The 123,643-nt window shown below is 41.1% G+C and overlaps 2 protein-coding genes, 1 non-coding gene and 1 pseudogene across 4 annotated transcripts; 3 read left to right on the forward strand and 1 right to left on the reverse strand.

The window, feature by feature from the left end:
- Positions 1–37,009: 37,009 nt before the first annotated feature.
- On the forward strand, positions 37,010–52,727 carry BLOC1S6 (biogenesis of lysosomal organelles complex 1 subunit 6). Its single transcript, XM_049782513.1, has 5 exons — positions 37,010–37,164; positions 40,892–41,033; positions 44,178–44,265; positions 50,432–50,518; positions 52,181–52,727. The coding sequence occupies exons 1-5, from the start codon at positions 37,080–37,082 to the stop codon at positions 52,298–52,300; spliced, it is 522 nt and encodes a 173-aa protein (XP_049638470.1). The 5' UTR covers positions 37,010–37,079; the 3' UTR covers positions 52,301–52,727.
- On the reverse strand, positions 43,528–43,634 carry LOC126021500 (U6 spliceosomal RNA). The gene has a single exon (XR_007500012.1). It is a non-coding gene; the product is annotated as a U6 spliceosomal RNA (small nuclear RNA).
- Positions 52,728–64,220: 11,493 nt separating the features above from the next.
- Positions 64,221–117,082, forward strand: SQOR (sulfide quinone oxidoreductase). Of its 2 annotated transcripts, XM_049782493.1 has the most exons (10): positions 64,221–64,463; positions 88,814–89,064; positions 90,221–90,391; positions 95,883–95,936; positions 99,356–99,550; positions 102,320–102,529; positions 108,129–108,312; positions 114,817–114,884; positions 115,181–115,359; positions 116,781–117,082. In XM_049782493.1, the coding sequence occupies exons 2-10, from the start codon at positions 88,831–88,833 to the stop codon at positions 116,836–116,838; spliced, it is 1,353 nt and encodes a 450-aa protein (XP_049638450.1). In that variant the 5' UTR covers positions 64,221–64,463; positions 88,814–88,830; the 3' UTR covers positions 116,839–117,082. The 2 variants fall into 2 exon arrangements, with proteins under 2 accessions (XP_049638450.1, XP_049638451.1); XM_049782494.1 differs by lacking the exon at positions 95,883–95,936.
- Positions 90,526–92,767, forward strand: LOC126020821 (Y-box-binding protein 1-like; annotated as a pseudogene).
- Positions 117,083–123,643: the final 6,561 nt, after the last annotated feature.

Here is a 123,643-nt window from a genome sequence, read left to right on the forward strand (position 1 = left end):
CCAGAGCGATAGCACAGCAGTAGGGCATTTGCTTTGCACACGGCTGACCCAGGACAGACCCGGGGTCGATCCCCAGGCATCCCATATGGTCCCCCAAGCCAGGAGCAATTTCTGAGTACATAGCCGGGAGTAACCCCTGAGCATCACTGGGTGTGCCCCCTCAAATAAATTACTCCTGGCAGAGTCTGGGGATGCAGGTGGATTGAATTTAGATTGGTGTGCAAGGGAAATGCTCTATCCACACTCTGGCTTCTAAAGGGGGCTGGCTGATTTTGAGCCTCTAGAGCAGAATAAAAGTTGCCAACTGGCATTTAAAACTCCTAAAGATCATTTAGTTTCAGGTCTAATTTTGGTAATACCTAATATAGATAAGCCTATATGTAGTTGAAAAGCAGGAAGTAAACACTAGGCCTGGTAACCCCAAAGCTAGGGGAAACTCCTAGACCTGTAGCACTTGTCTAAACAGCTTGACAATGTGCTCCTGGGTGGGCTAGATGCTTCTGAGCAGTGGCAAAAATTGCCCTAATGGTAGAGGAATCCACAAAATTTACTCTAGGTCAGTCAAAAGTCCAGATGCCCAGAAAGTTCAGATTCTGCTGAAAATAAAAGGCTGTCAATGGCTGACAGATAGAAGTCAATGTACCAAGCTCTATGGTTAGACTCTCCAGAAGTGCCTCAGGACTTGAGACACATCATCCAGCAACCCTTATTCCCCTCCCTGAAGAAATCTTTGAAAGTATAGATCACGTGAGCATAGAGGTGATTGAATGAGTATATTTATTCTGTACTTTATGGCATACTTAGCATAATACCCTTAAACTCCACCTGAGTTGCAGAAAACTGCAAAATTTTGACATTTCTTATAGATATAGTATTTTATGGTGTATATATCTATAGGTATATATACTTTATAATTCATTTATTGTTGGACACTTGGGTTGTTTCCAAATCTTGCTGTTGTAAATAGTCTTGAGGTGAACATAGGTGAACATGTGTCTTTTCAGATTGATATTTTATGTTTTGGGGCTAGTTTCTTGGGAGTGGAATCATGAGAATCACATATTATAATTATAATGGAATCACATAATCTAGTTCTATTCACTAGATATTGAGAAGTCTCCATTTTCTAATGTGATTGAACCATGCAACATTCCCACCTATTATTTATTTCAGGGTCTACACTGCTTCCAATAGCTTGATAATTTCTTTATGCTTTTCTATACTATATTTTACCTTCTATATATCTTCTTTTCTTCCATATTGTGGCATGAGAATATAAAATTAAGAAAGCATATTTAGGGGCCGGAGAGATAGCACAATGGTATTTGCCTTGCAAGCAGCCGATTCAGACCTAAGGTGGTTGGTTCGAATCCCAGCGTCCCAGTGTGGCCCAAAAACAAAACAAAACAAAACAAACAAACAAAAAAGAATCAATATAGATGTTTTGAATGAGAGTTCTTTTTTCATTCAACTGGGGAATTTTTCATTCCCAAAGGGAATTGTAGGTCAGTGAAGAAACAGGGTCATCTGGATGATGGAGGCAACAAGTATGGTTTCAGCAGGGTAGGGGCTTGGTCTACCCTCTACTGAGATGGCCAGCTTTCTAACCAGTAAATTATGGCCAGAATAGCCATAATTTATTATGGCTTGCTTTACATCTTGTTTGAGAAAAGAGTGAGTCTATGGAGTTGGCCCAGTTTGAACATGACAACTGTGTTTGTGGGCATGGTTATAGCTGCCAGGAAGATGGGGTGTGTGTGTGCTCACACTTGCTCCAAAAAGCCCTGGTGATATCCAAAACAGCATGCCTGAGTGTTGGTTTACTGGTACTACCCTAATCAATATTTGTCCTCCCCCCTAGAGTGTGATCTAGTGATGGGATATTAGGTTATTCCCTGCTTGATTTTCCTCTCCCACCCTAAGGAGTGGCCTGATTCTTGTCAATAAAAACAGGGGTCTGAGGAAGGCAGAGGCTCATTCCTTCTTAGGAGCAGAAAACTTCAGTGGTTGAATTCCTTGCATGAGTGCTAGATTTCCTGAACCTGTTCTTGTACCTCTTCATTGTGTGGAATATTTTCTGTGTCAATATTTGCTTTCAGACCTGCATCTCACCAAATCCTCATTTTGGAGCCCTAGGCTCCTCGAGCACCTGAGTGTGTTCAGATCAGTGTCCATTGAAGGGAATAATAGAGGGTCATAGATGAAATTTTGTCACATTATTTTTTAACGCAAGTTTTCTAATTTTATGTAGTCTATTTACTTTTGAGGTTTTTTTCCTTTGTCAATGAGGCTGTATATTGGAAATTCTTTTGAGAGGAAAAGCTTGGAGAATACTGAATTTTATAGAGACAGATTTAGTACTTGTTTTGTTTATTTTGGGGTCACACTAGGTGGGCTTTGTGCTCAGGGAACATTCCTGGCACAACTTGGAGGGTCATATGGACTGCCAAGAATCAAACCAAGATTAACTGCTTGCAAGGCAAACACCTATCTACTGTAATATTGCTCCTGTTCCCAATACATTTTGGTCTTTAATCCATTTTGAAGCGACTCTGCGGTTTAAATTCATTTTATTTTTCACCAGGCTAATAAAATTTATTTTATTTTTCAAGAGTCTCTCCTTGCTCCACATCAGATATCTAGTTCCTTTGTAACAAATTAAGTATACATTTGAAGGCTTACACTTGGATTCTCAACTCTATTCCATTAATCTGTGGTTCTGTTTGGTAACATGAAGTTTTTTTTTTTTTTTGGCCACACCCGGCGGTGCTCAGGGGTTACTCCTGGCTGTCTGCTCAGAAATAGCTCCTGGCAGGCACGGGGGACCATATGGGACACCGGGATTCGAACCAACCACCTTTGGTCCTGGATCGGCTGCTTGCAAGGCAAACGCTGCTGTGCTATCTCTCCGGGCCCGAAGGTTTTTTTTTTTTTTTTTTTTTTTATAATATCTTTATTTAAGAACGACAATTACAAACATACTTGTAGTTGGGCTTCAGACATAAAAAAGAACACCCCCCCCTTCACCAGTGCAACCTTCCCACCACCAATGCCACCCCATCTTTCTTCTCCCCATCTGTATCTCTTTGAGGCTGGCATTCTATTTCTCTCACTCACTACAATTGTTATGATAGCTGTTAGTGTAGTTATTTCTACCACTTTTTGCAGTAAGTAGTAGGCCGGTATTTCCAGCCCTTATCTCTATTGCCTCTGGGTATTATTATAATACTGTCTTTTATTTTTCTTAAATCTCATAGTTGAGTGAGACTATGTCTATCTCTCTCCCTCTGTGTCTATCTCTCTCCCTCTGACTTATTTCACTTAGCATAATAGTTTCCATGTCCATCCATGTATAGGAAAATTTTATTACTTCATTTTTCCTGACAGCTGCATATTATTTCATTCTCTCTCTCTCTCTCTCTCTCTCTCTCTCTCTCTCTCACACACATACACACACACACACATACACACACACCACAGTTTCTTTATTTAAAAGTTTTCTTTTCTCATCTGTTGTCAGGCATCTGGGTTGTTTCCAGATTCTAGCAGTGAATAAGGGTGTGCAGAAGGCATTTTTATATTTATATTGTGTTTTTGTGTTCCTAGGGTATATCCCTAGGAGTGATATAGCTGGATCATATGGGAACTCAATGTTACCCTCCCCCAAGGCCAAATGCTAAGCTCACCTGGATGGAGAGACCATCCCACAGCTGAGAGGGGTCTGTGGTTGGTAATTAAGAGGTGTCTGAGGGGAAGGAAAAGAGCAGATTCAGCAAGGAGAGAGATCAGACAAAGGAATGGTGCTTGCAAGGCAGCTGATGGAGGCTGCTTAATAAAACATAGCTTTGAGGCCATGTGAGAAATATGAACATGACAGTTAGGACCTTATAATAAAGCTGTATGTCTCCTGAAACTTCAACTGACTTTCTATGGATCATTTCTTCCCTGTCACCCTGCACCTACAGACCCACAGGCCAAAGGAGCTCCAGGCGCTGGGCTGGGCTGAGAAAGACCTCACTATCCATCTATACACTATAAGAACTCTATAATTAATAATACAACACTCAATTTTCATTTTTTTGAGGAATCTCCATATTGTTTTCCATAAAGGCTGTATTATATGGCATTCCCATATGGCACATGTGAATGAGAGTTCCTTTCTACCCACATCTCCACCATCACTGATTGTTCTTTGTGATGTGTGCCAGTCTCTGGGGCATGAGATGGTATACCACTGTTGTTTTGTTTTGCATCTCCCTGATGATAAGTAATGTGAGCTTTTTTTTTTTTTTGGTTTTTGGGTCACACCCGGCAACGCTCAGGGGTTTACTCCTGGCTCTATGCTCAGAAATTGTTTCTGGCAGGCTCAGGGGACCATACGGGATGCCAGGATTTGAGCAACTGACCTGCATGCAAGGCAAATGCCTTACCTCCATGCTATATCTCCGGCCCCAGCATTTTTTCATGTGTCATTTGGCTATTTGTATTTCTTTCTTGAGGAAGTGTCTGTTCATTTCTTCTCCATTTTTGATGGGATTAGATGTTTTGTTTTTTGTTGTTAAGTTTTGTCAGTACTTTGAATATCTTGGATGTTAGTCCCTTATCTGATGAATGTTTGGTGCATAGTTTCTCCTGCTCCATTGGTGGCCTTTGTATCCTAGTCACTATTTCCTTTGGGATTCAGAAGCTTCTGACTTTAATATAGTCCCATATGTTTATCGCTGCTTCCACTTGATTGGATAGTAATGTTTCCTCCTTGAAGATGCATTTACTTGAAATGTCATGGAGTGTTTTGCCTATGTGTTCTTCTATATATCTTAAGGGTCTGGGTCTAATATAAAGGTCTTTAATCCATTTAAATTTGAGCTTTGTCATGGTATTAGATGGAGGTCTGAGTTTACTTTTCTGTGGTGGCTGACCAGTTGTGCCAACAGCACTTGTTGAAGAGGCTTTCCTTGATCCATTTTGTGTTTCTTGCCCCTTTATAAAAGATTAGTTGATTGTATGTCTGGGGAACATTCTCTGAATACTCAAGTCTATTCCATCAATCTGAGGGTCTGTCTTTATTCCAATACCATGCTGTTTTAATGACTATTGCTTTGTAGTACAATATAAAGTTGGGGAAAGTGATGCCTCCATATTCTTTATCGAAGGGCTGCTTTAGCTATTTGTGGGTGTTTATTGTTTCAAATGAATTTCAAGAGTGTTAGCTCCACTTATTTGAAGAATGACATGAGTATCCTTAGAGGAATTGCATTAAATCTGTATAATGATTTGTGAAGTATTGTCATTTTAATGATCGTAATCCTCCTGACTCATGAGCAGGGTATGTGTCCCATTTCCTTGTGTCCTCTTATTTCTTTAAGCAGCATTTTATAGTTTTCTTTGTATAGTTCCTTCACCTCTTCAGTGAAGGTATTTGAGTTTCTGTGGCACTATTATACATGGAATTGGGCTTTTTGTTTGTTTGTTTTGGGCCACATCAGGGGTTACTTCTGGCTATGCACTCAGAAATCGCCCCTGGCTTGGGGGACTATATGGGATGCCAGGGGATTGACTGCAGTCTGTCCTGGATCAGCTGTGTGCAAGGCAATTGCCCTACTGCTGCATTATTGCTCTGGCCTGGGATTGTTTTTTTAATGTTCATTTCTTCTCTATTCTGTATAAGAAGGTCATCTTTGAGTATAAGAAGGCCATTAATTTTTGCTTGTTAATTTTGTAGTCTGCCACTTTGCTATATGAATCTATTGTTTCTAGAAGGTTTTGATAATCTTTTGGGGCTTCTAAATATAGTATCATGTCTATCTTCAAACAGTGAGAGCTTGGTTTCTTCTTTTACTATCTGGATGCCCTTGATATCTTTTTCTTGCCTAGCACTATGTTAAATAGGAGTGGTGAGAGGGGCAGCCTTGTCTTGTACCACATTTTAGAGGAAAGGCTAGTTTATCTCCATTGAAGATACTATTTGCCATTGACTTGTTTTAAATGGCCTTGACTATAGTGAAAAAAAATTCCTTCCATTCCCAGCTTTTTTTTTTTTTTTTTGCTTTTTCGGGCCACACCCTTTTGATGCTCAGGGGTTACTCCTGGCTAAGCGCTCAGAAATTGCCCCTGGCTTGGGGGTACCATATGGGATGCCGGGGGATCAAACTGCGGTCCTTCCTTGGCTAGCGCTTGCAAGGCAGACACCTTACCTCTAGCGCCACCTCGCCGGCCCCTCCATTCCCATGTTATTAAGAGTTTTCATCATGACCGGTTTTTTGGCCTTATCAAAAGCTTTCTCTGCATCTATTGATATGATCATCATATGGTTTTTATTTTTTATTGATGTGGTGTATTATGTTGATTGAGTTATATATGTTAAACCATCCTTGCATTCCTAGAATGAAACCTACTTTGTCATGGTGTATGACTTTCTTGATGAGGCATTGGATCCTATTTCCTAGGATTTTGTTGAGGATCTTTGCATCTCTTTTCATCAGGGATATTGGTCTGTAGTTTTTTTTTTTCTTTTTTCTTCAGCATCTCTGACTGCTTTGGTATCAGAGTGAGGTTAGCTTCATAAAAAGTATTTGGGAGTGTTTCTGTTTCTTTAATTTTCTGAGAGAGCCTGAAAAGGATTGGTAGTAGGCCCTCTTGAAAGGTTTGAAAGAATTCGTTAGTAAATACATCTGGGCCTGGCATTTGCTTTGGGGAAGACTTTTGATTACCATTTTATTTTTTTCAATAGTGACAAGTCTATTTAGATCTGCTAGATCATCCTGGTTCAACTGTGGAAGATTGTAAGAGTTCAAGAATTTATCCATTTCTTCCAGGTTCTCTGGTAGCACAGAGTTTCTCAAAGTAGTCTCTGATTACCCTTTGAATCTGTAGTATCCACAGTGATCTATCTCTCCCTTTTCATTTCTAATCCAGTTTATTAAGTTTCTCTCTCTACCTTTCTTTGTGAGTTTTGCTAATGGTTTATCAATCCTGTTTGTTTATTTTTTCAAAGAACCAACTTTAGGGGCTGGAGCAGTGCTGCAAGCAGTAAGGCATCTGCCTTGCCCACTCTAGCCTAGGACAAACTGCAGTTCGATCCCCCAATGTCCCATATGGTCCCCCAAGCCAGGAGGGATTTCTGAGCACATAACCAGGAGTAACCCCTTAGTATCACCGGGTGTGGCCTTAAAATCAAAACCAAAACCAAAAATAAAAACAAACAAACCAATAAAAAGAACCAACTTTAGCTTTCATTTTTTTAAATTGTTCTTTGGATTTCCACTTCATTATTTTCTGCTCTAAGCTTTGTTATTTCCTTCTGCCTACCTGTTTTTGGTTCCTTTTGTTGATCACTTTCTACATTCTTTTTTTTTTTTTTTTTAGTTTTTGGCTCACATCTGGTGACTCTCAGAGGTTACTCCTGGCTATGCACTCAGAAATCTCTCTGGGCTTGGGGACATTATGGAACACTGGGGATCGAACCCAGGTCTGTCCTGGGCAGCCACATGCAAGGCAAACATCAGATCACTGTGCTATTGCTTCAGTCCCAATCACTTTCTAATTTTATAAGCTATGCCATTAAGTTTTTTATGTAGGCTCCTTCTTCCTTCCTGATGTGTGCTTGCAAAGCTATAAATTTTTCTCTTAGTACAACTTTTGCAAGTGTCCCACAAATACTGGTAATTTGTGTCTTTGTTCATATTTGTATACAGGAATATTTTGATTTCCTCTATGTTTCATCTCTGACGCACTTGTTGTTCAGTAGTGAGCTGTTCAATTTCCTGGTGTTAAAGTTTTTCCTCTGTGTCTGTTTGTAGTTCACTTCTAATTTCAGTGCATTATGATCCGAGAAGGTGGTTCATACAATTTCTATCCTCTTGATTTTATGGATGTATGCTTTATGGGCCAGTATGTGGTTTATTCTGGAGAATGACCCATGTGCACTGAAGAAGAATGTGTATCCTGTTTTTTTGGAGTGGAGAGCCCTATATATAACTACTAGGTACTTTTTTCCATCTACTTTTAAAGCTAGTACATATTCTTGCTAGGATTCATTCTGATTGACCTATCAAGGGGTGACAGGACAGTGTTGAGGTCTCTTGCTATTATTGTGCTGCTATTGATGTCTTCTTTCATATTTGTTAACAATTATTTTAAATATTTTGCTGGCCCCTCATGAGCATGTATATTTATGAGTGTGATTCTTCCTCTTGTACATATCTCTTAATTATTATGAAATGTCCATCTTTGCCCCTTATAACTTTTTAAGTCGAAAGTTTGTGTCATCTGATATTAATATGGCCACTTCAGTTTTTTTTTAAGGGAGTTGTTCGCTTAGATGATTGTTCTCCAACCTTTGATTTTGAGTCTATCTTTGTTATGACTACTCAGTTATGTTTCTTTAGGCATCAAAATGTTGGATTCAGCTTTTTGATAAAACTTGTATCTCTTAACAGGTGCGTTTAGTCCATTGACATTGAGAGAGATAATTGTCATGGGATTTAGTGTCATCTTTGTGTAGGAGTTTGGTGTGTCTGTTGATCTGTCTTGACTTAAATTAAACCCTTCAGTTTTTCTTTTAAGGCTCTTTTCTGAGTCTGTAAAGTTTCTGAGCTGTTTATCCATGAAGCTAAGTATGGTTCCTTCACACTTGAATCTGAGTCCAGCTGGGTGAAGTATTTTAGGCGAAGTGTTCATTTCGTTGAGTTTTGTCACTATATTTCACTGCTGCCTTCTAGCCTTAAGGGTCTCTTTTGAGAGGCATGCTGTAAATCTTAAGGATTCTTTTTTGAATGTAATTTCCCTTTTTGATGTTGCTGCTTTCAGTATTCTATCCCTATCTGTGGGATTTGTTATTGTGATTAAGATGTATCTTGGGCTGCTTTTCTCTGGATCTCTTTTAACTGTTATTTTTCCAGCATGCAGGATTTGGTTGCATGCTTTCATTAGCTCCAGGAGTGTCTCTGCAAGGATGTCCTTGATTGTTGATTTTTCTGGGGATTTTTTTCCCTGTGTCCTTGGGACTTTAGTGATTCTTATGTTGTTTCTGTTGAGTTTGTCAAAGACTTCTATTTTAGTCTGTTCACATTCTTTGAGGATTTTTTTCATTGTCTGACTATTTGTTTTAAGGCTCTTTTCCAATATCTTTTGTTGTATGAAGTTGTTATGCATCTCACTTTCCAACTCACTGATTCTGTAGTCAGCTGCTGTTACTCTGTTGGAGAGGTTTTCTAACGAGGCTTTCATTGCCCCACCAAGTTTTTCAGTCTGATATTTTAGTTAGGAGTACTCTCATTTCTATTTTCATATCCTCTTGATACTTATTCAGCTCGATCCATGCTTTCGTTGAGTTCTGTGAACATCTTTCATATTTCTTCTTTAAACTCCTTATCTGAGAGGCTAAATAAGTGGTTTGCACTTTTTGGTTCATCAGAGCTGCCATCTTCATTCTCTAAGCACGATGTTGGCCTGTCTTGTTTCCCCACTATCACACTTATATTGTGATATTTTCTGCGTGTTGTTCCGGGGATCATTGACTAGGAGATGTGAATGGCCCCTAGAGCATTCGTGGGTGTAGCCAACTTGCCTATGGAGGTGTGGCTTCCACAGACTCTTCTTAGTGGGATTGGTCCCAGCACTGGCCCACATATTTTGAATGGTAGCCAAATTGAAAGTGTGCAGCCAGAATTAGTCTCTACCTTTTGTAGGTGTGGTCAGCTCACCTATGGTAACGTGGCCTCTACAGGCTTTTCTGGTAAGGTTTGTCCTGGGACTGGCACCTGCTGATTTTGGACAGCAGCCGAGTTGAAAAGTGTGCAGCGGAGATCAGCTAACATGAAGTTTTGATTACAGATTTGTAGTAAAGATTAAAGTCTGGGAATAAAATGCATTCTATTTTTTTTTGTAATTGGAATATTCTTAGGTTTTCTGGTCATACAAATTTTGAATATTTCCTTATATTGTTTTTTATTTCTTTTCAAAGCGTATTAAAATTTTCACTAAGTATATTTTTCATATACTTTACTAGATTGATTTTTGATATTTGAGGCTTTTTTACATGATCATAAATAGGGTAGTTTAAAAATGTATTTATTTTTGTCATTGTTTACATTTAACAATTCAATGCATTTCTCTTCATTGACTTTGTAGCCTGATACTTGACTATGAAGGTTTATAATTCCTGGTAGTATTTTTGAATGGAGTCTTTTAGGTTTTCTATATACAATAGTCTGTCATCTGTGAATAGTAATAACTTAAATTCTTTGCTGATTTAGGTTATTTTGACTTTGCTTTCTTTTATATTTGCAATGCCCAATACTTCCAGTACTATGTTGAATGATGGTGGGCATTCTTGCCTTGTGACTGATCTGAGAGGAAATACTTCCTGTTTTCCCTATCAAGGAACATGTTAATTGAAGGTTTGTTGTTTATGACCATAAAAATATCATGATAAGTGCCCCAAATTACTTTTTTATTGAAGATTTTAATCATGAATGGGTGCTAAATCTTGTTGAATGCTTTCTCTTTACCTAGGGATGATCAGTTGTTTATCTTTTTATTTAATTGATGCAAGATACCATATTTATTAATTAGTGAATATTGAAGCATCCTTACATCTCTGGGATAAATTCCACTTAATTGTGATATATATTGTGTTTAATATGTTAATAAAATGTGTGTGTGTTTTAATAAAGTGTGGCAATTAAATCACATTAAAATGTGAGCTGCCGAGGTCAGAGCCTTAGTATAGTGGGTAGGGAATTTTCTTTGTATGTTGCCAACCAGGTTTGACCCCTGGCATCCTATAAGGTCCTCCATGCACTGCCAGGAGTAATTACTGAGCACAGGGCTAGGAGTAACCCCAAAGCAATGTCAGGTGTGGCCCCGAAACAAACAACAAAAAAAGTATAGTGTGAGCCACCAGTGGTATGTGTTGACGTCAATATGTTAGTATATTGTATTCAATTCACATCAAGATTTTATTGAGGCTCTTTGCTTCTATGTTCATCAGGAATATTGGTCTGACATTTTATTTTTAAGTAATATCTGTATGTTTTTAGTATTAAGGTGATGATAATCTCATAGAAACTGTTCTGGAGGATTCCCTTTTATTACACTTTCTGGAAGAATGTGATGCAAGTGGGGCCACAGGTCTTCTTTGAAGGTTTAAAAAGAACTCTCATGAACCTATGCTGAACCTGGGCTTTTGTTCTTGGGGGTTGATTATTATCTTGACTTTCTTGATGGTAATTGGTCTATTCAGGCTTCCTGATTCCTTCTAATTAAGTCTTGGCAGGTTGTAGGATTCTAGAAATTCATCCATTTCTTCCAGAGTTTTCAATTTAGTGGTATCATGTTATGCATATGTTTGTATGATTTTTAGTAACTCTGAAGTTTCTATTGTAATTTCTCTTCTTTCATTCTGAATTCAATTGATCTGTTTTATCTTTTTATGTGAGAGGTTGTGAAATCTTGCAGATTCTTAAAAAGTAGTACAGCAGGGGGCCCGGAGAGATAGCACAGCGGCGTTTGCCTTGCAAGCAGCCGATCCAGGACCAAAGGTGGTCGGTTCGAATCCCGGTGTCCCATATGGTCCCCCGTGCCTGCCAGGAGCTATTTCTGAGCAGACAGCCAGGAGTAACCCCTGAGCACCGCCGGGTGTGGCCCAAAAAATCAAAAAAAAAAAAAACTAGTACAGCAGGTAAGACACTTGCATTCCTGGTAACTGCCTCATCCTGGCCACTGTCTGTCCCACACTTGGTGCATATATGTTGATGAGTGTTATCTTCTTTATATATACTTTCTTTGATTATTATATAATGACTATCACTATCCTACATTACATTATATAGTCTACTGTTTGCCCATATATATGAAGATTTTACAACTGTTTTGAGTCTGAATTTATCACTGTGGTTCAAATGTGTGTCTTATAAGCAAAAGGATGTTGGCTTTAATTTTCTGACCCATCTAGCCACTCAGTGTTGTTATTGAGTTCATGTCACGCACATTAAGTGATATTATTGAAATATAATTCTTACCATCTTTTTGCTTGGATTCAATATTAAGTTAATGTAAACTTTGTTTCTCTGACCTATTATTTACCTTCTATAAAAGGTCATTTGATAAATCTTGTAGCACTTGTTTAGTGTTCATGGACTTATTTATCAGTGAATTATTTTATTTCTCCATAAGACTTGACTGTTTAACCTGGCTGGACAAAGTATTCTTGTTTGTATGCCTATTTTATTCAGTGTGTTGACTATGATATATCGTCCTTCCTGACATTTAAGATTTGGCTTTAACAACTGGCTTAATTAGTTATAAAATGTTAGCTATGGGAAAGAATGGGTCCTAGGAGTGCTTTATTAAGAAAGCTTCAAGAACAAAAGTAAAGAAACAATTAGCTAAATATGGTTAAGGAATGTGTTTTCATTCAGAATAGGAATGGAAGCCACTAATATGGTCATATCTATGGTCATAGATATGGTCATTACATCTCATTGTTATGCATTTCCTTGTTAATCTCCTGTTTTATCAACCATTTTTAATCCTTTTTATTTGTGGTAGGGGGGCCCACACCAGGCAGTGCTTAGGGGTTAATCCTGGCTTTGCAATCAGAAATCCTCCAGGCAGGTTTGGAGGGCCATGTGAGAAGCTGGGATTGATCCCAGTTCAGCCTTGTGCAAGGCAAGTGCCCTACCTGCTGTTCTCCTGCCCCAAATTTCTAATCTTTTATCTTTATTTGCTCTTCTATTACATCTGCAAACATTTGCAAACTTTTGCAGTCACACATACTTGCACCTCTAGGATTCCTTCCATAAACATACCTTAAGATTTAGCCCTAGGCTGGACTGATAGCACAGCAGCAGGCGTTGGCCTTGTACGGCCGATGAGGACAGACCCGGATTCCATCCCCGACATCCCATATGGTCCCCGATCCAGCTGCGGGGGAGGGGGGGGGTAAACCAGAGCCAGGAGTAGCCCCTGAGTACCACTGGGTGTGACCCAAAAATGAAAAAAAAAAGATTTAGCCCTAACTTTGAGATTTACATCAGCGTTTTCACTTCTTCCAGCTCCACAGCATCTATGCTAATTCATGTTGAATCTTTCCCTCTATGTATAACCATTAAAACATTGTAAAATTTTAGGAATCTTGGGACTAGAGTGACAGAACAGTATATACGCTGATCAGCATCCTATATGGTTCCCCGAGCTCGCCAGGAGTGATCTCTGAGTGTGGAGCCAAAATAAGACAAAACAAAATTATGATAGGAATCTTCTTCATTTGAAAACCAAACATTTATTCATTTGCTCATCACTTTTTATCTAGGGTACTGACTGGTAGTATGTCTAGAAAAACCAAATTTAATTTCATGGTGAGAGGGCTCCTGATTCTAACAAGTAGGAAAAATAAAACAAGCCTGAAACAGAAGAAGAAATAGTCATTCTAATTCAGATTTGGAAAAGCTTGATAGAGTTTTGCATCTGGGACTTTAAATTCAAGAATTAGCTTGATTCCTGGAGAAATGTTTCAAGTTGAGATACCTGAGAAAACTCAGTGAGGTCTGAAGGTGCAGGAGTCATTAAGACTGCTTGTGGGTTTGGATATAGGATGTAGAGGGTTTGTGGTGCTGGAGTGATAGCTCAGCAGTAAAACATTTGCCTTGCATGCAGCCAACCCAGGACAGACCTGGTTTGATTCCTGGCATCCCATATGGACCCCCGAGCTTGCCAGGAGCGATTTCTGAGCACAGAACCAGGAGTAACCCCTCATCATTGCTGGATGTGGCCCCAAAACCAATCAATTAATAAATAAACTGCCTTAAGAAAAGGATGTAGAGAGTTTGAATAGTCATATTTGGAGCTTCATATTGTTTTATTTTAGTTTGAATACTAATTAGGATGCTTAGAACTGAATTAGAAGAGGTTTGATAAGCTGAAAGGTCAGACTTACAAACCTAAAAAGTCAAGGAGAATATAAACGGTGTTGATTTCACAAGAAGAGACCAGAATGACTTTTGACCAAGTCAGTCATTTTGTCAAGTTACTTATTTTCTGATCCTCTGAATTGAGAAAAAAAAAAACCCCACAAACATATCTATAAGCCTCTGTCTTTTTTTTGGCCTGTGTCCATTGGTACAACTCCTCTAGTATCCAGCATATGGTATCTTTTATAAGTTAAACAAAGCATTTTTATTTCTGAGATTTCCCAAGCAGTGCTCAGGAGGCCCAAGATCCTCTTTGGTAACTCTGAACTGAGCCAGCAGTGTTAGGTTCTGTTATCAATCTAGTGGTTTTGGGAGACTTCAAGCCCAAATATTTCTAAAGACATGTATATTAACCCCTGTACTATCTCACTGATCTGTCCTGAAGCTTTAAATAAATAATTTGAGGCTCAATCTGTAAAATAAGAACTCTTTGTAGAATCAGGAAGCTGAGTGAAGTCACCTAACTATAGTCAGTATAGTCAAAATTTCATATTAAGTGTCTGTATTTGAATCACTTTTCAGATTCAGAGCCTTCTAGGGAGAAGTCAGCTGTCTTGGACATATCCTTGCCAGCAGAAAGTAACATGGCATCAGGTAGATGATTTATATGTGAAATAGACTCTTTCCCATTCAGGGAAAAAAAGAGAAAAAGGAGTTTTTATTGTTTGGAGAGATAGTACAGTGGTAAAGCACTTGCTTTGCATGTAGATGACCCAAGTTTAGTTCCCAGCACTTCATATGGTCCTCTGAGCACTGCTAATATTTATCCCTAAGCACAGAACCAGTACTAACCCCTGAACACTGCAAGATGTGGCTCCAAACCTTCAAATAAAATAAAATTGAAGCAGTTTGTAACATGGTGTGGTGGACATAGCAGAATAATTGATGTTTTTATCCTAGGATTGTTTCAGCTTTATATACTTGGACACTGGACAGAGACTTGGAGATGCATAATATCATCACATTGATCTGTTTTACTTATGGCTTCATTAACTCTGACTAAAAAAGAGGCATGAGTTTGTTGGTGACCTAACAAAGCTGCCTGTGCCCCCAGTGAGTGGAAGACCAGATCTGTGGCCTTTAACATTAGAGAAGATTTTTGGGGTTCAGTGATTTGGGTGTTTCAGGACATAAGGTACAATACAAGTCATGGTGATTGTACATTCTACCACTCAGAAAAAAGGTAAACTACCTAGTAGGTTCTTTGACTTCTGTAGTCAGCATATATTCCAACTTTTTTTGGTGAGTAACAGAAAATTACCTAGAACCTATTGTGCAAGCAGCACTTTTACCTGGAATTGAAGAACTGGAAGACCACAGTATATTAATAGTAGTAGCTGAGAAAAGATACCGTGTGAAGATTATGGCAAACCTTCTCGGTTCTTCAACAAGGACCCCATCTGTGCATAAAACCTACAACCATTTAAGAATAAATTCTGGTGCCAAAGAGATAGTACAGTGGGTCAGATTCTTGCCTTGTATGTGACCAACCTAGGTAGGTTTGATTCTCAGTACCATATGTGGTCTGCCAATCTCTGTCCGGAATGATCCCTGAACACAAAGCCAGGAGTAAGCCCTCCTTGATCACTGCCAGGTCTGGCACCAAAACAAAAATAAGCAAACAAAAAATTAGTTCATGTTGTGCTTCTTGGTGTGGTAGAAATGAAACAACTTATGCAACATCATGCACCCATGTATTCAGAATCATCAGCTATTAATTAAATGCTGTAAATCAATAGGTCTGGCCAGAGAGAGAGCATGAAGGTAAGGTGTTTGCCTTGCATGCAGAAGGTCGATGGTTCAAATCCCGGCATCCCATATGATTCCCTGAACCTGCCAGGAGCGATTTCTGAGCATGGAGCCAGGAAGAACTTCTGAGCATTGCTGGGTATGACCCAAAAACAAAAACAAAAAAATCATTAGGTCTGAGAGATTTTTTTTTAACAGAAACATCTTTGGAAATGGTGCATCTAGATTAGGCAAAAACAGGTCACAGAGAAAATTGTATAAGTAGTAGTTAATAGTTGATAACAGATTCTGATACATTAAATCTCAAATCTCATTATAAACTTTGCCACTTTTATGGTTTTACCTAAAGTTGTGTGGGTAAAAAGGTACCAGTAAAACTGTCTTAATAAGTATCTAAGTAGCAAAATAAAGTATTCTGAATATTTGAAGCAAAGGATTTAGGGGAAGGTAATATAGTAAATCAGTAATAGAAAAACTAAAAAATAATCATCAGAATGATGAGGCAATTCAGAGTCTAGAAATGAAGACAGTCTCTTTTCCCTTGTCTAGGGAGGACAAGAAATGTCTAGAACATAAGACTGGGGTAACATGATGCTACCGTTGTCAATTGTTTGCTTCTACATTACCTATAATTCTGGGATGGCCCCCAGATTCCACCTTTCTGATTTATCCATCTTACATGTCCTATACTTCTTATGTTGGGGTGGGACTATGACTGTGATGGAGTTTGATCACACAACTAGAATACATCTAATGACAAAGGTGAATGACTTTGGCTAATGTAATTGAGATCTCACAGCAAATCACTGACTTAATCGAGCAAATGACTGACTTAATTGACTGGATGATTTGGGGGAGGTGGGTTTGACATAATCAATCGATCTCTTTAAGGGAGCCCTTAACCTCTGATAAGAGATTCAGAGTTTAAGAGGGTCTAGGGAGGGTGCAAGAGTTGTCTCTAGTTATTGATAAGAATTCTAGGTGATTGCCAACAAGAATATGGATACTTAGGACCAGGATGCAGTTGGCTGGAGAACATATGCTTTCTATGTGGGAGGTTCTTGGTTTGATACCTAGTAACACAAAAAGTAAGAATTATTTTTAGCTTGCTCTTCAAGCCCTGGAACATGTATCTCACTTAAATTGTCTTTTATGTTTCTTTGCATGCCTCTTTTCACTTTTGGAGTAAGCTGTGTTCATTCTTTTTTTTTTTTTTTTTGGCTTTTGAAGATATCAGCTTTATTCTGTGGATAAGGCTGAAGCCAAAAGCCCCAGAATCAGCCCCAGAAAAAAAGCCCATTCTTTTTTTTAAATATACTTTTATTTAATTAACATGATTATAGTTGGGTTACAGTCACAAACAGAACACCCCCCTTCACCAGTGTAACATTCCCCTTTCACAATGTCCCCCTCCTCCCTTCCCATCCTCTGCCTGTATTTGAGACAGGCATTCTACTACAGTTATTTGTTTTTAAGTTCAGTAAATTGTTTTATTCCTTAAAGGAAAGGGTTAAGAAAAATAAGGTGTGATAGTGGCAATTGTCGTTGTTTGCATAGGCCCAGAAAAATATGGGGAATGGGGGAAAAAAAATCCTTGCCTGATTACAAGAAGGCCTCACCCCCAAAGTTTATTAACGTAAGACTGACTCTGGGCTCCAGGCATACCAGTCTGTCCAATCCGAGTCATTCTCCATGGTCCTGGTAAAACTTTTTCATACTTTAGCTGTTGTTGATATCAGGTTTCTATATTTAAAGAGTCTGGATTCTAAGAATTTCTTTCATCAAAGTCAGGCTTATGTGGAACATCCTCTAGTTTCAGTACACCATTAGATGCGGAGCGATCTGTCCTGCAAGTAGGCTATAGCTGAGTCATCTGGGTGTTGAGAGCACTCTTTGGAGTAAGTCAATGCCAGATCAGTGGCTGGTCTTCCCTGGTAGAGGTTTGGATTCTGGTAATGTTATAGACAATTGTGGTTGTTTATCCATTGTTCAGGGGCTTATGGACATTGCCCATTCTTTTGAGGTATAAGCCAAATCATTATGCCAATATTCAGGGTATAAGGCCTAACTGAATTACCAAATTTGTGTTCCCATCTCTATTAGATAAGAACTTGTTTGCATATGTATTATTTTCCCATTTTAATGTGCCTATGCAAAAGAGAAACAATGCCACAAGATATTGTTGGTGCATCTGGGGACCAACAAATAAAGTCCAACATTCCCCATAACTTGGTTTAAACATGAATTCTATACAGATATACTCTTCTACTATTGCTTATAAAATCGATCTCAATGGAGGAAAAACAAACAATCAAATAAAAAACCAGTGGGCAAAATTGTCACTATATAAGAGGATATTCAAAAAGAGTTATAGATTTTAAGGGAATACATCTGAGATATACAAAGGAGATACATGTGTCCCTTTTATGTTTTAGAAATAGTCAAGAGGGAGGGTGTAGTTTCTGAGACACCACTTTGGTCTGTGATTTGGACAAGCGAAGAGGTCATGGAGCCATATCATCCCCCTGTTGCCTGCTGAAGCTTCTGACTCCCCGAGAGGCGTTTGCTTCCTAATTGCTGGAAGCCAGAAATTCACCAGTGCCCTTCCTGACTCCTGCAGGAACAGGGAGCCTGGGGTCTCCTTTAAACTGCTTCTCACTGGAACCCACTTGCTGGGACCCTGAGCAGGCGGCCAGGGGTAAACCTGGGGAACGGGAGGAAAGAGAGAGAAGGCTATGAGAGGCAGCTAAGACTGCATCTTCCTGGACTTCTGTGTCTCTTTGACTGGTATGTTGGGGGCACTGGGCAGGACAGCTAGCCATAGGCCCCCTGGACTGACCACTTAGTCCAGGGGACTGAGATCCCCCCATGCCAGACTGGCCTTCAGGGCCAGGCTTGGTAACTCGGGCCCTGGGAGGAGTGTGGGAGAGAGAAACTCCTCCCCTATGCATACTGGATCTCATTCAGGGGTTCATTTTCAAAAGCATGCGGGCGCATTATACTTTTTAATAACATCCAAAATCTTAATTCTTGACTGTTTCAAGGAAAGGAAATGGAATGCCCTTGATTTGGAGGATAACATTCAAATAGATCTCTAAAATCAGTGTATATGTGGATGTAACTTCCTATACAGTGGTCCTCTCTGACTGCCAAGCCTAATCCATAAACAATTCATCTATACAATGTATATAGTCCCTCTGATATATTGCCCCTCCCCCCACCAGAGCCCTTTATACTCCCTTATCTCCCAACCTGGATTCGTTATCTTCCCCTTAACCCTCTTTACCCTTAGTTCTTAACTTGTTAGGCACCAAGAACGACCTCCTGCTCCAACAGACCACCATCCAGCTTCTCAATGAAAGACACCCTCTCGATCCCCCATCTCGTTTCTTGCCAAGAAGCCACAACCAACATGCCTGCTGACTCAGCTTTGTGGCCCCTCTCACCCCCATCAAATCGTGGACTGTTGCATGATACCGGAACCACCTTCAGCAAAACCCCTAGCTCAAGGACACTACATGATTCCATAATGCCGCAAATCATATCTCAAACTCAAGACCAAGGTCTGTGATATGAAAAAGTGCCTTGGATTTCACTCCCCGCAAGAATATCTCAAAAGGTCTAATTGGGTGGCCTATATTGCCTTTGTAAGTTTAATATCTATATCTATATCTATATATCTTAAGATGTGTATTCCTAAACATACAGATAGCCTCCTCCATCACTTGTTTTCTTCAAGTATCTTTTTTTTCTTTTTTTTTTTTAACTCAGTTTTATTTATTTGTTCTATTTTTTATATATACATATTTTCTCTATCTTCACCAGTTTTGGTGCTGCTTGGCACAAAAACCAAGAACACGTCTTGCCTGGGATAAAAGCTCAGATCAGTACCAAACCACAGTATCTGTGATCTGTCATCCTTACCCAGAATAGCACAAGCAATACAATATGACACCATACGTTTTTGTATAGGCACAGTAAAAAAGGGGGAAATCATAGACACAGAAACTACATCTTATCTTCTAAGGATAAGAACTCACACTTTTTATAACACAAGGGTGCCTTCCATCCTGGACATATGTCATGTGGATACAACTCAGTCTCCATGAGATTGAATAGTGTTCATTCAATCTCAAACCCCAGATCCCAGACGTGGAACTGATACAGCTCCCTGCAACAACACCAGGAACTAAGCTCCATTGGGAGATTTATAACATCGCTCTGACACCAACTTGTGCCAGTGTTAATATAACAATGAGGACAGCGTGGAAATGACAACTTGACCTAAGACCAGGTAGTCCTATCACATCACCTAACACTAAGTAGAAATCAGAAGATGTATCATCTTTGAACTGTGAAAAATAAGAGCACTAACTACAGAAAACTGACTTTGACAACCGTGACTGGGCAAAGCTTACCTTGGGACCAATAAGAAAAACCCTACCCTAGGCTGTAGCCCAGGACTCTTACAAAAGTCAAGATTTCCTAGTACAAAGGCCCAACTTTGACAACAGAGACTGAGCAGAACCTTTGGATCCATAATATCCTAGGGACTGAGCAAAAACTGGGAGCACAAGATACAGAAGACTGAACACAACAACAAAGATGGAACAGAACCTTTAGAACCGTAAAGAGACTATTCTAGACCTTGTCCTATGACCTGCACAATTACCAAGATTGCTAGCTACAGTGGCCTGATTTTCTCATCTACAACTGAGAGGAAAGTTTTCTGACACCACAAAAAAAGCCCTTGGGATATAGTAATGAGTATATATGGAGCCAGTGATTGTTCCCATGAAAGTATGCTTCAAGAGGGGAGAAACCCTGAATGTCTTAGGCCACGAGAATTCCCTTTATTTCCCAATACTTACTGTGCCTATGCAAAAAAAAAGAAAAAAGTGGGGGTAACACCAAACCCTGCTACTCCAGCACTCCTTTTTCTTGTTTTGTTTTGTTTGTTTTTAGTATTATTTTCCTTCTCTTTTTTTCTACCTTTTTCTTTTTTTTTTCACTTGTGTGGATATTATTTGATTTTTTTTTTTTTGCTGGGTGCATTTTTCTTTTCTTTCTCTTTTTCTTCCTTTTTTTTGGTAGTTGCTACCAATTTTTTTCTTTTTTTTTTCTTATTCTTTTTATCTCCAACAGAATCACATAACTTGAATCACTCAACCTCATAAATTGAGGGGGGAAAATGATGATACCAGGACCAGTCATATGAACATGTAGTGAAAATAAAAAATGATCAGACTTGAACACCAAACCCAATGTCAATGACAACAGAATAGATATCCAATCTACAACAAGCTGTAAAGTGGAGACCAGTTACACTAGTATTCTGGGGGGTAAAGGAGGGAGATATGGGATACATGCTGGGAAAAGGGGTGGAGGGAGGACAATACTGGTGGTGGTAAAAGCACCAAGGGGAGAGTAAATGAACTTGAAAGGAGTCTATAGATAATCCCATGACAATATACTCCAAGGGTGGAGAAACCCTGTATCTCTTAGGCCAAAGGGATTCCCTTTTCAAATGACCCCAATATTTACTGTGATATGCAGGAGGGAAAAAAAAAAGAGACAAAAAAGCAAATCTTTTTTTTTTCTTTCTTTTATCTAATTTTTGTTGATTTCTTTGTCTTGGGGTGGACATTGAAGTAGTTGTCCACTTGTTTATTTATTTACTTTTTTTTCTTTTCTCCTTCCTTTTTGAGCTCTGTCATGTTCTTTATCTCAAGACCATGGCAATTATGTGGTACATATCCTTATTGCTGCAGTGCTCACTAGATATCTTATTTGATACTTCTTTTTGAACGGTTGTGGTGTTTCTCCTTTTCTCCCCTTAGTCTCTCAAACCGAGGATGAGCTCCTCTAGAAGGACTCTGCCCATTGTCAGTGTAGTTGATTTTTACCTCATTTTATTACTTATCTTTACCTCAAATAAAACCACACAACTTGAGCTATCTAGTCGCGCCTCCCAATTAGAGGGGGAAGTAATGGAGGTACCAAGACCAAACAGTTATAAGATCACTAAGTAATAAACTAGACACAGAGGGGATCCTCATTCTAGCACCCCCTGGGGTGAGGTTGTAGGATATGGGAGGCAGGATGGGAATGGAGGTGGAGGGAGGACAATTCAGTGATGGGAATTCCCCTGATTCAATGTTAATATGTACCTGGAATACTGTGAACGATATGTAAGCCACTATGATTAAAATAAAAATTATATTAAAAAAATAAAATAAAATATTTGACCTTAAAAAGATACTGGTGGTGGGAATGCCCTTCATTCATTGTTACTATGTACCGTAAATAATTCTGTGAAAGATTTGTAATACACTTCGATCACAATAAAATTTTATTAAAAAAAAAAAAGACTGCATCTTCCCCTAAGCTTGGCCAGAAAGCCTACCACATAGAGCCATGTCATCCCCGTGTTGCCTGTTGAAGCTTCAGACTCTCCCCAAAACATTACTATGAAAGATATGCAATCCACCTTGGTCAAAATAAAAATCATTAGTACAAAAAATGGTTAAATGTGGGGTAATAGGAGATGGGAGTGAGGGAGTAAAGAAATAAAATGAGCTTATGGGCAGTGTTCTGAATATAATAAACAGATTAAACACAATGATAATAAAATATTTGTCCATATGTTCCCTCACGCCCCATGCAGTTTCACAATGGACAGGGTTAGTAAGGAAACATGCCTGGGACATCTTGAAGCCAGAATCTCTTGTGCTGCCATTCCCCATGCTGGCAGAAACTCTGGCTTCCAGAAAGGAAAGAGATCCTTCAAGAGCTGGAAGGTCGGAACTTCAAGGCCCCCACCCAAACCCTCCCTCTGGAGCTGGGTGGGAAATGGGCAAAGCCTAGGGTAACCCTTAAGCTCCTTGTCGGGACCCACCTCAATGGCTTGCCCAGGCATGTGGCCCAGGGGGAGTCCTGGAGTTCCAGAGGAAGGAGGTAGAGGGGTGCTGGGGTGACCCAAGTCCCGCACCCCTCCTAGGCCTAGTTAAAAAGGCCTTTGGTAGGGTAGAGGCCTGCCAAACCCCATGCTGGCTGAAACTCCTGGCTCCCAGGAAGGAAAGAGATCCTTCAAGATCTAGAAGGCCAGAACTTCAAGACCCCCACCCAAACCCTCCCTCCGGAGCTGAGTGGGAAATGGGGGCTCATTCTTGTTCATTATTTCTTTCTCTACATCTTTCCAAATAAGTTTCAATAAAAAAGTTTCTTACTTTACCAAAAAAATTTTTTTAAGCACGTGGACATACAAGTATTTGAAAAGAGAAAAGGAAACCAGAAATTTTAATCCCCACAGGCTAATTAATTCTGCCAAATATCTGTATGAACTAGGAAATATTTTTTTTTCTTTCTCTGAACCTCCAGATTGACATGCAGTCATCTTGATTTTTAGCCTTATGAAGTTTTTCTTTGTTGGTTTTTTGGGATGTTCAGGGATTACTCCTCAATCTGCACTCAGATTATTCCTAGCAGTGCTCGAGGACCATAGGAGATACTTGGGGGGCTATATGAGAGGATTGAACCCAGATCAGCTGTGTGCAAGGCTACATGTAAGGCCATGTGAACAGTCTTATGCATTGTACTCTTTCAGGCCCCAGCCTTATAAAATTATTATTATTATTATTATTATTATTATTATTATTATTATTATTATTTTGGTTTTGGCTATACCTGGTGATGCTCAGGGGTTACTCCTGGCTATGTGCTCAGAAATCGTTCCTCACTTGGGAGACCATATGGAATGCCGGGGGATCAAACTGCCGTCTGTCCTAGGCTAGTGGGCACAAGGCAGACAGCTTATGGCTTGCACCACCACTCTGGCCCCCAGCCTTATAAGATTCTAAGCAGAGATTTTGTCAGACTCTGAATGTGCAGAAGCTTTGAGAAAGCAAATTTAGTGTTAAGTTATTGATCTAGTGGTGCTATATTATGCAAGAGTTTTGAACAAAAGCAGGTGTTGACTATCTTGAAATCAGTCTGCATTTTATTAATCTTTGTCAGTACTGGAAGACCTTACAGTAGGAGGGTCATTCCCTTTCCTGACTCTCACTTGCCTCTCTCACTAGTGTTACTGCAGAGCAAATTGCCTCTGTATTGTCAGCTCTGCTATCTGCTGTGCATGGAGATCTTTTTTCCCCCCTTAGGCAAGAAGCACATAGCACCTCCTTGTGGACTATTTTGCCCAGCACCTCCTGCAATGGTTTCAGTGTGCTGTGTGTGAGGTAACACTTTTATCTTGCTTCCTTTGGTTCCTCAACAAGTTTTGGGATGTGGCACTTGTTAGCAAGTTTTGTTGCTAACTTCAATATCCAGAAAGCTATAAAGTGTGGCAACTTTTAGAGGGAAATAATCTTTATTATTTTTTCTAAATTTTGTTGAACTTTACTATTTATTTCATATTTTGGATAATTTTGATGTTATGTCTATCAACACTTAATTTTTTGCTTTCACTTCTTTTTTATTAATATATTAAGAACCATGATTGCAGATATGTTTGGAATTGTTTTAATCATAAAAAAAATACACCCGCCCTTCAACAGTACAACTTTCCTACCACCAATGCTCCCCATCTCCTTCCTCCCCAACCCTCTGCTGTCTTTGAGAAAGACATTCTATTTCTTTTTGTCACTATTATTATGAGAACTGTTGGTATAGTTATTTATCTAGCTGCACTGACCAGTCTTGGTGGTAAGATTCATATCATGGGTTGTTCCTTTCAAACCTCATCTCTATTGTCTCTGGGTATTATTACCATACTATCTTTTATTTTTTTTTAAATACCACAGATGTGTTCCAGGGGCCTTCAAACTACGGCCCGCAGGCCACATATTGTATTTATTCCCATTTTGTTTCTTCACTTCTAAATAAGATAGATGCAGTGTACATAGAATTTTGTTCATAATATTTGTTTTTACTATAATCTGGCCCTCCAACAGTCTGAAGGACAGTGAACTGGCTCCCTGTTTAAAAAGTTTGAGGACCCCTGCATCGGCAAGCCGCGGCTCGCGAGCCACATGCAGCTCTTTACACTTTTTTTTAATTTATTTAAACACCTTAATTACATACATGATTGTGTTTGGGTTTCAGTCATGTAAAGAACACCACCCATCACCAGTGCAACATTCCCATCACCAATGTCCCAAGTCTCCCTCCTCCCCACCCGACCCCCGCCTGTACTCTAGACAGGCTCTCCATTTTCCTCATACATTCTCATTATTAGGACAGTTCAAAATGTAGTTATTTCCCTAACTAAACTCATCACTCTTTGTGGTGAGCTTCCTGAGGTGAGCTGGAACTTCCAGCTCTTTTCTCTTTTGTGTCTGAAAATTATTATTACAAGGGTGTCTTTCATTTTTCTTAAAACCCATAGATGAGTGAGACCATTCTGCGTTTTTTTCTCTCTCTCTGACTTATTTCACTCAGCATAATAGATTCCGTGTACATCCATGTATAGGAAAATTTCATGACTTCATCTCTCCTGACAGCTGCATAATATTCCATTGTGTATATGTACCACAGTTTCTTTAGCCATTCGTCTGTTGAAGGGCATCTTGGCTGTTTCCATAGTCTTGCTATGGTAAATAGTGCTGCAATGAATATAGGTGTAAGGAAGGGGTTTTTGTATTGTATTTTTGTGTTCCTAGGGTATATTCCTAGGAGTGGTATAGCTGGATCGTATGGGAGCTCGATTTCCAGTTTTTGGAGGAATCTCCATATCGCTTTCCATAAAGGTTGAACTAGACAGCATTCCCACCAGCAGTGGATAAGAGTTCCTTTTTCTCCACATCCCCGCCAACACTGTTTATTCTCATTCTTTGTGATGTGTGCCATTCTCTGGGGTGTGAGGTGGTATCTCATCATTGTTTTGATTTGCATCTCCCTGATGATTAGTGATGTGGAACATTTTTTCACCTGTCTTTTGGCCATGTGTATTTCTTCTTTGTCAAAGTGTCTGTTCATTTCTTCTCCCCATTTTTTGATGGGATTGATGTTTTTTTCTTGTAAACTTTCCAAGAGGAACTACTGCCAATCTTGGCAAGACTCTTTCATGAAATTGAACAAACAGAAACACTTCCAAATAGCTTTTATGAAGCCAACATCACCTTGATACCTAAACCAGACAGAGATGCTACAAAAAAGAAAATTACAGACCAATATAGCTGATGAATGCAGATGCAAAGATCCTCAACAAAATCCTGGCAAATAGGATTCAATGCCTCGTTAAGAAGATCATCCACTACAATCAAGTAGGTTTCATCCCAGGAATGCAAGGCTGGTTTAACATCCGTAAATCTATCAACATAATACACAACATCAATAACAAGAAAAATAAAAACCACATGATCATATCAATAGATGCAGAGAAAGCATTTGATAAGGTCCAACACCCATTCTTGATCAAAACTCTCAGCAACATGGGAATGGAGGGAACCTTTCTCAATATAGTGAAGGCCATCTACCACAAGCCAGTGGCAAATATTATCCTCAATGGAGAAAAACTAAAAGCCTTCCCTCTAAATTCTGGCACAAGACAAGACTGTCCTCTCTCACCACTCCTATTCAACATAGCACTGGAAGTACTTGCTATAGCGATTAGGCAAGAAAAGGATATCAAGGGAATCCAGATAGGAAAGGAAGAAGTCAAGCTCTCACTGTTTGCAGATGACATGATACTCTACTTAGAAAACCCTAAAGACTCTATCAAAAAGCTTCTAGAAACAATAGACTCATATAGCAAGGTGGCAGGCTACAAAATTAACACACAAAAATCAATGGCCTTTCTATACACCAATAGTAATAAGGATGAAATGGACATTAAGAAAACAACCCCATTCACAATAATGCCACACAAACTCAAATATCTTGGAATCAACTTGACTAAATATGTGAAGGACCTATACAAGGAAAACTATAAAACTCTGCTCCAAGAAATAAGAGAGGACACACGGAAATGGAAACGCATACCCTGCTCATGGATTGGCAGGATTAACATCATCAAAATGGCAATACTCCCCAAGGCATTATACAGATTTAATGCCATCCCTCTAAAGATACCCATGACATTCTTCAAAGAAGTGGATTAGACACTTTTGAAATTCATTTGGAACAATAAACACCCTCGAATAGCTAAAGCAATCATTGGGAAAAACAATATGGGAGGAATTACTTTGCTCTTTACACTTTTTAATGCGGCTCTTCTGTGTGCCGGACGGCTGCTCCAGGAGTCAGGACTCTGCTCCTAGCCTCTGTCAGTGCATGCCCTGTTTGCAGCCCCAGCGCTTGGCTCCACACAGCTCCAGTCAGGTCATGTGTTTTATACAGGATTTCAGAAACAGCAAAGTGATGTAGGCCTTTGTTAAAAAAAAAAACCAAACCTCTGGATGCCACTGTAATGGAATTAAATTTTTCTCTCTTTAATATCGACATTGGCAACTTCAAAATGCAATTGCTGGATTTTAAAAACAAAGAATTGTGGAGCTCGAAATTTGAACGTCTTTGTGCTAATTTATAAAATTGGAGAAACACAAAAGTGAATTTACTTCACAGCACAAGTGGTCTGCTTTGAAAGACCTGGAGAAGGAAGATATGTTGATTTCTAACACCTGGAATAGTATTCCTGACTCATATAATCAACTAAAAAAGTTAGTGTTTGCTGTTCTTTCCTTGTTCGGGTCTACATATTCATGTGAACAATTATTTCTTTTTTTTAATATAATTTTTATTTTGATCATAGTGGTTTACATATTGTTGACAGTGATATTATAGGTACATATTCACATAAAATCAGGGGGGTTCCCATCACTGATTTGTCCTCCCTACACCTCCGTGTTTGTCCTACCTCCCATATCCTCCTCCCTCACCCCCGGGGCTGCGAGAATATGTGGTCCCCTCTGTACCTAGCTTACTACTTAGTAGTCTTGTTCTTGGTGCCTCCCTTATTTTCCCCTCTAACTGTCCACTATAGTGGACAATCATTTTCAAGCATGAATCTTATCAAGAGTAAATTGAGAAATTGTCTCATTGATGAGAATCTGGAATCATGCCTAAAATTAAAAACAACAACATACAAACCTGACTTGTTCAAACTATCCAAGGAAATGCAAGGCAAATTTTATGGAATTTGGGGCCAGGAAGGTGGTGCTAGAGGTAAGGTGTCTGCCTTGCAAGCGCTAGTGTAGGACGGACCACGGTTCGATCCCCCGGCGTCCCATATGGTCCCCCCCAAGCCAGGGGCAATTTCTGAGCGCATAGCCAGGAGTAACCCCTGAGCGTCAAACAGGTTGGCACAAAAAACAAAAAAAATTTTTTTTATGGAATTTAACATTATAGATAAATAATATCGTTCTAAAGTTTTTGTTTTATTAGTTGTGTTATCTGTATCCTCCCGACCTATGTGAATACTTGCATGCAGAATATTCTCAATAAAAACTTATTGAAACTAAAAATAGTGTACCATCCTATGTATTTTCGATTTTAAAAATGTGGCTCTCAAAATAAATTTCAATCGTGGTTTTGGCGAGATTTGGCTCAATTAAAAAAAAAGGTTGCCCACCACTGCGTTAGATTATTCTGCTTCTTATCTCTCTCCCTCTTACTCATTTCACTCAGCATAATAGTTTCCATGTCCATCCATGTATAGAAAAATTTCATGACTTCATTTTTCCTGACAGCTGCATAGTATTCCATTCTGTATATGAACCACAATTTTCTTAGCCACTCATGTGTTGTTGGGCATTTGGGTTGTTTCCAAATTATGGCTATTATATAGCCATGCAATGAATATAGGTGTGCAGAAGCCATTTTTATATTGTGTTTTTGTGTTCCTAAGGTATATTCCTAGGAGTAGTATAACTGGATTACAATTTTTAGTTTCTTGAGAAATATCCATACTGTTTTCCATAAAGGCTGGACTAGATGGCATTCTCACCAGCAGTGAATGGGAGTTCCATTCTCTGCACATTCCCTCCAACACTGATTCTTCTTGTTCTTTGTGATGTGTACCAGTCTCTCGCTCTCCTCTCTCACTCTCCTCTCTCTCTCTCTCTCTCTACCTCTCTCTCTCTCTCTACCTCCCTCTCTCTCCCTCTCTCTCTCTCCCTCTCTCTCTCTCCCTCCCTCTCTCCCTCCCTCCCAGATGAGTCTCAGGGATTACTCCTGGCTATGCACTCAGAACGCTGGGGGATAGAACTGCTGTTCATCCTAGGCTAGCGCAGGCAAGGCAGACGATTTACATGTGCCACTGCTCCAGCTCCATCATTGTTGTTTTCATTTGCATCTCCCTCATCAGGTGATGTGGAGCATTTTTTTCACGTGCCTTTTGAACATTTGTATTTCTTCTTTGAGAAAGTATTCATTTCTTCTCCCCATTTTTGATGGAATTAGATTTTTGTTGTTGTTGTTGTTAAGTTCTGTCAGTGCCTTGTATATCTTAGACTTTAGCCCCTTATATAATGGGTATTGGGTGCATAGTTTCTCCCATTCTTTTTATTTTTAATTTTTAATTATGAGAACAAGGATGCAAAGAGGACAAGGTAAAGTTACAGTGAAAGGACAATCGCCCATAAACAGAGTTCTCAGAAGAAATCCCCTTGCTGATGCCTAAATATTGAACTTACAGTCAAAAAAACATTAAGAAAAATAAGGCAGAACCCATGTACAATTACTTTGTCCACAAGTCGCCAGATTGTAGTACATTATAACATTTCTTAGCAGTACACAAGCAACCTAAAGCCATGAGATTTATGTGACTCCTTAAATTGAAGGCATAGTATTTTTTTATATATATTCATGCACATACATATTAGTTTAAGTTAACATCAAAAGTTTAAGATGTTTTTTTTAAGGGTTAGTCAAAAGGGCATAGTAAAACGGTGTTAGAGTGGCAAATATTGTTTGTATAGGCCCACCAAAATATGGGGGTCATAGAAAGGAATAGCCTTGGTCTAAATACAAGGAGACCACTACCCCTGAAGTTTCCTGGCATAAGACCAACTTTAGGCTCCAGGCAAACTAGTTTATTTAATCCAAGTCATTGTTTGCCAATACAGTTTTATTTTTCACGCAGTCCTATTGTTGGCATCAGGTTTCTGTATTAAAGATCCTGGAATCTGCACATCCTACTTTGAAGTCAAACTTGTGTGGAGTACCCTCTAGCTTCACCTCACAATTAAGGGGCAATACAGAAAGCCCTGTCCAGTAAGCAGGTCATTGTTGTTGTTAAGCTTCTCAGTGTTAAAGGAAGTCTCTTTTGAGTAGGTCGATGTCAGAGCAGCTGTAGGGTCTTCCCTGGTAGAGGATTGCCTCCAGGTGATGTTATAGACAACCTTGGATGTTTTGTAGATGTATTTCTAGATCAGGGGTGAATGGAGAATGCCCATTCTTCTGAGGTCTGTGCCAGGTCTTTATGTCAATGTTCAGGGTGTAAGGTCCCATTGCACTACAAGATTTGTGTGTTCCCATCTCTATTAGATAAGAACTTATTTGTATGTATAGTATTTTTTTGTTTTAGTGTGCCTATGCAAACAAGAAATAAAGCCACGTGGCATTATCAGAGTATATGGAGGCGTAAGAACACGTCCAACAATACCCATGACTTGGTTCAAACATAAACATTAAACTGAGGGATTCTTTCACACCAAATTCCATATTGAACAGTTCACAAAGAGAAGATAACAAAAAGGGGGGGGGATCGTCACTGTATAAGAAAATATTCATCAAAAGTTATAGCTGTCAAATAAAACACCCATAAAATGTTGAAAAGACATATGTGTCCTTTTTATGCCTTTTGGAATAGTTGGGTGGGTGATAACTCCAGGGCACCACTTTGGTCTGTGACTTAGGACTCTACAGTACTTAAGTTAAAAAGGGTAAATGAGGAGTAATGATGATAGGGGTTAAGGCAGTTAAAGAGAAAAATGAATTTTTCTAGGGGTGTGCAAAAGGGCAGAGTACAAAATGGACATTCTGCATACATAAAAACATAATTCAAAGATAGTGAGTACTATTAATGTATCTTGTGCTAGTGCCCCCACGAGATTTTGAAAATATAGACTGGAAAGAGATTACCAGTGACTGCATCAAGAAGCTGAAAGGCCAGAAGTTCAGAGCCCCACCCAGACCCTCCCTAAGGAGCCAAATGGGGGAAAGCCTAGGGTACCTTCAAGCTCGCCAAGAGACCCAACTCGCTGGCTTGCCCAGGCATGTGGCCAGGGAAGCCCTGGAGATCTGGAGCAAGGCAGTAGAGGGGTGCTGGGGTTACCCAAGTCCCACACCCCACTAGGCCTGGTTAAGAAGGCCTCTGGCATGGCGGAGGCCTGCCGAACCCCAGGCTGCTAGACTCCCGGCTCCCAGGGAGTTTCTCCCATTCTGTGGGTAGATTTTGTATCCTAGTCACTGTTTCCTTTGAGGTTCAGAAGCTTTTGAGTTTAATATAGTCCAATTTGTTTATTTCTGCTTCCACTTATTTGGACAGTGGAATTTTCTCCTAAAGATGTCTTTAATTGCAATATCATGAAGTGTTTTGCCTACATTTTTTTCTATATACCTTATGGTTCTGGGTTTGACACCAAGGTCTTTAAATTAATTTGTATTTGACTTTTGTACATGGTCTTAGAGGTCTGAGTTTGCTTTTTTGAAGTGGCTGACCAGTTGTCCCAACGCCACTTGTTGAAGAGGCCTTCCTTGCTCCATAAAGTTGAGAAAAGTGATGCCTCCATCTTAATTTTCTTAAGGGTTTCTTAGGCTATTTGTTGATGTTTATTGTTCCAAATGAATTTAAGGAGTATTATATCATTTTCTTTGAAAAATGTCATTAGTATCCTTAGAGAAATTGCATTAAATCTGTATAATACTTTGGGGAGTATTGTCATGTCAATGATGGTAATCCTCCCAATCCATGAACAGGGTATGTGGCCCATTTCCCTGTGTCCTCTTTTATTTCTTGAAGCAGTGTTTTGTAGTTTTCTTTGTATAGGTCCTTAACCTGTTGACTTCAAGTTAAGTTGACTCCAAGATATTTGAGTTTTTGTGGCACTAATGTGAATAGAATTGTTTTTTTAATGTTCATTTCCTTTATTATCATTATTGGTATATAATAAGGCCATTGATTTTTGTGTGCTGATTTTGTAGTCTTCCACTTTGTTATATGAATCTATTGTTTCTAGAAGCTTTTTGATAGAGTCTTTAGGGTTTTCTAAATCTAGTATCATGTCGTATACAAACAGTGAGAGCTTGACTTCTTTCTTTCCTAACTGGATGCCCTTGATATCTTTTTCTTGCCTAATTGCTATGGCAAGTACTTCTAGAATATGTTAAATAGGAATGGTGAAAGGGGAAAACCATCTTGTACCAGATTTTAGAGGAAAGGCTTTTAGTGTTTATCTTTATTGAGTATCATATTTGCAATTGGCTTGTGGTAAATGGCCTTTTTGTTTGTTTGTTTTTGGGTCACACCCGGCAGCTCTCAGGGGTTACTCCTGGCTCTGCGCTTAGACATCACTCCTGGCAGGGTCAGGGGACCATATGGGATGCCGGGATACAAACCACCGTCCTTCTGCATGAAAGGCAAATGTTTTACCTCCATACTATCTCTCTGGCCCCATGGTGGTAAATGGCCTTGACTAAATTGAGAAAAGTTCCTTCCTTTCCTATCATATTGAGAGCTTTTCTCGCAAGGGGTGTTGAACCTTATCAAGTGCTCTCTCTGCATCTATTGATATGAGTGAGAGTTCCTTTCTCTCCACATCCCCACCAGCACTTATTGTTCTTGTTCTTTGTGATGTGTGCCAATCTCTTGGTGTGAGATGGTACGTCATTGTTGTTTTGATTTGCATCTCCCTGATGACTAGTGATGTGGAACATTTTTTCTTTTTCTTTTCTTTTTTTTGGGGGGGGTACTCACATTTGACTCTCAGGGATTACTCCTGGCTATGCACTCAGAAATCGCTCCTGGCTTGGGACACCAGTGGTCTGTCCTAGGCTAGAACTTGCAAGGCAGACACCTTACCTCTAGCGCCATAGCTCTGGCCCTGCATTTTTTCATGTGCCTTTTGGTCATTTGTGTTTCTTCTTTGAGGAAGTGTCTGTTCATTTTTCTCCCCATTTTTGATTGGTTTAGATTTTTTTTTCTTCTTAAGTTCTGTTAGTACCTTGTATATTTTGGATATTAGCCCCTTATTTGATGGGTATTGGGTGAATAGTTTCTACCATTCTGTGAGTGGCTTTTGTATCCTAGGCACTATTTCCTTTGAGGTGCAGAAGCTTCTCAGATTAATATAGTCCCATCTGTTTATCTCTGCTTCCACTTGTTTAGAGAGTGCTGTTTCCTCCTTAGTCTCAATGTCATGAGTGTTTTACCTACGTGTTGTTCTATATACCTTGTGGTTTCAGGACTGATATCAAGGTAATTAATCCATTTGGATTTGATTTTTGTGCATGGTGTTAAATGGGGGTCTGAGTTCACTTTTATGCAAGTGGCTAACCAGTTGTACCAACACCGCTTGTTGAAGAGGCTTCCCTTGCTCAATTTTGGATTTCTTACCCCTTCATCCAAAGAACCAACTTTTGTTTTCATTGATCTTTCGATTGTTTTTGGATTTCCACTTTATTAAGTTTTGCTCTGGGCTTTCCTTTTGCCTACCTATTTTTGGTTCATTTTGTTCATCACTTTCTATTTTTATAAGTTGGTTCATTAAGTTATTTATGTAGGCCCCTTCTTCATTCCTGATGTGTGTTTTGCAAAGCTATAAATTTTCATCTTAGCACTGCTTTTGCTATGTCCATAAATGCTGATCATTTGTTTCTTCGTTCTTATTTGTTTTCAGGAATCTTTTAATCTCTTTGATTTCATCTCTGACACACTAGTTGTTCAGTAGTGAACTGTTTAATGTCCAGCTGTTTTATTCTGTATACTTTTGTAGTTCATTTTTAATTTCAGTGCATTGTGATCTGAGAAGGTAGTTCATACAATTTCTCTCCTCTTCATTTTATGGATGAATATTTTATGGGCCAGCATTGGTCTATCCTGGAGAATGATCCATATATATATATATATTTATATATATATATATGATACTTTCTTCCATTTCTCTTTTCGGAGGTTGTATATTACTGGTGGGTTTCAGCCTGGTTGACCTATCAAGGGGTGACAGGATAGTGTTGAGGTCTCCTACTCTTATTGTGTTGCTATTGATGTCTTTCATATTTGTCAATAATTGTTTTAAATATTTTGCTGGTCCCTCATTGGGTACATATATATTTAGAAGTGTAATTTCATTCTATTATAATCAGAATAATTATTATAATTATTATAATTTCTTCCTTGATTATTACAAAATGTCCATCTTTGTCCCTTATTACTTTTTTTTTTTTTTTTTGGTTTTTGGGCCATACCCATATGACGCTCAGGAGTTACTCCTGGCTATGCACTCAGAAATCGCCCCTGGATTGGGGGGACCATATAGGATGTCGGGGGATCGAACCGAGGTCTGTTCTATGCTAGCACTTGCAAGGCAGACACCTTACCTCTAGCGCCACCTTCCCGGCCCCTACTTTTTAAGTCTAAATTTTGTGTCATATGATATTAATATGGATATTAATATGGCCACTCCAACTTTTTAAGGTAGCTGTTGCTTGGTTATTGTCCTCCAACTTTTGATTTTGAGTCTGTTTATTCTGACTATTCATATGTGTATCTTGTAGGCAGCAGAATTGGATTCAGCTTTTTGATCCATTTTCCACTCTGTGTCTCTTAATTGGTGTGCTGACATTGAGATAATTGTCATGGGATATGTAGGACTCGGTATGTCTACTGTCTTGTCATAAATTGGACCTTTCAGTTTTTCTTTTAAGGCTGGTTTTGAGTCTGTAAAGTTTTTGAGCTGTTATTTATCTGTGAAACCTTACCCTCTTGCCTAGGACTTTTTATCTTTTAGTCTTTTTCCATGTTTTTGTTAGATTGACTTCCCTGCTGCCTTTCAGAATCTGCTCAGTCTCAGTTCCTGCTTATCCAAGGAATTTCCAGCTTTTGGGCTCACAATAGAGCAAATTCTTTGATTTTTATCTTGGCTTTATTCTTGAAATACATTACCAAGTTTGCATTGTACCTCCATATCATCCCATTCTAACACAACACCTGTCTATCCCTGCCTACCTTATGTTTTTTTTTTTTTTTTTTTGTCTTTTTCTAGCTTCTGGAAGCCATTAGAATCCATGTTGTTCTCTTCTTTTTTAGTTATTTTGATTTTGGTTTCTTGGCTTAGGGGACCACATTGGATAACTAGATTGGCTGCATGCAAGGCAAGCACCCCAACTTGCTATACTATTGCTTTAGCTCTTATTTTGCTTTTTGATCACACTGACTGTGTTCAGGGCTTACTCCTGGCTCTGCATAAAGGAAGCACTCCTGGTGGTGCTAGAGACCATATATGCGTCTGGAGGACCATATGTGGTTCTGAGGGCCATTTGCAGTTCTGGAGATTGAATCCAGGTCTGCAGCATGCAAGGCAAGTGAACTCCTGTCCTGTACTATCTTTTTAGGCCTTCTAATGTTAAAATCAGTAATTCTCATGTCTATAATCAATATTCATGGTCATATTTCCTTCTTAACTTATTTTTCTAACTCCCCTTCCCAGTTTTGAAGGTCCCTGCAATTACATTGGTCCCATTCACTACAGTATGATCTCTCTGATTTTTCACTCAAGTTGCATAAGTTGGGATGTGACACTGTGGCATCTGGGATGAACAGGGTCCTCTATATGCAAACTATTAGCTTAGGCCCTTGAAATATCTCTTAGGACTATATCTCTTATTTTAAGGCCAGGAAGGCAGTGGGATTCGGTCTACCACTAGTAGTATGAAGAGTTAACTCTAAGCAGAGAGCTGTAGGATAGGCTCAGCGGTAAATTTACTGAAATGGCTGGCAAATATGAGACTTGGACTACATCCCCACTGGAAAGGTTAAAGTTAAGAGCACCTCAATAGAGGAAGAGGCATGTGAACAGGTGAAAGTTTCTGTGGCATAATGTAAATTCTATTTTAAAAAAACTTTGGGGACAAAACAATAGCACAGTGGGTAGGGCACTTGACTTACAGCCAACTTGTGTTCGATCTCCAGCACTCCACGTGGTCCCAAAAGCCCTGCTAGGAGTGATCCCTGAGTGCGGAGCCATAAGTCCTAAACTAAGTACCTTTGAGTATGAACCCAAAACAATAAACAAAAGCTTTGGCTGTAGCACAGAGAATTGTTGGAGAGGCAATTTGGGGTAGCAGTATGAATTTAGTCAGTTCCATCAAAGGCAAGAAATTCTGAGAAGGGTGCACAGCTCATTATTTAATTTGAGGCAACATCTACTCATGTCTAAATGTTTTTGCATAAAAACAAATTCATCCCATTGTACGTTTGCAAGACTATTTCTTGTAACAAAGCGAATGCGGATTTCTCAGGTCTTAAAACATGCTTGTCTAGTTTATCTGGGAGAATCAGAATCTGGAGTCCTGGCAGCAAACGAGGTTTACAGGATGGTTAGTGATAATTCCTTGCATACACTGTTCCAAAGGCCTCCCATTTCTCAAAGAAAGCTCAAAGAGCATAAAAACAAATAACAAAAAACAAAAACAAACAATAAAACCCCCTTAGTCCTGGTTCCTAAGGCTTGACCTGGGGCTTCAAGGTCGAGAAGCTGTACCAGGGTTCAGTGAACAGCAACAGCATAGTCTCCACAGATGGCCCTTTCAATCATAAGCTGCCCCTCCCTCGCCTCAGCTGGGCTACAACCTTAGCTTGAAATGAGAGAGAGAGAGGAGAGAGAGGAGAGAGGAGAGAGGAGAGAGGAGAGAGGAGAGAGGAGAGAGACACACACACACACACAGAGAGAGAGAGAGACAGAGAGAGAGACAGAGAGACAGAGACAGAGAAGAGAGAAGAGAGGAGAGAGGAGAGAGAAAGAAGAGAGGAGAGAGAGGAGAGGGAGAGAGAGGAGAGGGAGAGGGGAGGGAGGAGAGAGGGAGGAGAGGGAGAGAGGGAGAGAGGGAGACGGAGAGGGAGAGAGAAAGAGTGAGAGAGGGAGAGGGAGAAGGAGAGGGAGATAGGAGAGAGAAGAGGGGGGCCGGCTGTGTGTGGATAGCTAGACCGGTCAAAGGTCAAAGGTCGAGAGGCGGCGACCAACCAGAGCGCCCTCAGGTCATGTGCCGGGGAAATACCCCGCGCGCTTCCTCACGTCACTTCCGGCGCGACGCAGTTCGCTCCCGGCAGACGCTGTGTAGCACTTGGGCCGTCTTCCGGCGTCCGTCCCGTCCCCCTTCGGGTTCGAATTGCTGCTTTCCCGTTCTTAGCGGCTGGGAGCCATGAGTGTTCCTGGGCTTCCGACCCCCGACGGGGTCCTAGCAGGGCCCCCCGAAGACGTGGGAGCCTCCGGGGAGTCCACGCCGGGTACGTGACCCTCAAGAACGGGATCCCTGCCTGGAGGATGGGAGCGGCCATTGTGGCTCCCGATGTGGTTCTGCGCATGCGCTGGTTTGGCATCGCCAGGCCTGCCCTGAAGCTCTGGTTGCTAGAGATTTACATTCTAGGGAGAACCCTCTTTCTGTCTTGCAGAAGGAAAGTCATGTTTTTTTCCTCTTCTACTGTCATGCAGAAAGAAAAGTTAGTTTTCAATGACACCGTGCAGAAATCCAGAAACGCCCTTCAAAGCAAGTTGCTGCTGGCACCAAGCAGCATTCTCTGGTTGCTAGAGATTTGCATGCTAGGGAGGAACCCTCTTTCTGTCTTGCAGAAAGGAAAGCGATTTTTTCTTCTCACTGTCATGCAGAAAGAAAAGTGAGTTTTCGATAATACACCCTGCAGAAATCAAGAAGTGCCCCCCAAAGCAAGAGGAGACTGACACCAAGCAGCAAACTCTGGTTGCTAGAGATTTGCATGTTAGTGAGGAACCAACCCTCTTTCTGTCTTGCAAAAAGAAAGTGAGGTGTTTTTTTTTCCTCAGTGTCATGCAGAAAGAAAAGTGAGTTTTTTTTTTTCTTCTCCTCACTGTCAATTAGGTAGCTGGGGACCAGACTCTGGCAACCTCGATTAAAGGTCCCAGCTCTTCAAAGACTTATTTCTTGAAGGCTATGTTAAGACAACTCCAGAGTGAGTTGGAGAATGAGAAGTATTTTCACTTTTCCGAGTTTTTTTTTTTTTCTGACTCAAAGTCAGACCCGATAGTGCTCAGGGGTTACTCCTGGCTCTATGCTCAGAAATCGCTCCTGGCAGACTCGGGGGACCATATGGGATGCCGGGATTGGAACCACCGACCTTCTGCATGGAAGGCAAACGCCTTACCTCCATGCTCTCTCTCCAGCCCCATTTTCTGTTTTGTTTTGTTTTTGTTTGTTTTTTTTTTTTGGGCCACACCCGGCAGTGCTCAGGGGTCACTCCTGGCTGTCTGCTCAGAAATAGATCCTGGCAGGCACGGGGGACCATATGGGACACCGGGATTTGAACCAACCACCTTTGGTCCTGGATCTGCTGCTTGCAAGGCAAACGCCGCTATGCTATCTCTCCAGGCCCCCCGCCCCACTTTCTAAGTCTTGTTCCCCTCTCTCTGCACTTTAAAGGAAATGAAAATGGCAGTTCCAGGCTTTAATGGTGAAATTGGTCTTTCTTTCCTCTGACTCCCCCGAACAGTTCCTTTCTGTTCCCCTACAGGACTACTTAACATTCTTTGATTCCCTTGAATGTAAGGGCGTTTATTAATTGATTGCTATTTATTGTAATCTCAGAACCTAGCATATAATATAATTGGGCGGTGTGTTTCTTGTTTGACTAGGGTACTCTTCCAATAAGGAGTTGAGTTCAAAAACTTACGTGTTCAATGATTAAATGAGTCACTAAGATTCTTCTGTAGTTGATCCTAAGACTGAGTTGGGGGTGGTGGACGGTAGTACAGGTGTTAACAAGGTAACACTGGGCTCCTGGTCAATGCCCAGCACTGCATCTGGTTTCCATGTACTATCGGGAGTTATCTTGGAGCACAGAGCCTGTATTAGATATTGAGCACCGCCATGTGTGGCCCCAGAGACAACAACAATAACAACTATAATGAAGAAAAAATATTGAAGTAGGGGGTGGAGGGGGTCAATCTGTGATTTAAAAGTACACTTCCGTTTTGAGTAATGTTATTCTTTAAAGTTGAAATAACTTATTTAGTATTTCAATTTGTCTGTAATACTAATATCTTCCATATTTTTACAAAGAGTTTTTTTCTGCACTGTTAGAATCAAGTAGTGGTATTTTCAGATTATTTTATTCATTTTTTCCATTTGATGGGAACTAACAGTAATGGCAATATCATTAAAGGCTATACTTTTGTCGTTATATTTTTAAATTTTCAGTTGAGGAATGTGAAGATTGCTGGTTTCCTTGGGTTTGCTGCCTGCAGCCTGCGATATTTGCCTTGTTTTTGTTTTTGTGTTTGAGTGACTCTGGAATGGACTGGTGGACATCAAGGGCATCACACAAGAAACAAGATGGAGTCCTAGGAGGAAATGCATTTTGGCCAGGGGAATTGAATAGCCTCTTGGATCTAGCTGAGCCAGCTATACTTTTCTCTGCTGCTTTCCCTGCCACTTTGATTAGAGTTTAACATAAATCACGTGAGGTTGATGTGATTAAGGGTACTTATGCTAATTAATTCAGAGAAAGTGAAATAAAAAGTGATACTAGATTTTACAGGTGTCTGACAACAGAAGAGTAGTGCTTCAGTGGTACCAATTTGAATATTGATTTGTAACTTTGAGAATTGTTAGGTTTCCAGAATCAAAATATGAGCTTGCTGTTTCTGCATTCTTCAAAAGTAAAATTTGTAATAAATATATAAGCAATAGTTTATTGATAGTCCGGTGTATGTGGTATATTCTGTATACATTAATTTGGTTACTGATTGTTACCAGTTTAGAATGAAAAAATAGTGTTGAAATTTAATATTCCATAAGAAAAAAAAAGTAGTTTGGCCGGAATGATAGTACAGTGGATAGGGTATTTGCTTTACATGAGACCAACCTGGGCTCTCTCCCTGGCATTCTCTATGCCCCCCCCCCCCCCCCAAGCACTACCTGGGGCAATTCCGTAATGCAGAGCCAGGAGTAACCTGAGCATTGCTAGATTTGGCCCCCAAACAAACAAAAACGTGCTTTTAGACTATGGTTTTAGTAATGTCAACATCTTTATTCCCTCCATTCTGAAATGAGAAACCATTTATTGAATTGTCATTATTAACTTCTTTCAGACTATTATTTAATCTTTTTTTTTTCTCAGGAGGTCTGGGGCTCCTCCCTACCATTCTCAGTCATTTGGGCCAGCTGCTTATGCAGAGACCTATGGAAGAAGTGGTTGGGCCTTGTCATGCCAGTGAATTTTCTAGGCCATCTTGTGGCACCCAGCAATTCTTGAGGGTGAACCATGTAGTGTATCGAACTATGGATGGCTTAGTTAGGCCCTTAAGGCCTGCATTATCTCTCCAGGCCCTGAAACTTATTCAGAAATTGTCTTGAAGTTTTCTTGGGGGTACAGGAGCGATTGATTGGTAGGTATTTATTTTTGAGTGCCAGGCACAGTGCTTACACTGTTATTTTTCAAAGTATGAGGCATAGGGCCGGAGAGATAGTATGGAGGTAAGGCATTTGCCTTGCATGCAGAAGTACGTTGGTTCTAATCCCAGCATCCCATATGGTCCCCTGTGCCCGCCAGGGGCGATTTCTGAGCAATAGAGCCAAGGAGTAACCCTTGAGCGCTGCCAGTTGTGACCCAAAAACCAAAAAAAAAAAACCAAAAAAAAAGTTTGAGGCATTGTATGGCATCACACCAGTCTACACACAAAACATTTTTTACACTATTTCCTATTGTAGGATAAGATGCTGATTTTTCAGAAAAGATTTTTTTTCTTTTTCTGTCCATAAGTCTTAACTTTAGAATTTTTCACTTGTTATTAACTCTTTTAACCTAAATGTTACCTGATATGAAAAACCCATAACCTGTTTTCTAGAGGAAGCTGAGAAGATAAAAGTTTAAATTAACATTAATGTTCTGTGTTGTGTTCTGATTCTCATTGTCAGCCTCCTTCCCTCTTTCCTCGTGTCAATCGAAAGCTTTCCTAAATTTGATTTTTGCTTGGGGACAGGTTTGAGTGACACTTCTCCTGATGAAGGCTTGATAGAGGATGTGCAGATAGAAGACAAAGCTTTGGAGCAGTTGGTAGAAGGATTGCTTTCTCACTACCTGCCAGATTTGCAGAGATCCAAACAGGCCCTCCAGGAACTCACGTGAGCTGTCCCATTTTCCCTTTAGTGTAATTCGTCTACTTCACTGTATAGATGCATATTTTGTATTCAAGTACAATGTTTTATCATGCTTCATGAATATTATCAGTAGAGATAGCAACTGGTATTGGAGGGGACACACTTAGTAGTCTAGATGTAAAAAGTAATATTGACTGCTTAAGAAGTATTTCTGGATCTTAGATTCTGTTACTGATTCTGGTCTTCCATAGTCTCATTAATTGGCAGTCTTGCAGATGGGTAGAGACCTATTTCTGAGTCAAGTTGACAAAAGCCTCCCTAAGAGTCATGGCTTTAATTCACTTGCTGGTTCATATGCCACTATTTTTGGAGATGATACATATCATTCACGTAGAAAAATGTAACCCTAGAAGGGGGATCATGTGTAAAATTTAAACTGGACTGAGGAAGTACTTAGATTCTAGTGTTTATTTTTTTATTTGTAGGGGATCATACTTGGTGGTGCTCAGTGCTTATTCCTGGCTCTGACACTCCTGACAATTGGAGTGTTGAAGATTGAACCTAGATCTGCTGTGTATAAAGCAAACTCCCTTCCTACTTGTACTATATAGCTCTAGCTCCTGTTTTTTTGCCCTTTTGGGGCAGTGGTTGTGGTGCTGTACCCAGCACTGCTCAATTATTACTCCTGGCTCAGCACTTAGGGATCACTCCTGACAGGGAACCAGATGGGATACTAGGGATTTAAGGTTGAATACTAAGCAAGCTCTTTACTCACTCTGCTCTTTCTCTGGTCCCTTACTCAAGCCCCTGGATTCTAGTTCTGACTCTGTCTTCAATCAATTTAATCTTCATTAAAATACCATTATAAAAATTACAAAAGGGGTGGAGAATTGATAGATAGAAATTTAAATTTACTTTACAATGGATTTGGAAGACATGGGAAAAAATATGTCTAAGAAAGACTATGAGGGCCCTGGGGGGCTGGAGTGACAGCACAGTGGTTGGCATTTGCCTTGCACGTAGCCGATCTGGGATGGACCTGGGTTCCATCTCTGGCATCCTATATGGTCCCCCAAGCCTGCCAAGAGTGATTTCTGAATGTGGAGCTAGGAGTAAACTCTCAACACTGCCTGGTGTGGCCAAAAGCCAAAAGCCAAAAGCCAAAAAAAAAAAAAAATAGGGCCAGAGAGAGCTTCAGGGTTCAGTGGTGCATGCAAGTCCCCACATTTTATTCCTGATAGTGCATTATCCCCTACCTGCCTGCCCCAGCTTGCTTTCTGTTTTCTCTTTTTGTAAGTTTTACTAGTTTATATCTTTTTTTTTTTTTTTTTTTTTTTTTTTTGCGGAGGGGGGTGATGGTGGAGTCAGGGGGGCATACTTAGCAATGCTTAGGGCTTATTCCTGGCTCTGCACTCAGGTGAACTTGGGGACTATATGGTCAGCCAGATTTTGAACCTGGTTTAGCCACCTGCAAGTTAAGTATCCTATCCATTTGTAATAATGCTCCAGCCCAGTAGTTTATCTAGTTCAAGGTTTCAGTCTTTCCATTTAATTAAATTTGTAGAATTGTTGAATATTTCTTTTCTTTTCTTGGGGGCGGCGGGGGTCACACCTGGCAGCACTCGTTTACTCCTGACTCCACGCTCAGAAATCACTCCTGGCAGTCTTGGGGGGACCATATGGAATGCTAGGATTTGAACCAATGACCTTCTGCATGAAAGGCAAATGCCTTACCTCATGCCATCTCTTTGGCCCCCTGTTGAGTATTTCTTTACTATCCTTCTAATGGTGAATTCAGTAGTGATGACTGCATTTCTATAAATTTTATTAGCAAGTTGTCTTAAGTTTTCTTTTTTTTCTTGCTAGAGATTTAATCAGTTTTATTTCTCTTTTGAAGAAGCAACTTTATTGATTTTTTTTTTTTCCATTTTCTACTAGTTGATAGCCTGTATTTGCTGTTTTGTACTCTTGAATCATTGAGTTGTTCAGTTACCTCTCATGCATTGTCTTTTTTCTATGCTGTGGATGTTGTTGAAGAGATATCCGAACTAGGTTATGTAAGTGCAGGATGGCGAGAACATAATTGCTTTAGTTTCTTCATTGCTAGTTTTTTTCCCCTTCACCATTATGATTTAGTCTTAGAAGCAAATCATATCATGACTTTTATAGTATTTCTTAAAATATTCCTTTGCATGATCCTTGACTATCACTTAGGATTGATTGATTGATTGGAAGAGAATGAGGTTTATTAAGAAAGCAGTTTTTCTTCACGGTAGATTTTGAATCAGTTTTAATGAGGAGCTTTGGAAGTTGCCTTCTCACTTTATAAATGAAGATATTTAAGCCTAAAAAAATAAACTCAACGTCTAAAACCACATAACTACTTATTAGCAGGTAATCTGATTCCTAGTCTTTCTTTTGACTAATCCCAAATACTACATGTTTCCCAATTCTAGTCTGAAAGCTATTGTCAGTTTTTTTTTTCCTTACCCTTTCCCCCCCTTTTTTTTTTTTTTTAAATAATATGGAACGCTTCACGAATTTGCGTGTCATCCTTGCGCAGGGGCCATGTTAATCTTCTCTGTATCGTTCCAATTTTAGTATACGTGCTGCCAAAGCGAACACACTTGTCAGTGTTTTTTGTGGAATTATTTCCATTTTAATATTTTAGGTTTTTGTTTTTTTTATGGGGATGGTTTAGGAATGATCACATCTGCCTGTTCCCAGGGCTTACTACTGGCTCTGTGCTTTGGGATCACTCTTGGTGAGGCTCAGGGAATCAGATAGGGTGTTGAGGATTGAACCTACGGAGTCGCTGTGTGCAAGCACCTTCCCTGATATACTATTGCTATGATTCTAGTATTTCAGTTCTTAAGGCAAAATAGCAAGAAAACTTTTTGGGGGGATAATAGAGAGTTGCTAAAAGTTGCAATAAAATAACATTAAAATGAACAAGTTATTAGTCTAAATTGAGAACAGGCAGATTGAGTTACCAGAATATTAACGAGTTAGAATATTATTTTGTAAAAGATTATGCTCAATCAAATAAACTTGAAATAACAGTACATTCAAATGTACTTAAATTCTGACATTTTATATGAACTAGAATGAAATGATTTCAGCACTCACAGAATGTATAGTTTATTTGGCTGTATGTTTTTCTTTCAGACAGAACCAAGTTATATTGTTAGATACTCTGGAACAAGAGATTTCAAAATTTAAAGAATGTCATTCTATGTTGGATATTAATGCTTTGGTAAGTGTGATTTCATTGATGTAGCTTAATGGTTAGTCTGTTTTAGAAATGACTATTTTTATCCTTCCAGTTTATTCTTAGGATATTTAAGATCTTGTAATGGATAACATTTAGAACTTGAATTTTAATAGGAAATCTTGATTTTAATTTTATCTTAAATTGTTATCTTTAGAGTATTTGAATTTTTGATAGGAAATTAATCTTAGAAAATATTAAATAAGTATGTTCATATAACTTATAAAAACTAAAATTAAGGACTATGTGATTCCTTATACTAATTTTTCTCTTAAGAAAAGTATTGCTTTTTTGGCAATTACATTTTTAATATAGCAATATAGCAATTTAATTTTGATGTCTTTAAGGGGGTGTGTTTCATTTAATATTTACTAGTTCAATAAGAAATGTAGGCTTGGGCCCGGAGAGATAGCACAGCGGCGTTTGCCTTGCAAGCAGCCGATCCAGGACCAAAGGTGGTTGGTTCGAATCCCGGTGTCCCATATGGTTCCCCCGTGCCTGCCAGGAGCAATTTCTGAGCAGATAGCCAGGAGTAACCCCTGAGCACTGCCAGGTGTGACCCAAAAACCAAAAAAAAAAAAAAAAAAGAAATGCAGGCTTAAGTAACCTACAGCATATAACCAATGCATTGAATAACTCTTATTCCACACTTTACATTACCAGCTTTAGTTATTTTATTGCATGGTTTCATGAATTCTGATTTAAACCTCTAATTTTTATTTTTTTATTTTTTTTTTTGACCACACCCAGTGACACTTGGGGTTACTCCTAGCTCTGCGCTCAGATATTGCACCTGGCAGTCTCGGGGGACCATATGGGATGCTGGGACCTAACCCTGGTCAACCGTATACAAGGCAAACGCTTTACCTCAGGGGTCTCAAACTCAATTTACCTGGGGGCCGCAGGAGGCAAAGTCGGGGTGAGGCAGGGTCGCATAATGGATTTCGCTTACCGAATATTCGCAATAAAAAATCGCATTAGTAAGAAAAACTGAAAAGATCGCATTAAACATTTGCATACCCCGAACGGAACTGCTTGGGGTATACGAATATTTAATGCGATTTTTTTCTTTTCTTTTTTTTTTTTTTTTTTTGGTTTTTGGGCCACACCCTGTGACGCTCAGGGGTTACTCCTGGCTATGCGCTCAGAAGTTGCTCCTGGCTTCTTGGGGGACCATATGGGACGCCGGGGGATCGAACCGCGGTCCGTCCTAGGCTAGCGCAGGCAAGGCAGGAACCTTACCTCCAGCGCCACCGCCCGGCCCCGCGATTTTTTTCTTACTAATGCGATTTTTATTGCGGAATAATCGCGAATACTGCTATATTTGAAGGCCGGCTGTGGGCCACAAAATGTTGTACAGAGGGCCGAAAACGGCCCTCGGGCCAGAGTTTGAGACCCCTGCCTTACTTGCTGTAGTATCACTCCAGCCATAAATCTTTAATATTTTCACAGTAAAGGAGATTTATATATAGAATAAGACATAACTAATTCCTTATATGGCATCTAATAGCTGTGTATCAACTTTATTCTATTGAGAACTAAAAATGTTAAATATCAGTATTCCTTTTGAAGAAGGGAAAATGAATTTCCAGAACTCAGGAGTATAGTTTTGGAAGGACATGTACAAATTACATATGTAAAAATGTAAGTTTGAAACTTACAGACTATTAGTATCTGAATCCAAATGTTCATTCTTCTCTGACTGTATTTCAGCTAATATTACATAATAATTATATAATCAACATTATATAATTATAGAACTATTATATAATGAACATATATAATATTATATAATTACTACTAATTTTTTTTTTTTTTTTTTTGGTTTTTGGGCCACACCCGGTAACGCTCAGGGGTTACTCCTGGCTATGCGCTCAGAAGTTGCTCCTGGCTTGGGGGACCATATGGGACACCGGGGGATCGAACCGCGGTCCGTCCAAAGCTAGCGCAGGCAAGGCAGGCACCTTACCTTTAGCGCCACCGCCCGGCCCCACTACTAATTATTATTACCCAGAAGAATTTATGAGTTTTAAAAGTTGCTATTATGACTTTGTCTTTTGTGGCATGATGCTTTAAGTTAGTACAAGATCTTAAGAAATCAGGCCTGCAGAGATAGCACAGCGGCGTTTGCCTTGCAAGCAGCCGATCCAGGACCAAAGGTGGTTGGTTCGAATCCCGGTGTCCCATATGGTCCCCCGTGCCTGCCAGGAGCTATTTCTGAGCAGACAGCCAGGAGTCACCCCTGAGCACCACTGGGTGTGGCCCTAAAACCAAAAAAAAAAAGAAAGAAGGTAGAGATAGCTCAGTAGGAGTCCTGCTTCGATTCCTGGCACCACATTGCTGCCTCTGCCCCATTTCCCAGAAAAATCATTAACCATAAAAAAACCCAAATATTAGTCAATAAAACTGAATAATATTATAGAATATAATAGGGATAGTGCATTGGCATAGAGGGCCTGCTTTGCAGACATATAGTCTTTTAAGTTCAAATCCCTAGTGTCCCTAATGTGCTGAGCTCAATTCTGCTAGTTCTGTATTACCCAGCACTGTAGGTGATTCACATCCACACTGTGTGTAGCGAGCTGTGTGTAGGCACCACTAAAAGACAAGCTTCACAGCTAAAAAAAAAATACACGAATATCACAGCCAGGAAATACAATCTCTGGCCAGTTCATGTGTACGCACCACAGTGTGACTCCAAGTGGGCTCTACCACTCTAACTCGTATACCTCTACTAAGAGTAAAAGCCCTTGTGAGGATGTGTGCAGCTGAAGGATCACTCAGGATCATCTCAGGATCACTGAGCCAAGTGTGTGAGCACAGCAACCTGGTATGCAACCCTTGGTGAGCATTGTTGTGCATCAACAACAGCAACGCCAAAAAAATTGTCTGGACTGGGGCTGGAGCAATAGTACAGTGGATTGGCAATTGCCTTGCATGCGGCCAACCTGGGTTTGATCCCCATCCCAGATGGTTCTCTGAGCACCACCAGGAGTAATTCCTGAGTGCAGAGCTAGGAATAGCCCCTGAACACAGCCAGGTGTAGCCCAAATACTCAAAACAAAACAACATAGAACAACAACATAACAGTGAGTGGATGATGGGGATGGGTAGAGAATAAAAAATAAAACAAGTTGCAAAGTTTTTTGGAGCCAATAACCAGCATGTATGAAAATAGGAACCTCAATGCTATTACTGTGTGGAGCTGAACTCTGCCAGTAACCTGAGTAAGCTTTAAAAAAAACAGAGGGAGATTTGAGACATTGGTGATGGGAATGTTGCACTGGTGAAGGATGGGGGTGGAGGTGTTCTTTACATGCAAAAATCCAACTACAATCATATTTGTAATCAAGGTGTTTAAATAAAGATATTAATTAAAAAAAAGAAAAAAGTTATTTTCAAGATGAGGATATGACTCAGGGTAGAACACAAGTCACAAGTGTAGCTTGTATGAGGTCCTGAGTTTGATCCCTGGCATTCCATTCCCCCCCCCCCCCCAGCACTACCAGCTGTCACCCCTACTAAAGTCAGAAACAGCTTTTTCTTTCTCTCTGTGACAGACAAATAACATATGAGTTGTAAAAATTCCCACTTATGTAATGTACTGACCCACAGCCTGGTTGTTCTGCTGATTACACACTGAGTGGCCATATGTTCTGTTATTAAAGTCAGCAGGATTATTTTTCTAAGAAGTGAGCAGATAGAAAGGAGGACTTTTGAAATGGTGTGTGCTGGACTTCAACTTTCAATATGTCCAAACTAATAATTCTTCGCTGTAACATTGCAGAGATAGACTTTTGTCCAAAATATAACCTTTAAAGCTTTGAAGGGATATTCTGATGAGAGTGTTATGATCCTCCTACACGATGCCAGAGACCCTAGAGCAGTTAATCCCTGCTCACAGATATTAATGCCTTTGGGACCATCAGTGAGGTGGGAGCTCAGAAATGATGTCTGCCAGCTCATTTTTAATCATCTTAGTCTGGTGGGGAAGAGTGTGGAGGTTTGACTTGGAAAAATTTTTACTCTGTCTTGGAGGGGTGTATGTTACTGGGAGGATGAGGATGAGGAGGAGCAGATAATTGGTCCCAAATCATCTTACAAATGGCTCCTCTGTGAGTCTGACCTATCTGTGCAGTGTCTGTGGCTGCTGCTAGAGCTGTTTGCTAGCCAGAGCCACTCCTGTCTTTTTCTCACCAATTGAAGTAGGAGTAACAGTTATTTAACACCAACCACTAAATAAGCATTGGCTTCCTACAGTCATACAGCACTTACGCACATTCCCATTATTTAGTTGTATAATCTGTTGCAAATTACTGTTGTAAAATAGACCCTCTGAGAATGATCCGATATGTATTTCATTATGAATGACCATAATTAGATTTTAATAGATTTCTACATTTTTTAATGAGAGAACTGATACTCCTATTTTAAGAGAATTAACAAAAATAAGACACTTGAGGAATTTCAAACATATCCCAGAAAATTGACTTTAAGGAAGTGATAGTTTCCTAAACGGTGCTCAGCCAATCACCCTAGGCAGTTCAGCTCTAGGTCAAGGATGCAGAATTATACCAGCCTGTTGGTGGAGCACTTCCAGAGCTCTGACCAGCCATGCAGGGAGGGGGACCAAATAGTGCCAGGGTTGAAACTTGGGTCTCAGTAGATACTGAGTTGTCTCCTTAGTTGACCTTGTTTTTTTCTTGCCTTTTATTTTGGGGCTCGGGGGCTACATACAGTATTGCTGAGAGGTTACTCCTGCCTCTGTGCTCAGGGATCCTCATGGTGTTTGGGGGTACCATATGTGGCACTGGAGATTGAACCATGGTGAGCGGTATGTAAAAGCAAGTGCTTTAACTCCTGCACTAACTCTCTGGATTAGAAAATTAACTCTCAGTTGGGCAAATATAATTTACTAATTTTTGTTTTGTTTTGTTTTGGGGCCACAGCCAGTGAGGCTCAGGGGTTACTCCTGGCTATGGGCTCAGAGATCGCTCCTGGCTTGGGGGACCATATGGGACACCAGGGATCGACCCCCTGGCCTGTCCTGGGTTAGCCATGTGCAAGGCAGTTGCCCTACCACAGTGCTATCACTCTAGCTCCAATATATTTCTTTTTTAACAATAAAAAGGTATTCCATATTTTCTAGCAGTGGGTAACAGATTGTAGGAAATAAAGTCATCTGAGTAGTTCTTGATTGTGAAGGAGGAGGGCTAGAATACACCGACATATTTGTCTTCCCCACTGACTCGATGAATAAGTATTTGTTGAATGGATGAATGATGTCTGAAAAAATAGAATCAGTGTTGTTGCTTATTAAAAGGTCAGATACTAAGTTTCCTTGGCTTAGCCCAAGGGGTTTGGGTTATCATCTAGGGACTAACAACTGAAAGACCCCCCAAAAGACATAGAGCTCATCCGACTGGAACTCATTTGTCCAAACTTGTCCTTAGTTTCCTTGCTTGTTTTTTCCTGATGTGCAGACATTTCACTAAAGCTCTCCTAGTAGTCTCTTATAAAGGAAGTAGGTATTTTTGTTTTGTTTGATTGGTTGTCAGGGGGCCTTCCAAGTGGAGCTCAGGAGTTCTGTGAGGTCCTTCCTGGTAATACTGAATCCACTAGGCTTGTGGGTTCAGTATGATGGCCGAAGATGTGGTGGCTACTGCTTGGTCCTAGTTTTGCTGAACATTACCTGAGCCACCAGGACTGTGTGGGCTCTTAACAAGGCTGCAGTACTGTCACTGCTAAACCAACCACGTGGTTCCTAGGTTTAACCAGCATTGGCATTTTGCAAGGTATGAAATTGAAAACATTATTAGGTAGTCTCCCTAAAACGATAGGATATTATATTGTATGTTTTCTAGTAAACTGTTATTAATAGCCTATATATACATATATATATATATATATACAGACACACACACACACACACATATATATATACACTAATCTAAATTGAGTCAAAACCCTAAAATTTAAATGAAATTTGAATTTTGGAATTAAAAAATATGAAGTAATTAAGGCTGAACATTATTTGACTAATTTAAGAAGAGTGACCCATATTTATGCATTGACTTATTTTTTCATTTTTAAATTTTAACTTAATGTTGCTATTTCAACTTGTCTTTTCATTTAATATTTTCTTGTTTAGTTCATTGAAGCAAAACATTATCATGCCAAATTGGTGAATATAAGAAAAGAGATGCTGATGCTTCATGAAAAGACTTCAAAGTTAAAAGTGAGTTGAAAATCCTCAAACATTCTTTTTTTGTTTTTTAGTTTTGTTTTTGTTTGTTTGTTTGTTTTTGGGTCACACCCAGCATCGCTCAGGGGTTACTCCTGGTTCTATGCTCAGAAATCACTCCTGGTAGGCTTGGGGGACCATATGGGACACCAGGATTCGAACCGATGACCTTCTGCATGAAAGGCAAACACCTTACCCTCCATGCTATCTCTCCGGTCCCTCTCAAACATTCTTTAGGAAAATAGATTCGTTTTCTGGCCTTTTGAATGTCCATATAAGGTGACATACTGAATTTATGACACATTGTTTTCTGTTAAAATAAACTTTAGTGCCAGAGTGATAGTATAGATGGTAGGGCTTTTGCCTTGCATGGCCAACTTGAGATGGTTCCTCCATACCCTATATGGTCCCTTAAACCCACCGGGAGTGACCCCCATATAGGAGCATTGCTGGGTGTTGCCTCCCCAAACAAAAATCTGTTCTCTTTTGGGGGCCTGGAGTTTATAGCACAGTGGGTAGGATGCATGTCTTACATGCTGCTAACCCAGGTTTAGTCTGTGTTACCACATTAAGGTCTCTTAAGCATTGCCAGGAATGATCTCTGAGCACAGAGCTAGGTATAAGCCTTAAACTCTTAAAGATAGAACCCCCCCCCAAAAAAAAAACCCAAAAATCAAACCAATTATATCCCTTTGGGGGGCCAGAGCAATAATACAGCAGGTAGGTTGCTTGCATTACACAGGGCTGACCCAGGTTCTATCCCTGGCACCACATATAGAGCATTCGAGCATTGCTAGGAGTGATCTTTGAGCACAGAGCAAGATGTAAGCTGAGCACCTAAAGCTATGCCCCCCACCCAACAAAAACAAAATCTTGAACTACAGGGTGGACTCTTCTGATAGCTGGACTAGTTGGCTTATATTCTCTAAATATGTCACTGCAGTTCTTACCATATTTTTCGCTCTATAAGACGCACCTCACCATAAGTTGCACATAGTTTTTGACGAGGAAAATAAGAAAAAATATCCTAAAGCAAATGGTGCACTAAAATACTTAATAAATGCATTGCAAGGAGCCATCAGGGGAGAGGCACCTCTGAGAACAACCAGCCTGCAAGGCCAAAGTATATTTACAATACTGTGGTCCATAGCTGGTTAAACACATTTACCTAATTTTTTTTTACATCAAAAGATAAAGAATGTTATTTAAATACTTTCTTGTTAATATAAAAAAATGTTGTAGCAGATTAAATAGTCTTAAATGAAAGCTCTATGTGTGACGGTGAAAGTCCGTTAACCTGATTGCTTATACTATGTGGTATGTCTGTGGATGTCAAGGATTAGTATCTGCTCTCCTCCCCTGCTCTCAGGCTTCAGCGCCAGGCAGCATTCGCTCCATAAGATGCATAGACATTTCAGAACCTCATCTTTTGAGGGGGGAGTGCTCTTATGATAGGAAAAATATGGTAATATATATTTAGAATAATTTGGGGGATATTAAGGAGATTTTTAATTATCCTGAATGAGTTTAGAAGCTACTATGAAATTTATTAAAATATATTATTATTTCCTATCAAAGTGCTATTAAATTGGATTATATCCTGATGTAATCTTTAATTTTTTTTTGGTTTTGGATTTTTTTTTTTTTTTGACACAGAAAAGAGCACTTAAATTACAGCAGAAGAAACAAAAAGAAGAGTTGGAAAGAGAACAACAACGAGAGAAAGAATTTGAAAGAGAAAAACAGTTAACTGCCAAACCAGCTAAAAGGACATGAAAGATTGAATGTTCGGGTGTGTTACTTGTCCTCTCCCATATCTTGGGGTTTAAGTTGAACTAAGTGTAGACTGAAGTTAATGTATGGTGCCTTATATTATTAGTCCTGTTGTGAAATTCTTTTTTCAGGTTATTGTGTCTCCATAACTTCATTTTAGCCTTTGAAGAAGGCCCCCCCACCCCCTTTTTTCCCCCTGTGTAGAAAACAGTGTTCCTTGGACTGGAATATTTATGTTTAAAAAAAAATTTTTTTTATTTTTGGGTCACACACCATGATGCTCAGGGGCTATGTGCTCAGAAATCGCTCCTGCTTGGGGGACCATATGGGACGCCGAGGGATCAAACTTCGATTCGTCCTAGGCTAGCATGTGCAAGGCAGATGCCTTACCACTTGCACCACTGCTCTGGCTCCTATGTTTTTTAATTTTTCAGCTTCTGTATTGATTAACATGTTGATGCTAGTATGTATCACTGGTGAATTATACTTAAAGGTGAGTTAATTAACACAGATTGCAGTGCTAGTATCAGTATATTCATTTAAAACTTCATTTTTTTTTTGACTTAAATTGTTTATAAATTATAAAGTGATTTTATAGCCACATCTGGTCAAGATTTAGGATGAAAATCTTAACTTCTTAGTAAGTATGGATTTAGAAGTTATAATATCTTACATTATGAGCTGATTTGTGTTTCTGGTAGAACATTGCTAAAGTTTGCCTATATGTTTTTGATTGCTTTGTTAAAAAGCAATCTCTCCACTCATATGTGTTCCGGAAAAGAGGTGGTGTAAGCTTTTGTGAAAAGCATGACAGGAGAGTAAATAATAGTTCCTTAGACATAAAATAGGTAAGCTAGGTGGCAGATGCCCTGACCCTATCCATCATATACTTCCTAAGCCCTGTTGTTGCTTGTTTAGTTCTTTTTTTGGATTTAAAGTAAATTATATCTATTTCATAGTTTGGTGGAGTGGTAGAGCTGTCCCACACTCAGATAGGCACAAATATTTCTGGTTATTAGTAAATTATCTGTTGAGATGCCATGTCAAGTTATTAGATAATGATCTTAGTTTTTCAAATGAAAGATCTAATATATTTTTCCATGTATGTGGCTTCTTTTGTGTGCGTGCTTTCAAAAAATTCCTCAAGTAATCCAATTGCTCATTTTATAGATAATACAGGAATAGTGGAAGAGTGGTCAATATCTTCTTCACAAAAGAGGTAGCCTGATACCTTTCATGTTTCCATCTGATTTTTTAATAGAAAATTCTGACATTCCATAGGTTAAAAATGAGAGAATATTATTTACTGTTTTAATATTTTCTATCCAGCTGTTCTCTAATCTCTGTTATATAGAGATTGTATAGAACTTGTAAAACTGTGTGATTAGAATGTCTCTTTTATAATCTATATTACATATTTGGTAAGATGGAGTTACTACCTCTGATACATATCCTAATTAATGAAGAAGAGGCATTAGATTTAACTTGAGTATTAAAAACTGATGTTTTTAAAGGTTAAATAATTTGTTTGCAAATCTTTACCTTTAATGATTGAGTTAAAGTATTCACAACTCACTTTGTTTTTGTAAAGACTATACATATATTTTTCTTGTAAAGACATAGTGCTACACTTAGGCCCTATTGCACAAGACAATTGGGATTTGTAGGACAGTGTCACCTCAATTAGTGAATGTACTTATTTAATAACACAGGACTTTATATTGTTTTTGGGAGTGATTTCTGGACCAACTGCAATGAATATTTAAAATGTTAGTTTCTGGGGCCTAGATAGATAATAGAGGGGGTAAGTTAAGGTACTTGCTTTGCATGTGATTGGCCCTGGTTAGATCCTCAGCACACTTTAGCTTCCCTGAGTACCAAGTGTTCCTGAGTGCTACTATGTGTAGCCACAACCCCCCAGCCTCTCACACAAAATATTAAAAAAATAATAAAATTTTGGTTTCTGGACCACTCCTAATTAATTGATGAAAAAATTTTATTTATTTTGCATTAAAATGATTTTTTTAAGTGATTCTTGTGTATGTTAAAAGTTGAAAGCTACTAGTGAAGTGTTTAAGTCAGAGATTCCCACAGTGGGCTGCATTTAATCATCACATACACTTGAAAAAAATACATTTTGGAAAAAAAAATGGGGATAGTCTTTTTCTGGAGGGGGATCACACCAGGTATTGCTCAGGAGTTACTCCTGGCTTTGCACTCAGCAATTATTTTTGTGTGGTGCTAAGGGGATAATATGGGGTGCTAGGCATCAAACCAGAGATGGCCATGTGCAAGGCAAGTGTCCTACCTATTGTATTATCTTTCTAGCCCCAGTTTGAGATATTCTTATTCATTAGTTCTGAACAGGAAGGACTGTGTACATTTTAAAGAGCTTCCCAGATCACTTCGGTGCAAGAAATCTGCTTACTTATATTTATTTATAAAGAGTGAAATAGTTTAAAAGTTACTTAGTAAAATAATTTTGGATTACTCTTACAAAATAAATTCCAAGCTGCTTTAACATAAAGTTAAACTTAAGATCAAAAATAGATAGCAAGTAGGAAATAAAGAATTCTGGTGAATTAATTTAATTTTGGTATTCCCTATTAAATGCTAATCATTTTTATTGAGTACATGGAAAGGTACATACTGAAAATCATTTACATTTTGAAAACTTTATGTAGCAGTCACATATATTAGCATTTTCTACTTTTAGGTCAACCATAAATCAAAATTATGTTCACTATTATAATTAAAATCTGAAATTATAGCTGTATTTCAGAAGCATCAAGACATATCTGATTGACTAAACTTATATTAGTTTTACTGTGTTTTTGTGTAAAATTAGGAATTGGAAGTACCAATTTTAGAGCTGTGTTGAAGAATTTGCTCTTGATTTGAAACCTAGCATACTGTAAATATTAAACTGAAGTGTTAGGAGATAGTTTTGTATTAACAGTAGGGAATCATGTAAATATACAGGCATTGAATATAATATAGATTGTGTCTATAGTAAGATTTTGAATGAATATGATATGCCAACTTAGCATTTTCTCAGATTTTGAGAGTGTAAAATGAGGACTGCTTTGAACATATGTAATAAAAGATTACTGAATTATCCAATGCCATTTATCAAGCACTTTTATGTACATTACACTGTATAGTTCTTTTTGTTTATGTTTAGTATTTAAAAAATGCCACTTTGCATCCTCTCCTTTCTTCTCTTAATGTTCTTTTTTGATGAAATCCGAAAATGGCAATTCTGTGTACGAGAGGTCCTTTCACCTCTCAAAAATAAAGAGTAATACAATGTGCTGTGAAAATATTATATTTGCAATATCCTACCTTTATAAAGTACTTTCTATTCTCTGAAAATACACATACAAGTGACTTTTTATTTTTTAAAAAGCATATTAAGTATAGTTAGCTTTTTTTTGGGCCATACTGGTGGTGCTTAGGACTTACAACTGGTTCTGTGCTCAGGAATCACTTCTGGTGGGGGCTCAGGGACCAGATTTGGTGCCAGGGATTAAACCCAGGTTGGACATGTTTAAGCAAAGTTTCTTACCCACTGCAGTATTGCTCTGGTCCAAACTTATTTTTTAGTGGTCAGTAGAAAGTACTTGAAAGAGTTCTCTGTAACCCAGTGTTTCTCTCCCTTTTCTGATCATTGCCTACCTCCTCCCTATGTCCCCCTTGTTCTCAAAGTTGACCCCTTAGTCTCAGACTAAGGCCTCCATTTATGCCATTTTTTTCACCTTGGCCTTGGAATATTCTGTGGGGGATTGGAGGACTCTGAGGCTATATGATTCTCTGTTGAGAACCACTGGATTAATCTATATATAAATAAAGGGACATTTCTAACTGATACTTATTTGTGGGGACCATACCTGGAGACGGTGGGAGCTACCAGGAACACACATAGTGGTGCTTGGGGTACTCATGCTATGCCACGGATGGAATCCAAGGGCTCACACATGTGCTCTATTAACTTGAGCTATGCATATTTAAATTTTTCTCACTGAAGGATCAAAGCAGAGGCAAAAAACTTCCAAGTCTTTGTGCACATCCTACAAGTATAGCTGGGAAATGCTGCCATCTTGTGGTAATCTAGTTCTTTAGGATCTTGTACTGTTTGATTTTAGTTAATACAGGATTTTCTATATGATCTGAACTTTCGTTTATTTATTGATTTATTTTAGTTTTTTTTTTTTTGCGGGGGAGGCACATTCAGTGATGCTCAGGTTACTCCTGGCTCTTCACTCTGGAATCACTCCTGGTGATGTGGGTTTGACCACCAAAGATGGGACACTGAAGATTGAACCTGAATCAGCCATGTGCAAGGTGGCAATTGCCTATCACACCCAACTTCTTTTAAACAGTGTTTTGTTTTTGTTTGTTGGATGGATTTTTTGGGGGGTAATGCCCCAGCCATACTCAGATCTTACTTTGGAGCCAGAACCATACCCTGAAGCTCTGTCTTCAGGGATCACTTGGGTTTAAGTAACCATATGGGATGTCAAGGATGTGAGCAACATAAGCACTCTAACCACTCTATTATCTTCACATAATCCTAAAAATTCCTAAAATTGAAAAGCGAACTATGCGAAATATTTGATAAATTGGAGTATGACAGTTCACAAATTCTGTCTCTTCTAGTTTGCTTACCCACTCCCCAATTTCCCAGGCACAATTTTTTCATCGGCAACTATTCTTTGAATCATCTCCTAAGAAAATTATCCTAAAGATCTTGTGGGCAGAAGTCCTAGATGTAGCATCCACCTGGCAAAAGGCAACCAGCCAATGGGCTAATTAGAGATTGTTCAGGTAGAGAAAAACCGCCTGGAAAGGGACTTCAGAGAATCTGACGGACCCACATAGTTACTGGCTTGAGAATATTCTTGCCCAGGAACTATCAGCTTTCTAGGAACAAGGAAAAGTGAGGCCAGACAGAAGCTAGCAGAGAGCCAAGAAGGGCTGGTTAGTGAGAAACATAAGGACCCCCATTCAAAGGCCTTGAATTTGGAGCCGTTTTCCTGCAAAAGACTTTGAAGAGAACTTTGTGCTGAATTTTCCTTGGATTTCTATAATTGATTACTGGGCTCAGATTCCTGTTTTCCCCAGACCCTTATAATGCCAGCTAAATCTAACTATAAACATCTAATATTGGATCAGAGAGAGAGTACAGCAGATAGGGTGCTTGCCTTACAGGCGGCCAACTGAGCTCAATCCATGCATCCCATATAGTCCTCTGAGCACCACCAGGAAGAATTCTTATGCAGAGCCAGGAGTAATCCTTACAACTGCTCCAAAATATGGAAGATTAAAAATTCATTTTTTGGCTTTTTTGGGGGTGCATAACTGGAGATGCTCAGGGGTTACTTCTGGCTGGAATTACTCCTGGAAGTGCTCAGGAGATGATTATGGGATGTGGGGATCAAACCCATGTCAGCTGAGTTGCAAGGGGACTTCCCTGCCTGCTGAACTTACTGTCTAGCTACAAAACATATATTACCCCTGACTTTAGGCTGCTAGTGTGTTAAATTTTTTTCAATGTAAATATGGAATATCTAATAATGTATAAAGATAAAGGTGTTGGGACGTCATGTTTTTTCCATGTTGGCTAGTTTAGGAATTCAGAAAAGAAGCACCTAGGTGTGGTACCTCTGTCAGCCTTATGCTTCTTCTGGTGCTTGCTGTCTACCTCTCCACCCCCCAGATTTATTGTTACTTAGAATTTCTTTGGGGGAGGGGACATACCTGACTGTGCTGAGAACTTACTCCTGGCTTTGTCCTCAGGGATCACTCCTGGCAGTCTTAGAGATCATACAGACAGAGGAATCAAACTTGAGTCCTCTGCATGCAAGGCAATCATCCAATCTTCTGTATATTGCTCCAGGCTTTCATAGAGTGTTCTTGTCTCTGGCAGACTTCTAATGTCTCTCCTCCTCTCTCTTAGTTTCTCAGCTTAAATTCCAGAGCACCAGCATTGTTGGGCATCTGTGCTGAAGAAATGGTGAGAGTAGAAGGACTATATTAAAGACAAGCCTTAAAGACTCACTGGAATAGGGCCAGAGCGGTGGCGCAAGTGGTAGGGCATTTGTCTTGCACATGCTAACATAGGATGGACCGTGGTTCGATCCCCAGTGTCCCATATGGTTCCCCCAAGCCAGGAGCGATTTCTGAGTGCATAACCAGGAGTAACCCCTGAGCATCACTGGGTGTCCCTCCCCCCCCCCCAAAAAAAAAAGAGACCCATGGAATTAGTTCTCTAGAGAACATTCTGTTCATCCAGTCACCAAATGCCAGTAGTGAAAGGAAGCAGTGCCCTTGCTAAGAAGTTCTGTGGCTGGGGGTGGAGGGCATAGGCACACAGCTGGCTTGTTTCTGGGACCTAATAAAAGTCCAGGTATGGACAATTACCAGAGGCCTAGAGACTATAGGTTCTTTATTCCCCCAACAGCAAAGTTTGAGGGCACTTATTGTGCTTTACTCTTGGAGTTGTGGAGATGTTTAATGGAGCGTGGCGTTCATTTTGCTCGTAGGGCAGATTAACCTGAGAGCTGACGAAGTTGCTGCTTAGGTAGTATCAGGAAAAGGGTCAGAGAGAATGAATCCCTTTGCTTTATGGTTGTAGCTGTTCAACGCAACTTTTTTAGCACAAAAGTAGCCATAAATGATAGTAAACAGGTCATTGTGGGTGTTTTAGTCGCACTTGTCTCATTAAATCAGGCGGGTTGGGGGATCAAAGAATTAGCACTAGGAGCTGAAGCACCTCCAGCTTTGCATATAGGTGTTCTGGATTTGATCCCCAGCACCATCACTAGGAGTGATTCTCAACTACAGAGCCAGGCGTGACTCAGAGCATTGCCTCATGTGGCCCAAACGCCAAAGCCAACCTAACCCCTCCAAAACACAGATGGATGGTTAGATTATAAAATAATTATAAAATAATGTGGGCCATTATTTTATTGAGTGTTACGTTCTTTGGCATCCTCCTGACTTGAGTCAGATTTCAGATCTGCAAGATCTCAGTAACTGCAAGACGGTGAGAGGAATGGACACAGGGCATGGCACCATGACAAGTTTATACAGCAACATCTTCCTGGTGTTCAGAGTGAAGTGGTCCTTTACCTTGGGGATTGTATGCTGGAGAAAGGAGAATAATTTGACATTTCTTGGACTCTTGGCAAAAGGATCTGGGTTGACTCTTTTTAACTCAGACCCTTAATGGGTCTAATGGCCCATCCCGACCATACTGTTGGAATGGGAATTTTGGGGCCCAGGTGAAAAGTGAGGTCCTAGGCAAAGCTTAGCTTATGCTGGCCCTTCTGGATCAACAGATCCATGTAAGTTGTCTTAGCTCACCTTCTCTTTAACCGAGACCTCACACTTTTAATTCTTTGGGGTGGGGGTCATTTAGCATGGCTGCCTGAATTGTTGTTTTGCCCTGTTGCAACATCCTTTCCCTCTCCAGCCACTCAGAAGTTGAAAAACTCAGACTTGGGCCCTACCCCTGTGTAGTTTGTTGCTAAGATGGGAAAGGAGATGCCTCAGGGAAAAGGTAGAAGAGGGACTGGCAAGAAGTGGAGTAAATCAAATTTAACAGCATCTCAGAAAAGAGAAAGCAAAGCACTAAGAAACAAAGGTCTGGGAAGACAGAGAGGTATACAAAACAGCCTCTGCTGCAGGAAGGACTGGAAACCGATAGGGGAAACAAAGTCTCTGGAGAATCGGAGGCTGGGCAAACCAAATAGCTATGTAGCTTAACAGGACAATGTGCCACCCAGCACTCCCTACGTACATTCTTCTTGGCAAGTTTCTCCCCAGCTAGGGTGTCACCCATAGAAGCTGCTCTGAAACTGGTGGAGGTACTTGAATGAGTTCTGACTGGCTTCCTACACAAGTACCCAGAGAGTGGAATATGGTGTTCATTCCACTATGATGGACTAGAGTGGGGTGAGCAGAGAGCATCATGGTTTTGCATTAAGCCTACTTTAAGAAGGCACCCCAGAGATTGAGTGTATATAGAGGGTAGGGTAGTTGCCTTGCACATGGCTGATCCAAGTTGGCTCTTGAGAACTACAGACTGTTCCCTGAGCCTGACCTGTGATCAGGGATCGGGGTGAGCCCTGAGTGCAAAGCTGAGTGACCACTACTGGCCATGGCTCCCCAAAAGATAAAAAAATTTAGAAAAGGGCATTCAACATCTTCCAAATATACTATTTTGTCAGTCATCTTGCTAGCAAACAGGCTATATCAGTGGGCAGAGTTGCAAGAGTCCCATCTTATGTTGTGAAGGGCATATTGCCTTTTAGACCAGCAGCAAAATTGTGAGTGAAAGTACATTATAAACCACAGGGCTCCTATGGTTTATGCTCTGATGTTGCCATCTTGAAATTCTTTTTTTTTTTTTTTTTTTTTCGGGCCACACCTGCTTGATGCTCAGGGGTTACTCCTGGCTAAGCGCTCAGAAATTGCCCTGGCTTGGGGGGACCATATGGGACGCTGGGGGATCTAACCGCTGTTGCGATCTTTCCTTGGCTAGCACTTGCAAGGCAGACACCTTACCTCTAGCGCCACCTCGCCGCCCCCCCCCCATCTTGAAATTCTTAATGAAATTAGGATAGATCTATTTTCCTGAAGTTCAGGAAGTTGTTTCCCCCAGGGACCTGGGCACTTACCTTGCTTGCAACCAGCTCAGGTTATATCTGTGGTACTACATATAGTCCCAAACAAATAAAAAAAGGACTGATGGGTGGCAGGGTCCCCTTAGGCCCAATTGCTGGCTTTAACTTCTGTTCAATGTGGCTCCATACATCTTTCCTCTTTCCTAGTTCCATCTATGTGCTAGCAACAACACTCTGTTCAATTCTCTGTCTGCTCCTTCCGGCCTTTGTCACAGTAACTTATTGCTTCCTCTAATAAAATTATATCTAGCATAATGAATTGACACTCCAAAAATAGTATAAACCCACTGACAGCAGGAAGTGTGTGTTCTTCATCTTGTTTCCAGGCATTGTCTTTTCTCCACTACAAGTATGCTGGTTTCCACAGAATGATTCTTAATGGGCCTTGTAGGCTGTTTTGCCTGTAGGCCAACACAGGAGTTTCTTAAGTACATGACAGTTTTCGATGGCCACAGTTAGGGCTGATCTTTCCTTCTCTATCATCCATTCTAAATCCCCTTGACTCAATTCTCACCTTAGAGAGTTTTGATGACTCATCTGTAGGACCCAAACCTTTATGAGATCAGACCGTACCTAGCCGGAACAAATTGTTCTGCCGTCTGTTCCATTACAGAGGGGAAAAAGAGTACAAGAGCCAGCATGAATCACACAGCAGTCAGAGCTTCAATTATTTCAGTGGGACCATTCTTGTGCCCCTGGTAGAATGTTCCCATTGGGGACTAGAGCCACCAATCATGCAGAACCCTAAGTTGCAAGTAAAAGCACAAATTCCCCAAGTCCATCAATAGGAGTGATAGTAAAAGTCTTTTTCTGCTTTAACCTGTTTATTCTCAGTCTCATTGGCCTTCCTGATAAGGACACTGCACTGAGATATCTTAGTGCATTGCAACGTGAGGGCACTCAGCACTCCCTTTTTGAGTATTTTCTTTTTATTGTTGATGGAGAAGGGGGAACTCACACCCTGCTTGAGGGATATTTTTGGCTTAGTGCAACAGGTGTGTATTAAGGATCAAACCCAAAACACCGCTCCCCCAAAGTATGAGATCTAGCCCTTTGAGTATCTCCTCTGATGTGTGTGGGAGAGGGTGGGTTTTTTTTTTTTTTTCAGTTTGGAGTGATTAAGGCCAGGCCTCACCCATGCAAGGCAAATGTTTTACCATAGAGCCACATCTTGGCCATTTCAGTGTGTTCTCAGAAGAAGCATTTCAGTTGTGACTTGTAATCGTTCCAAGAGCTTGTAAACTTAGTTACCTTTGGGTGGGGCGGCACATGACACAAGATGTCATGCTACTGTAACAAGCAACTTGTCCCACAACTTCAGAAGCTCTGCAACATGCAATTCCAGATTCATGGAAGAGGACTTCCTTTGCTTTCCCAGAGCTCAAACGCTGTGGTCACTTAAACTTTGCCTCAGTTTCCCATCCCTGCGAAAAGCTTAAAGAGCTGGAACACATCTTGGGTATGCAAGAGACTATCACAGCAAGTGATATTCCAAGGGTACTCGCTGATGCATAAAATGATGACAGCAAGCTGAGTAGACAGGAAGAGCAAGAGGGCATAGGTTCCCATAAACAACATGCACTTCAAAGGCTGGGAGGTAAGTCCCACTGAGATTCAGACACAGGCCATTTCAGTGACAATTTTAGAATTCCTTTGATCAGGGGTACATTTTGGGATACTCCCTTTAAAGTAAAAGACAAAATGTACGTTTTTAAAATCCAGTGCATTATACACCTTTGTGTGTTCTGGAGAAAATACACTCTACAGTCTACACACCAAGGGTATTTCTCTGGCCAATCGATTGGTGACAGTATATGACAAGGTAGTAGGCTTGCTACACAGCAGGCAGGGGATCAGGGTTGTCCATTATATGAAAGAATAAAACACATAAATGAGAGAAGCATTCTACTCTTCCTGTCTCTTGGTATAGTCTTTGTTTTCATGGGTGATTTTGAGGTCTTAGGTGATTCTATAGAATGCAGAAATCTTGAGGTTTTGCTAAGGAAAAAAAAATTTTTTTTTGTTTTTGGGTCACACCCAGCAGCGCTCAGGGGTTTGATTCCTTAATCCCAAACATCCTGGTAGGCTGCTTTTTTGCTGAGATTCTGCTGAGTCTTTTCTTTCTGTATAAACCAGGTTAGGGAGGGTGACAGAATGTGTGTGTGTGTGTGTGTGTGTGTGTGTGTGTGTGTGTGTGTGAAGGTGGTTGTATTATCTACTGGCCTGGGGAGGGAATGGCTGCCACTTGTGCTGCCTGGGCAGTCTTCTGTTGAATACAATTATCTTCTGTTATCTTCCCTTGCCTCATTCAAGCATCAGCAAACTGCATTTTTGGTCAAATAAGATAGGTTCTAGCTCAACTCTTTAAGTACACATTTTTGCATGGTTTTAAAACATCTAGGACGAGAGCAGTATATAGTACAATGGTAGGGAGTTTGCCTTGCATGCGGTTGAGCCAGGTTCTATCCCCAGGCATTCCAGATGGCTCCTGTTTCAACCTCCTCCCCTAGGAGTGATCCCAGAGTAGTGCCAGGGGTCTCCCCTGAGCATCGCCAGGTTTGGCCCCTCTTCACACCCCAACCCCAAAATAAATCCATACCCTAAAATACCCAGTAACACACTTTTCCTTTGTCAGGATAGTTTGAGTATTTCAGAAAATCAAGTCCTCAGCCTGGATTTCTAACTGCTGTAGATTTTAACAGAAGCAGTCAGGGGCTTTGAAGGCAAGTGGAGGTGAACCAACCGAAATAAAGGCTAGAGATTGGAAATCACAAAATATGAAGTCGATTTAAAGAAACGCAAGTAATGATCTACACGTATGTATTTATGTATTTATCTATCTATTTATTTATTCCCGAAGAGACTTTCCAACTCAGAACCAAGGTATTCAAGAGGCTAGGCCACGCCCCACTAGCCTGAGGCCCCGCCCCATCAGCCCGAGGCCACTCCCCTCGAGCCCGAGGCCCCGCCAGCCCTTCAGCCCGCGGCACCGCCCCATCAACCCAAGACCACGCCCCTCCAGCCACAGGCCACGCCCCGGAAGCCCGAAGCCCCGCCAGCCCCGGGCCTCGATAACCGGAGACCACGCCCACCAACTCTCGGCCACGCCCCGCTACCCCTAGGCCACGCCCATTCTCGCTCGGCGGCCGGCCCGAGACTGGTGACAGGTGACAGGTGGCCACGCGCGGGCCGTGTCGTCGGGCCTACTATGCCCCGTGGCGAGCTCACGGCTGGCGGGCTCCGACCCCCGTGGCACCCCTCTTGGCGTGCCGTACCGTGCTCATTCCCGGTTAGGTGCGCCTGCCCTGGGCCCTTGGGCCGGACCTTTGCCGTCTGACCTCTCCCGGGGGCAGATCAGAAGGTCTCCCCGCCTACGTTTGGGGCCGGGCGGGCAGGCGGGGCCCCAGCGAGGTGCCAACCCTGCTCTAGCAGCGCCAGCTTGGAAGCAGCCCGAGGCTCGACCTGCCCCTGCCCCGGTAAGAGGCAGATCGTCCTGTCCGGTCTGGGACGCCCGGGGTGGTGGTGCTCCCTGGGGGAGGCCGCGGGGGCTCGAACCTGGGGCGCAGGGCGCTGAGTGGGGACCGAGACTCGCCTCTGGGCTGGCTGATGGCCGGACCAGCCCTGCTCCTGCCGCTGGGACTCGCCGATCGCAGCTCCCTGGGCCGCTTCGGGGCCCCTGCGGGGGAATCGGGGGGCTCGAGCTGCGAGAGGCGGTTAGGAGATGGAGTCGGGGACCTCTCGGGGTGCGGGATTCTGGGAGCGCCGTCCCCAATTCACTGGTGGTTGAATGGCCTCTCTGTTGCGCACTTCTAGGAGAGCTGTCAAAATTTCAAACTAGTGCAAAACTTTCTCTTCCTCTAAGGCACCTTCTGGAACAAAATGAAATGTTGGAAATGACAAGCTGGAGCTGTCATAACAGCCATAAGATTTTGGGGTCCCCTGGGTTGATTTCTGGCTCTGTGCTTAGCAATCAATCACTACTGGCAGCTCTAGGGGGATCTTACAGGGTGCCACAGGGATCACACCCGGGTTGACCATGTACAAGGCAAAAACACTCCTGTACTGTCGCTCTGGCCAACAGCCATGATTTTGAAGTAGCGACAATAGAGGGTGCCCAGTCTGAATGGGGGTAAAATCATTATTAGAAGTCTCACTAAACACTCATCGTGTTACCCTCAATCCTGTATACTGGGTACATGGAAGATGCTCAAGAAATATTTAATGACCCACAGTAATTATTGTGGATCAGAACTGATGATATCTGAAGACCCAAAATATATTGGGGAGACAGCTGGTGATTGGAGAAACGATGATAAATTTTGATATACAAATACATCCGGAGGTAGAATGTTTGAAATGTCAGTCAGGACTCGTGTGGGAAGCTTTGTGTAGCCGGTGTTCTGCCAGAAAGATGAAATAGAATTTTCATAGGAAGCCAGAGTTACTTTTTTTTTTTTTTTCAGAACAACTTTACCTCCATTTTGCCTCTGTCTAGGCTTGTTGATTGAATGTTTGGTAACACAGGAAATATCTTTTAAGGAATGGAAACCAATCCATGATGAAGCATTTCTGGGCATAGATACACATTTCTCTTTTCTTTTTACTTTTGGCCTTTCCCTGTCCTACCACCCACTACATAACTCATCTCTGACTCTGAATCTTTGGTAATTGGGAGCCTTGGGATAAATTGTTGGAAGCTGTCCAGACTTCACCTAAAATTGACTCCTGCTTAATTCCCAGCCTTAAAAGTTAATGTAGTTAATTAAGACAGCTGTGGATAATAGAAAGAAGAAAAGTAGCATCTTCTAACCATTATTTATTCTGAAATGTTAAATGGGCATAGAAGAGAAGGAAAAACTTTGTAAAGAGGAAATTTAGAACACTAGTCCTATGAATGTGAAAAGATAATATTAAATTATGAATGTTGACCCCTTAAATTCAAGTGTTGCCCTAATATTTTCCCTTCCCAAAATCTTTGATTGTGACTTTATATGGCTATAGGGTTATAAGAAAAGATAGGTAAGGGGACAGGGTGATAACACAATGGGTAGGGTGTTTGCCAGGCATGAGGCTTACCTGGGTTCCATTCCCAGCATCCTATATGGTTCTCTGAGCCTGCCAGGAGTAATTTCTTTTTCTTTTTTCTTTTTTTTGGGGGGGGGAGGGGGGAAGAGTCTGTTCCTTATTGGAAGAAGTCAGCTTATATACACTCTGAAAAGTGAGCTTATCTTCCGACTGCGGAATTCTGCATGAACTCAAGTAGGCAGGGCATACAGATTCATTGAGCAGGCAGAAATGCCTATATATCAGGGGCCATCTCAGGCTGGTAGGAACGTCAGGTAATGGGGACTTTAGATAATGTTAGACTCAGTTTCCTGAGTTTACAATTCTTTTTTTTTTACATTTATTTTTTTAAAATATTTTCATGTTTCTTTTCTTTTTTTAATATATTTTTTTTTACTTAAGTAACATGATCATAGTTGTTGGTATCAGATTCTTATATTTAAAGATTCTGGATTCTGTGCATTTCTTTCATTGATGTCAGGCTGATGTGGAATATACTCTAGTTTCAGCATACCATTAAATGCGGAGAGATCTGCCCTGCAAGCAGGCTGTTGCTGAGTCGTCTCAGTGTTGAGAGCACTCTTTGGAGTAAGTCAATGCCAAAGCAGTGCTAGGTCTTCTCTGGTAGAGGCTTGGATCCTGATAATGTTATAGACAATTGTGGTTGTTTTCATAGATAGTATCCATTGTTCAGGTGTGTGTGGGCAATGCCCATTCTTCTGAGACCTAAGCCAAATCATTATGCCAATGTTCAGGATATAAGGTCTAATTGCATTACCAAATTTGAGTTCCCATCTCTATTAGATAAGAACTTGTTTGCATATGTATTATTTTCCCATTTAAATGTGCCTATGCAAAAGAGAAGCAATGCCACAGATATTGTTGGTGCATCTGGGGGCCGACGAATAAAATCCAATATTCCCCGTAACTTGGTTCAAACATGGAATCTATACAGAGATACTCTTCTACCAGTGTTGCTTATAAAAAAGATTTCAAAGGGGGAAAATCAAACAATCAAATAACAAAGCCAGTGGGCAAAATTGTCACTATATGAGGATGTTTGAAAAGAGTTATAGATGTTAAGGGAATACATCTGAGATATACAAAGGAGATACACATGTCCCTTTTATGTTTTAGAAATAGTCAAGAGGGAGGGTATTGTTTCCGAGACACCACTTTGGTCTGTGATTTGGACAAGCGAAGACATGTCCTCCCCTTGTTGCCTGCTGAAGCTTCTGATTCCCTGAGAGGCGTTTGCTTCCTAATTGCTGGAAGTTGGAAGTTCACCAGTCCCCTCCCAGCCCCTTGGAGGAACAAGAAAGCCTGGGGTCTCTTAAATTGCACCTCACCAGAACTCACTTGCTGGGACCCAGAGCAGGTGTCCAGGAATAACCCTGGGGACCGGGACAAAGGAGAGAGAAGGCTGTGGGGGGCAGCTGAGGCTGCGTCTTCCCCTTATCTTGGCCAAAAAGCCTACAGTGTGGAACCTTGCCGTGATGTGTTGCCTGATGAAGCTTCAGACTCCACCCAAAAAATTACTGTGAAAGATATGTAATCCACCTTACCCAAAACAAAAATCATTAGTACAGAAAAATAGTTAAATGTGGGGTAACAGGAGATGGGAGTGAGGGAGTAAAGGAATAAAACGAGCTCCTGGATGGCTTTCAGATTATGACAAGCAGATGAAACACAATGATATCCAAATATTTGTCAATATGTTCGGTTTCACAATAGACAGGTTTAATAAGGAAACTTCCCTGGTAAATCCTAAAGCCAGAACCTATTGTGCTCTTGCTATTCCCACCTAGCTGGCTTGCCCAGCCATGTGGCCAAGAGAAGCCCTGGAGTTCCAGAGGAAGGAGAAAGAGGGGTGCAGGGGTGACCCATGTCCCGCACTCCTTCCTAGGCCTGGTTAAAGAGGCCTTTGGCATGGCGGAGGGCTGCCAAATCCCATGCTGGCAGAACCTCCCGGCACTCAGGAAGGAAGGAGATCCTTCCAGAGCTAGAAGGCTAGAAGGTCAGAGCCCACACCCAAGAACCCTCCCTTTGGAGCTGGGAAGGAAATGGGGAAAGCCTAGGGAAACCAATAAGCTCCTCCAAGGGACCCACCTTGCTAGCTTGCCCAGCCATGTGGCCAGGAGAAGCCCTGGAGTGCCAGGAGTAATTTCTAAGTGTGGAATGCAGAGCCAGAAGTAACTCCTGAATGCCACTGGGTATGGCCCAACCCCCCAAATAAAAGACAGTTAAATCATAGGGGTGGGGCTCTAATCTAATATAATTGGTGGCCTTATAAAAAGAGGAAGTGTTGGAGTGATAGTACAGTGAAGGTAGGATGTTAGTCTTAGAACTTCTCAGGGTTCTATCCCTGGCACCTCATGTAGTCCCCCTAAGTCTATCAGGAGTGATTCCTGAGTGCAGGACCAGGAGTAAGCCCAGAGTACTACCAAGTGGGCCCCAAAACAAAACATAAAAAAAGAAAGTTAGTCACCAGGAACCTGCCTAGAGGAAAGACTATATGAAGTCATAGCAGGAAGGTGGTCATCTGCAAGCTAAGGAGAGAGACCCCAGGAGACACCAGACCTGCCCCATTTGATTCTTGCGAATGTGATAAGTAAGGGTCTCTGGTTTAGGCTGACCTTCTGGTGGATCCTGGTTAAGGCAATCCCTGGGCAGACAACACCTGACTTCTTAGCGTTCTTTGTAGTGACACCTGAGGCAAGTTCACTCTATGATCTTTTATTTCCTTATCAAGTTGCTCTTAGCTTATAAGGTCTCCGATGGGAAATTATGTGTTTAACAAACACCATGTTTATTTGTAATTTACAATATGGATTCTGAAAGCTCTCCAAGGAAATTCTGGGTCTCCTTCATGAAGTTTTGCATTTCTGTGAGCACCTGAATAATGTCTAGGATGGGAAAGGAATGTCCTATTTTCTGACTAACTAGTTAATTTTGAACCTCTCGTCCATCTGAGAAGTTAGTAGAACAAGCACTGCAGTTTCATAATTGCTCAGACTGACCTTCTTAGAGGTTGTTTTTTTTTTGTTTGTTTGTTTTTTTTTTTTTTGTTTTTTTTTTTTGTTTGGCTTGATTTGGTTTTGTGGCCACACCTGGGTTACTGGGATTGAACCTGGATAGGCCCTTGTGTAAGGCAAGCACCCTTCCTGTTATACTATTGGTATGACTTTGAATGAGAGTCTAAGAAAAGGAAGAACCTTTGATATCTGATGAAAAACCATATGACACAATGATTTGGAATGTGTACCCTTCTATCCAAGTTCTTGACCCACAGAGAAGGCTCAGCAGGAGGGGGGAATTATGTCATTTATTGAATCACAACAGACATGAACATAGGGAACCTGGCACACCTGTTGTCTTGCCTACTCCTCATTATGCCTATGTAATTAAAGGAATGAGTTTGGCATCTCTTCAATCCCTTTTCAACAACAGATGTATAATGTGTAATTAAAGAGCCTCTTCTCATTATGTGACGACCTCACACACTGACTTGCAGGGAACAATATGTCTGACTAATTGGCTGGTCTTTATAATGAAATTCACCCTTCAGAGTCTTCTCAGGGCATGTGATGGGAATCTCAATGTTCCTGAGATTGCTGAGCCATTTCTTTATGATCACTTAACAGATTCAGGAGACCTAGGCTGAAGCTAATATCTACTGTATGATTGCTAGCAAATTAATTCTACATCAGGCTTCCCTCTGCTGTACCTGTGAAAAGCACATATAGACTTATGCAGGTGTTGATAGGAAAACCTGTATTTTTTTTGCCTATAGACCAGGGGTCTCAAACTCGAGGCCCATGGGCCATTTGTGGCCCTCCGTACAACATTTTGTGGCCTTGCTCTAGAGGAATCTTTTCTTGTTTTGTTTTGTTTTAGTTGTTTGGGTCACACGCCCCAATGTTCAAGGCTTACTACTGACTTTGCACTCAAGAATCACCCAGACTTTGCCTCCTGCGGCCCCCAGGTAAATTGAGTTTGAGACCCCTGCTATAGACCAACTATAAAAATGGCATTAAAGGGGAGCTAGTAGTGTTAATTTTTATGCTAGAGAGGAACAAGCATATCAAGTTGCTGTGGACTAAAACAAACAGATACAAGGTGTATCCCCTTCTATAATTCAGTTAAAACCTTTAACTTTCAATCGAAATAATTCGGTGGACTGATATTTTTCCCCTTTTCTGGAGTCAGGATGGAAGACATTTTCTTTAAATAAATTTTGCTTTTCTCCTTAGCAGTTGTATGATTTAGTAAAAATCAGATCATCCTTATTATAATGCTGAGTATATGGGAACCCAAACAATTGTCTCAGCAGCACAGAGAGCTACACTTGGCCTTGCCAGGTCTTCATTGCTAATTTGTAAATCCTTTTTATTTCATTGTCTGTGGGGGCCACTCTCACTGGTGCTTATTTGTGGTTGTAGAGGGTGAGTGGTATGGGACATGGGTGATTGAACACAGGACCTCTTGCATGCAAGGCTACATATGTAAGTTTCCACCACTTAAGACTCATCCTTGGCCCATTATTTAACTCTTTAAAGAAAATCCCAACAGTTTTCTGCTAAAAAGAAAAGAGAGAGAGAACGAGAGAACCTCAGTGGGACTCTTAAACCCTGTATCATCAGGGAAGTGAACACTGTTGTTTCTGTTTCCCGGATGATTGTTTTTCATAGTGTTCCTGGGACATGACCAGAGCAAATGTCAACCTTAACAGCTTAATATTTAACAGCTTAATGTTTAAACAGATGTCTGGCCTTATAAAAGCTCTGGAGGTAGAGCTCTGAAATGGCCCTATTGGCTGAAGGTAAAGAGTTAAAATTTGTTAACATTACACTAAGCTCCATTCTGGGCACACAAATAGCGATAGGGTGGCCATATGCCAAGAGGAAGGGCACTGGCCACCTGCGTAATCTCCTTTGAAGAGCAATCACTCCCACCATTTTCCAGAGAGGAGTTTCCTTCTCTCTTACCTGCCTTTGAACTTACCTGCACTTTGAGAAACCCGGTATTTTTTAATAGCATCCTCCCTTTTAAAGACATCTGAGCATGTCCAGGGTTTACATTCTTTCTTCTTTTGTCTCCAGAGCAACAGTTCCTCAACATGTGTTTTGAATTCATTCTTTTATCTCTGTCCTTATTGCCTTCACACCTTCACTGGTGCCAGAGATTCTGAAAAAGGTCATCAGAGACCTTCATGGTCTTAGTTTTATCTTTTATAATATTTACAGCGCCCTCCCCCCCCCCCCCAGCCAGTAGTGCTAGCTTATTGCCTGGCACATTCACATTCTAAAACACCTGAAAATGCTGAACGCCACTGAATTTCTTTTATTTGCCCTCTCTGCTTCCACTTGGGGGTATCCCTCTAAAAGGCATCAATTTGAATAAAAACTGCCAAGGATGCTCCTGGCAGTAGGTACCTTGACCTTAAATGTGTGCCAATCTCCAGCAGGTAAAATTTAGGGACAGTCTGAGCATGACTGGCAAGAGCTGGAACCTTATACAGGGTCTAGATGGGTTATTTAGCTCCAGCCAAGTGCTGGCATTGTGGATAGAAGCCTAGAGTTGTCAAGGAGGCAATTTTTTTGGTGAGACACCCAATTTTTTTGTTTGTTTTTTCGGGCCACACCCGTTTGATGTTCAGGGGTTACTCCTGGCTAAGTGCTCAGAAATTGCCCCTGGCTTGGGGGACCATATAGAACGCCAGGGGATCAAACCGCGGTCCTTCCTTGGCTAGCACTTGCAAGGCAGACACCTTACCTCTAGCGCCACCTCGCTGGGCCCAGAGACACCCAATTTTTAATAGTGGCACTAATTCACTACTGAAGGGAAAACTCTGAGTCAAACAAAACTTGTTCCTGTTTGCCTTTGAAATGCAGGTGGGTGCTTTGTAATGCTGAAATAGCATTACACTTGTCTAAGATTAAGCTACCGAATTTGCCAGCATATAACACGACCCTTCAACCCATGAAAAACTTCCTAAAAGTTGGGAGTCATATTATATGCTGGTATACGGCATGATGAAACTTGTTCCAGCTTCAGGGACAAGTGATCCGCACCCCTCTTACTTTTAAGAAGTAACTTACTTTTAAGACTTTTAGGAAGTTTTTCATGGGCTGAAGGGTCGTCTTATATGCCGGCAAATACGGTATCAAGCTTAAGTTTTCTTACACAAGTCTATCCATATATCTCCAGCTCCCCCAGACTGTTCTCCTTCTTGTCTGTGATTATACCTACTCATTTTCTTCAATTTTACTTTCCTAATCTTGACTTAACCAACAAACTATCCCAAACAAACCCTTGATTTATTGCCCTATTTCTGCCCATATTTCTCTCTTCAGCTATGTGAATACTAAACTATGCCTTAACCTTTTTCTTCTCAAAGCCCTTCCTACCTCTCATTCAATCTCAATCTGTTCTCCTTCCCAGCCTCTATATTGTTGGAATCTTTATTTGCATTTCTCATGCTAGGTTCTAATAAGCAAACCACAGTGCCAGAGTCTGAACTTGAATTACAAATTAGCTACACATTGGAATTACCTGAGCAGACTGACTCAAAACTGCTGAAGCCTGGGACCCACCCTCCATGATGATTCTGATGTTATTATCCTGGCTCTTGTCTGACTCTCAACTATGCTGTTAAAACTATTAGCAAAACAGAAGGAATTAAAAAAAAATGCTGTGGTGGGCCCGAAGAGATAGCACAGTGGCGTTTGCCTTGCAAGCAGCCAATCCAGGACCAAAGGTGGTTGGTTCGAATCCCGGTGTCCCATATGGTCCCCCGTGCCTGCCAGGAGCTATTTCTGAGCAGACAGCCAGGAGTAACCCCTGAGCATCGCTGGATGTGGCCCAAAAACAAAACAAACAAACAAACAAAAAACAAACAAACAAAAAAGCCACACCCAGGGTTTACTCCCAACTTTACGCTCAGGAATTACTGCTGGTGATGCTCGGGGATGCCCAAGATCTAACCGGGGTCAGCCACATACAAGGCAAATTCTCTACCTGCCATTACTATCCCTCAAGACCACCCCTCCCCATTATTTAAATCAAGGCACTGTGATTTATAAAACTATTCATAGTTAAATTTTAGGTAATTTTCCAACATTAATTCCACCACCAGTATCAACTTCCATCCACTAGAGTCCCCACTTTTTCTCATACTCCCAAACCTGCCTCATTGACAGGCACATTTTAAGTTTGGTGGTTGTAGTTTAGATATATTTTCAGTTTTGTTGACTCTGAGTTTCACACACACACACACACACACACACACACACACACACACACACACACACATATATATACAGAGAGAGAGAGAGAGATAAAGAGAGAAAAAGATGCTCTTTAGGTGATTCAAATAAGAAGGAAAGTTTGGGTCCAAGGACTAGAATGTGAAGTGTGTCCCAGCAGATCATGACACTGGCAGAGTTTGTGTGCCAGTGAAAAGGAGCATCTGTGTCCCCTCCCCTATTACACCTTCTAAAAGGCACACTTGTTTCCCCAAGTTCAGTCTCAGTTCCTGCTTCTCTAGTGCCTCTGGATTGAGTCTATAAATCCTTTTTTTTTTTTTTTGTTAATGGATCACACCCAGTGGCACTCAGGGATTCCTCCTGACTCTACGCTCAGAAATCGCTCCTGGAAGAGATGAAGTCATGAAAGTTTCCTATACATGGATACATGGAATCTATTATGCTAAGTGAAATAAGTCAGAGGGAGAGAGATAGACACATAATAGTCTCACTCATCTATGAGTTTTAAGAAAAATAAAAGACATTTTGGCAATAATCCTCAGAGACAAAGAGAGGAGGGCTGGAAGGTCCAGCTCACTGCATAAAGCTCACCACAAGAGTGATGAGTGTAGTTAGAGAAATAACTGCACTGAGAATTATCATAACGATGTGAATAAGGGGCTGGAGAGATGGCATGGAGGTAGGATGGAAGTGATTTCTGAGCATAGAGCCAGGAGTAACCCCTGAGTGCTGTCGGGTGTGACACCCCCCAAAAAACCCAAAAAAACCCCACAAAAATGTGAATAAATGAGGGAAGTGGAAAGCCTGTCTAGAGTACAGGTGGGGGTGGGTTGGGGAGGAGGGAGATTTGGGACATTGGTGGTGGGAATGTTGCACCGGTGAAGGGGGGTATTTTTTACATAACTGAAACCCAACTACAATCATATTTGTAATCAAGGTGTTTAAATAAAGATGATAATATAAAAAAAAAAGAAATCACTCCTGGCAGGCTTGGGGACCATATGGGATGCCGGGATTCGAACCACTGTCCTTCTGCATGCAAGGCAAACGCCCTATCTCCATGCTATCTCTCTAGCCCTATAAATCTTATCTTCCTTTCCTCCTTGGAACTTTCTTGGCTTTGGTTTTTGGAACTTTCTCAGTGGTTTTTATTATTTTGGATACTGCTACTTCCCCCAAAATACTGGTTCTTCTTTATTTATTTTAGAATGTGGTTCTAGACTTTGGGTCCATCTCTTTTGACAGACTCTTGTTGTCTGGGCCCCTTTTATCTTCATGTTTGGTCTGATATTGGTGGGAGAAGGCACCCCTCATCTCTTTTGGTGCATCCTCAGGAATAGTTTTCAGAAAATCATGGACCTATATGTAGTGGGATGTTATTAGTGGATGGAGTGCTGGAGTTGGTTTCCAAAAAATCTAAGTTTCAGTCTCTCTAACCTCAATTTCAATTTTTGCATGAATAATAGAAGCTGTTCTTAAGTTAGAGGATTGTGAAGATTAAGGTAATGCTTTATTTTAATTTTGGTGCTGAAATAAGTAAGTTGCCACACATATGTTGGTTTAATGCAGCTTTTCTCAGACAGGGGCTTTGTGGGCCCCAGGATATTGCAAGAGTTAAAAATAGTGCAAATGGGGGTCTATGGCACAAGAGTTGAAAGCCAACTGCTAAAACCAGTCAGGAAACAGGAAGGAAGCAAACAAGGTCAGGCCAAGAAACACTGGTTTAAAGTAAGAACACACACTCCAAAATTGTAGTTCAGAAGCCTGAATGCGATGTTTGTGGTTTTTTTTTTTTTTTTATTAGAAAATCACCTCACTGGCTGTGTTGTGCTCTTTTTGAGATGAAGAATGGATTTTATGATCTTTCCTAGCATTCGAGATGTTGTCCAACTATACCTTTGGGTTTAGAATCTCTTCCTCCATCTTTAAAGTTAGCCAATTCGTCTCTCTCTGCTTTTCTCCCATAGTTCAGGGGTTTATTCTGAATCATCTGGTAAGGGCTGTCCACTTTCAAGGAGCACACCAGGTGGGGGGCACACTTGAACAGGGAAGGTGCCTTTTTCACTCCAGGACCATAACAGACACATGGATTCAGGAGATAGGGACAGTGTGTATCTCTGTGTGGAGGGGGAACTGGAGAATTATTGTTCTATAATTTCCTTTGGCTCCAAAGATTCTTGCCTGTTTCATATCACATATGAAGTGCATCCTTTTCTAAACTCTCAGCCTATTGTAGCATCAACTGAAATGCAAAAATCCAGTAAATTTTAGTTCAAAAGTCCCAATTTTATCTTCGGAATAAGTTAATGTTCTGTAATCCTTCTTGGATTATTTGTGGAATTATTCCTGGATTATTTACTTTCTGTTCATTTGTGGAAGACAGGCTGGAATGGCAGTATAGTGGGTAAAGCACTAATCTTACACCCTGTTCATTTCTTATTACTTTATCTTATGGGTCCCTTGAACCCTACCAGGAGAGACCCCTGAGCACATAAGCTCTGAGTGCTGCTGGGTGTGACTCACTATCTTCTCCATGCCCAAGGATAGTGTAGGGTAGTTATAAGATGAAAGTTACAGATGTGTGATTTGGAAAGGGAGAAAGAGAAAAAAAGTCATTCCTTTTGGCATGCAGTGTGTCCTGTATGTGCTGAAAAAAGTCTTGGTTCATTTTTTCTATAATAGTTCTTCCTCCACATATTCAGAGAAAGAATGTTAAATAAAAGTTCTTCAGTCTCTCTTCTCTCTCTCATCTTTCATTCAGAAGCAGGCTGTTCTGACTCATGTGCTCCCTGAACCCATGTACACGGTCCATGCATGTGACTTGACATGCACATGACACCTGCATTCCCCCTCTTATGCTGTGGGCTTTTCTACTTTCATGCTGGGTCATGTATTGAGGCTCTCTTTACCTTTGGAGAAGCCTGCATTCTCTCCTGAGCATATTACTCTCAGCCTTTCTTATTCTACTCTCCCATTCCTCAGTACATCTTTATTGCCCTGGCCAACAGATGTGGCTGCTAACCATGTACGCATGCCATTCTTAGCTAGCCCTACATCTTACTTCTTTCATCTATGTCACCTCCAACCTCCATCCTGGCCAAAGACCAAAAGGGTTTAATCCTCTCTGGTCAAAGCCTTATCTAACCTTTCCAAGACTCCTCCCAGGAATGGGCGGGGTCTTGCAGGTAAGATCAAGTTACTGAGTTAGAATGGGGGGATGGGGCCACATGGTGCTTTGTTTCCTCCACTGTGCTCCTCACATTTTTTCCTGAATTTTCACTAGCAACCTGTTGGACAGTTCTGCCTTTTCGGTGAATTCAAGGCAATTAAATTTTTTCTGTCTTGCTCCTATTGTTGTTCTTGCCTCTATTCATTGCCCAATTGAGACACTCTAAAAATAAAGAGAAAGTGATGGAAGAACCCTCTTTTCTTCCTCTAGAGCTTTTTTTTTTTTTTCATAGCTGACAAGATACAGCCTCTGACTGTCAGATGATGAATGTTCCTGCTAGTTCTTACTGAGTTTTTCCCCTTCCTCCATCTAGTCCACAACCTTGTCTGCTCACCCAGGACCTGAGCTACCAGCTGTTTCACTTGGTAGCCTAGTGTTGGGTCAGTCAATAATGAGAAAGGATGAAATTTTGCAACTTGTCGCAACTTGGATGGACTTGGAGGGTGTCATGTTAAGTTAAGGGAGTTAGAAAGTAAAGGATAAAGACCGATGGCTTCACACATGTGAAGAATATAAAGAAACAAAGAAAGGAATTAGATAGTCCTTAATTCTCAGGCATGATGGCTAGAATTGCAAACTAAGGGGGTCGGTGGGGGAGCAGAAAGAACATGGGATAACAGTGGAGAGATCTTGTAGCATTGGTGGCAAGATTGGTATAGTAGTCCTGCAACTATAAATGTAAACCTTCAAAAGAAATAATTTAATGATGTCAGCACTATTTCAAATTATGTCAGTAAGAACTTAAAGCAAAACAACAAACCCAAAGAGGTATGCAAACTGGGATAACTTTTCCTTAGAATCATACCTGTGGTGCTCAAGAGCTGTTTTCATCTAGATTCTTGTGGTTCATGAACAGGGCTGCTTGGGGAACCCTGCTATGCTGAGAAACAAACTCAGGGCCTCACGCATGTAAAGAAAAGCAAGTACTCTACTACAAAACGTCATTCCAGCCCCCCCATATATATATATATAAATATATATATATATTCATACATATCTGTGCATGTATATGTAGAATTATTTTTTATAATACCTTGTTATACTAAGGGCTTTTAAATAATTTTATTATATCTTAGAGAAATAGGTTTTCTTCATCAAATATTTTTTGCAATAAAAATTATCTCAGTAAAGGAAGGAAAGTGGCTTCTTTCAAAAAAAAAAAGTAGACCCCATTTCCTTTGAATATTTTTTTAGATATATTCCCGTAATAGGTATAACCCTTATTGAATATCTTTTTATGTAGCTGCAATTTTCCCCATGTTTTGGGATATGTTTAGTAAAAAATTCTAGTAGAGAAGTTTCTCTAGTGTTTAGAGTTCATGTTAGAACCAGATGATGGGGATTGTTGAACTTGCTACCTCGGCCCCCATATAAACCAGTAATACCTTGTGGCATTATTTCTTTTTGCATAAGCGCATTAAAATGGGAAAATTTTACATGTGCAAACAAGTTCTTATCTAATAGAGATAGGAACACACAAATTTTATGCTGCTGTGGGGCCTTACACCCCGAACACTTGTCATAGCAATTTGGCTTAGGCTTCAGAATATCGGACATTGACCATTTATCCCTGAACCATGGATACCATGCAGGGGTCTCAAACTCAATTTACCTGGGGGCCACAGGAGGCAAAGTCGGGGTGATCCTTGAGTGCAAAGTCAGTAGTAAGCCTTGAACATTGGGGGGTGTGACCCAAACAACTAAAACAAAACAAAACAAAAAAAGATTCCTCTAGGGCAGGGCCACAAAATGTTGTATGGAGGGCCGCAAACGGCCCACGGGCCACGAGTTTGAGACCCCTGATACGGAAAAAGACACAGTTGTCTATAACATCACCAGGAAGCAAACCTCTATCAGGGAAGACTCTACCGCTGCCCTGGCACCAACTTACTCCAAAGAAGGTTCTTATGACACCCTGACAACTTAGTAACAGCAACAACCTGCTTTCAGGGCAGGTTCTCTGTGTTGCTACCTAATGGCAAGATGAAACCAGAAGATGCTCCACATCATCCTGACTTTGACATAGGATATGTACAGAAACCAGGATTTCTATTTTTTTTGGAGGGGGGAGCAATTCGGTAATGCTCAGGGGTTACTCCTGGCTATGTGCTCAGAAATCGCTCCTGGGTTGGGGAACCATATGGGACTCCTGGAGATTGAACCACAGTCAGTCCTAGGCTAGCATGAGCAAGGCAGATGAATTATGGCTTGTGCTACCACTCCAGGCCCCAAAACCAGGATTTCTAACTACTGAAATTTGACAGCAACAACCGTGATTGTGAAGAGCTTTCAATGGGACCACAGAGAATGACTTTGGGGTTGGACAACCTAGTATGCCTAGATCCTAGAGTTAGTCTTATGCCAGAATAATTCATGGATAAGGTCTCCCTGTTTTTGGGCCAAAGGTTTTTCTTTTTATTCCATATTTTGCTGTGCCTATGCAAACAACACCTGCCACTCTCTCCCCCCCCACACCTTTTTTTTATTGTATTTTTTATCTCTAATCTTTAAAAGAAAAGAGCTTACTAAGCCTTCTGCTATTGTATTACTGACTTTATTGGAGATACAATAATTTTCACAAATATACTTGCTCTGAACTTTTCTTATTCTTTTTCTTCTCTTCCATTTTACTTCTTTAGTTTTTCTTGCTATTTTTTCTATTTTTAAATAACGTTGTTTTCTGTCATCTTAAAACAAACATATTATGATAAGTTTTGTCAAGTATGTGATGCATTTTCTTTAACTGAAAAATAAAAAAGTGGACCCCTTCAAAGAAAATCAAAGGATTTCTTTAGCTTTCACTTTCTTCTAGCACTTTGAATTATTTAAGTATATAAGTGAAACCTCCTAACATCAGAATTTGTTTTGTCTGATATTTTCTTCCTTGGAATATAGTGTTTATAGACTGGGAATGGCACAAGAACTGAGAGGAGAAGTTTCTGATATTCCACATGGAAGGAGGCTTGTGTGTAGCTCGAAACCTGTAGGTTTTTAAAAAAAATCTTTTTAAGGAAGCACCATAAAGTTATTCATAATTGACTTTCAGGCATATAGCGTTCCAATGCCAATTTCTTCACAGGGTGTAGAAATAGCAAAATTGTGACGTATATGCAACCTTTCATGTAACTGTCATTTCACTTAACTTATCTTCCCATATAAATATGTAACACATGCAACATTGCTGAATGTAACTTAATTTATATACCCTTGTGTGATAACTGTGTAAATAGAAAACAGCTCAGATTAAGCATGCTATCTTATTTTTGATTCTGCAGATTTAGCCACTATAGGACATGGACAGTTCACTGAAGGTACACATACTTATAATCTGTAGGAATCTTATTTTGTTAACATCTTTTGAGCACGTCTGCCTGATGATACTCCCTTTATCAAGTTTAAGTGGTACAAATGGGCTACCAGAATACAAGGTATTCTTCCAGAGTAATTGTTACATTAAAAATAGTTCTGAAAATGGAGAACACAGTACTTGCTTGCCTTGCACACAGTCAATTGGGTTTGATCCCCGACATCTCTTATGTTTCTTCATTATCCTCTTGGAGTTATCCCTGAGCACAGAGCTAGTAGTAAGTCTTAAGGGGAGTTTGGCTCCCCAAAACAAAATAAAGTTTTGTAGCCATGTCATTTCATTACAAAAATTGCCCTGTTCACTCACATAACTATAACATTGTACAGTAATGTGTAATTCAATTTCTTTTTAAATTCTGCTTGACAGCTCAGTGGATATGTAAGGAGAAGAAACAGAACAAACATACATTACATCTTGCACCAGACTGAAAATGAAACACATCCATTTTTATGTAGGCATATTTAAAATGTACCTGAAACACTCGGGAAACAGCTATCAGGAAGGAAGAAGTTTTTAGAGTTGCTAAGCAACAACAGGCACGGTACATTATGTTGTTTAGGTTCATTCGGTTGTACCAGGATTGATGATAAAAAGTGAGGGGAAAACATCGCAAAGCCTAGACTGTTTTTTATTTCTGAGGCAGGCTGACTGGATTTGGGATGGGCTACTTCAAATACTTTAAACCACTTTGGGGTGTCAGAACTTCCTTAGACATCTGATTTATATATAACTCTGGGTGATGAGGGTAGAGACTTAGTGACTTCTGGCTGTAAAACGAGAAGGAAGAGGCAAATTGAAGTATCGGCATGCTCTCGGACTGGGCATTTATGCTTTATAGGCGTTAGCTGGGGAGGAGAGTCTCTCTGACTTGTTCTATCCTCAAATGTTAGGTAATAAAAGTCAGAAAACCAGGAACATGATTAGTGTAATGGGACTCAAGCCTTTCAGAAAGGTATTGAATACCATGTCATGAACAGGATGACTTTTTTAGTTTAGTTTTTTTTGGGGGGGGAGGGCACACCTAGTGTGGCATTCAGGGTTTACTCTTGGCTTGCACTCAAAAATTACTCCTGGCAGGCTTGTAGGGGGCATATGGGATGAAGGGGATAGAACCCAGATCAGAAGTATGCAAGGTAAAGCTCTACCTGCTGTGATTTCATTCCAGCCCCAGGATTACATGTTTTAGTTGCAGAATATTACTTGAGATGAGGTCAAGTTAAGGAGGCATAGCATTTGTGCTCAAAGTGATGACAGGAATGATTTACTTTCTGAGTTTTCAAAAATTAAAAAACAGTTTAGGGGCCAAAGTGATAACACAGTGGTAGGGTGTTTGCCTTGCACGCGGCTGATCCAGGACAGACCTGGGTTCTATCCCTAACATTCCATATGGTCCCCTGAGCCAGGAGCGATTTCTGAGTGCATAGCCAGGTGTAACCCATGAGCATCACAGGGTACAGTCCAAAAGCAAAAATAAAATAAAATAAAATAAAATAAAGCCTAACAGTATAGTTACAATAATATTGACAATTCAATTTTTATTGTCATTATTTGTTGTTTTGGGTCCACTCATTGGTACTTAGGACTTCCTAGCTTTGTACTCACCCTTGGCGGTGCTCAGGCGACCATATTCAGTACTGGGGTACAAACAAGTGTTGGCTACATGCAAAACAAGCATTTTAATCCCTACACGATCTCTCTCCAAATTTATGTTATTCACATATTTAGGTGATGTACAAAGTTTTTGCAACCCCACAACGGTTCTCATGCCCTTCCACTGCTGAATTATACAAATTGTATTAGTGGTCAGTTTTATTCTCATGTTGGTGAGTTTTTTGCAATTTAGACTTGCCCTTTTGCAGTTTGATAGATGGTTAATTTTATGTATTAGTTTGACAGGGGTCACAATTTGCTCAGACACTTGGTGCATTCATGAGGGTGCTTCTAGAGGTATCAGAACACTAAGAAAAGCAGATTGCCTTCCTCCATGTGTGGATCACCTCACACAAGCAGTTGCAGATAGGGCTAGAACAAAAAGACTGTCTCTCCCCAGAATAAGAATCTTTATGGTCACCATCTCCATCAGCTGTTTCCTCATTGTAACATAGGAGTGATAGAACCATTTCAGGTGCATTGTGCTTGTTTCTTAGTTTTTTGCAATCATGAACCAGCTTTATATGTGGGCTCAGGATCTAGTTTCAGATTATAAAAACGGCACCATCATGTTGGAAAGGGAGGTAGTGGGTTGTTGTTGTAGAAAAATTTTATGACTTCATCTCTCCTGATGGCTGCATAATATTCCACTGTGTATATATATCAACATTTCTTTAGCCATTCATCTGTTGAAGGGCATCTTGGTTGTTTCCAGAGTCTGGCTATTGCAAATAGCGCTGCAATGAATACAGGTGGTGGGGGGAGAGGGAAAGGAGGGAGATTGCGAACATTGGTGATGGGACTCTTGCACTGGTGAAGGGGATGTTCTTTTTATTACTGAAACTCAACTACAATCATGTTTGTAATCAAGATGCTTAAGTAAAGATAGTATTTTAAAATAAATTGTTGTAGTTAATTTTGTAGTTGTGGTGTCCAGTGCCCTGATTGTACAGGCTTCAATGTCCATGAAACTCAGATCTGCCTCTGCCTCTGGAAGAGGGGTGTCACAGGATTTTCTGTCTTGTTCAGTTCAAAAAAGAGGCTACCACAATATCCAGACTTAGAGAAGAGCTTACTTCAAAATTGCTGTCTTGCTAATAAAGCCTGTAGCACTGCTCCCAAGAGCATTCGAGAAACATTGCTATTTATGGAAAGAACTCAGCTCTGGTCCTGCTGCCATTTTGGTCGTGGCTGTTTTGGAAGATCAATGAACTTCTCTGAGTCTATTTTCTATTTTATAAGGAATACCAGTACTTCCAGGTGGGGATCCTGGGAGTTGTAAAACCCTTTGCACTTGGGGATGGGGAGCAAGTATGATTATAAAGTGTGCTGCTGTTGTACTTCAGTGAACTTACTGTTCCATGAAATATACCCATACCCTTACATTTCAGAGAATGAGTCAAGATAATATCCTCAGTGCCATCCTGTTTTGATTTTTTTACTCTGTAATTCATTCATAAGTGTTTTTTGGTGGAAACTTTCTAGCACATAAGAATAGACTACTACAAGAAATGCCTGTATGTTGCCATTGGTTGGTTTCAAATAATTCATACTTGGTCATTCTTGTGTTACCCAAACTCCCACCCTATATCCTCTTTGTTTTCAGCTCCAACCCATTACATCCTGTAATCTGTCTAGGCAAATTCTAAATCATTTCAAATGTAAAAATTCCAGTATGCATTTATACAGGATGAGAACTTCTAGAAGTTACATTCACATTATTATATAACCTCACCCCCACCAATAAAAAAACTGATATTTTCCCCTTTACAATTTGCTGAATAAGGCCCGGAGAGATAGCACAGCGGCGGTTGCCTTGCAAGCAGCCGATCCAGGACCAAAGGTGGTTGGTTCGAATCCCGGTGTCCCATATGGTCCCCCGTGCCTGCCAGGAGCTATTTCTGAGCAGACAGCCAGGAGTAACCCCTGAGCACCGCCGGGTGTGACCTAAAAACCAAAAAAAAAAAAAAAAAAAAATTTGCTGAATAAGTAAAAACTTAATACCATTTATTCTTTTCTAACCCCAGTGTACTGTGTTTAAGTTCTTTGAATGTGAATTGTAAACAAAATTCAGCTGTTAAGTTTTGTTCCTGATTTATTTTTTAAGTCTATCTGTGAGAACTAACTTGAGGAATCAGATTGAATTAAACTCTGCTGCTATATCATTGATATGCTCTGAGGCATGTTCTCTAGCCTTATTTTTTCATCTAAATAAAAGGAATTCTAATGTTCTTATGACATAAATATTATAAGGCATTTCTGAAACACCATTAAGCATTTGGTGGTGCTGTGGCTCAAACCAGGGTCAGCTGCATGCAAAGCAAATGAGTGTATCTCATAATGTCTCTCCAGCTCTTTAATTCTTATCTCTTAATGAGTTTCAGATTACTTTCTGGAAGAGTCAGAAGTCATATTTAGATTTATGCTTGTGTTTCTTAATTACTCTTTTGGATGGGTTTACTGTTTTCTTTTGACTTTAGGCTGTGTCTCTATACAGAGATGGATATACATCCATCTGATTAACATGGGGACCCAAGAGATATACAGTGAATAGGATCCTTGCCATGTATTCTCCCCACCAGAGTGATCCCTGAGTGCAGAACTAAGAGTAAGCCCTGAAAGCGCGCGCGCGCGCGCACGCGCACACACACACACACACACACACACACACACACACACACACACACGTGACTGGTTCTTTTCATTGATTGCAAATTTGTACTGTTTTATTTCACCACCCACGTATGGATCTACCAACCTCCAGGATTATTTTCCTGTAGGTATTTGGATCATCAGGCTAGTTTTGGATCATGATGATTTTGGGGTTACACTTATCAGTGCTTAGGAATTTTCTCCAGCTCAGTACTATGGCATCTCTTGGTGATACTTGGAAAAACCTGTGGTGCTGGGGATTGAACCCAAGTCTCTTTATGCTAGCACATGCTTAACCTCTTGAACTCTCTCTCAGAGTCTTAAACTTGGTTAAAATCAATGGCAGAGAGTCATCTTCATTCTTGAATGCTTTTTCACACTGCTGGGTTTCCAACATTTTTAAGCGCCAAATATATGCTTTTTTCCCCCCTAACACTTATTGAGTGTCTAACTATTCTCTTCAAGATAGGAAATCTCATATTGAGGTCCCACAAATTAAAGGCTTATTCCTACAAGACTGTTCTCAGTTCAGATATCAACTATGAATGGGGTCCCTGACAATCTACATTTCTGTCTAGCTGACTGCAAACCTGACAATTCCCAAAATTTCACTTCAGGTTTGATAATGCACTGTAGTGACTCACTGAGCTCAGTAAAAACACTTTACTTGGCATGTTAGTGCTGGGAGTGCAATTGTGTAAAGCAAGTCACAGTCCAGTGTGAGCCATTGATAGCGCACACCTGTCAATGTACTAAACATATGGATTTTTGTTAATGGGTGTGATTCAGCAACTGCCAAATGGCAGAAAGTCAAAGGACAATCCCTTAACCAGTCTCCACTGCCTTTAACAATAAATATCCCTCTCTCAACCCACCACCCCAACCGTCCTCCTAATTAAAAAAATAGTAGGGTTGATTAAAGGAAACTAGAGAAAAGTACACATAAAGAAAAGAGAAGAAGTCAATAATAGTTTTAAAAAAACATTGTTAAAGTGTCAGTACTATGTAAACTGTTTTTCCTTTTCTGGGAAGTGTTTGTTTTTCATTTTATATTAATGGATATTAATGTTTGATATAGAGCTGAGCAATAGAAGAGTATTTCAAGTCAGTCCACCACTTGCAGGCTGTTTGACCTTGAAAGAACCACCTTCTCCTTGCTTCTGTTTAATCTAATGGGCATGAAATGGCAGCCAACCACAAGTTAAATGCTCGTATAAAAGACTTAATATGCTACTTGTTATTTAATATTACAACATTCATAAACATATACCAAGCATAAAATGCAGACGAGCAAGAAATCAAAATTACCTATTTTAGAATCTAGAGAAAAATATTTGCTGGTATTAACATTTTAGTTGTTTCTTTTTTTCCCACCCCTCTTTCTTTAGGTGGGGGTTTCAGTAACATTCAGCTATGCTCAGGGATCATTCCTGGGGAGACCATATGTGGTGCTGGGGAGTCAATTGGGGCCCTTCATGTTTAAGGCAAATTCCTTAAGCCTTGTACTACCTTTCCATTCTTTTGTTGTTGTTGTTGCTATTTCTCTCTCTCTCTCTCTCTCTCTCTCTCTCTCTCTCTCTCTCTCTCTCTTTCTCCTCCTCTCCTCTCTCTCGTTTTTGGGCCACACTCAGGTATTCAGAGGCTGCTCCTGGCTCTGCACTCATGAATCACTCTTGTTGAGCTCAGGTGTCCATAGGGAATGCTGGGGATCAAACCTGGCACTGTTGTGTGCAAAGAGAGTACCCTTCCCACTGTACCATCACTCTGGCCCCCTATTGCTATTTTTTAAAATTAATTAACCCTTCTATAGTTGAGGTCATGGTGTGTTTCCAATGTATATACTACCCATAATATAAATATTTTATTTATTTTGTGTGCTTTACAAATGGTGATCAGTGGTTTCAGGGTTCCTACTGATGATCCTTGGCTAACTGAGCCACTGATTCAAGAGTCAGAGGGTTCGAGGATAGTTTTCTGGGAGACCAAGGGCCAGACTTAGAAATACCTGGGAGGAGCAGGAATGTATGGGGCCTGGGATTGGGCCTGTGTTGGATATATGCTAGGCATGCACTTTATTTATTTTTTGAACTTTATATATTGATTGATTGATTGGTTTTTTGGGCCACATCCAGTGACACTCAGGGGGCACTCCTGGCTCTGCACTCAGAAATCGTTCCTGGCAGGCTGGGGGACCATATGGGATGCCAGGAATCGAACTGGCTCCCTCCCGGGTCAGCCTCATGCAAGGCAAACGCCCTACCGCTGTGCTATCTCTCCAGCCCCCTATGCACTTTAATCATTATACTGTCTCCTGGTACACATTAGCATTTTATATGCTCTTGTAAAAATAGGTTTAAAAGACTGCCCATTTTTTTTAACCATGTTTCACTGAACCTGTCTATTCTGGTGTACAAAAAGCTGACTCTGGCCTCCTCCACTTAGGAGATTGAAGTGTTTATAGATTATTTTAGAGCAAAGCTGTTAGTACCTCACTTTTCTGACCCATGTGGAGCTTGTGATACCTCTATCTAGGATGTAATGCTGTCCAGAGCACATGAGTTCACTAAGGATATTCATCTTATGATGTGTGAGAAACATCATTGTAACTACTTTTCTTCAATAGCAAAAGTAGATTTCCAGAAGTGAAATGGCAAAATTAAGGACATTAAGAGTTATCTTGGAAAGGGTTGTAGCCATTTTAAACTCGCAGCAACAAAATTGTGGATGTGACTCAGCAAGAAAGCACATGCTTCACATGTGTAAGGCTTCAGGTTTGATTCTTCCTATTGTGTACACACATACATACAAGTACATACCACGCACAAAATGCAGAAACGCTGCCTGAGCTTGGGTTCCTTCTCAGATTGGGAGTTGTTAATGGTACCAAAATTCTGAAATACAGTTAATACTAATTAAAATAAATGTTCCTCTCTCCTCCACCCCAGTAATTTCTCCCTCTTTTAGGTCTTTTCTTCTTCCTCTCTAGACTTTTTCCTCTCAGATTTCTCTAAGAACTCCTAGAGGCAACTTTTTATTGGAGTCAGAGGAAATTCAAATAATTCTATTGTTCCTCTCAAGACTTGAGCAGCTATAAGTATTATTCTCCCTCTGAGTATTTAGATTTTAATAGAAGATTCTTGGAACACTGTTGAACTTTATGGAATTGGGGACATAATACTACCCAGACCAGAAGATGTTTTGAGGCTCGAGTCATGCAATTAGATGGTATACAAGATGTTAGGCCCATTCTTGGGACTGGTGAAATCATGGAAGATTTCCGAGAATTCTCCTTTACTAACCACAAAGCACTACTATTCAAAGAAAAAAAAAAAGGCTTGTTTTGCTGGAGGTAATGTGTGTTTCTCAGAGAATTTCCTAGGAGAGATTGTTTACTGAGTTGGATGTAATAAAAGCTTGGTCAGCAACATGTGCAGATTCTGTTATGAATTGGAACTTTATGCTATCAGGCAGGCTTCCTGTTATAGCTTTTTTAATCATCTACTTGAAATTGCCAAAGGTGTGGTGGGCCTTCGCCTGTGTGTCTATAGCCAGTGATTTGATTAAATTGTCTGGCTCTAGGCAGGCAGAATTGTGAGACTTTTGAGTAGGTCATGGCCCTTAGGACCTTGATCTGAATTCTGAGTTGCAGAAGAGAAGGAGGAAGGAATTATTTTTTATTTTGGGCGGATTGTCTCCCAAGCAGTACTCAGGAGGCAGGCCTTGGGGCCATCTAGCCAGCAAGATGTGTGATTTAATTTAAGCAGGAGATTGAAGATGTGCTTCTTGGGATGTGGGACCATTGGTGCCTGGTATTACCCAGGCTACCTAGTGGTGCTTGGAGACCTCTGGGACCACATCCAGAAGTGCAGGAGTCCCTTTAGGACTATACCTGGTGATGCTCAGGGGTTCATGTGGTGTTGGACATTGGGTTGGCTTCTTGCAAGGCAAGTCCCTTAACCACTTAATCTCTCTAGTAAGAGCTGGGCTTCTTACTGGACCACTTCTGTTGGTCTTTTGTGGGGTTTTACATCCAGTGGTGCTCAGGGATTATTCCTGGTGTGGCTAGGGGAACATAAGGGATGCCAGGGATCAAACCCTAGTAAGTTGTGTGTAAGGCAAGTATTCTGCCTGCTGTATTATTGCTCCAACTTTGTTTTAGTGAGATCTGATGTGGCTGTTATAATGTTTTTGTACAGGATATTTATACATCAATCATGGACTGAAAAGCTAAAGAAAGACTGGCAGAGAGGGCCTGGGAAGGGAATGGTCGTAGCAGCTGGCTACAACCTCTGGATGCCCTGGATTTATGGAGGAAAATGGGAACAGGTGACAAGATCTTAAAGAAAGGAGGCTTACCTGACTCAAACAGAGCTCTAGATATCCTGAAAGAGAGAGAGAAGAGGAGAAATGCAAAGCCTAGCTAGATTAGCAGGGAGTAATAGTCAGGTGGGAAGGTGGCCCTAACGGGAGGAGGGTACTAGCCTAAGCCTAAATAACCAGATGCTGGCCTCTCTTTCCTCCCTGAAAGACAAAGAAAAGCTATCATTCCACCAATTCCCTTCCTTAGCACTCAGGCTCTTGCCTGTTCCTTCCTAGCCTGATCCATCCTGAAGATGGCACCCCTGATGGCTGCAGTGACTGGACCCCGCACTTGGTTATTTGCCAGCCTCCAGCGACTGGGCACCTCACAGGTTGGTCCACGGCAGCTGCACACCGGGGCCTGTTTGGCATCTAAGAACTACTATGAGATGTTGGTGCTTGGTGGAGGCAGTGGGGGGATCACCATGGCTGCCCGCATGAAGAACAAAGTGGGCGCTGACAATATAGCCATCGTTGAGCCCAGCGAGGTAAGTCTGCACTGTTGGAAATCTCTGTCGTCTTCTTCGGTCAGATCCATTCTTGGTCTGAAAATCCTGTTTATGTTCTCTTCTTTCACCTCTCAGTGGGTGTTGGTCATTTAAACATTCCTTGGCAATCTAACTGTGAAAATTGAAATTCTCAGAGGACACGAGCCTTTCCTCCTGAGTCTTGAACTTTGTCAGCAAACTTGGATCAAGAGCAGCTCCCCTGAGCCATTTGCCAGTGAGGAAATAATTGAAACTAGCTTGTGCTTTAGGGTGTGAGGAGTAGTGTAGGATCTGCTACTACTGGTCTTGGCTACAGAAAGGAAAGTAAAGGGAAAGGGGCCAACATATCAGGTCTGCAGTTGTTTTTGGACTTGAAAAGCACAATTGGATATTACTGAATGAATGACAGCCCTCTGCTCCTGAAGTGGCCATCAACTTTCCACATTTACCATTGGTCCCTTCATATTTCTGAGAAACCACATTGTTGAACTTAATTTTTGCATCTGTGCACATAAGAATCTATAATGTGTATTCATGCATATAAAAATACAGAATAATACAATTACTGCTAAAGATAGTTTGTTTTTGTTTTGGGCCACACCTGGAGATGCTCAGGGGTTACTCTGGCTATACACTCAGAAATCACTCCTGGCTTGGGGGACCATATAGGATGTTGGGGGATCGAACCGTAGTCTGTCCTAGGTCAGTTGCATGCAAGGCAAATGCCCTACTGCTGTGCCACCACTTTAGCCCCTCAAGATAGTTTTTTATTGATGGTTCTATCGGAGTTGTGTGAGAGTGTGTGTGTGTTTGTGTTTAAAACTATACATCTATTACCTACCCTAACAAGTTTTATGTTTGTTATGCTAAGGATTAACATTATTTTTGTGATTAGGAACTCCATACACTATTATGGGGGCTGGGGATTAGCTTCATGTCTCTATATATGCATCAGATTTATCCCTGCTGTGAGGTGGCTGCTGTTCAGATCTTAGCATAATAGGAGACACTAACTGGTGGGTCGAGAAGGATAGGAGGGACTTTTGGTGGGATTTTTGGCTGAGGTGGGTGGTAATGTCTAGCTCAGGTTTCTTTGGCTATGACTCTCACTTTGTTTTGATTTCTCAAATAGAAGATTAAATACTTTGTTTCTTAGCAACATTTCTACCAGCCAATCTGGACACTCGTGGGTGCAGGTGCCAAGCAGTTATCCTCATCCGGCCGTCCCACAGCCAGCGTGATTCCATCAGGTATTGAGTGGATCAAGGATAGAGTGATTGAGTTCAACCCAGACAAGAACTGTATCCGCACAGACACTGGCAAGGAGGTAATCACTGTGATCTTTTCTTCTGTGGGCAAGCATGCACTTTGCAGAGCTGTGATCAGTTCAGGCACCTTTGTGATGATGGTGATGTGGGGAGGTATATTTGTGCTTGCTTGAATGCTGTGCTGAAAGGGAAGATGGCGAATGGAGATGGGGATAGCTGGAATGACCAAGTGAGCCATAGAGATACCAACTATTTTCTCTACTATTTGGTACAGTTGCACATGGGATCTATTGAATAAGTACTTTTGTTGCATAGTAACTCCCTCCTTTTTCCTTAGAAGGCCACATCTAGCAGCACTTAGGGGTTACTCCTGGCTCTGCACTCAGAAATCACTCCTGGCAGAAATCACGATATAAGATGCTGGAAATTGAACGTGCGTTGGCTGTGTGCAAGATAAAAGCCCTATCTGCTGTGCTATTGCTGCAGTCCCCAAATCTAGCTTCTTTACCTGACAACCCATCTTAGTCACACTAGGAGGTGCTCTGCCGAAGAACAAAGGGATTGGTGGGACTCAAGGTGGTTTTAAGGCTAAGAATTGTTGAAATGGGAACCTGACATTCATTTTCACTCATCATCAACGATGAGAAATCTCCTCCCATCCTGCCACCCAGAGTTTTGTTGCCCCTGCAGCCTTGTTGCCTGCTTGTTTAATGAAGGGATTGGGAACAGTAGGTGAGGCATTTGAGCCTGAAAGGGTAGTGGCAGTAACAGTATTTTGCTGTCCCATTCAGGCTCTTGTGTTTCTTTTTGCCCCCCACCACCCCGATATTATTGGCTTTCATACCATACTCTATACTCTAGCCTCTCATTTCTGCACCTTCCTCTGCCTCTTCTTTCTCCAGGACCTTTGAACATGCCCCTATATTCTGTCTTTTCTAGCTTTAACTTCTCATTTTCAACTTAGGGATGACCTTTAGAGGCAGGCTTTCCTAGACTTAAGATGCTCCATTCTGTGATATAGTCATTGTTGGTACGATTATCTGGTAATGCCTGTCTTTTGTTTGGAGGGCCACACCTGGTTTTTTTTTTTTTTTTTTTTTTTTTTTTGTGCTTAGGGCATATTTCTAGCTCTCTGCTCAGGAATCAGGGCACTCCTGATGCCCAATTGAGTTGCATGCCAGGCAAACAGCATTACCCTCTGTACTGTCTTTCCAGCCCCGATAATGCTCATCTTGACCACCAGAGTTCTTCCATAAGTAGGAGACATTTGCCTTTGTTCTATGGTTTGTATGGCTGGGACCTAGCACATCTGTCATGGAGAACTGGTTCAGTAAATATTTGTGAGCAATGTTTTCTCAGTTTCTTTAGCTGCAAAACAGGATTAATAATAATAATAATAATAATAATAATAATAATAATACTTACCTGAGAGTTGGATCAGTAGCAGAAGCAAAGAGCGGAGCCCAGAGAGCCCTAAGCAGCTCCCCACTACTAGCTACCAGCCTAGTTACCATCACTTCCCAGGAGAAGCTGCAGCTACTGCAGTCACCTGCCCCAGTCACCTGCTCTCAGGGCCACGGATACCAAGCCTGGCACCACAGGCGCAGAGGTGGTCCCTGCAAGCTGGGACAAGAAGCTGGGACAAGAAGGTTATCACAGTGAAGGTTTTGGGAACAGTAAAATGGCCCAATGTAAGCAAAGGATATGGTTTCATCAACAGGAATGACACCAAGGTAGATGTATTTGTACACCAGACTGCCCTAAAGAAGAATAACCCCAGGAAATACCTTCTCAGAGTAGGATATGGAGAGACTGAAGTTTGGTGTTGTTGAAGGAGAAAAGGGTACAGAGGCAACAAATGTTACAGGCCCTGGTGGAGCTCCAGTGCAAGGCAGTAAATGCAGCAGACTGTACCATTATAGATGCTGTCCCCATCGCAGGGGTCTTCTCCACACAATTACCAGAAGAATTAGCAGAATAATGAGTGGGGAAAAGAATGAGTGATTGCAGAGTGCTCCTGAAGGCAAGGACCAAAATGTTGGCCCTACCACAGGCAATGGTTCCCACTTTACTACCTGTAGAGACCCTATGGGCGTCCACCACAGTATTCCAACCCTCCTGTACAGGGAGAAGTGATGAAGGGTGCTGACAACTGGGGTGCAGAGAACAAGGTATACCAGTGAGGCAGAATCTATATCAAGGTTATAGTCCATGATTTCATTGGGGCCCTTCTTGCCAAAGACAATCTAGAGAGGACAGCAATGAAGAACACAGGAAAAATCAAGGAGCTCCAAGGTCAGAAGCCACCTCAACTTCAATCCTGTCGCAGATGCCCAGAAAACCCTAAACCACAAGATGGCAAAAAGACAAAAACAGCTGATCCAGCAGCTAAGAATTGGTCCACTCCCAAGGCTGAGTAGGGTGGGGCTGAGTAAATGCCGGCTTACCATCTTGACCATTATCCGGTTTAGTCATCCAACAAGAAGCAATGAGTAAATTCCTGTAACAAGAAATGAACAAAAGGGGCTGGAGAGATAGCACAGTGGCAGGGCGCTTACCTTGCATGCAGCTGATTCAAACAGACAGTGGTTTGAATCCCGGCATCCCATATGGTCCCCTGATCCTGCCAGGAGTGACTTCTGAGCACAGAGTCAGGAGTAATCCCTGAGCACTGCCAGGTGTGACCCCAAACAAAACAAAACAAAACAAAAAGGACAAAAGATTGGAGCTTGCTTTTTGCCTATTGACCTGATAACCAGAAATATCTGAATTATTTATGCAGCATGGGGTTTTATTATTATTTTTATCTAAAGACGTCTCTTTTTGATCATGACAAATGTGTTTTTAGGAAAAAAAAAGTCTGGTTTTTCTCAATACAAGTACCTTTAAATGTTTATAATTTGTTTCATATCTGGTCAAGTTGAGATTTTTAAGAACCTCCTTTTTAATTTGTACTAAAAATTTTACAACTTGATTTTTTTTTAAAAATCAACAAACTGCAAACACCTGTTAATAAAAGTCTTAAATAGAAAAACAGTACCTACTTGGTTGCATTGTTGGGGCAGCAATGAGTAGAGACATGTAAATATGTTCAGTTTAGAACAATGCCTTACACAGTGTGAATGCACAAGAAATAATTCCTTTGGGACTGGAGTGATAGTACAGTGGGTAGGGCATTTGCTTTAGAAGGATTTAATTCCCAGTATCCCATTCAGTCCCTGAGATCACCAGAAATGATCCCTGATTTCAGAGCCAGGAGTAACCTCTGAGCACTGCTGGGTATGTAACCCCCAAAACAACCAACCAACCAAACAAACAAAAAAAGTGATGTAATCCTTTCTCCAACTTCCTTTTCCCTAATCTCTTCTTTTGGTATGTATACACCCACCTGGATTAAAGAGCCTTTCCCCATCCTAGTAGGTGGGGTTCTGAATAATAAAAAAGTGCTGGCTTTGGGCACTGGAGAGAAAAAGCACATGGCCTGGGCATCACAGGGCAGTGAGATCACAGGGTAGATGGAAAAAGCACATGACAGAGAAAGGTCATAAGGAGTAAACTGAGCTGACTCCAATGAATTATCTTTTCTGACTGCTGTGTATTATTTCTACGCCACTACCTATTTCTTCAGATTTGTCAACCTAAGGGGGTTAGAAACATAGTGCCTGGGACTGTCTCACTCAAATCATGGACTTAATTTTATTATTTTTATTTTACAAAATGATAGTGGTATTATTATTTTGAAAAATTAAAATTTTTATAAAATATTTTTATATTTTAAATAAAAATATTTTATAAAATATCTGAAAAATAAGGAAAAGGGCATTTTTATTAAATAGCCACTAGGTGCCATCATAGTTCTTGATTACTACTGATGGAAAGCAGGTTTGCAATCTATGAATCCATATTGTCTTCTGTATTGTCTAAATTATTAGCAGACATCTATTTGCAGATATGTTTGGAATTTTTCAATAAATGAACATCATATTTATTATGTTTTTAGTGTCAATTTATAGAGGGCTCTGATTAGATCATCAAGGTATAATAAACCACAGGCTTTTCTTGCTGTCAGTGTTCATATGTCTTATCCATAGGCCGCTATCCTAAATACCAGATCCACGTGACTTCACAGACCCTAAATTTGGTGGTCCCAGCACATGTATCTAAAGGACAAGGAGTTGCAGGGTGCCAATTTTTTCTGGCTGGGCAGACCATACAGATAAGGACTTGCATATTATCTGTTCAATTGATTGGTTAGTTGTATTTTTTGTGAGCAGCTGAAATCTTCATCCTTCCATCCATTATCCATCCTTCCGTCCTTCCATCAATCTACCCATTTATCCATCTTCCAACACTATCTTGTTCCTCACTTTAATTAGGTGACTGGTAGATTTGAGAAATATATGAATAAAATATAAAGCTTTGTATGTCTTTAGATTTTTCATCCTCATGGGAGAGGTCATTGACCCTATGTAATGTGACAAGTGTTATAAAGCATTCTGTGTCTGGGGAGCTTTTGGGGGACCTGTGGGGAGATCTCCCTGAGAGCTGAATATTCTGGAGCCCAGAACAAGGAATTCTTTTTGCCCTCAGGAACTTGATCTTCCTGTGTTCCCCAGCTTGAACCCAGAACGCTCATCTGAGATCTCTGAAATACGCTGCTTTGCTGCACCTGTCTTAGGGTTGTGGTGATTATCTATGAGCTAGTTTCTGAGTTTCTTGCTATCATTCTCACTTTACTTTTTCAGGGCAGCCCTTTCAAGTGATATGCCTTCTTTTCTAGCCTCAACTTGTTTTCTTTCAGAGCCTAAACTCAGTTACATCACTGTATAGATGTCACTTACTCCTCAGCATGAAGACTCCACTGTACCTTTACTTATAGAGGGGGCTTGTTAAGCTATAAACTGATCATTAAACAGGATCAGGCTGGAAATATTATACTCTCTTTAGTGACCCTCTAAAGAGCAGTTTCTCAGTAAGGATATTGATTGAATCCATAAGACAGGTGAGATTTGCTGGGAATTCCTTCATGCATAACGCCATTGATTTTTAAGGGCTTTTGGTTGTCTTTTAAGATGTGGATGTTGTTTTCTCATCCTTCAGCATAAAAAAGTGTTAAGGCAGGCCCAGCACAAATCACTGTGGATTTTCAGGTATTATTCTATAGTGTGTAAAACTATAAAAATGCAGGTGTCTTAGAGCCTTGAGGCAGGACAAGGTGTGTAGTATTCGATTCTCAGCATTCCATATGGTCCCCCAAGCACTGCCAGGAATGATCACTGTGTGTAGAGCCAAGAATAACCCTCAAGCACCTCCAGGTATGGTCCCTTCTCCAAAACAAACAAACAAACAAAAAAAAACAAGCAAAAAAGAGGGGTATGTGGATTGATACCATTGTGCCATACCCCCTATCCCCAACACTGTCCTGCTATTCAGCTATTCATAGGGGAACATGGGAGTATGATATAGGTTTCACATAGATGGGCTCCAAGTCAGCCCCTGAGAGACTGTGTTTGGGATAGAGGTCTAACATCACATTTTTTTGTGTTGCAGATCTCCTACAGATACCTTATTATTGCTCTGGGAATCCAGCTGGACTATGAGAAGGTACTGTTTCCAGTTTTCAGTGAAATGTTGGCCTCTTTATGCCAGGAGCAAACACTGTGTTTAGTTGCTTTATATTTATTTTGACAAAAATTCTAAGAAGTCCTCTTCTAGTTTTGTTATAACAGCTGCCTGTCTATGACTTCTTTTTAATAAAATTTTTAACACTTTAATCCGTTTGCCAACAAGATTCCCCAGCCTGGCCAGCCAGGCCTCCCCCCCCCAAGGAGATGAACCCCACCCAAGGTCATGATGAGGATTATATAGGGAAGGGATATAGGGAGGTTCCAGCTTTTTAAATCTTCTCTTTCAGTTATAACAATATCTTTTGGATTTGCTTCTTCATTAGAGTTCAGGGTGCCAGGCCATATTGCCACTCTCCTCAGACAGCCTTTTCTGAAGAGATTAGGGTTTAGGGTCCACAGCCAGTGGTACTTAGAAGCTCCTTTTCATTGCAGCCTGATGTGCTCTCTCTCCAGCTTAATATATATTTTTGTGGGTGCTCCCAAGCAGTGCCTAGTGACTCAGGATTCACGCCCAGTGATGCTTGGCCAACTGGTCCAGTCAGTTCAATATTCAAACCCAGGGATATAGGACTGCTTGGTTTTGCAATACTAGAGGCCACCAGGGCTTCCCGGGTGGTATTTGGGGAACATTGTTGACCTGGGGCTCAAACTTAAGGCCTCTGCATGCAAGACACACTAAGCTACGTCTATGAGTCCTTTATTTTATACTTTTCTGTGGTGCTACAGTCCAAATCTAGAGCCTCACACATGCTGGGAAAGTGTACTGCTGAGTTATATTCCCAGCTAAAAAAAGGGACCTCTCTGTTGAATTGAATGGACTGAATAGCAGATTAAATTTTTTGAAAGTCATAGTAAGTACTGTGAAAATTTAAGCAGACTCCTAGGGTCAAACAGCAGTTTTTAGTTGGTCAAACACTAGAAAAACGACTGATTTTGCTCTGTGGAGGCTAGAAGTTTGACATACATAGAAATAAGTTTTTGGAGTTCATTCAGTCTCCATTTTCAGTGAACTAGGGCACATATGCTAACAATTGTGAAATTCAAGTCCATTTTTCCAAACTGTAATGGTTCTATTTTCAAGAAGATTGTTGGGTGTCTATGGTTGAAATACATAAAACAGAGTTATGTTTAGTCATAAGCTCCTGGCATATGATTCAGGCAAAAGCTTTATCCATGTTGTCTCAATCATGACCTTTGAAATGTGTTTTTGTTAAAAAATGCTGAATCACTGGGTGTAGCCCTGGTGGCTAGGCCTCAGCAGCACTGTATCACCAGACACAAGCACCGAATGGTTACACCCATGCTGCCACATCATGTCTTCAGGAGTGGCCCCTGTTAAAGAGCCCATAAGCAAAGTAAAAACCCAAACAATAGGGGCTGGAGAGATAGCATGGGGGTAAGGCGTTTGCCTTGCATGCAGAAGAATGTAGTTTGAATCCTGGCATCCCATATGGCCCCCGAGCCTGCCAGGAGTGATTTCTGAGCACAGAGCCAGGAGTAACCCCTGAGTGCTGCCAGGTGTGACCCCCCCAAAAAAAAACCAACTCCAGAAACCAAAACCAAAACCAAAAAAATACTCAAACAATATTTTCTAATATGTGGGATATGCAGAAGCAGAGTAGGGCAGTAACAAAAAACCTCAAAGGAGCAGAAGCTAGAGATCAGTTTAAAGAACTGAGCTTACCAGGGCAGTGAAATATGGGGATGTGTGACAATGATAGAAGAGGGGTTATTGGTCAAGTTTTGGGGGAAAAGAGAACCCTAAAACACTACTGGAGAAAAATGGACATTCTGATGGTGACTGTGGTGTTGCAGTGTTGTATGCATGAAATGCTTTCATTGACGGTATGTAAAATTCTAAATTAAAGCAACTAAAAATAAAATCAATAAATACAGCCCTGAATCATTACATGTTCAGGTCGAAGGTAGAGAAAATTTCCTGGCATGTATTCCTAAAAGGCATGAAGTGGAGGGAAGCAATGAACTGAGCTGGGACCTGGTATAGTGGATCATGAATGTCAAATAATGACAAACTATAGAGAAGATGCATGAGGGAGTGGAGCCAGTTGTAGCTCCACAGAGTCTGTGGACCCCTCCCTCTCTCTCCAACATCTTGGCCTCCTGATTCAGATGAGAATGTGTGTCAGAAACTGCCCTTAAGATCAAGTTTCCTCAGAGGAACTGAATTACCATTTTATAGCCCCTTCACCCTCATGTTTACCTGCACGTGGCTGACCCAGGATGGACCTTGATTCAATCCCCCGGCATACCATTTGGTCCACCAAGTCAGGAGCAATTTCTGAGCACATAGCCAGGAGTAACTCCTGAGCATCACTGGGTGTGGCCCAAAAATAAAAAAAAAGTATTCACCAAAGCATAAAAATATATAGTGAACAGCCATGTTCACTGCAGCTCATAGTACAAAAGCAAGATTATTTAAACAACCCAAATATCCAATATGGGCTGAAGGGTCCAGAAGTTGTATGTAAACAAGTTGCACACAACGGTTACATACACAAGTTGTAAAGAAGTTGTACATGTATTGTATATACACACTGGAATTCTCTGAAGCTGTAAGAAAAGATTAAATTATGTAGTTTTGCTGCAGTTTGGCTGGAACTGGAGGGTATCCTATTAAGTGAAATAGGTCAGGAGGAGAGAAACAAGTGCTAACTGATCTCACCCATCTGTGGAATATGAAGGACCAGGCAAGGGAATATTACCTTGACCAACCCTTAATCTTGGATTAAAAATTTTGTTAGTAAATAAGAGAGGAGCAGGAGGAAAAGAAGATCATTGCATGCAAGGATAGTGGTGAAGGTTCTTGGGCACATTGACAGTGTATAGTAACTTAGTACATCAACAATACACTATTAACAATGTTGTCATGAAGGTCTTGCTCAACTATAGATAGGAAAAAGCTAAATGTGCTACCTCTAGTGCTATGGCTCTTGGCTCTGTAGTTTTTCTATCCAGTAAGGTAAATGGTTCTTCCTCAAAAGAAAGTGCTAAATTCCTGTACTTATCACTGATGTTGGAAAAAAGAGAAGTTCAAATCATAGTCTCAAAGCAAGGGAGGTAGAAGGCCTGGCTGAGCTCACATCCACTCTGAGAGTGACTCAGAGTGCTACACTTCTGCACGTAACAGCTACCTATATGTATGAGAGAGAGAGGAGAGAAGATAGAAAAGAGAAAAGAGGAAGGAGAGAGAAAAGAGAGAAAGAGAAGAGAAAGGAGAGAGAGGAGAGAAAAGACAGTGGAAAGAGAGTAAATGAGTTAGAGAGTTTTCTGGGGCCAAAAATTGTGCTGACCTTCTTCAGAATGGTGAACCAAGGACTCCAAGAGTGACTTGACTTTGATTTCTGCTCAGTTGTCTCTCTGTATGCTTTGTTGCAGATTAAAGGTCTCCCTGAAGGGTTTGATCACCCCAAAATAGGGTCCAATTATTCCTTCAAGACAGTGGAGAAGACGTGGAAAGCTCTGCAGGACTTCAAGGAAGGCAATGCCATCTTTACTTTCCCCAATACACCCATAAAGTGTGCTGGAGCTCCACAGAAGATCATGTATTTATCAGAAGACTATTTCCGCAAGGTATGCTGCCTTTTCAGGTGCAGAAACAAGAAAGGCAGATAGCCCAGTTCAGTGATTGCCAGATACTGAGTTTATTTGTGCCAAAGACCTTTTAGGGCATATGTACCAAATAGATATTTTGGGCATCTGTACAAAATAATATTTTTGGAAGTTTGTATGATAGAGAAAAGGAAATAATCCATAACTCTTGTCATCATTTTGACCCACCTTTCCATTTTTCCTTTCTTATTTTAGCATGTTATGATTATACTTTAAATACAAATTTTATTTATATTTATACATACAAATTTATATTTAAAATTGTATATACTTATATAATTTATATAGATTCATATTATATATACCTACAAATTTATTTTATTTATATTTATACATATAAATATTATACAGTATCAATTTTTTTTTTTGGTTTTTAGTTTTTGGGCCACACCCAGCGGTGCTCAGGGGTTACTCCTGGCTGTCTGCTCAGAAATAGCTCCTGGCAGGCACGGGGGACCATATAGGACACCGGGATTCGAACCAACCACCTTTGGTCCTGGATCGGCAGCTTGCAAGGCAAACACCGCTGTGCTATCTCTCTGGGCCCCAGTATCAATTTTTTTGGTCTCTGGGTCACAACTAGCAGTGATCAGGGGTTTCTACTGACTCTGTGCTCAGAAATCACTCCTGTCAGGCTTGAAGGAGCATATGGGAAGCTGGGGATCAAACCCAGTCGGTTTTGAGCTGACAGTGTGCAAGGTATATGCTCTACCACTGTGCTATTACTTTGGAACCTGTATCAAAAATTTTTAATAAAATTTTTCGGGGGAGGCCATACACAGCAATGCTCAGGGCTTATTCTTGGGTTAGCCCTCAGGGATCACTCCTGCAGGGCTTGGGGGACCATATAGGGTGCTGAGAAATTAACCTAGTTTGGCTGCATGCACAGTAAGTACCCTACTGTCTGAATTTTCTCTCTAACTCCAAGGACATACTTTTTCATGTATAAATAAAAGTCTATTAGGAAGGTATATTAAAGATTGTTTAAGTAAACCCAATATAGGGCTGGAGAGTTAGCACAATGGTAGGGCATTTGCCTTGCACACAGCTGATCCAGGATGGATGGTGGTTCAAATCTCGGCATCCCATATGGTCCCCCAAGCCTGCCAGGAGCTATTTTTGAGTGCAGAGCTAGAGGTAACCCCTGAGTGCCACTGGTTGTGACCCAAAAACCAAAAAAAAAAAAAAAAAAACCAAAAAACCAAAAAACCAAAAAGAAAACCTATATAAATAATCAGTTGTACATTGTTCATTTTTATTTATAATTTTATATTCAACTGCTTTTACTGAAATATGGGGTTATGAATAATTCTCATGACATATGTGTTTGTAACTGCAATAGGAAAAATGCCTATTCTAAAGACAGAGCATAATATTTAGAAGAACTTCTGACTTTGAGGAACCGGAAAGTGTAGCAGACAGTGGGAAAATTCTGGGTGGAGCCTCCATGTCCTATTCACTGATTTTCTATCAGGGAAAAAGCCTGTCCTGCTGCAGGAGACTCTTACATTCTTGCCATGCCTTCACTGCAAGAGCAGGTATCCACAGCCAGGGCCACTGTGGGAAAACTGGGTGCTGGTCCCCTCTTCTGCTGGCCTTTGAGTAGGATGTGATGTTGAGTTTACCAAAGTGTGGTTTGACTCAAGTTAGCAAAGAATTCAAAACAGTCTGTGGTCCTGTCAAGGGACAAGTGGGGGAGAAGGGGAGAGGATGGAATGAGACCAAGTGATGCTTGGAATTTGGCCTGGCCTGGGAAGGCCTTCTATGGGCTGAGTGGAGTGGAGTTCTTGCTCACTCTGTGAGGTGGAATGCAGGTGGGACACTTGCCATCATTGTTTCTGAGAAGGGCTATTTTGGTTCCTGAGGATACTGAGTTGGCACAAAACCTATGAGGTTTTTTTGTTTTTGTTTTTTTGTTTGTTTTGTTTTGTTTTTGGGCCACACCAGAGATGCTCAGGGATTATTCCTGGCTGTCTGCTCAGAAGTAGCTTCTGGAAGGTATGGGGGACCATATGGGACGCCGGGATTTGAACCAAGCACCTTAGGTCCTGGATCGGATGCTTGCTATGCAAATGCAACTGTGCTATCTCTCTGGTCCCGAGTTTTTTTCTTTCTTTCTTTTCTTTTTTTTTAACCTGTCTTACTTTTAGGAAATAGTGGGTTCTAGGTGAGCAAATTCTAAAAAGAGGCCAGCAGAGGGAAGACAATAAGAGAAATAGTATTTGCTCTTCTGAAAATGCTTATTATATAATTCTTTTTATGCAGAGTGTTAGGTGGCCTGAGAGAGTTTTCATTTCAGGTGACATCTGGTCCTTGGCATTCAGAGAGACATTGTGGGCTACCCTAAGGCCTGTGGACCCTCCTATAGTGAACTGACCAAAGGGACAGAAACTTTATTTTGTCCACAGCTGCCTTTAAACACCTCTAACAGTCCCTGACCCACTCTGGGACCTAATTATCTTTTGAGTCCATAAATAGTGAATGGTGAATCAATGGTTCAGTCCCATCGTTTCCTAGACTTGATCTTTTCAACTAGAAAGAACCCACCTGAGAACTATGTCTAATTGTGCTTTGAGTTGTTGAGTTGCTGACAGATTCTCAACCCACTTGCCCTGAAACACCAGAGGCAGAGAAAATGTCCAAAGGTCTTAATTCTTGTCTTAGCACTTTGAAAAACATGGCTGGAATAGTAATGTTTTAGTGTTGGCTGTTTGTTTTCTTTTTCCTCAGACAGGGAAGCGTGCCAAGGCCAATATCATTTTCAACACTTCCCTTGGAGCCATTTTTGCAGTGAAGAAGTATGCAGATGCCTTACAAGAGGTCATCCGGGACAGGAACCTCACTGTGAACTACAAGCAAAACCTTATAGAAGTCCGAGCTGATAGACAAGAGGCTGTTTTTGAAAATTTGGACAAACCTGGAGAGACCCAAGTAATTTCAGTAAGTGATGAGGTTAAAAAAAAAAGCAAACAATTTACTGTGCTCTTCTGTGCAGTGGCGCAGCGGTAGGGCTTTTGCCTTGCCTGTGGCTAACCTAGGATGGACCATGGTTCAATCCCTGGAGTCCCATATGTTCCACCAAGCCAGGAGTGATTTCTGAGCGCAAAGCCAGGAGTAACTCCTGAGTGTCACTGTGTGTGGCCCCAAATCAACAAAACAAAAAACCGGTTTACTGAACAGAGTGTAAGTTGTGGATGGATGTGGGGGACACCAAGGTACCTAACTTGCCTGCCTGCAGCATGTGTTTACTGATGGGGGTGGATGATGGTTAAAATGAGCCTATCAGGCTTGGGATTGGACTCCAAGGACTCTGGACTCTACAGGCTTTGCATGCTGAAATCCTGGTTTCCCTCCTTGTCTCTGCATGGTGTTCCCTGCTATCGTCCCCCCCAAATAAAAAAAACCTTCGAGGACACTAAAAATGGGTGGGGAAGAGAATGAGGTAATAGGCTGTATCCATGGGTGGGAAGGAGGGGTTATCTACCTGATTTGTGCCTCACCTTTTCTTGGCACCAAGTCACATAGCAATGAAAAAATAATTTTCTTCTTCAATTAGGAAATGCTTGAATTTCAGTATGTGAGAAGCAAGCATCTCTGCTTGGAGTAATTTGAGAAGGTCAGGGTACCCACCCTTCATCTGTGGAGGGGTGGTCTTTAAACATCTCTCACCTAAGCAGCAGAGGACACATTTATAAAGTTGTAACATTCTCACTTGGAAAGATCTAGCTTCCAAAGATGGGCTTGGCCTCTATGTGTCTGGTTCCTCTATGAAATGGGAATCATGCATTTTATTTAGGGTTGTATAAGGATTAAGATGTAAATGCTTCTGGAGAATCTTGTGAGGAAGAATCATTTTCTTTTTAATGCTCTGGAAAGAGCTGTTAGTAATAAGAATGCACACAGCCACATTTTTACTCATTCACACTTTTGCAAAAAAAATGAAGGCTTCATAACAATGGATTTTCAAATGAATCAAAGATTAATATTCTAAGCTTTATAGCTCAGATTCCCTATTCTGTATTGCACCTATTATTCCTTCCTTAAATGAAATTTGCTAACTTTTCAAAAATATTACTTAGGACTGAATATAGCTATTTCTAAAACATATTGAAAATAATCTCGAATTTAGAGAACTTGAAAAAATAAAGAACAAAAATTATATAGAGACCTTATTGGGATTCATTTTTGGGCCGCACCTGTTGGTTTTCAGGGCTTACCCCTGACTCTAGCTCAGGAATCACTCCTGGTGGGACTAAGGGAGTGATATGGGGTGTCATAGATTGACCTGTGGTCAACTTCGTGCAAGACAATCAATCACTCTTAAGTGCTGTACTTTGCTCTGGTCCCCCTAGATACATTTTCGTTTGTTTGTTTTGGGGTCACACCTGGCATGCTCAGAGGTTACTCCTGGCTTTATGCTCAGAAATCGCTCCTGGCAGGCCTGGGGAACCATATGGAATGCTGGGATTCAAACCACCATCCTCCTGCATGTAAGGCAAATGCTCTACCTCCATGCTATCTCTCTGGACCCCCTAAATACGTTTTTTAAAGAATTTTTGTGCTCAGGAATTACTGCTGGTTGTACTCCTGAATCATTTGTAATGCCAGGGATTGAACTTAGTTTGGCTGCATGTAAGGCAAGTGCCCTCTCTACTGTACTAGTTCTTTGATCCTACTACATTTGTTTTATCATTTGTTACCTTTTTGTAGTCTATATGAAGTAATTGTATATAGATTTGGTCTATAGTTACATGTAAGCACTTTGTATAATATGTATTATATATATTAACTATAGCTGCACATTATATATCTGCATAATCTTCCTGCAGCATCCAGAGATATGTTGCATATATTATATACCATGATCCTTTGTTTCTAATAGAAATACTCTAAATTTCCTGAGAAATAGGGATATTCTCTTACATACCACAGTGCAATGATCAGTTCAGTAAATTTAGCATGAATATAGTGTTTTAGTTAGACACTTGCGTTCTCTTTCACTGTTTACCCAGCAGCATTGCCAGTATTCTTCCTGGCTAGGATAAGTCAGTCAGATATTGCCTTTAATTTTGATGCTCTGTACCCCTTTAATGTTTTCACAGATTTTCTTTGTGTCACCCATGACACTGACATTTTGGATAATCCAGCCCTCCTCCCACTACTTTTATCTTTTTATACAAAGTTGCTCATTTTTGGGTCAATCTCTTTTTCTCAGTTTCAGGCTGTCATTTTTAGATCGAATTAGCACATGAACAATGTTGTGTTCTTATGGGGCCTCATATTTCAAAGCATATCATGGTCATCTTCCCTTCTTTTATGATGCTAATTTTGATCACTAGTCAAGATAAGATCCGGTTTCTTCACTATATCATTATTTCTTATCTCCCTTTTTTCTCATAACTCTACAGTGAAAATACTTCAGGATCACGCTGGTATCTCAGTGATCAAGAGTGTTTCCCTTGAATTTAGCATTCCTTGATAATTTTTGCCTCATCCAGACTTTACTGTGAAGTTTGCAAGATGCCAAGTTTTTCCCACCTATTATTTCTGTAGGTTCAAAGGGCTCTTGGCATTCTATCAGCAAAAAAACTCTCTTCTCTCTTAAGGGAATGTATATTGGCATGAGCTCATTAATTCCTAGTTATATCTCAGTGGTATATAATTTGTAACTGTCTATAATTATTTTGGTGCTAAATTGTCCAAGACTTAGTAGGAATCCTTTCAAGATGATGCCTGTGATATCTATACATCACTCTTCTTTGCTTTCTGGTGTCACAGGATGTTCCAGGCTCATCAGATATTCTGCTGGCTTCAGGTCAATGTTATAGCTTTGAATCTCTCTTATAAAAACATGCTCATAGGGCCCACAGAGAAATTTGGGGCTAGTTTTTACCTGGCAAAAGTTTTGGTTCCCTCTGTGCTTTGTATGTCCTTGTAGTTCATTTTCTTTTCTGGATGTGAGTCAGTTGTGTTTCTGCAAAGACCCTTAGGCTTCAATTCTTTTAAATTGCTGCTTCTAATTTTACTTTATTTTTTTTTTTTACTGTCTGGAAAATGAGATAGCCAAACTTGTTAAAATTTTATGTCAAGTAAAAGGTCCATGAGTTGAGGGTTCAAAGCATCCTTTTATAACTAAAGTATAGGAAAGTTAGTGTGTGAACTGAGTTTTGTTGCTTGGTCTATTTCTTTTCATTTTCAGTGTGTTCTGGATCATTGAGGTTGTAAGCAGGGACTTGGATATCATTATTCTTCTTCTAATAGGTTATAAGGACAAAAGGTATTTATGTCCCCCTTTGAATGATAAAATTTCAAATTAGATTTTCTTTTCAGATCCAGTTCTGCTCATAAAATCTGAATTTCAATAAGTCCACCAAAAGGCTTTTTAGAACAGTAACTCTCCATCCTGGCTGTGCATTAGAATTAGTGATACCTGGGCCTAATATTCAGAGATTATTTTTGCCTTCTTTGTTTTTGGGCCAGCCCCATAGTGCTCAAGGGCTAGTTCCAGATTGGCATGCATATATTTCTCACAGTTGTGCTCCAGAGAACAGGTAGTGCTGGGGAATGAACCTGGTCTTTCGAATGGGAAGCATATACACTAGCCCTTTGAGCTATTCTTCATCTTCCCCAGAAATTTTGATGAGTTAGTTTGGGGTATGAACTGAAAAGAGTTTTTGTTTGTTTGTTTGTTTGTTTGTTTTTGTGCCACACCTGGTGACACTCAGGGGTTACTTCTGGCTCTGCACTCAGAAATTGCTGCTGGCTTGTGGGGACCATTTGGGATGTCGGGGGTTCTAACCGCAGTCCATCATAGGTCAGCTGTGTGCAAGGCAAATGCCCTACTGCTGCACCACCACTCTGGTCCCTGAACTGAAAAGAATTTTAAAAGTTTCCTTAGTTATTCTAACATACAATCAGGTTGAGGACCACTACTATAAAAAGTTAAATGTCTGTAGCCTCAAAGTCTGTAGTCTCTGATCCTTGTGAATTTATATATATATATATATATATATATATATACATATGTAATATAATCTTATAGATTTCTAGTGCTAAGGAGTGATTTTGGAAATTATCTAGCCAAATTTAATTTTTGTAGATAAGCATATGGAAGGTGGAGTGTCTTGTCTAAATAATAACATTTCATTGTAAATGAACCTTTCTTTCAAGCCAGAGCCTACAAATTGTCATTCACAGAGTGTATATGTTGTCATCATCAGAAGGCTTTGTGAAAATGCAGATCCTGGGTGGTCCCAGAGATGTAGGTTAGTGGTAGAATGCCTGCTTTGCATTCTGCCATGCAAATTTGATCCTTTGCACCAACCATCTTTTGAGTGTGATCCTGTAAATCCTTGAGTTTGGAAATTCCATTCAGGATAGTACACCTCTGTTAGCGAAGCAGAGCCAAGTTGTTGATCATACATAGTTGCTGGAAATACTGTATAAAGATAAAACTACAACTACTTGTCAGTGCTCTTTTTATAGAAATCCATGAAATAGTTTCTATTATTCATTTTTATTTGTCTTTTTTGTTGGGGGCTACACCAGATGATTCTCAGGGGTTATTCCTGCTTCTGCACTCAGGAAATATTCCTAGTGGTATTATAGGGGCCATATGGGTTGCCAGAGATTGAAACTAGATTGGTTTCTTGCAAGGCCAGGGAAGTACTCTTGGTGCCATCAAGACCCTCCAGTATTTCTTTTGTATAGGTTCTTTTTGTATAGGTTCAGATAAAAAGTCATACATTAATGACAATTATGGGAACGTATTTCACTTTCCTTATAGAAAAGATGTATGACGTTCATATGTACTTGTGAAATTCAAGCATATTAACTCAATTTGAGATTGCTAAGTGGCATTTCTAAAACTTAAAAAGATTAAAAAGTAAACTCTAAAAAATATTTTCTAAACATAAGAAGACAAGTAACCAACGAGAGATATCAAAATGGGTTTCTTTGCTGGTGGAAATCCTAACATAGGTTTAAAAGAATTCCACCCTGGCCCCTGACATGTTCAGTGGCCTCAATTTTGAGCCCTCCCTCTTTCCTAATTCAAAGTGCTACTCATTTTTTGCCACTCTTTATGTAATCTTAAATAGGGATTTGACAGTGTGTTTTGAAAGAAATGGTTAGGGAATGGTTCTCTTGGCCAGGTAGAATCTCTTTTGAGGCTGATTTTGCAAGTTAACTGATGAGTATCAGGGAGAGAGCGGCTGTGATATAATACCCCTTAATTTATAATCACAGAAACACCATCAGTTCTTTCTAAATATAGGGGTTCAGTCTAGTGTCTTGGATTTCCCCTTCTCTGCTGCCAAAAGGGCCACTTTGGATGGGAAAACACTGTCAGTCAAGGGAATGGGTAGTGATGTCATCAGCTTCCATGGGAGCACGGAAGATCTTGAACTGGATGTGGCTGATGTACACTGATGGCATAGTGCTTCTTGGAGCCATTGGATGATGTGTGGGTAAGGTAGATAAGGGGAAGATTTGTGGGGATAAGGAAATAGGGGTGAAAGTCCAATGCTTTCTTTTGTAGTATGAAATGCTTCATGTTACCCCACCGATGAGCTCACCGAATGTTCTCAAGAATAGCCCAGTGGTGGATGCTGCTGGTTGGGTGGATGTAGATAAAGAAACTCTGCAGCACAAGAAATTCCCAAATGTATTTGGGATCGGGGACTGTACAAATCTTCCAACATCTAAGACGGCTGCTGCAGTAGGTAAGTTAGCAAGCTCTGCCTGTTTCTTCATTTCTAGGATGATGTGCCCTCAAGACACTCGTGTAAAAAACAATAAAAATCAGTCCTGAAATCAGTTCATTCTTTATGAAGAAGCTTTTGTGTCCTGAAAACAATCTGGTGTGCCCTGACACAGAAATGGGGTCAGCAAGTTTTGTCATGTATAAGGAAAACGTTGTCCGTGGTATGCTCAGAGTGGCAGGGCTCATCTATGTTTTCTAGGTCAGAGAACTGTTTCTGGGGTGGGATATCAGACAGGGAATCTTTGGCAATCGGGAATTTTATCCCTTCTTATTCTACTCCATTTATATCACTGACAGTCAGGCAGGTGGACACTAGTAATCTAAGGAAGCATTTGTTATCCACAAAACACATACAAGCCTATGAAAACTTGTAGACCAGAAACATGTTTGATTAGGAGCTAGACGGTAGAACGTGGCCCATGGTGCATGATTAAGGTCTCTGCCTTGGAAAATGAAATTCTTTGCCTCAGTGTGTTGTACTGGCAGGGAGGGGAGAGAGTTTCTTTTTCCATTCTGCCTTCTGCAACACACAAGGCACCATCTGCCTGCCATGCTTCCCCGCACAGAGGTCTACACCCTGCGCCTGACAGCGCCCGTGGGAAGATGATCATACCAAATCTGCTATGTCAACCAAAGAAAGACTTCATAGGAAACACAGTGAATGTCTTTTTTTTTTTTTTTTTTTGCTCATAGTCATCCCTGGCCTTCAGCTTTATAATCTCAGAAACCTCAGAATTAGGAAAAATTTAAAGGTACAATAAATATCTCTATCCCATTTTCTGGGTCACCCTTTGTGCCCTTTCTGTTGGCATCCTGATGCTGTATCATCTGATTTATTCATGACCTCGGATTTGAGTGAAAGCAGTTGAATATAATTTTTGTTCTTTATTGTTTTCAAGTTCTCTAAATTTTTTCAATATGTCCTTTAGTTTTTCTTTGACTTTTATCACATTGGATATTTTTGAGGAGTTGGGACCGATTTTCTTGTAGAAGACTAGGTCATGATATAGAAACCCTTCCCTCCTTCCTTCCTTCCTTCCTTCCTTCCTTCCTTCCTTCCTTCCTTCCTTCCTTCCTTCCTTCCTTCCTTCCTTCCTTCCTTCCTTCCTTCCTTCCTTCCTTCCTTCCTTCCTTCCTTCCTTCCTTCCTTCCTTCCTTCCTCCCTCCCTCCCTCCCTCCCTCCCTCCCTTCCTCCCTTCCTCCCTCCCTCCCTCCCTCCCTCCCTCCCTCCCTCCCTCCCTCCCTCCCTCCCTTCCTTCCTTCCTTCCTTCCTTCCTTCCTTCCTTCCTTCCTTCCTTCCTTCCTTCCTTCCTTCCTTCCTTCCTTCTTCTTCCCTTTCCAACTTCTTTCCTCTCCCCTCCTCCCCTCCTTTCCCCTTCCCCCTCCCTTCCTTTTTCCTCCCCTCCTTTCCTTTCCTCTCCTCTCCTCTCCCCTCCCCTCCCCTCCTATCCTCTCCTCTCCTCTCCCCTTTCTCCTCTCCTCTCCTCTATTCTTTTTTATTTTTATTTTTTTTGATTTTGGGCCACACCCGGCGTTGCTCAGGGGTTACTCCTGGCTGTCTGCTCAGAAATAGCTCCTGGCAGGCACGGGGGACCATATGGGACACCGGGATTCGAACCAACCACCTTTGGTCCTGGATCGGCTGCTTGCAAGGCAAATACCGCTGTGCTATCTTTCCGGGCCCTCCTCTCCTCTATTCTATCCTCTCCTCTATCCTGTCCTCCCCTCCCCTCTTCAGTCTCCTCTCCCCAACTCTACTCTCCCCTCTATTCCCCACTCTCCTCTCCTTTTCCCTCCCCTTTTCCTTCCTTCACCTTCTCTCTCCTTTCCACTTCTGTCCTCTTTTGTCCTTCTCCTTCTGTCCTCTCTTCTCTTCTCTTTTCCTTCCCTCATCTCTCCTCTCCTTTCTTCTCCTCCCCTCCCCTCTTCTTTCTTCCCTTGGTATGTGCTCCTTTCTTGCATGGTATGTGTTCTCCCCTGCCTAGTTGTTTTTCTATGATTAGATTCAAGCTATATGTTGTGGCAAGACCATTCATACCCAGGACTGGCTCTATTTGTCCATTCCCCCGCTGGACCCCACACTCTAAGCTCTCCTATCTCCTGTCCCCATTTCTGATCCAAACTCTAGCTCTCTTTTCCACTCTCACTGTACCCCCTAGCCCCTCCAGCTTTGCCCTTGGAACACCAGAACTCCAGAATCATGCTGCTGTGCCTTCCTTGGGTTCCAGAATGCATATTCTATGCCCTGTCCTTCCTTCTAGACTGAGGGTCACACAGACCAAAAATATACCATTACTCTGCCTTGATTCCAGGCAGGTGGTAGAGCCAATTTTTCTAATTCTACAGCATACAAAACATGCCAAGTTCACATCTATACTAGGCCCCCACTAAGTCCCCAAGTAGTGGATTATCTGAGGTCCTGATTCATGGACAGTAAGGTAAACCTTATCCCTTGCAAGGGTCACTTACCCTCTTGTTTGTCTGGAGCCCTTTCTTGCCTTTTCTGGACCAGACCTGGTTCCTTTGCCTGAGCTCTTTTCGTAGTTCCAGACTTCTGTGTTGTCCAGGAACCTTCCTACTAAGTATAGGACAACTGTCTTGCCTCACAACAATCTTACAACTCCTAAGCTCCCCACTACTCACAAAACTACTGACTTCTAGGTCCTAGCTATTGAATCTAAGCCTCATCATTGTGTTACCTCCTGGTCCCATTTTTCTTTTCTTTTCTTTGTTTGTTTTGTTTTGTGGTTTTTGTTTTTCGGCCACACCCTGTGATGCTCAGTGGTTACTCCTGGCTGTGTGCTCAGAAATTGCTCCTGGCTTGGGGGACCATATGGGATGCCAGGGAATCGAACGACAGTCATCCTATGCTAGTGCAAGCAAGGCAGATGCCTTACCGCTTGTGCCACCGCTCCAGCTATGGGTCCCTTTTTTTCTGTGTCTGCACTGGGTTCTAGAACCTCCATGCAGACTTCAGTGCACTTCCATTCTCAAGCTGTGCCCTGTTCCCCGCTTCAGAAAAGGAGGGACCCCTTAAGTGTTCTGAGTCCCTGCACTTGGCTTGCAGAGAGGAGATGGGGAGAAGGGTGTGACTAATGTGTGTCCAGAAATGGAAAAATACAATCCTGTTTAAGAATTATAAAACAAAACATTGAGTGGAAATAAAAAATGATTAGACTTAAGCACCAAACCCAAAGTCATTGACACTAGAATCGATACCCAATCTACAACAAGTTATACACATAGGGGACCAGTTATACTAGTAGTCCATGGGGCAAAAGGGGAAGGTATGGGAAACATGCTAGGAACAGGGTGGAAAGAGGACAACACTGGTGGTAGGAATGGCTCTAATTCTTTGTCACTTTGTACCTTAAATGTTACTGTGAAAGACTTGTAATTCACTTTGATCACAATAAAAATGATTAAGAAACAAAACCAAGGGCCCAGAGAGATAGCACAGCGGCGTTTGCCTTGCAAGCAGCCGATCCAGGACCAAAGGCGGTTGGTTTGAATCCCGGTGTCCCATATGGTCCCCCGTGCCTGCCAGGAGCTATTTCTGAGCAGACAGCCAGGAGTAACCCCTGAAAACCACCGGGTGTGCCCCCCCCCCCCAAAAAAAAAGAAAAAGAAACAAAACCAAACCAAAAATCTAGTGGCAGTGGCCTGGAAATGAGGCTCAGTGGAGGGTGGTCTTGCACATGTGACATCTTGGGTACTATTTGGCAATATCAGCTAAACACACACACACACACACACACACATACACACACACACACACACATACACACACACACACACCAGCAGCAGCAGCAGCAGCATCAGACTTGGGCATCACAGGAGGGGATTACAATATTATGGGAGGTGTGGGGGGAATGAATGAACCAAACTCAACAAACAATACTTGTTAACCTTGGACATGATCTGTGATTGCTCCCTGGGCTCTTGGTCTTGCCTCTCTGCAGAGACCCCACGGGTCCCTTCTCTCTTTTTCCTCTGGCTTGACAAGCAGCTGTAGGAGCCACCAGCCCTTCCAGGTACAGATTTCCAGCCCGCATTTCCTCACAAAGTTTGACATAAGAGAAATAGGATCTTTCAGATATGGCTTTGACCGCAACAAAGACAGACAGGATGGTTTTAAGCAGAGTCATTTACTCCTTATTTTAGAAAACTGCCTCATTCTAGAACCAGATTCATTGCTCTTTTGATTTGGACGCCAGCCGATTGCAGCATGCTGGCCAGGTGTAGCCTGCAGCAGTTTCTTGAATGCTGCCTAAAAATGGTTCCTAGAGAAAACACTGAAAAAAAATTGGAGGAAAGGAAGACTCATGTTTTTCTTTTTTTTTTTTTTTTTGTTTTTTGTTTTTTTTTTTTTTTTGGAAGTAGAATTAATTTATCTTATTACATTGAAGTGTAAGAAAACATATATAAGAAATAACAATAGAAGGGACATTGAGAATATTCTTTGGGCACATTAACATAGGAAATAAAAATTGATTAAATAAGACAGAGTTTTATCCCATTGAAGATTTAATATCTTCCTGTAGGCTTAGTCATACTCATATAAGCTAAAAAGTAACTTTTTTTTTTGGGTGGGGGCCACACCCGGTGACGCTCAGGGGTTACTCCTGGTTCTGCACTCAGAAATCACTCCTGGATGACGATATGGTACTCAGGGTATTTAACCCAGATGCATCCTGGTTCAGTCCCGTGCAAGGCAAATGCCTACTGCTGCACTATTGCGCCGGCCCTCAAAAGCAAATTCTTAATTTTCATGTGCAAAATGCCTTTCAGAAGTAGCCTTTTATAGGGCCAGAGAGAAAGCACAGAGGTAGGACGTTTGCTTTGCATGTGGACGACCCACGAGGGATCTGGACAGATTTCCGGCATTTTATATGGTCCCCCAGCCTGCCAGAGGCGATTTCTGAGTGCAGAGCTAGGAGTAAACCCTGAGCTCCTCTGAGTTATGGCCCCAAACCAATCAATGAATAAAGTTTTTTTTTTAAAAAGTAGTAGCCTTTTATTTTGCATATATTGAACGCTTGTTTAGTTTTATCACTCACACTAAACATTGTCCATTTCATCCAATTAAATATTTTGACATAAAACTATTGACAGAATTCTTTTGGGGGTGTTATTTGAGCCACACCCAGTGATGCGCTCAGAAATCGCTCCTGACTTGGGGGATCATATGGGACGCGGGGGGATCGAACAGTAGTCTTATGGCTTGCACTACCACTCCAACCCTATTGACAGAATTGTTTTTCTTTTTTAAAAAAATGGTTTTTGAACCACACTTAGCACACTGGTTGTAGGTCTCTGTCAGTGATGTTCAGACTATGGAGTGCCAGGGATTAAACCCAGATCTCTTGCATGCAAATCAAGTGCTCCAGTTCCAATTCATCTCCTCAGACTAAACCTTTTGGTTTCTTTTTTTTTTTTTTTTTTTTTGGTGGTGGTGGTGGCACACTTGATGCTGCTCAGGGCTGGCTCCTGGCTCTGCACTCAGGAATCACTGCTGGCTGGGATTGAACCCAGGTAACTTGGTAGGTTGCATGTAAGGCAAGTAATCTACCACCTGTACTATCAATTGGCCCCTAAAACTTTCTTTTTATTATCTAAGAAATAGAATCTCATTCAACTTGCTATCAGATCTATATTCTAAGATGATTATAGTTAAACTTTTGCTACATTTTGTTTGGTAGAAATGTTTCCTTAAGACCTGAGACCCCGAGTATGGTCCCAAAACTTAAAAAAAATTATAAAAAAACTGGGGCCAGAGAGATAGCACAGCAGTAGGGCATTTACCTTGCATGCAGCTGACCCAGGACAGACAGTGATTCGAATCTCAGCATCCCATATGGTCCTCTGTGCTTGCTGGGAGTGATTTCTGAGTGCAGAGCCAGGAGTAACCCCTGAGTACCAAAAACCAACCAAACAAACAAAAAACCAAAAAGAAAACCCAAAAAACTTCATATGTCTCTCCTTCTTGCCTTTAAAAACCTATTACTCCCTCCCTCTTCTTTCCTGCCCTTCCTCCTTGGCAACCCTTCTCCCATCCCCACTCACTGTCTGCTCCAGCCTCAGCCAGGTTGTTCTGTACAGAAGAAAACTAGTGTTTGACCTACTTAGATATACTTGGAACTTGCATCCTAAGTGGTCTGTATGGGGATGCAGGGATATGCCAGGTGGCTGGGGGTGTGCAAGGGGGACTGGGCACATGTACTTGTCTGACAGGGCAATGAAGTAGGGAGAGGACACACTCCTATTGGGGACCTGACTCCTATTAACAGCCAGGATTCAGCAGAGCAGGAAAAGTCCATGTTTGAGTTGTAAGTTCTAAGCTTAGTGGATGGGGAAGGCTAGGAGCCTTCTTTCACTTGTTTACATTGAAGTTAATTGCATATTAGTTTTCACAGAAGAAATGGTCGCTTCTTCTCTTCTGACTTTTTCATTTCTCTCACAGCTGCCCAGTCAGGAATTCTTGACAGAACAATTTCTCTGATTATGAAGAACAAATTGCCAACAAAGAAGGTTTGTATGCCTTGTAAGCAACCACTCTCTCAATGTTTATCTTCTGCAGGGTAAGAAAACAGCCCTAACCCACAATTTTGCCACTTCCCTAATCAGTTTATCTAACAGGGGGCACTTTAATTTTGCTTTTTTTTTAGTGACTTTGTTGTTACTGTTGTTAAGGCATTTCTATTTTTCACCGTATCAAAAAAAGAAAAAAATAGAACGTTCTTTCCAAAGGGAAAAGGAATGGTAACTACTTAAAGTCGAGCACAAGGGAAGCCATATTTCCAACTCTGTCTCTTGTGCAATTCTAGTATGATGGCTATACATCATGTCCTCTGGTGACTGCCTACAACCGGGTGATTCTTGCAGAGTTTGACTACAATGCTCAGCCCTTGGAAACCTTCCCCTTCGACCAGAGCAAAGAGCGCCTGTCCATGTACATTCTGAAGGCTGACCTGATGCCCTTCTTGTATTGGAATCTGATGCTAAAGTAAGTGGGTAGCCCATGTAGAAATCCATCTTTCAGGGAGCCAGAGTGGTGGCGCAGCGGTAGGGTGTTTACCTTGCACAAGGCTGACCTAGGATGGGCCATGGTTTGATCCCCAGGCATCTCATATAATTCCCCAAGCCAGGACTGGTTTCTGAGCACATAGCCAGGAATAACCCCTGAGTGTCACTGGATGTGGCCCCAAAACAGAAACCAAACCAAATCAGATAAAAAGAAACCCACCTTTCAAACCAACATAGGCAGGGCCCTCTGCTTTCAGAAGCAATCATGACCCATAGCTGAGGGGGTAAACTTTCTCATGGTGAGTGCTGGCAGTTGAGAGGGGTCTGAAGCCCCAACTTCATGTGGGGAAGGCAGCTCCTGTACCCTCTGCAGATACACACAGAGCCTCTTCTCCCTATTATTGTGGCCAGGTCTTCCATCTTCCAAATTCTGGCTCGCTCTTGTTGTTGGATGAAAAAAACATAATAATAGTTAATGATAGAAAATTATTTTTGCACATCAAGTACTGTTTTCATCCGTTACCTCACTTTGTGTTTGTATTAGGGGAGAGAACAAATAATAATAGTGACAAGGAAGCCTGCGCTTGGCGGTCAGAGCCATGCTTGAATCCCACCCCTGCTGTTTCCTAGCTGTGTGTCCCAGGAAAGTTGCTGCATCTCTAATCTGCCATGTAGCAGACAGTGCTTGCCTCACAGGATGGGGATTAATGAGCAAACACAAGGCAGAAAGTGCTACTCAGTAGGCGTTCAATGAGGAAATAGGGTAATAATAATGAATCCTCCAGCTCGTTGTTGCTCCAAATGACAATGTCATTTGACTGTTCTACATCTCCAGAAAGAAAAATCTTTGTGATATCTAAAGGCATGGTTTTCAACCAGAGGGCATATCATCTACTGCACCTCTTAGGGACAGTTGGCTACCACCGGGTGGATTTTTTTTTGCAGTCACAATGGGAGGGGATACTACTGGCTTCTGGACAGAGACTAGGGAGATGGCTGAAACCTTCTTCTGTGCAAAGAACACCCCCTCCCCTCATAAAAAAATAGCTGAACTAAAATGTCTATAGGGACAAGGTTGAGAAAGCCTGACCTTTTCATAACGATGTGCAAGTGAAAGCTGAGAAGATTGCAGCAGGCAGGCAGCAGAGGCCTCTGAAGGCCTGATGCATGCTTGCAGGTTGGGTTTATGTTGGAAGTCTAAGGGAGCCAGAGTTGAAGGCAGGTTGTCCTTTCCTAGCCATAGGGTCTTCATTCCCCCCTAGACAAGTCTTGCTTTGTTGCAATCAAAGTGCAGCTCATGAGTAGCCTGGCTTCCCTTTCAACATCCTGTTGGCACAGTCACCCCACTTCTCTGCTGCAATATCTTTTTCCCTTTTTATCTTTTTTTTTTTTTTCCCACAGGGGCTACTGGGGTGGACCTGCCTTTTTGCGGAAGCTTTTCCATCTGGGGAAGAGTTGAGGAGGGCTCTCTCTCTGCTCTCCTCCCATGGCTTCTGGCTCCAAATCACAGTGATTGGAGGACTAGGAGCTGCTTGAGGAACTTGAGCCGTAACCCCTTGAGGAATTCACCACTGGAAGATGGGGATCCGCATGCCTCTTTAGTCTACATGTCTGGAACAGGCCTGGGAGTGGAGAGGGGGCTGCCCAAGGTGAACCTGATTCTTTGGGGAACGAATGAATAAATTTCTATTTTTTAAATAAAAGCTTGTTTGGAATTCTATGACAATATCTTATTATAGCTAGAGAAATGGAAAGTTCCAGCACTCAGGAGGTGAGGTGGGTGCCCTGTTATATCAGTTATACATGCATATAACAGAGTGCCCTGTTATAGCAATTGTGAATTTTTCTTCAAGAGCTGCATCTCCCCAGAACCTATCAGACTCCCAGCTAACCAGTAGCTTCATGGAGAAGTGTCATTTCTAACAGGTGGGGAATGGCCCTGGAAACGGCCAACTTAGAACACAGGGTTCACCACTGAGCTTGTGATTACATCATAATAAACAAGCAGGTAATACTCTTTTACTGGGGACTTTTGACTCCAAGATTCATTTTTTTTTTTTATGGGGGGTGGGAGACATACCCAGTAGTGCTCAGGGCTTGCTTCTGGCAGGGCTTGTGGTACTAGATGGAGTGCCAGAGATTGAATCTGGATCAAACAAATAAGGTAAATATTATACCCGTTTGTTCTATTATCTTTCTGGTCTCTTAAAGTTTGTCAAATATTTTAATCCCCCCTCTCAACCACAGAGCAGGTTATAATCCCAACTTCTTAGAGTAGATTGAGGTTTTAAAGGTATTTAGCTTTGGGTTTTTAGCAGTTTGACATGGAGATTGAAGCCCCGCCTTAGAAAATAAACTCATCTCAAGGCTGAGCAGTGACACAGTGGCTGACCTAGGATGGACCGTGGTTCAATCCCCTGGTGTCCCGTATGATCACCCAAGCCAGGAGTGATTTCTGAATGCAAAGCCAGGAGTAACCCCTGAGCATCACTGGGTGTGGCCCCAAACAAAAATAAAAAAAATAAACTCATCTTGAATCAAGCTAACTTGATATTGTCATCTACTTCCTGATGGGACCCTGATAGGAAACCTGATGGGAAAGTAAAGCTATTGAAGAAAGCCTGCACAGGAATGACAGGAGTCTTGGAATGAAGGATGGGCCAAGGAGGAGATGCTTGGCAAGGTGCCCAAGGTCAGGATCAAACTTGACTTAGAAAGGGGTGGTGAGGGATTTCTTTAAAGCAGTAAAAGCTAGGAAGGAGGCGGGCAAACACGTGGATATTTAGGATATTGTCTCACTCAGCCGAACAGAAACCAGCATACTAATAATGGTTCTTGCAGAAAGGATATTGCAGAGGTCGGCAAATAGATTCTCTGAGCCAAATTCAGCCCTCCTCTTGCTTCTATAAATAAACATATTGGAACACAGCCAAGCACCTCTGTCTGCGTGATGTTCACTGCTGCTTTTGTAGTACAATAGCAGAGTTGAGCAGCTGTGACAAATTGCACATGGCTCAGAGCTGAAAGCATTTCCGACGTGGCCTCTTTCAGAAGAACTGGGCTGACTCTTGGTGAACTGGGAACAGGCCCTGTCAGAAGGGTCAGAATTACTGCAGAAGCCAGCACTGTTGAAAATCGCTGGCTTTCAGGAGAGTAGAGATGCAGGATGGCAAGAAAATGGCCTAAGCAAGCTTAGCTTCAAAAGAGGTGACTGCCTTGCAAGTGTGGATAAGCCTCAGTCTACAGACACACCCTCCATAGTCGGAGACTTTGCTCTGTCTTCTGGTTAAGTGACAGGGTTACCTTCCTTTAACACAAAGCTGTGTGTGTCTCCCATTTTTCCTCTTAGACATAGGCCACAGGCAGCATCCCTGGACTTTGGGATTTAGAGTTTGGAATGACTCCTTGGCACAGGTGACTGTTTCAAGTGATAGTGGGGGGACAGAGAGAGAAAGAGACAGGAGTGGAAGAAGACAGAAGAGAAAGATTTTGGACTGGAAGAGCAGGCAACTAGGAGATTATGTTCCTAGAACCTCTGCCAACTGTGGAACCTCCCCATCTGTTCAATTGGGCTTTATTAAAACTCTGTCCCTCAGTCATACGCATAAAATAAGCCCAAAAGAACCTTAGCCACTCAACAACAACAACAACAACAACAAAACCTGTTCTCTAAGCTTGGGCTTGACAGATCTTTTCAAAACAGAGGACCACCTTGCAGGCCCAAATAGCTGTAAATCTTGAGTGGGTTGAAAGGAAAAACTCTCAGACATTGGAAAAACACTGGCAATCTCTGGCTCTAGGACCCCATTGACACAGGAAATCCAGTGAATGTTAGAGAAAGGCCTGAAGTCAAGCAACCAGGTGACAGGAGCAGGTGGAGAGGCTAGATTGGAGGTGGAGGGTACAGAGAGGAAAAGTGCCAGAGGGGATGGACCTCATGAGAAAGGTGAGAAGTCAACAAAGGTATAGAGGAGTGGCATTAGGATAGCTGCCAAGGAGATCTGGGCCTCTGCTCTCTGCTATTAGTTATTTAGTGGGCACCCAAAGCACTTTCTTCCAGAGCAGACAATCTCCTGGTGACTGGGGACCATATCCTGAAACAAAACAAGGTTTCAGTAGAAAACTCTCTCCTATCCTACTTTCTTTTCTCAGCCAAAGGTGGCTACAAGTGTAAGCACTTCAATTGCTTGCCTTTTCATTCATTCATTTTATTTTATTTTATTATTATTATTGGTTTTTAAGGGCCACACCTGGCAGCGCTCAGGGGTCACTCCTGACTCTGCACTCAGAAATCGCTCCTGGCAGGCTCTGGGCACTATATGGAATGCCAGGAATAGAACCCAGGTCCGTCCCAGGTCTGCCATGTGCCAGGCAAATGTCCTTTCGATGTACTATCTCTCTGGCCCAATTGCTTGCCTTTTATGTCCAGAAAGCTGATTTCATTAGTGGCCCCAACCTAGCTTGTAAATCTGCCTGACTTTTGGCTAATTAGATGTTTTCTTCTAAGTGAGAAATGATATCTGATAGTTTTGATGTGCAAGCAGAATACTGTAGGTGTTTAGATATCAATAGCTGTTAAAGTAAAATAGTAATTTGAATGGTTATAGTTAAAAGAAACTCTATAATTCAATAAATAAATCCAACAAAAGAACTGTCATGGTGACTAAGAATTATGTGCTCGCTGTCAGAAGACCTGAACGATTTTTCAAATCACACAGCAGATGAGAAGCAGAACTGGGATGGCATCTAGCCTGTTTTCACAGTGTTCTGGAAAAAATGGCTGCTTTCAGGGTTACTTTAGAAAGCTTTTCTCAGTTCAGAACTGTGATATTTCTTTTTAGGTCTGAAGGAAAAAGGAGGGATGCTTTAATCTATATTTTCTTGTTTTCTAAAAACAAGCAAACAAAAATATTGGTGTCTCTATATAGAAATCTGGGAAAGAGATCAGGCATGGTTCTGATCAGGTAAGTGCCCAACATCTTCCTTTCTTGTCCTTATCCTGCTTTCTTGGTATAGTTTTACTTCCTAGGGCACACCATTTGCAGGTCGACAAATTGGCCACAGGCAGAATCAAGCTCACATGGTTTGTAAAGCTCAGAGCTATATTTGGAGAGAATACTAAGATTACAAAACATCTAGAAGAGTAGGCATCTGAGCCCTTCTTCCTGCTAGAGGTGGTCACAGTATTGACAAAGATCTGCAGGTCATCAACCTCTTGACCCACCTGTCTCTGACCATGCTAGGGAGAACCATGGGTTTTTACCTCCAAGTAAGCTTCCATCTATGGTCAGACAATTCAGAGCAGCCATTCTAAAGATTATCTCATCCTCTACATGCCAGAAACATGACTTGATCTGGGATAGTCTCCCAGTTGACTCTTGAGTTGGACCACCATTAACCAGTCAGTCACCCTATGAGTGAAGATTAAAAAGTCAATGACTTGGGGCCGGCGTGGTGGTGCTAGAGGTAAGGTGTTTGCCTTGCCAGCACTAGCCTAGGACTGACTGCGGTTCGATCCCCTGGCATCCCATATGGTCCCCCAAGCCAGGAGCGACTTCTGAGTGCAGAGCCAGGAGTAACCCCTGAGCGTCACCGGGTGTGGCCCAAAAACAAAACAAAAAAAAAAAGTCAATGACTAAAAATAGTCTTTTCTTGGAACAGGGAGTGGAGAACCAGGGAGGAGCAAAACTCACTGATCACCCCCTTTTTCTGATGATTAAAATGGTAAATAAAAATCTCAAGATAGTCTCATGAAGCCTCATGAGTCACTGAATGTCCATAAGTGTGTTGAGTGATTCTCCAACAAGGGGCTGGAGCAAAAAACCTGTTTATAGATGAGAGAGAGAGAGAGAGAGAGAGAGAGAGAGAGAGAGAGAGAGAGAGAGGAGAGAGGTGAGAGAGGAGAGAGAGAGGAGAGAGAGGACAGAGGAGAGAGAGGAGAGAGGAGAGAGGAGAGAGGAGAGAGGAAGAGAAGAGAGAGAGGAGAAAGAGAGGAGAAAGAGGAGAAAGAGAGGAGAAAGAGAGGAGAGAGGGGAGAGAGAAGAGAAGAGAAGAGAAGAGAAGAGAAGAGAAGAGAAGAGAAGAGAAGAGAAGAGAAGAGAAGAGAAGAGAAGAGAAGAGAGCACATCAGGTCAGTCATGAAGCTGATCTGGGTTCAGTTCCTGGGTACCATATGGTCCCTGAAGCACAGACAAGAGTAAACCTTGAGCACCACCTGGTGTGACCTGAAAACCCAACCCAACCCCAACCGAAGCAAAGCAAAGCAAACCAACCCAACCCAACCCAAACCAACCCAACCCAACCAAAACAAACCCAACCCCCAAAGAACAATAAACCCTTGCTTTTACTGCAAGGATAGAAGGCACTGGGTGTATCTTCTCCAAGATCAAGGAAAACTGCTCCTCCTAGAAATTTGAATGCTGAGGCCTGGCCCCCTCTGGGAGCTCCTCAAGTGAGTGAACCAGAAAGGTGCAGAATGGGAGCAAGCACATCTCTTGTGGGGGATGGTGTCCTCTTGCACCTCTTCACCTGATTCAAGAGATGGCACTTCAATTTTTCCAGGAGACCCTATGATTCTGGCCAGCCAGGGCTGGGGTGAATTTTCCCAGGTAGCCTCAGATCAGGTTCAAGAGGCAATGACTTTCCTTAGTCATCCTTCAAAGGTCTTTGTAACTTTGACCTGCACCCCACCTTTATTGGGATAAATAAAATTGACTTATAGGGGCTGGAGCAATAGCTCAGCTATAGGGCACTTGCCTTGCATGTGGCTGATCCTGGAAGGACCTCAGTTTGATCCCCAGCATATCATATGGTCCCCCAAGCCAGGAGCGATTTCTGAGCACATAGCCAGGAGTAACCCCTGAGTGTCACTGGGTGTGGCCCCCCTCAAAATTGACTTATAACCTTATACAATTTGCTGATCTGAATTAGCCAACACCTATCAAGTCTCAGTTCAAGTAATTAATTTACAATAATATTGACATTTATGGTCTTGGTGTGTATAGTTACCCCAACTCACCACCACCAAAATACTCATAACTTGACTGTCCATGACCCAGAATTATCTCCTGTCTACCCCCTACTCCACTATGATGCTCTCAATTTGTATTCCAATCTTTTAAGATCTGTCCTTTATGTAACCTGCAAACATATTAATAATAATTAATAATTAATAATCATTAATAATTAATAAACATTAATAATAATCAAGTTGTGATTATTTTCTAACTGGGGATCATACCTCTTGACCCTCTCTATCTCCCCTCTTCTGGCCTTTTCCTCATCTAGTCTGTGCTTACCACTTTTCTAATCTGTTTCTACAATTTATCTGGTTTTTGAAGTTCATATGTTAGTGATGTTGCACTACAACTAATTAAATTTTCTTGATTTCTTTATGTGTGTCTCTGATGATCCTTGGAGATGTGCTCTTTCAGTCTTGGGCTACAGGCCACAGGCAAGTGTGCTGTGTTGAAGGGTTAGGGTAGAAGGCTGGCCTGAGTGATGTATTCAGGGAGAAATCAGAGACTGGAGCTCACAGAGGAGGTCAAGAAGCCCCTTTTTAGGAACCACATGCTGGCCCAATTCCAAAGTAAAGCTCGATGCATAGTCATAACAGCTTCTGTTAGACCCTGAGAGCTTCCTCTGGGTTGGCAGAATTTTAGGCCAGGATGTATAAGTAGGTTTGTACAAGTTTTAACTCCACTCCTTAAACAAGGTAAACCATTATTTTCAACATTATTTCTTTAGCCTGATTCTAAGGTATCTGAGCTGCCATTTCTTCATAATAATAACTGTCATAATAATATTTTAAAAAGTGACAACAATAAAAATTGCCTGTCTCACTGGGGTGCTGAGAGGATGAAATGGAATAATGAGTCAATAGTGCTTTGTAATCCAAAGGGAGTTCTTGTTGTGCTGGCATATTGCTGAAGACCAGTTGTTATTCCTGTTCTTCTCAGGTGTGTTTTAGCTTCATGGCTGAAAGAAACCCTCATGTCATGTAGGTCCTGACCTCATACATTCAGTGTGTAGACACAACCTCTCTATTTTGCCCTCTTTCTTGGGAGAGACAATTAACATGATGAGGAATAGCAACATGTCAGGGGTTTACACATACTATCTTAGGTAATTAAAAATCTCAACCTCAAAATCTCAATCTCTTATTGAGATTATTTCTTTCTATTTGGTTATTTTATTTATTTTGCAGGTGGGAGAAGAGGGCACACCCTGTTATGTTACTGGCTCTGTGCTCACGGATCACTTAT

Source organism: Suncus etruscus, chromosome 10, assembly GCF_024139225.1.
Source record: "Suncus etruscus isolate mSunEtr1 chromosome 10, mSunEtr1.pri.cur, whole genome shotgun sequence".
Classification (NCBI taxonomy): domain Eukaryota; kingdom Metazoa; phylum Chordata; class Mammalia; order Eulipotyphla; family Soricidae; genus Suncus; species Suncus etruscus.

What these genes read in the sequence shown, in the direction of transcription:
- BLOC1S6 (XM_049782513.1), top strand. Translation starts at nt 37,080, where the DNA reads ATGAGTGTTCCTGGGCTTCCGACCCCCGACGGGGTCCTAGCAGGGCCC. An exon ending in CTCCGGGGAGTCCACGCCGG is followed by an intron (nt 37,165 to 40,891) that starts GTACGTGACCCT and finishes GCTTGGGGACAG; the next exon opens with GTTTGAGTGACACTTCTCCT. An exon ending in AAAAGACTTCAAAGTTAAAA is followed by an intron (nt 50,519 to 52,180) that starts GTGAGTTGAAAA and finishes TTTTTGACACAG; the next exon opens with AAAAGAGCACTTAAATTACA.
- SQOR (XM_049782493.1), top strand. Translation starts at nt 88,831, where the DNA reads ATGGCACCCCTGATGGCTGCAGTGACTGGACCCCGCACTTGGTTATTT. An exon ending in CCATCGTTGAGCCCAGCGAG is followed by an intron (nt 89,065 to 90,220) that starts GTAAGTCTGCAC and finishes TTTGTTTCTTAG; the next exon opens with CAACATTTCTACCAGCCAAT. An exon ending in TAAGACGGCTGCTGCAGTAG is followed by an intron (nt 108,313 to 114,816) that starts GTAAGTTAGCAA and finishes TTTCTCTCACAG; the next exon opens with CTGCCCAGTCAGGAATTCTT.